Consider the following 144,179-nt stretch of genomic DNA (forward strand, 5'->3'; position numbering starts at 1 on the left):
AATAGCTATGCTCTCAGCAAAACCAATTTAAAAAGAAAAAAAATCACAGAAATTTACTAACAGCATTTCAAGATAAGGCTTTTGAAAGATGTATTGAAATAAATTATCTCAGCCTAAACATCACTCTATTTTCAGTTACTTCTCAACATTCTAAAAACTTTGTTATGTAAAATACATTTAACTTTGCCAATAATTTTAGATAATACTGGATTCTTCCCAGAAGGACTACCATAAAACTATGCTTTCAAACATTAAAAAAAAAACTTAATCCAGTAGGACATAAAACTGAACTAGGTAACCTATGATTGTATGTTTCAAATCCTTCAAGTTAAATGAGTCAAGGATTTGAAAAAGTTCAGACCTGGGTCTGCTCCAAGGCAGGTGGACTCAACATCTTACCTTTCTACGTTTAATTAAACCAACAGGAACACAGTTATGAAAATGAAGGGCTCCGGGGAAGAAAGATACAAAAGATGTCTTTTATTTCTTCAATAAAGCCCTCCAAAATTTACTCTCCCATCTTGTAAGGCCCACATTTTCTCCAAGGACCAAACCCACAGCCTTTGGCATTACCTAATTTACTTTAACAAGGAATTAAAACCATGAACCAAGGCTTGCTGCTTAACCCTTTCCCCGTGTCCGGGGGTATGGGGGGGACAATGAAATGCAGAGAGGAGAGGACAGACGCACGGCGTGTACTCATGAGATATGGGAGCACCAGCGTTAACGGAAATAAAGCCAGCTTCGGATAGGGGGCTCAGAAAGCTAGTCCCGGATATACTGGGACACGATGGGTCACCTCCTCACACTACGTCCCTGGGCTTTCCTCTCCTCTGCTGCAGGTATCAAACCAAGCACTGTTCTTCCAAGATGCCCTGCCGGCCCAGGGGTCCAGGAGCCCATAGGTCTGGCCTCTGTGACATTCTGAATGCCTCCGCACCAAGAACAGCAGTGTGACAACATAAATTACCCAGTGGCGTGGAGTCAGGCTCAGGCTGTACACCTCCACACCGCTTTTTATGGATCCCGCCCCCTGCGCCTCCCGATTCCCCCCCAACCCCCCCACGCCCACTTCCTGCCACATTTGGAGCTAAAGACACCAGCATTTGTTATGACTTCTGCATAAAGCCGTCATGGAAGCGGCCCCCTTCAGGGTCTCTGGCTGCCCACTTCCTCTTGATCCTCCCCCACCCCTACGAAGTCCAGTCAACGCAGAAGAGATCATGCTTAGAGTTAAAATGTGCAATGTTTCTAAAGGGAAGGGAAATGTCACATAGAAGGTATTACAAAAACGGATTAAATCTGTCAGCTGTCCACACACTATTAAGACCACGTGCTTTACACGGCGCAATGCAGTTGAGCCCACTCCTTCACTCAGCAGGCAGAGCTGGGGACAGGCCTCTTCGGCTCGGGAGGAGGTGCTAGGAGCTCTGCTGCTTCTGAAGTCTCCGCTCCGCAGCAGCAGCCAGCATCCTTCGACGCAGGGTCATGGGGTCAGAGGTCGTGCCTTCCGAGGGGAGACAGCTGTCCGAGGCTGAGTCATCTTCAGAACTTCTGTTCAAGAAACGCCTACAAAAAACAAAGGACTTGAGGGATCAGGGAAGCTCTGGAACATGCACACACACAGAAACATACAATGTGCTTCTTTAATTCCCCCACTTTCCCGGCACCGTCATGAAGCTGTCACTCAGCACCACCCCGTGAAAAAGATACCTGTCCCTGAAGAGACGGGCAGAAGTTCTCCGCATCAGGCGGCCGCTCAGCTCCTCGCTCTCCTCCGGCTACCCCCTCCCCACTTACACACACAGCGCGAAGTCCCCACTCACAAGGCCTGCGCTGGGCACGGAACCCACCCACGGGAACAGAACACCAGCCCCGTCCCTGAGAGTTTAAGTAACGAGCGCCTGCACAGCGACAGAACATTCCCGCTCCGGCGGCTTCCGCCTGGGTCTTGGGGTTGGCGCTTTGAGGACGGATGCACGCAGAGTGGCCAAGATGGAGGACTCAAGAGCTGGACATCAGGCCAGTGTTAGCCTCTCTAGGCCTCAGTTTCTTCAGCTTTAAGTCTGTCTAATGGGTATAATTACCATGCTCCCTCTTAGAGTTAAGGGAATTAGAGTAACTAACATAAAGGGTCTAGAACACACTGGCACAGAAGTGCTAACCGTGTAAGGGTGGCGGAGAGCATCCACAAGGAGATGCCTGCAGCACCAGCTGGAGGTTACTACTTGGGCTCAGTGTTACCAGATCCTCAGGTTTTTCAACAGAGATTTGAAACCTGAAGTTTTAGCTGACAGGTGATAGGTTTTCAGCGCTGGCATCCATGACAAGGGCCTTCAGGCCCGGCGGGGGCTGTGGAACCCGCTCACCTCCGTGCCTGCTGCAGGAGGTCGTCCTTGCGCTGCACCAGCATGCGCTGTCTCTCGTCAGCGGACTTGGAGAAGCGGCTCCCTCGGGCCTCAAAGTCCTCCCCTTCACTGGGCTCCGCTTCCAGCTCGCCGAAGTCCAGTGCCTCCTCCAGCCGAGGACTGAGGTCCAGCGGCATCCGCTCGGTCTGGACACGCAGGAAGCAAGGGACCGCCGTGAGCATGGGCTGCCCTGCCAGGCAGATTCCCCATCTGACTAGTGCCCCAAATAATGCTCTTCTGGATCCCAAAGGAGGCAGGCTGCCCGGCAGGGAACCGCGGGCACACGTGTAACGGCAGACATGGGCTCCTGAAGGGCAGGACCTGACTCACATGGCATGTTAACGTTACGGAATAAGTGAATGATTACCAGTATGAAAACAGAAGCACCTCAAAACTGTACTCTCAGAAGATAACAAAGTTAACTGCTTATTTGCATTCTGGGAATTTTCTGTTCAATGCTACTTATTGCTCTAAAATTTAAACAAGTCTTATCACATATACTGCACAAATTTTATACCCTCACTTGACTCTGAGAACAGTTAGGCAGATAAAAAATGGTAAATTCTGGGCTTCCCTGGTGGCACAGTGGTTGAGAGTCTGCCTGCCGATGCAGGGGACACGGGTTCGTGCCCCAGTCCAGGAAGATCGCACATGCCGCAGAGCGGCTGGGCCCGTGAGCCATGGCCGCTGAGTCTGTGCGTAGGAGCCTGTGCTCCACAATGGGAGAGGCCACAACAGTGAGAGGCCCGCATACGGCCAAAAAAAAGGTAAATTCTAAGTATCTTTGTTAAAACCGATATAACATCATGTGGTTCCTCGCGTAACAGGATATAATAATGGGACTCTCTCTGTTCTGGCTGCAGCTGTGAAGGCCAACACAATGCCCAGGAACCCCCAAAGGCTCAGGCAGCTGCCCGGCCCTGCTCATGCTCCCAGACTCAGGCCCAGACCCAGGCTGGCCAGCGTCAGCCCAGCACCCACCTCCAGGTGACAGCAGAGTTGAGGAGGAAGAGGCTGAGAGGCTATTTTTAAGAGTCCTTGGTGTGCACGCTTTTCTCTCACCCACCCTCGCCACCTCTCCTTGCCCTCAGCCAAGCGAGTGAGGGACTTCAAGAGAACCATGTGGGGACTTTCCTGGTGGCGCAGTGGTTAAGAATCCGCCTGCCAATGCAGGGGACACGGGTTCAAGCCCTGGTCTGGGAACTAAGATCCCACATGCTGCGGAGAAACTAAGCCCGTGCGCCACAAATACTGAGCCTGTGCTCTAGAGCCCGCGAGCTGCAACTACTGAAGCCCGCGCCACAACTACTGAAGCCCGCATGCCTAGAGCCCATGCTCCGCAACAAGAGAAGCCACCGCAATGAGAAACCCGCGCACCGCAATGAAGAGTAGCCCCCGCTCGCTGCAACTAGAGAGCGCCTGCGCTCAGCAACGAAGACCCAATAGCCAAAAAATAAAAATTTTAAAAATTTAAAATAATAATAATAATAATAAAAAAGAGAACCATGTGGCCTGACTCATGTGCCCTAGAGTTTGGGGGACACAGAGACTGGTGGTGACTAACACACCTGAGAAATCTAAGAGGAAGAAACTGGCTTGTAGCAGATTTTAAAAACGCTTCGCTGGGAGCCAGTTCAACTTCCACTGACTGTAAGGCACTGCTGTGTGTGTCCTGGGGGAGGGGACGTAGGTCCTGCAGGAGAACCAGCCTGAGGCTGTTGAAATTGACTTTGCCCAAGAGGACCACTGGGAGGGGTGAAGGGAGCCCCATGAAGGAAGGGGTGGTCATAAATAGCCAGCCCAAGTTCAAACTTAGTCAAGGTTTCTGGTACTAGACAGGACAGGGAGAGCTCTACAATAACAGCTGTAACACATATATATACAGATGTGCACATGCGTACACGTACACACACACACACACACACACATATACACTGGGGTCACGTGGACCATCTTAACCCTCTCTCCTCCTGAGTCCGACCCTAGAGGAAGTTAGAAAGAAGAGCTGGTGAGTGGAGGTGGAGGTGGTAGGAAGGGAATGGAAGGCCACCCTCAGGTCCCTGCCGGCCTCCAAGCCTGATTCACGTAGGCCTGAGCTTAGGCAGAGGGGAGACCCCGAATTAAGCAACGGGCAGATCTGATCTGATGACTGGGATAAACTGAGGTGTTTATTAACTGTTATCCAAGAACTTTTTATTTCCTGAGAATGGCCAAAAGTGTTATATAGCAAGCTTCTTTGTGAAACAAGTGCCTTCCTTTCACTATGTTAAAAAAATTCAGAAACCTTCATGCTCACTCTAAAAATAGAGATGGGGAATCAGGACAGAAATCGAACGTGCTGTACCCCCAAGGCCCCCAAGCCAGCCTAGTATCCAAATCTGAGCGAAGCCAGCTACGAAAACTGGAAACACAATGAGTCCCTTCTTCAGAAGCCAGATGCCATTTTACAAATGCTGCACGACCCAATTACAGATTTGGATACGAAAATTTTAACTCAGCAACAGATCTGAAGAATTCTTAGGAGTTTTTACTGTTTCCTATTTGCAGGGAAAGGCACGTGAGGTGAAAGCAGCCTGCGTGTCACTCGTCAGTGAAAGCAGCTGCTTCCAGCAGAGCCCTGACCGACGCTGGCAGAGAAGGCGGCACCATCCTCAGGCCCCAGCCCCTGTGTGGGAAGCCCCACGTGTCACACCAACAAGGAAACACAAAAATAGGGCTGCCTGAGGCTTCTTCAGTCTCTTAAGAAAACTTCTGGAAAGCACGGTAATTGAATGGGAATTCCAGAAAAGGAACACAAACCGGAACCCCAGGCTGCGGGGGCAGAGCATGGGGTGGGGCTGAGGCACCTCTGCCCTGGAAGCCAGACCCGGGAGCTCCCTCGGGTGCACGCAGCTATCCCGGGTCACCCAGCGTGGCTATCTAGGCAAACCTGGTTCCCAGGAGAACCACACTTCCCCCCACCCCAGGGGCCTCGTTTTTGTGAAATGCATGAAGTCCCTGCAAATGCTGAGCTGGACAGGCGAGGCGTGGGGGGAGAATAAGCTGAGGATTTGGACCCTAGAGAGCGGAGCCCAGCGCAGTCACCCCAGGTCCCGGGCCCAGCCTCACGCTGCCCTGCCTAGTGCCGCCACTCAAGTCCACAGCGGCAGGGCCGGCCCGGCAGAGCATGACTCTTTTCTCCTCCAGGTCCTGAGGCCAGTCCCCAGGGAGGGGGCTGCAGGCCACGCCCAGGCACAGCAAGGTCTGTTACCCTTGGACACTGAGACGACGCTGGCATAGATGACGCTGGCATAGACGATGCTGGCATACGGCCTCCTCCCTACTCTCGCCCTCAGCCGTACAAACGTCAGAGGCAGGGTGCAGACCCCCGTCAGGTCCCCTGCTGCTCCCCATCCCAGACGCGCTCTCTCTAGTACGCAGGCCTTACCTGAGTGGAAGCTTCTCCGTCCTCCTGCTCGCCGTTTGGCCTCTCCACAGGACCGTTCAATGCAGGCCTAATGCTCTCTGACCGCTGAAAGAGAGACAGCAGCACCGACAGTGCAGAGCCGTTCTGAGCTTGGCGAATGGGTACGGGGGGGACCTGGAGCATGGGGGAGCTACGACCCCAACCGTCTGAGTTCAGCAAATCCCACAGCATCGAAGACATGAGAGTGCTACTGAGCTTAAAGACACAGCAAAGGACCCTGAGGCCTAAATCTGAGAGTCATCAGTGGGCCCACGTTTAATTTCCCTTTCAGTAACAGTAACTGCACAACAATAACAAAACGACAACAGCAGTTAACACTGACAGGACACTTTGGAAAAGCACTGACACCATCATCGCATTCATCTCCTTAACATCCTGTGAACTAGGTACTGCTGTTCTCACTTTCATCCAGGCTGAAATCCTGGCCCACGCTGCAGACACCTCGGGGCCCTGCGCATGTCCCTGAAGGTCTGCCCGCTGCGTGCTGGCTGCCCAGTTTCTGTGTTTCATCGCCTGAGGACACACTCTGGCTGTGTGAAGGAACCTGGCCCCCGCTGGAGGCAGCCCTCAACCAACAACTGATGGGAACTGGTGTATAAGCACCCCGGCTCCTCCCCCCTCAGGAGGAACAATGCATTCTACACTGGACCCCAGAGGCCTCCAGCGGGCTCAAGCTCTAGCTGCCCACGATGGTAACTGCTGGATAACAAACCCTTTATCCACTTCACAGCCCCACCTGCTGCCTGTGTTTCCTGGAATACTTCCCATGTTTCCTGGAACACCTCCCAAATTAACTACTGGCAACTGAATCCCTATCTCAGGGTCTGCTCCTGGGGAAACCCAAAGTCACAGACAGGTCAAACAGGTAAGGACCACTGAGCCACCTCTAATACCTCAGCCCCTTTGACTCCCAAGTTGAGGCTCATTCCCTCTTCCAAGATTCTCACGCTTGAAGATTTTACTAACAGATTTCCATGTTTTTGCATACCTAAGTTGAGTAATTTCTTGGTATATGATTCCCTAATCACATATATCCTTTGGTCCTGCCAGAAAGCTTTCTTTAAAATGTCAATACTTTTGTACCCATCAAAGAGGTTACATGATGGGCCAGGAAAAAAAAAAAAAGTCAAAAATATAAGCCTCACATACAGATAGGAATTATACCCAGTGGAAAGCCATACCAATGTGCAAAGCCAGGAACAGAGGGCGATACCTCCTATAGCCGGGGTTAGCAAACTATAGCCTGTGGGCCAAGCACTCCAACAGTTTTTGTAAACAAAGTTTTACTGGAACACAGTCATGCACATTCATTTACATATTGTCCATGGCTCCTTCAGTGCTACAGCAGGAATTGAGAAGTTACAACAGATAATGCATGGCTTGCAAGGCCTAAAATATTTCAATCTGTCCTTTATAGGGAAAGACTGCCATTCCTTGTCCAAAAGGAACCGATGCTAGGACATCCTGGACCAGCAAGGGCAGGCTGGTTTGGGGTGTATATCTGCACAAAAAATTAGGCAAAGAGTTTTGTCCTTGTCTTAATCCAAGCCTCTTGGATGGGTCTGTTCTCAGTCATAATCTGGAAAGTTAGGGAATTCACAGAAACCCTTCATCAAATCATAAATGATATTCAGCTGTTAAGTAACTAGAAAGTTAATCTAGAAGATTAAGCCTTTGTGAGGACAGAATTCATTTGTCATGTCTGAAACCTCAGTTTACCTGTGTGGGAAAAGGTACTTGAATCCGTCCTTCTAAAATGTTGTCTGTTGTTATTTCAACCGAGCGTGTCAGCTGGAGGTCCTGCAGTACTAGGTGGTATGGAACCTGGGGAAACATCTCTTGAATCTGATGAGCCTATAGGAATACAAACAAAGAAGCCATGAAATGTTCACTCTCAACAGTTACTCACTGAGGTCATGGGGTAAGGCAGCCTCTGAGCACTGAACTTGGTGACCTGCCTTGAAAACACAAGTAAGGGGCCACCTCTATGCCACAGATCACCGTCAAACTGCAGGGTTTTTTTTAGTATTTTTCCAGAATGCCAAACAGAAAACTTGGGGACAACATCAACTTCAAATTTAAAAAGCCCAGAAATCCAACTGAAGCCCGAGACAGGCTGAACTAGAATATTCTAGTTTTAAAAAGCATTCATTTTAAAGCTCAGTAAAATTCAGGTATATAAACATGTTCTGCTTGAAGATTTAATTCCTAAAAGGAACAAACTTCTGATACACACTACATGGGTGAAATTCAAATGCATTAAGTGAAAGAAGCTCAACTCAAAAGGCTATGTACCCTATGATTCCATTTATATGACATTCTAGAATAAGCAAAATTACAGAGACAGAAAACTGGTAAGTGGTTGCTACAGGCTGGGGGTGGGAGAGGAAGTGATTACAAAGGGGCATAATGGAATCTGGGGGAAAGCGGAAAGGAACTGTTCTATATTTTGATTATTATGGTGGTCACATGACTGAATGAGTTTGACAAAACTCAGAGATGGATACTAAAAAAGGTGAATTTATTGTATATAAATTTTACTTCAACTTAAAAAAAAAAAAAAGACTACAAAAAAAATATAATTGCTGGGACTTCCCCAGTGATCCAGTGGTTAAGAATCTGCCTTCCAATGCAGGGGACGCAGGTTCAATCCCTAGTCGGGGAACTAAGCTCCCAAATGCCGCAGGGCAACTAAGCCCACACGCCGCAACCTCTGAGCCCACGTGCCACAACCAGAGAGCCTGCGTGCTGCAGCTACTGAGCCGGTGCACTCTGCAGCCCACACGCCACAACTAGAGAAGGCCATGCGCCGCAGCGAAGATCCTGCATGCTGCAACTAAGACCCGATGTAGCCAAATAAATAAAATAAATAAAAGTAAAAAATAAAAAAATAAATGTAATTGCTGATGTTGCTCTGGAGCTGCAGTTTTCAAACTGTACTCTAGAAACATCTCGGAGGCCGTCAGGGCTCTAGGGTGGGCGCGTGTACAGAGGGGAGCAGGCAGAGATCTCGGCGCACCACCACCGGTACTTTCATCCGAGCAGCTCCAGACTTTTTTCTCATACGTGCATATTTATTTTACAAATGCTTATGTTCAAGGTTTTATTTGTGGAAAAGTCCCAATGATCAAAAGAAAAAACGACAAGGAAACATATAATTGCTTTGGGGGCACAATAAAGTCTACTGTTGGGATAGTGGCTCCCAAGGAATATGCTGTCATGTAGAAAAAGAGGAACGTGTCCCAGTATCAGGCCTAGAGAGAAAAGAACGGGGTGAAACCTGTGCAAAGCTTCGCTTTGGGCCATCGTTGGGGCAGGGAGGACAAGTGTGTAGGACAGAAGGACCCGGAGCTCCACGGACCTGGGATCCCCTCATTGTTTCTATGAATGTGAGTTGATCATTTTTCAAAACCCAGGTCAAGTCAAAGCTAACTGGGCAAGAGTCCAAAACAACCTCAATAATCAGATAACATTCTCCTCTATTTTTTTTTTTTTTTTCGCAGTACGCAGGCCTCTCACTGCCGTGGCCTCTCCTGTTGCGGAGCACAGGCTCTGGACGCACAGGCTCAGCGGCCATGGCTCACGGGCCTAACCGCTCCATGGCATGTGGGATCTTCCCGGACCGGGGCACGAACCCATGTCCCCTGCATCGGCAGGCGGACTCTCAACCACTGCGCCACCAGGGAAGCCCTCCTCTATTCTTAAAAAGGTCCCCTCTCATTTCCCAAATAAAATAAGTCCAAGATTCAGTTCATTGGGCCAAAGCTTTACTTCCAGAAAATCCAGCAAGTTATATATTAGACTTTTACAAAAAATGTATTGTGACAGTAAATTAGTTGTGCTAAAAATAGGCTATTCCTATCCACCATGCAATGGGAGGAAGAACACCAGGGCCTGCCTGAGAATTCTAAACACACCAAATCCAAGAAGGTAATTCTCATTCCTGGGAGGGTTACACGTCCATCAATTCTGATTTTTTTAAGGGGGCAGGTGAGGTGATCCACCTGAAGAGCTTCAACAGCTGCCCGACCCTGAAGCACCCACGCAGAGCCTGACCCGAGCCAGTCAGCGGCCACGCAGGGCTGCGCACTCCCAGTCCATCTGCCCTCACAACGTCACTCTCGCTCTCTGCTGATGACCTGGCTGAGTGCTTCACTGAGAAAGCAGAAGCCCGCGGGAAGCCAGGTCTATTTTTTTTTTTAATGGTCAAAATCGTATAACATAAAATTGCCCATCTTAACCATTTTTAAGTGTACAGCAATGTTAACTATACACACACTGCTGTGCAACAGGTCTCCAGAATGCTTTCATCTTGCAAAACCGAAACTCTACACCCACTGAACAGCGACCCCCCACTCCCCCTCCCCCAGCCCCTGGCAACCACCATTCTGCTTGCTAAGAGTCTGAGTAATTTAGATGGCTCATGTAAGTGGAATCACGCAGTATTTGTCTTTTTGTGACTAGCTTATTTCACTTAGCATAGTATCCTCAAAGTTCTTCTTTTTCAGGCTGAATAATATTCCACTGTGTGGACAGAGCATTTTCATAATCTATTCATCTCTGATGGACACTTAGGCTGCTTCTACCTAGATGGTTATTATGAGCCATGCCTTCTTTTTAAACTGTATCTCAAAATGACACGCCTCTAGCTACGTCCATCCCGCCTCCCAACAAAGGTGAGAATGCCCCTCTCCTGGCTCCGGCTCCCAAGCCCACCCTCCACCTCAGGTCTTTGCCTTCAGTTAACTTTTCTGTTTGTTCTGTACCATCAATCTCTCCCCCTCCAGTGATCATTCCTATTCGCACACCAAGCATGTTTTAGAATCTTTTTAAGAAGACTCTTGGGTACTCAAAAGAACTGAAAGCAGGGTCTCCAAGAGATATTTGTACACCCATGTTCATAGTCCCATTACTCACGATAGCTAAAACATGGAAGCAACCCAAGTGTCCACCGACAGATAAACGGATAAGCAAAATGTGGTTTATTCATACAATGGGATATTATCCAGCCTTAAGAAGGAAGGAAATTCTGACACATGCTACAACATAGTTGAACCCTGAAGACATTAAGCTCAGTAAAATAAGCCAGTCACAAAAAGATAAATACCGTATGATTCTGCCTATATAAGGTACCTAAGTAGTCAAATCCACAGAGGAAGAAAGGAGAATGGTGGCTGCCAGGGGCTAGGGAGGAGGGAATGGGGAGTTATTGTTTACTGGGTATAGAGCTTCAGTTTTGCAAGATGAAAAGAGTTCTGGAGATGGATTGTGGCTGACAGTTGCACAAGAATATGAATATACTTAATACCACTGAACTGTACACTTAAAAACAGTTAAGATCATAAATTTTGTGGTACGTGTATTTTATCACACTTTAAAAAATAGAAAAAAAGAAGACCCGTGGGGAAAAGAAAAAGAATACATACTTAGCATTTGCTTATATGTGTATGTAACATTCTGGAAAAACACAACACAGAAGAAACTAATTGAAGTTGTTACTGCAAGAGAGGAGGGTGTCTGGGCGGATGGAGGAAAAGACTTCACTGGATACTCTCTATAGGTTTTGAAATTTGTGGCTAAATGGCCTGCTCCAAAATCTTTAAAAAAATATATTAACAAAAACTCCTCTGACGGCACACCCCTATCAAGCCACCTCCTTATTTCTCCACTCCCTCTTATAACACACTGCCAGCTACTGCGTGTCTTCAGCTCCCACTCATTCTCCAATCCAACAATCTAGTACTCAGCCCCTAGAGCCATGGAAACTGCTTGCTCCTCTCCAGCTGATTAACCACCTCCACTCTGCCAAACCCAACATGCACTTCTCTGGCCTCATCTTCTAAGAATTCCCACATGGTTGACTTGACGCTTCTCCTGGCTTCCTTCCTTCTCAATCACTGCCATGGCTCCTCCCATTTAGCCAGACCTCAGTCCTGAGCCCTCTTCTTCTGAGCTACCTTCTTTCCCTCAAAGAGATCCAGTCCCCTACAGACTAAAGCTCCCAAATGTCTCTCTCCAGCTGGATCTCTTTCCTGAGGTCCAGAACTGTCTACATGACATCTCTACTTGGATGTCTCATAGACACCCCAACTTCCCCAGCCAAACAGAAGGCCGAGTCCCTGTCCTTCATCTGTTCCTCCTCCCGTCCTGCCCATCTCATACATGATACCACTGCTCAGCTGCTTGACTGAAAACCAGCACTCCCTTTATTTCCAATGCCCTGGTCCAAGCCACCATCTTTTTTTGCCTGAACTACTGCAACAGTCTCCTAACTGGTCTCACTGGTTCCATTTTTGCCCTTCTAAAATTCATTCTCTCAGAAGTAAATTATTCTGTTAACTGTCCTGTCAGTCCCCTGGGGGAGGAAAAAAGCCCTGAATGGCCTTCTCATACTTTCATTACAGTATCTAAACTGGACTGTAGCCTACAAATCCCTCCGTGACCGGGCTCTGCAACCGCAATTTATGTCACAATCTTGGTTCCGACTCGCAGGCTCCAACCACAATCACCTCTCTGTTTTCAGAACATTCTCACCTCATGGCCTACTGTTTCCACTGCCTCTTTCCCCAATCTGCCTCCTTCTCTTCTCAGCCTTCATGTTTCAGCTTAAATATCACCTCTTAAGACTTCTCTGAATATCTCCTCTGGAACAGCCTTTACCCACCACTCCACCACATCACCTGCCCTACTGCCTGCAGAGTCCTCATCCCCATGGGCAATGATCTTATCTGTTGGTGTTTATAATCAGTCTCCTCCCCCCCACTCCACGGAGAATTCACACTTCTTAAGAGTAGGGCTCCTGGGCCTCCCTGGTGGCGCAGTGGTTGAGAGTCCGCCTGCCGATGCAGGGGATACGGGTTCGTGCCCCGGTCTGGGAGAATCCCATATGCCGCGGAGCGGCTGGGCCCGTGAGCCATGGCTGCTGAGCCTGCGCGTCCGGAGCCTGTGCTCCGCAACGGGAGAGGCCACAACAGTGAGAGGCCCGCGTACCACAAAAAAAAAAAAAAAAAAAAAAAAAAGAGTAGGGCTCCTGTCCACCTTGTTGACACTACAGGTGCTACGCAATTTGTTGACACTGCACAGTGCCCGTCTCGGGAACGGACTTTCAGTACACATTTGTTGGACTAACACAGGTTGCATTTTTAAGACTCCTGCATTTATCATCACAATGAACACTACATTTCAAAAACGGTGAACCATGTTTCTCCAACACTGTAAAACAAAAATATATACCATATGACAAAGCTTTAGGGAAATACGAAGAATTTTGAAGTATGTGGACAATATCCTTGAACCATGAGCATGCTTGAATATCTCAAGGGGTGTGTGTGTACATGTTTATACTTATAGATGTATATCCACAGGCATGTATGTATGTGTAAGTGTGTGTGTGAAGGTATACTCATTTATTTACTCTGGGAAGCAGGGAGGGGGGTTGAAATAACACATTCACTAGGCCTACGACAATTTTTAATAAAAGTCACATCATTCACTCCAGCCAATAACTCCCCAAATATTTTTGGTGAAAATCAAGAGGTGTCCCAACACTAGCCTAGATCATGAGAGTGAATTTAGTAGTGTTCAGAAAAGGTTAGATTATCTGCCACACAAGTAAAATGAAAGCTGGTTTCCAAACCAGTTTCAAATTTTAAAGTGCAGGGATTGAAGTCATCCCAGTGAATAAGATGCTCCTGAAAATCCTGCCATTTTTATTTTTTTAATCCCGCCGTTCTGCCAGAGCAGAGTGAGACCAACTGAGTCATGCACACTGCACACATTCTCCAGCTTTTCCTTCCCTCCCGATTATTAATCACCTTTTAAAAGCAGTGAGCAGTTCTTACCATTGCATTAAGCTGGGAGTTGCTTGCCTGAGTAATGCCTAGAATGTTGGTGGTGTGCATCACTTCGACTGAAAAACTTGGCAGCCAACTTGCAATCCGGGACCCTAAAACAAACAAGAAGCCAGCACAAGTCTTAGAGACCTCTTTCCCCTGTCAGTTACTCTGCAGTTGGCCACTCTATGGTACCAGCTGGTACTCACTGAGGGCTTACTTTACACCAGGCATTTTGACCAAGTGTCCCATGTGGATTAGCTCATTCAATCCCCACTAAAACCCCACATGGGGGCTTCCCTGGTGGCGCAGTGGTTGAGAGTCCACCTGCCGATGCAGGGGACACGGGTTCGTGCTCCGGTCCGGGAAGATCCCACATGCCGTGGAGTGGCTGGGCCCGTGAGCCATGGCTGCTGAGCCTGCGCGTCCGGAGCCTGTGTTCCGCAGCGGGAGAGGCCACAACAGTGAGAGGCCTGCATACCGCAAAAATTAAAAAAATAACCCCACATGGGTTTATTATTATTATTATTCCCATTTTACTCTTCTCAGAGATTTGACTCCAGTGCTCTTGTTGGTTCCCCAAGGCACTCGAAACTGAGTTAACTTGCCCAAGATCACAGCATTTAATTATGGTGGCCAGGACTTGAAGCCAGACAGTCAGGTTCCAGAACACTTCACCACTGGGCTTTCCTGCTTTCCAGTGGCCCTGGATCCACACAAACTCAATCCCTCTCTCAGGCTACACTATAAGGAAGGTTTTCAGGGCTCTAAAGCTGCTACAGTAGATGAGAATTTGCCCCTCTCTTTCACGATACACACAAATACTACGCATTTGCAGACATCATTTTCATGAAGTATTTTTTTTACTTAATAATCTGGTTTAAAGACTTTAGTTTTCTGATTCGAAATTCTTTTCAAAGAGTTCTATAACACAGGTTTGCAGACTAATGGTACCAAGAAGCCTGCTGCTTCTACCATTTCACTAAGGAAAGGGGTTCTTAAGATATACCACCACCAGGGGGCTTCCCTGGTGGCGCAGCGGTTGGGGGTCTGCCTGCCGATGCAGGAGACACGGGTTCGTGCCCCGGTCTGGGAAGATCCCACATGCCGCCGAGCGGCTGGGCCCGTGGGCCATGGCCGCTGGGCCTGCGCGTCCGGAGCCTGTGCTCCGCAACGGGAGAGGCCACAGCAGTGAGAGGCCCGCGTACCGCAAAAAAAAAAAAAGATATACCACCACCAGGTGTCAGCAGTAAAACAACTCCATTATCAAGCACACATTTAAGGAGGATTTCCCTTTCCTTCACAAAGAAGCACTGAGGCCTGGAATGTAAAACAAGTTCAATGGCCATCTCAAAGATCTTGCCTGGATAGATTGTACCCAATAAAAAGCTGGATACTTATTTCATGTACTTACTAGGGAGAAATAAAGTTACCTTTATCTATTTTGACTAAGTTTTCAGTAATAATTCATAAAATAATAGCTTACATAGCCAGGACCCATGTCCAAGATCTGCTAGTCTATTTCAGAAGTCTTACGTGGTAGAGGCCGTAATTAGCAGCCACAAAGCAGCCCCTCTACACCTGCCCAGCATCCCTGCCCAGCCAGCCAAGCAGCCACCATCCCCTCCTCTCAGAGACTCCATTATACTCCTTCGGTCCTTCCTATCAGGGATTTCAATGTGTTGCCACTCCCACCGTGTTCTACCCTTAGAAACTCAAATCAGAGACCTGAAGAGCACTCCTCTTAAACAAATAGTCCAGGGATACCTACTTTAGAGTAGGAAATATGAACCCACAGAATTTAATGGTATTGGAATTGATGAAAATCAACAACAGCCTGATGTAATGTGAACTGAAGGATGATCAATCAGCCCTTGACATGGTGCCCATGACCTTAGAATTTTAAGTGTGGTTTTATTACAACTCCTTTCAATATTCTGGAAGATGGAATATTCATATTTTATGGGCAAAGAAACAGGGTTCTAGTTCTGATTCTCCTTCTGGTACCCACTGGAAAGGCTGCTCAATGACCCTTCATTATATGCTAAGTATCACATGGATTCAATAAATTACTAGCAGCAGTTTAACTACTAAGCTGATTCAGCATGCTCCTTGCGGTCACAGTTGATTCAACTGTAACTACTTTCACCTCTTCGCAACCCCCGTCCCCCCAATTCACACAGAATCTAGCAAAATGCCTGGCACAGAATAACCCCTCGGTACTGTCTATACTTACCGAACATTTTCAATTAAAACTGAAATATGGGCTTCCCTGGTGGCGCAGTGGTTGAGAGTCCGCCTGCCGATGCAGGGGACATGGGTTCGTGCCCCGGTCTGGGAAGATCCCACGTGCCGCGGAGCGGCTGGGCCCGTGAGCCATGGCCGCTGGGCCTGTGCGTCCGGAGCCTGTGCTCCGCAACGGGAGAGGCCACAACAGTGAGAGGCCCACATAACGCAAAAAAAAAAAAAAAAAAAAAAAAAAAACTGAAATATAACATTAAACTCGCCCATACAGGGCAAGTTATAATTAAAACATCATCCCCTAAGGGGAGAAAACCCCTGGTGGATGGTTTTAGAGGTTGAAACCAACTAACCATCGAAGTGGAAGAAGTGATTGTGTTGGTTTAAGCGAGGTCTGCCTTCAGCGGCTGCTACAGGAACCAAATTCTCATCCAAGTTCTCTCCTTGATGCTCTTCCCTGACACGATTATTGTCGACAATATTAAGAGACATTCTGCATGTTGGACAGGAGGTGTCTTGTTCTAGCCAGGAACGAAGACAGGAGCTACCAAAAAGTCCAAAATAAGATATCCTTAGCATATTTTGTGAGAATTCACCAGAAGTACTCTGAATGTATCAATGAGTTGCAATTTTACTTTCTATTTACCATTAGCAAGATTTAAACGTTGAGAAACACTTGCTGACATTACCTCTGCCCTGCTTCACTCTAATGTACTTCTGGTGTATCCTGCTCCGAACGTTAATTTGTTAACATACGTGGTCATCTACCAAGCTCCGGGGCATGACCCTTTTTCAGTAAGACTTCGTCACCTGGCTCACCATCCTCCTCTCCAGCTCTATTTGAGTAACTTAAGATCCATGTGGCTGAACCATCCAACACCCTTGCCTCTCACGTCTTTGAATCCTCTATTCCAATGATCTGTTCTCTCACTCTACTTTAGCCTCCACTAACCGTGGCCTTCTCTTCAAAATCACAACTTCAAAGATCTCACTCTCCAACTAAAGCTCCTCTCCTTCCAGCTCGCCTCTTATTTGCTAAGACCTCCCATCCACTTTTTCATCAAGCATCACACCACCCCCAGAGCCTTCCTTCTGTCTTCACCCAGCGTACCTACAACCTTACGTCCATAATCCCAACTTCTTCAACCCTCTTATATTTGTATTCTGCTTTCCCAACCAGGCTGAAAAGCTTCTTGTGCCCTTTTTCAGGAGATGATAATGCCCTATTTAAGGTAGTCTCTCAATAAATACTTGTGCTGCCCATTAAAGGAAGTATACTAAAAAAAAAAAAATGAGGTTGGATGAAGTGATCTCCAAGGTCCCTTCCCAATTTATAATAATACTTATCTTTCTCCTAAGATTTCAAGGGGCCTTCTGTTCCATAATAATATATTATCTTTCTTCTAAGAGTTGACGAGGCAGTGAATAAAAATGCTCACTTCCTCTGTGTCTTTTCTTTTTTAGTATCTGGGAACATGTGCACACATAAGGTTACACAGGAGAACCTCACCAAAATGTGATGATCCTCAGCATCTCTAGCAACCAAATGGTACTTAAGTACCAAAACTTTCCCAGAGGCCAAGATGAAGCTACTTCTTACTATCTCTCTGCTGGAAGAATGTATGACAGTAATGTTCCAAAATAATGAATGTGTACATTCAACTCTATCACATTTTGAAACAATAAAGTACCTATAATTCCTGTTTGTGATCATGTAACTATTAGCCAAATAAATGATTATATTTCTTAAAGTTCATTTCCCCTTAATGAACACCCTTAAATCACACCTCTAGTAAAATCAGCCTTGTGAGAGACTACCAAAATGTGTAAAATCCTTGCCTTCCAATAATGCTACCTGTGACACACTTTTCATAAGCAAATCTAATTTTACTTCATACTCTGCAAAAACTTCCCACATTATGTACGATAGCCTAAAAACTCCAAGTGAGTACAACTGGTCAGATATAGTTGCCTTCCTTGGAAAAAAAAAAATGCCAAACTTCCACAGCTAAAGAAACCAAACTTCAGAGAAAACAGTTGTATTTCTATATAACTATAATAATATTCCATTGAAGGATTCTTTCTTCTCCATCTAAGTATGACACTTCAGTGTAATTAAATACTTACTGGACTCTGAAATCTTGCAAAGACATCTTCTACAGAAACAAATTATCTAGATTATAATCTGTTGAAATCTAGACATTTAGCTTTATGGTAAATGAATCTGTCATAGATTATTATCATACAATCCTGCCCCAATCTATTAACCAAAGCTATAAAGTAAAGCAAACCAAGAAGAGATCCTAACAATTGTTTGCTCACTCAACCCCAGGCAGACAGGTGTTTTAAAAATTAAATCCTAACTCTTAAACAACCACTAGGTCAAGAGAAAATCACTTGGGCAGTTAGAAAATATTTTGAGACAAAAGAAAACAGAAGCAAAAGCACAACATACCAAAACTTATGAGATACAGCAAAAGCAATGCTCAGAGGCAAATTTATAGCTAAAAACGCCTAAAAAGAAAAAAGATTTCAAAACGACAACCTAACTTTATAACTTATGGAACTAGAAAAAGAGCAAATGAAACCCAAAGCCAGCAGAAGGAAGCAAATAATAAAGATTCGGGCAGCAATAAATGAAATAGAGAATAGAAAAACAATAGAGCAAATCAATGAAACCAAAAGTTGGTTCTTTGAAAACATCAAAGCTAAACTGACAACTTTTAGCTAGACTAAGAAAAGAGAGAAGATATAAATAACTAAAATCAGAAATGAAAGTGTGACTACTACTACCAACCTTACAGAAATTTAAAGGATTATAACAGAATACTAGAAATACTTGTACTCCAACAAATTAGATAATACAGATAAAACAGACAAATTCCTAAGCAACACAAACCCTAAACAATACACACACACAAAAAAAACTGCCATAAAACTAATAAACAAATTCAGTAAAGCAGCACAGTAAAAGAACAACATGGGGCTTCCCTGGTGGCGCAGTGGTTGAGAGTCTGCCTGCCGATGCAGGGGACGCGGGTTCGTGCCCCGGTCCGGGAAGAGCCCACATGCCGCGGAGCGGCTGGGCCCGTGAGCCATGGCCGCTGAGCCTGCACGTCCGGAGCCTGTGCTCCACAACGGGAGAGGCCACAACAGTGAGAGGCCCGCATACCACACACACACAAAAAAAAGAGCAACATGAAAAATCAGTTATGTTTCTATACACCAGCAATGAACAATCCAAAATAGAAATTAAGAAAGCAATTCCATGTACAATAGTATCCAAAAGAATAAAATGCCTAGGAATAAATGTAACCAAGGAGATGAAAGACTTGACACTGAAAACTATAAAAGATTGCTGAAAGAAATTAAAGAAGACCTACATAAAAGGAAAGGAATCCCATGTTCATGAACTGGAAAACAATATTGTTAAGACAGCAATCTTCCCCGAAAGTAATCTACAGATTCAATGCAATCCCTATTCCAATTTCAATGGCCTTTTTTGCAGAAATGGAAAAGCGGCTCCTCAAATTCATATAGAATTGCAAAGAGCCCCAAATAACCAAAACAATATAAAAAAAGAAAAAGTTGGAAGATGCACCATTTCCCAATTTCAACTTACTACAAAGCTACAGTAATCAAAACAGCATAGTACTGGAATAAAGATAGACATATAGACCAATGGAACAGAACTGAGAGTCCAGAAGTAAACTCAAACATCTATGGCCAAATGATTTTGCCAAGGATGCCAAGACCATTCAATGGGGAAAAAAACAGATTCTTCAACAGATGGTGCTGGGACAACTGGACAGCCACAAGCAAAATAATGAAGTTGGACCCTTACCCTCACTTCATGTACAAGATTTAACTCAAAATGGATCAATGACCTAAATGTAAGAGCTAACACCATAAAACTATTGGAAAAAAACTATCATGACCCCAGATTTGGCAATGGATTTAGATTTGACACTGAAAGTATGACCTACCAAAGAAAGAATATGTAAACCGGATTTCATTAAAAATTTAAAACATGTGTGCATCAGAGGACATTACCAAGAAAAAAGGAAATTACAGAATGGGAGAAAATATTCGCAAATCATACATCTGATAAAGGTTTAGTATCCAGAATACATAAAGAACTCTTACAACTCATCAACAGAAAGACAACCCAATTAAAATAGGATAATTTGGCTTGAACAGATATTCTCCAAAGATGATACACAAATGGCCAACAAGCATGTGAAAAAATGATCAACATTACTGGTCATTAAAGAAATGCAAATCAAAACCACAATGAGAAACCATTTTACACCTCAGGATGGCTATTATCTAGTGTAAAATGTAAAATGGTGTACTCACTATGGAAAATCATATGATGGTTCCTCAAAAAATTAAACATAGAATTACCATATGATCCAGCAATTCCACCTCTGGGTATATACCCAAAATAATTGAAAGCAGGGTCTTGAAAAGAAATTTGTAGACCCACATTCGCAGCAGTATTATTCACGATAGCCATAAGGTAGAAACCATCCAAGTGTCCATCAACAGAGAAATGGATGAACAAAATGTGATATGTACACACAATGGAATATTTTTCAGCTTTAGAAAGGAATGAAATTCTGATGCTACAACATGGATGGACCTTGAAGACATTATACTAAGTGAAATAGCCAGACATAAAAGGATAAATATTGTATGATGTGCTACTGTGTGAGAGCAGTCAAATTCATAGAGACAGAAAATAGAATGTAGCTGCCAAGGGCTGGGGAGAAAGGGAGATTGAGCAGTTAATGTTATATGGGTACAAAGTTTCAGTTTCAGAAGATGAAAAAGTCCTGGAAATGGATGGTGGTGAAGGTTGCACAACAATGTGAATGTACTTAATGCCACTGAACTGCACACTTAAAAATGGTTAAGGGCTTCCCTGGTGGCGCAGTAGTTGAGAATCCACCTGCCGATGCAGGGCACATCGGTTCGTGCCCCGGTCTGGGAAGGTCCCACATGCCGCGGAGCGGCTGGGCCCGTGAGCCATGGCTGCTGAGCCTGCGCGTCCGGAGCCTGTGCTCCGCAACGGGAGAGGCCACAGCAGTGAGAAGCCCGCGTACCGCAAAAAAAAAAAAAAAAAAAAAAAAAAGGTTAAAAAATGGTTAAAAGCTAAATTTTATGTTATGTATGTATTTTTTTTACCACAATAAAAGCATAACATTTGAGGATTATCATTTTAAAAAACCCACCATAGGGCTTCCCTGGTGGCACAGTGGTTAAGAATCCACCTGCCAGCGCAAGGGACACGGGTTCGAGCCCTGGTCCAGGAAGATCCCACATGCCGCGGAGCAACAAAGCCCGTGTGCCACAACTACCGAAGCCTGCGCGTCTAGAGCCCGTGCTCCACAACAAGAGAAGCCACCGCAACGAGAAGCCCACGCACCACAACGAAGAGAAGCCCTCACTCACCGCAACTAGAGAAAGCCCACGCGCAGCAACGAAGACCCAATGCAGCCAAAGATAAATTAATTTTAAAAATATAAAAATAAAAAACCCACCATAGGGCTTCCCTGGTGGCACAGTGGTTGAGAGTCCGCCTGCCAATGCAGGGGACACGGGTTTGTGCCCTGGTCTGGGAAAATCCCACATACCGCAGAGCGGCTGGGCCCGTGAGCCATGGCCGCTGAGCCTACGCGTCCGGAGCCTGTGCTCCGCAACGGGAGAGGCCACAACAGTGAGAGGCCCGCGTACCGCAAAAAAAAAAAGAAAAAAAGAAAAAAACCCACCATAATGAAACACCACTTCCTACCAACTAGGGTGACTATAATAAGAAAAACAGAAAGTAATACGTATTGGTGAGGATGTGAAGAAATTGGAACCCTCGTACATTGTTGATGGGATATAAAATGGTGCAGCTGCTGTAGCTAAGTCTGGTGGTTCTTCAAGAAGTTAAACATAGAATTACCCTGTGACTCAGCAATTCCACTCCTAAGTATATACCTAAAAGAAAATCAGGTACACAAATGGATACCCATTCACAAATGTTTATAGCAGCATTATTTGCAATAGCTAAAAAGTGGAAATAACCCAAATGTCCATCAATGGAAGAATGGATCAACAAATTGTTTATTATTTTAAAAAATTTAAATTCAGCCATAAAAAGAAATGAAGTACTGATACATGCTACAACTTGGATGACTTTGAAAACTTTATGCTCAGTAAAAGAAGCCAGTCACAAAAAAGTCACGTATTATATTATTTCCTTCACATGAACTGTCCAGAATAGGCAAATCCATAGAGACAGAAAGCAGATTAGTGACTGCCAGGTAACATGGGGAGGGAGGAATGGGTAGTGATTTACTTTAATGAGTATGAGGTACTATTCTGGAGTGATGAAAAAGTTTCGAAACTAGAGAAGAGCAGTGGCCTGCACCACACTGTGACTCCACTAAATGTCACTGAATTGTATACTTTAAGATGGTTAACTGTATGTCATGTGAATTTTGCCTCAACCAAAAACATTAAATCCTAAAATTAATCTAATCATGTGATTGAAAACATTTCTTCTGGGGTGAAATACACTCTCTTTTGAGTTAGTCTTCCAAACTGTCCCCAAGCTCCTTAGGAACTACCTGAAAGTTTTTTCAGAAATGTGTGTGAATTCTCTGGTCTTCCAACCTCATCAATCAGCACCACTACCCATCCAGTCGCACAGCTGCAAAACTAGGAGAATACCCAACGCCTCACATTCCTCGTTTTCCCACAGCCAATCTAGCACCACGTGCTTCCTAATCCTTCTCACGTCTGTCCACCCTCCTCCAGCTCCACTTCCACCACACCAATCCACACTCCTCTCAGCACATACCTGAACCACTGCAGCCCTTACTAACTAGTCCCCCTGATCTTTTCAAACTGCATCCCTGACCCCGAGCCCCCAAGCCCCTGCAGGGTCGCTCATGCTTCACCCCTGACCCTCAAGCCCCTGCAGGGTCGCTCATGCCTGCTTCTCCTGCCTCAGCAAACACCACTCCTCCTTTGACATTCTGAGCTTCAGCCACACGGGTTCTCTTTAATTCCTTGGATACGCCACACTCCCTCCTGCTACAGATATGTTCCCTCTGTCTCAAATGCTCTTCCACCTGATCCCTTCTTCTGCTGACTTAACTCCTACTCATCATCAAGAGTCACTTTCTCCAGGTGGGAGTCAGGTTCCTTTGTTACAAGCTCTCAAGGACCACGTTCCTTTTCTTTAGAGCACTTATCTCAATTCATCATTACATGCTCATAAACGCACGTGGTTAATTCATGTCAGTCTCCTCCATTAGGCTGAAAGCTTCGTGAAAGCAAAGACCACATCTGTCATTTTAATTTAATTCCCCAGAACCCAACACAGCACCCAGCACATTAAAAAAAAAAAAAAAAGAAATCAATAAATGTGTTGAGTTACTGATACTCCAGCTCCAAAGCCCTTGTAATATTAAAAAGGAGAAGAAAAACTATTTGGGAATATAAAATAAGGAAAGGAAGATTAAAGATGTAAAGATTATAACTTTCTCAATATGCAAAATTGACCACAGATACAAAAGGCCAAAAGATACCTCAAGGTCCATCAACACCAAAAACATCCAATCTATAAACAGAATGATTTGGGTTAAACAGACACAGTTCCTGTGAGATCTCTAAAAATGAATAATGTAAGGCAGTGAGGACTGCAACACAGAGACAACAGGACTCCCTGGGAACGGAACAGCCTGTACCACACACAGATCTAGTCCAGTCGTGAAGGTTTGCAGAAGATCCCATTTTCTAATTCCTGATAACACAGTCACAGTTCTGGACTGCTTAGTGCTTCTCGTCTGATCCCCATCTCAGCACACTTGCCTGGTGTGTTTTTTTATGTTGCCTTAGGGAATGTGCAAAATGCAAAGATATATATTCTCACCAGGGTAAGAATAGGGAATAAGCTGTTAGAAAGCAAGGATCCCCCCACCCCTTTAAGTCTTACAGGCGTATTTGCTATATCTCAGAACTTAAATGGAGAAGGAATATGAAGACAGCTAACACACCCAGAAACTAAGATGGTAACCTGTGAGTGGGGAACAGTCCTGCCCTGTAGGCAAGAGGCTGAGGAATAAGGAAGACACACCCAGGCTCCCCATCCCACTCAGTACCAGGACCATGGCCAGTCTGAGGGAACGTCCCCACTCCTTGGCTAAGGCTGGTCTTAAGCCCCGGCACAAAAAGCACCCACATGCCCCTGGACAGAACACCAGTCCCATGTGGCCCTTTGCAAAGCTCCTACTTGTGGAAAAGATGTCCACAGGGCAGTTTCCTCGCAGCCTGCATGGAGTCCCAGCAGATGGCACAGTCATCGTTATTGACAGCCAGTTCCTCTGGAGTTGCAACTGCAAACCTGTAAAAAACAAAGTGCAACTGGCAGGGATCTCCATCAATTCCACACACAAATACTGGGCACCACTTACTTCATAGACTTCACCTTTAACAGCACAGTTACAGAGGAATCGTGTTCAGTAAAAAAAATCTCCACCCACGAAAAACATTACACCTGCATTCTCTTCATAGCCCACCAAAGAGCAAGAAATCTATACACAGAAACTGGCTGTGTCTTAACAATGGCTCCTGTTAGTGATGACTTAAGCGAACGTTTCTGGGTAAATCAGAGGAGTTAAGACCCCTCAGAGAGCCAAACTGTTCCCTTGGACACAAAAAGGACACCCACTGATCTCACACTTTCAGGCTTGGTTTAGCCTCAGGATGGCAAGTGAGTACCTCCTCCACTGAGGTTAAGAGTATGAGAGAGAGTATGTGTGTGTGAGCACACGTGCATAAGGAAGAAAAAGGGCAGAAGCCCAAGGAAACATCCATTTAATAATAATGATGATAAAAATAATGACCTAATAAAAGAACCTAATCTTTACTGAGCACGTACTATGTACCCAGTACTGTTCTAAGTAATATTATGTTCATTATCCCATTGAATCCTCCCAACAGTTCCAGGAAGAAGGTTCTGCTATCATCCCTAGACTTAAGCAACTGAGGCACAGGGAGGTAAGTAAATTGCCCAAAATCACACGGCAACTAAGTGGGGCTTCAAACCCAGGCAGTCTGACTCCAGAGCCTATACTCTTCACCATTCCGTCAACAGTTTACAAAAGCAGGTTCTCGCATAATCTGGGATCTGTTATTATTAAAGATCTCAAATGAGTCAACATGAGCAACGTCAACTTGTGCTTAATTACCTGGCTTCCATGTTTCCAACCACTCGCAAATAGTTCTTGTGCCGGCGGATTCGACGTTGTACCTCATGAAACAGGTAACGCAGCTGCATAAAGATGACCAAGCTGGCCATGGATAACCAGATGTTGCCAAATAACTTAACAAGAGGGAAAGAGAATAAAATATACAATAAAAGTGAATGTGAACTTGCTACTGCTGAGAGTGCGGTATGCAACAGAAGCTCTGAATTGTGGGCGAAGGTGAACTGGAGCAGTCATTCAGAAAGCAAATGCACACATTTCTCTCACTACCCTGAACAATGTACATGCTCTCTGGCCTAGTCATTCCATCACCAGCAATCTTTCCTGAGGAATTAATCAGAAATTTTAAAGCTTTATGCAAAAGGATGCCCCTCCATTCAATTATAAAACAGAAAATCAGGAAATGGACACAATGCCCAGTAGGGGAATAATTATACTGTAAACTCATATAATGTAACATTATATACTCATTATATTTATTATAAAATATAATTACATCCTATTATTATATTTTATATATAACATTTTGAAGATGAATTACATGGGAAAATAATATTTAAGTGAAAAAAGGATAAAAGTACTTTAAAAAAACTAATATGTGACAAAAAAAGGTACGCAAAGATGTGAAGTAGCAAACAACTGAATACAATCTAAATATTCTGTTATGGGAGCAGGCTGTTCAGTGGCTGGGGGTGGGGGAATAGGAGGAAGGTGGTCAAAAGGTACAAACTTCCAGTTATAAGATAAATACGTAGTGGGGACAGAACGTACAACATGATGACTATAGTTTTAACAGTGCTGTATGGTATATTTCAATTAAATCATCGCACCTCTATGTTGTGGAAGTTTTATCTTAAAGGTATTAAAATGATTTAGAAGAATTGTTGCTAGCATAGGAAGATGTACATAATATACTAGCTACAAAAAGCCTAAACTATATGCCCAATACACAATCTCCATTGAAGAATGTATGGATTTGAATATATAAAGAAGCAGTAAACACAACAAAATGTCAACAGTTATCTCTGGATATTTGTTTGGGGGGGGGCCTTTTTATTTTTAAAGTATGTTTTGAAAGTTACTTTTAAAAAGTAGACTTATAGAAATGCGCTATGTTTTACCCAAAATTTTTTAAATGCTACTTTGATAGGCTTACAATTTAAATAAATTGCCCACCAAATATGTTGATTCTCACCATTCACAGATCACTGAAGTGCTAAACCAATGAAGCAGGTTTTCAGCATGGTGATTTCTTGCACATCAAAGTAAAATGTAAACAATGAAGTAGGAGGAATTAAGAATAAAGACTTTGTTTTTAATTACAAAGATAGAAAATTTATGAATCCATGAAGTAGCTAACACAGTGGGAATTCCCTTTACCACCTACAAAGTAACTGTTAAATATTAGAAGCCACAGAAACTATGAGGAGAGGAATTCCCTTAATTTCATGCTAAAAAAATTATCTACTGACTTGGTCAGCAGAGTCACCCACATCTCCTAGACAGCAAACACCTCCTGAGCTGGGCACCAAACTCATTCTACACTGCTTTATACCCGTTGGCCAAAAAAAAAAAAAAAAAAAAAGGAAAAAAAAGGGAGGGGAACAGCTGCATCATTTTTACAGTCTTTAAGTGGGTCATCCACAAATGTTTCACCTGTTAAACCCTGTACTAAACAGGGTTCCTGATTATAAAAAACTTAGCTGTCTGTTAGAGCTCCTTCTGGGAAACTTACCAACATGTGAATATGATGCATGAGGTCCAGGGACAACAGAGTGAGCTCCATGACAAAATCTGTGTAATAGACATACGTTCCCTTTCCTTCCCACGTTCCTTCATGATTGAGGTCCCAGAGGTGAATTACATATCTGCAGTGAATAGAGAAGAATCACGTTAATGACTTACTGTTACAATTGAATTTGTTTTAAACATGATATACTACAGTCACATTTTTATAAATTTTTTACATGTTGTATCTTAAAATCAACTGTATGAGTAGACCTCCATCACCACCCTCCCAAATTTCTACTCACCGTAAAATCACATGAGCAGTCCTCACTGTCACAAGAAGAGACTATTTTAAAAAAGAGAGATTTTTTTCTTTTTAGTAAAATTTAGGATTGCTCAGACCAAATTTACTTTTACAAAGTGATAAAAGTTCTCAGTTCAATTAAAAATCAGGTTGGAGGTGGGGGACTTGGAGGAGGGTAGTCACAAGGTACCGGTTATAAGATAAATAAGTCCTGGGGATGTAATGTACAACATGATGACTAGAGTTAACCGTGCTGTATGGTATATTTCAAAGTTGTGAAGAGAGTAAATCCTAAGAGTTTCTATCACAGGGTAAAAAACATTTTTGGGGGTATGAATATGCGATGATACTCATCGTGGTAATCATTTCACAACAAAGGTAAGTCAAGTCATTATGCTGTACACCTTAAACTTATACAGTGCTGTATGTCAATTATATCTCATTAAAACTGAAAGAAAAAAAACCAAGTTACCAACCATTTTATTTCATGTGCTTCAAATTTCCATGGAATATTTTCATGACCTAAAACAACTTTCATTGAGCCTTTTCCTGTTAATAGGTGGCAACCAATTACACCTGTCCATTTCCTGGGCATGCCTTCTACAATCTTGAGGTCACTGAGTTTGACAATCACTTATATTTTATACTGCATTAAGTCACCATAATCAATTATCCTAAGAGGGTGTCTGAATACTTGGTGACCTTATACCCAAGGTACAGCTTAGGTACTACTATCCTAGATATGAATCCCTGCTCTCTATATAATGCTTTCTGCACCCCCTTCACCCACACAGAATAAAACAGATGAAGGAAATCAATAACAAAATAAGAACCTCATAGTATTCTGTATTAAAGAAACTAAGAAAAATTTCTTCTTAATCTAGCAGAATAAAACTGTTAACATTCTTTACGTGTGAGATCAGGAAACTCCCATTTACAAATGGAAAATACTTTACATAGAAGAGAAACACTATAAACATATGATTTAGTTCAAAATATCAAATCTGTAACATAAATTATCTTAAAAAAATTAATGAGCTAAAATGAAAATATGCCCTATGACCCAACAGACCTATTTTAAATGTCTTTAATTTTAGGTATACCTTTTTTCAAACTTTGGCCTAATACTAATTAAAAGTTAGAGAAACAAACAAGGAAAACCCAGTATCATTCAAATGGTGATTTATAGTAAAATATATCTAAATCATACTAATTAATATCAGAGTAAATAAAATTTTAAACATATTTTTTTACATTTGTATACCTTTCACATACAGAAAGTATTCAACTAGGATTGCAAATGTTTTTATTAAGTACTTAAATGTTCTTTCCTTATTTTTCTTACACTACTATATTATACTCTGAAATGAATGCTATTAAGCAAAATAAATTTTAACCCTATTCTAACTATTCCCAATTAGTACTTCAAACTTAGTGTTTTGATATTAGCTATCTACTGATATTGATATTAGATATCTATTATTTCATTTTTTCCATTAATAATAGCAATTATGGACAAGATAAAAATATTTTGCCTTTGGTCTGAGGAAAAAAGCAAATATAGCCACTGAATATAAAGAACATACAAAAAATTTGATTTCTATTGAATAGAAATTAGTATTTTCAGAAAGGGTTTAAAAGTAAATTTTAAAATATACACGAATATCTCAGATTATTCTTTCAAAACAATGAATACAGTTTGCATATATATTGTATTATTCTATAAAATCTTAATTTATGGCCTATCTAAAATAACCAATTACAGGATATTTCCCTACTAATTGTTACCAATCATTGTTTACAATATCTTAAGGAGAAAACCCTTCCCACTTGGAAGTCACAGAACTTGGATTGTGCTACTTTTGCCACTTTGGAACTTTAAGCAATTCACTTCACCCTCCATGCCCGTTTCCCCATTAATAAACAGGAATAATAAAATGAGTCAATATATGTAAGGTATTTAGAACAATCCCCAGCATATAGTAAGCACTATATAAATGTTGGCAAAAATAATTACAGTTGACCCTTGGGCAATATGGGAGTTCATCCCCATATAATTTATAGTTGGGCCTCCGTATCCAGTTCCTTTGCATCTGTGAATTCAACCAACCAGGGACCATGTAGTACTGTAGAATTTATTACTGAAAAATATCCATGTATAAGTGGACCCACACAGTTCAAACTCACGTTGTTCAAGGGTCAACTGTACTTTTTATTATGTTGTAGCAAGGATCACGTGAAATAACATATGTAAAAGCAATCAGTACCAATACCCAACCCCAAACAAAGGAACTCAAAAAATGCTTGTTAAAATGAAGACCAGATATCCACCATGGGTGAAAATAATCTGTCAATAATCCTCTAGCTTCCTTGAAAACACATAGGAACATAATCAAAGCAAAAGCCCGTCTCTGCATCTTACCTCTGCAGCCATGAAAGCCAATGTGTGCATCCCATGGGTGTAGCCTGTGACACAACAGACAACTGCTAATCCACAGCAGGAAAGCAGCATAGCAATCAGTAGAGACAGAACTCGACCATGGCTGCTCATCGGTGTGGTGGGAGAAAAGGAAAGCTAAAAATGCAAAACAGGAGAAGGAAGCTCATTCTTCAGTATGGCAGTGTTAATTAAACCTGACTAAGCACGGCAGTGTTAATTAAACTCAAGATTAACCTTGGTGTCTTTGCTTGGAGGCCTGTGCGTAGCCACACGGCCAAATGGAAGCACAGAAAAGTATCCCATCACCAGATGGTCAAAATTCTCCAACCAACCTAAATATGAGTATGAGCTGATACTTTGAGATCTTTATCATTTAATTTATGGAATATAACAATATACATTATATTTGCATCTCAAATTCTCAAGGATCCTCCTACCAGTGGGATTATAAGCCTCTAGAAACAATTTGCCAAAGGAATGTAATTCTCTCTTCTAGCTTCAACAGGACTCAACTTCAACAGGGCAGCACCACATTCTGCTGTGTTCTTTCACAATCTTGTTCTAGCCCTAATTCCTCAAAGTCACTTGGGAGGACATTCCTAGCCCGTTCACGGCTAGGACAACTGAAGTGTAATCCAGGTGCAGACTGACTACTATCATAATGCTATGTTAACAGTATACAGCTTGGAAAGGAAGGCCTGGAGCTGTGACTCCTGAGCAGGAAGGTGTAGATACCAAACCATTCGGGGAGGTCAGAAGCGCCTGTCCATGGCCTGGGATGGGGGTTGAATTATGAAACAGCTGAAGGCTTTGGAACTGAGATTAACTCACACAGACGGGCAGGGACCACCATGGTCCATGAGGACTGGGTAAAGAAAGGGGCAAGCAGGGTTGTGGAGTGGGTTTAATGGAGGGGCAGGATTGTAGGCGTCCATTTACTGGGGATCCATGAGATTAGTTCGGGACTACTAACAAATGAAGATTCACCCACACAACTCTGAAGCCAAGAGGCAGATCTTGTACTCAGACAGAAAAGGTTCACTTCTCCAGGGACCAAGGAAGCCAAGAGAGCTAATTCATTCCTGCCCCAGGGTGGAAACAATGTAAGCTAGTCAGAAAGAAGGGCTCCAAGAACCAGAGTAAGAAGGAGGAAAATGGAAGGATATTAGAACAGAAAACATCTGGAAGAGACCAGCTTTTTTTCAGTTTATATATTAAGGTTTCCTTGCGCTGTGATCAAAACAGTTTGTGTAGGTGATTTGACCTCACGTGGGTTGTAATGCAACACTACTGGGGAGGGGAAGGAAACCTCCCTAGGGGACACTGCTCCTGCATTCCTTGGCTGCTGCAGAAAGTTTCTCAAGAAACAGGTAGGAGGTACCTGATCCAGGAGCCTTCCCTGGGAGAGCTATCCTGCACATGTGTGTCACGGCTCATTCATATTACACAACTGAGACCTGGCAAATGTGTGCCTAAGCAGGAGAAGAGCTTGGCTAAAAACTCACATATTCAAACCGGTCCTTGCAGAGCTGAACCATCAGATGCAGAAATACCAGTCCAGCAAACCAGAGGCACCACATGACCACTTCTTCCACTGTCTGGACATTCAGCACACCAAAAATGAAAATGAACTTGTAGAAAATGAAATTCCAAAACTTGTCTTTGAGGTGCTAAAAAGAAAAATATTTATAAAGGTGATTACCATTATACCTAACCCATTCAAGGAGAAGGTAACATAACAAAAGCTGGCTTCTAAGGAGAAAATAGTCTATTCTCAGCTTTCTAACACTTGTCCACAAGAAAATATCAATAGAAGGCAAAGAAAAAATGAGCCCTCTGAAAAATAAAGGGAAGACACCTAGAAAGTAATCTATAGATTTTGGATTGAATTCCTTAGTTATGAAATTTTAGCCATTAAAAGGGGAGTGATATTAGTTTAGTACCTTATGTATTAATAATATATATACTTCTAACACAAAATAAAAAAGAATGGTGAGAGCTACAAGTATCATTTTTAATACTTCTACTCTCTAGATTTTTAAAACAAACAAAAGAAAAAGACTGGACATTCTTCTTCCTTTTTTTTTTTAAAACATCCTTCAGATTCCAAAATAACATATGCTCATTTGCCAGCCATAATCAATAATGTATGAAAGGGCTTCCCTGGTGGCGCAGTGGTTGAGAGTCCGCCTGCCGAGGCAGGGGACATGGGTTCGTGCCCCGGTCCGGGAAGATCCCGCATGCCGCGGAGCGGCTGGGCCCGTGAGCCATGGCCGCTGAGCCTGCGCGTCCGGAGTCTGTGCTCCGCAACGGGAGAGGCCACAACAGTGAGAGGCCCGCGTACCGCAAAAAAAAAAAAAAAAAAAAAAAAAAATGTATGAAAAAGTACAAAGAAAATTAAAACAAAAATGACGCCTTAACATTTTTATGCATTTTTCTTCCTAAATGTAAAACATTGATTTTTGTATACTTTTATTTCACTTATATTGTGAGAACCTTACCAATGCCAATGAATACTGTCTGAATAGACCACTTTAGTGGTTACACATGGACACCGAAACGTTTTTTTCACCATTCAGAAAATGTTGCAATGAATATGTTTGTACAAGTTTCTATTTTTTCAGCATCATAGAATCAAAGCTTACGGATATTGTTATGGTTTCTAATAAGTAACATCCATCTGATTTCCAAAGAAGTTATATAAATGTACACTCCCACAGAAGTATATCTGTTTCACTGTACTCTTTCTTACACTGAGGATGTCCCATTTTAAAAATCTTTACTATCCTGAAAAAAAGGGCAATGAGGGGCGTCTAGCCAACAGATATTAAAAGATACCTCAAGCCATCTGTGGGAGTGGTGGCAACTGAGTGCAGAGGATAAGGATGAAAATATGGCTCCTAGGTATACTTTTATGTATAGTTTTGAACCATGTAAATGTTTCATAAATTCAAAAACTTAGAAAGAAAAGCAAAATTGAATAAAAACATAAATAATTGAACCTACATGTGGAACAAATTGATAATGTGACTATTTAAAGATAAGAGTTACTTGGAGAACTTTAAAACCCTGTACTCTGACTGTACACCCTTTGTTCAGAGAACAAAACGAACTAGGGATCCTTGGTGAATGTCTGTTTCCAGATCTGGGGCAGGAAAGCATAAAGTGAACCTAGAACATTTTGTGTCCTGGTTCTGAACCTTCACTCCACCATCTATCTGCTGTGTGGCTTTGGGCAAGTTACTTACAATCCCCAGGCTTTGGTTTCCCCATCTATAAGACAGGTATTATAACAGTGTATATCTCATAAAATAGTTGGGGTAACTCAGTAAGTTAATATATGTACGGTGCTTAGACAAGTGCCATAGTAGGCGATAAGTGCATTTAAAAAATTCCTTGTTCTACACCGCCACTTAACAGGTGGAATATTTGTCCAATTTTAGGTAGTCAATGTCTTTGCCTCTAGCATTACTCTATTTCTTGAAGTTTAAGCACACAGAGAGTAAACCCATGTCAATTCTGTAGCATTCTAACTCAAAACGGCACTTAATAAATGCTACTGGTCAAAAACTGTCATCACTGAACAACACGAAAGACGTGATCTATACTGAAAAAAAACTGAAAGTAGAGTTGAGTGACAAATGTGCCCATCACGATTACCTCCAGGTATTCGAAAAGTCTCTGTAATACTCCAGGGTTATGTTTTCTGTAAATTCTGAACTGATATTTAACATTTTAGGAAAAAGAAAGCAGTATGTAAGGCCCACTGGTGCCAGATCAATCCACCAGCAATTAGGTTGCTTGCCTGGCCTGACCAATTTCTGGCCCATAAGTCAAAAGTTTTTCTTGAAAACAAAAGAAGCATCAAAAAAAAGCTTCTGTATCCTACCAAAAAACCCTCTATGTTCTACTGATCCCATCTGGGAGACCTCTGGAGTCGATATTTTGGAGAAAGTACTGAATACTCACTAATGAAAAATTTCTGGGAAAACAAACAGTCCTGCCCTTAACGGCATCCAAGGGCTCAACTCTAAACTAGGACCTCAGCTGATTTATTAACAAGAGATTTGGGTTGAAAAGGATACGTAAGGGGTGAGGTCACTGTTGTACTTTTAATGTAGTAGGTTCCTGTGTCTTACCACTGGGATAAGATAAAGTACAATATAGTTCTGTTTGTATGTTATTGTTTTAAAGGCCAGTTCTAAATTCTTACTTTAAAACACACTATTCTACACTCCATCCACTAAAATCCCTGGGGAACTGCCAATCTGTACAGTATGCTTGTGGCATTACTTCTTTAATGGAAGCACCTCCTGCTCATACATACATTCTGAGAGTAATGTTCAAATGTCAGACTATCTCACCTAACACTGCTTGTAGAATGATGAATCTTAATACACTTTTCCAAAGGGAAAAACTAAAATCTCTTGGTAAATTCCTTTGGAAAAGAACTCATATTCTAAAGAATGATATATACAATTACACAAACTAAAACAAGTCTGAGCTTCTTTTAAAATTACCTCATAAAAGTCATGGGGAAATAGCTATAAAGAACAATATTGAGACAACTTGGATACATTAAATATGGATTGTGGATTACATAAAGTATTTCATCAATGCTGAATTTCCTGATTTTGATCACTGTGCTATGGTTACATAAGAAAATGTCCTTGCTCTTAGGAAACACATATTAAAGTACTTGAGGTTAAAGGGGTATGATGTCCCCAGTTTACTCTCAAAAGGATCACAAAAAATATGTATATATAAATAAAAGGCAACTGTTAGAGTAAATGGGGGAAAATGTTAATAACTCTGAATCTGGATGAAGTCTATATAGGAGTTCTTCATATTATTTGTACAACTTTTCTGTAAGTTTGAAATTATACCAAAAATTTTTTCTTTAATCTGGTCACAAGAATGCATCCTTGCTATCTGGACTTACCTGTCTTTCGCTCACTCGAAGAGGGCCAAACACAATACACTGGATTAGCTTAGCCACCAACATCAAAACACAGCAAGCAGTATTTACTAGAACCTGTACACAAACCAAAGAAAGGAAGTTTATTTCCTTCTGTTGAAAAATAAAAGCAGCTCTAAAAATTTTATATTAGGAATTCAGCCAACGTTTCTAATGACTGAGACTTTCCAGTTTTCTACCAGTACAAGATAAGTAATATTTGAAGGGGCACATTTTTATGGGTGGCAGGGTACGGATGAGGAGTGGGGAGGACGGCACCAGCTCAGCAGTTCATTCACAGAGCCCCGTCCCAACACGTACCCTCCAGAAGGCCATCCTCCCCTTCAGTCTTAACTGAACTGTGTGTAAACTTTGTACTGTATGCACCTGAAAAAACCACAAGTATCTCCTAGGTACATCACTTCCTACATTAAGATTTTGACAGCCTAGAAGAAAACTTTTCCAGAAAATGCAGTTATCATGAACAGTGAAGTCCAGCACCCAAACATCCTGCCCTGCCCTGTCAGAAAAATAGGACATGTGGAGAAGAGTGTGGATGGTCATAAAAAAGTCACAAGATCATAAGGAACTGAGAATCAAAAACATACACATTTTCAAATGTATTGCAATGGGACAAAAGATATCTGTGGTTGGTGTTGGCCTTAAAGTAAAGGTTCTGGGGCATTTGAGGGGAGTGGAATCAAGAAAGCAGGAAGAGCTGAGAACTGAAAGGCAACCATGAGACACCAATGACAATCCAAAGCCTTCTTCACCAGCAAGTGGAAAACTTTCTTAGTAATTAAGAGAAGGATCTCCTTACACCTAAACAACAAATGTAATGCTTACAAAATGAAAACGTGGGCTGCCCCTGACTCAGAGGCTAGTGTGGCACATCACATTACTGATGCTCAAATGATTTCTAAAACCACAGAACCTGAAAAAGCCAAAAGGACCTTGATGAAGATGGTAAAGAGGACTTTTATTAAGAGCAAATGAAAACAAACACCAACAACGTAAAGGCTGCTTCAATCTTTGATTCACTAAGTTTACAGGAAGGTGGCCATATTCCTCTTTCCAGGTCACTCTTCCATCTACTTTTAAAAGAAGCAAATGATATTTTAAGAAGAAGTAAATAAAAGGAAGGTGACGGAAGAGAGTAAGGTAAGAAAGCAAACTCCCTAAGATCTCTTCAGGTTCCCTAGTGCTTCACAGCATCCAGCCCTTTGGGAGCCCTGACGTATTACATACAACGAATGGTAGCCCTGATTCATTACAAAAGATTAAATTATGTTTAGTTACATTCTGCCTGTCTAATGGGGCAAGGAAGTATGTGATGTATTTTCAAAGAACTGAAACAAAAATAGTGCCGAAAAATGAAACTCTTCTGGTAATTAAATCCTTCAAATAGCCAGGAAAAAACTCAAATTAGTTATCCAAAACATCCCACCTCCCTAACATGACTCCCTGTGGAGCAGCCCTATTCAAAACATTCCAACAAACAGTGTAGAATACTAAATTTTAAGGAGATGAAATAGAGGTTTAAAAGGCTCATCTTCATTGTGCTCTAAACCAGTTAATGGGAACCCCAATCAGGTTAAATTAAGTAAAATTAAAATTAAGTAAAATTAAGAAAAAATGTCATAAGACAAAACTACAGCCCCAATCCTTCATGCCATATCCCCCAGCTGAACAGGATTTTTAAAATCAGCCAAACATCTCCAGCCTAATCACAAAACAATTTTTTAAAATTCTTCCTGTTTTTGCAGGTAGGCTTACAAAGTAAAGAAATAAATTCAACACATTTAGCACCTACTTGCTCAAGGCATGTGGGACATTAAGAGAAAAGAGGATGATCTGGACCCTGCACTCAAAAAGCTTTTAGGATCTACAAGACACAGCTTGGTAAGCATCTAACAGACCAAGCCAGCTGCTGTGAGAACAACAGAGGAGAAATCAAATTTAGGGTCACTTAATCATTTCTCTACGCTAAACAGCATTCTCATACATCTTGGGTTACAAAATAAGAAATAAAGTATTTCTTCTCAGGTAAAACTTTTCTTAAGTTTTTCTAAGTTCAAAAATGAGGTATAGGGCTTCCCTGGGGGCACAGTGGTTGAGAGTCCGCCTGCCGATGCAGGGGACGCGGGTTCGTGCCCCGGTCCGGGAAGATCCCACGTGCCGTGGAGCGGCTGGGCCCGTGAGCCATGGCCGCTGAGCCTGCACGCCCGGAGCCTGTGCTCCGCAACGGGAGAGGCCACAGCAGTGAGAGGCCCGCGTACCGCAAAAAAAAAAATAATAATAATAAATAAAAATAAATAAATAAATAGGGAACTCTACCCAATATTCTATAATAACCTATATGGGAAAAGAATCTGAAAAAGAATGGCTATATGTATATGTATAACTGAATCACTTAGCCGTACACATGAAACTAACACAACACTGTAAATCAACTATACTCCATTACAAAATAAAAATAAAATAAAATTCCAAATCAGATCCCACTAGGTCACCAGTGATATCCTTACAGAAACAACACTTCAGCCCATATTTAAACCAATGGAATTGGGACAAACTTTCTCACCTCACTTTATCCTTGCAGACCACAGTAAAAGTACTAACCTCATTCTGCTCTACACAGCTAACTAATCTTTCTTTGTGGGCAGAATCCAAACTTAAATGTAAGTAAATCTAAGTACAAGGGGTTCACTGGAGCACTGTTTATAATGGCAGAAAAATGAAAAACAATTAAATGTCCATCAGGGAGGTTACTTCAATAAACCGTAAAACAGCCATTCAACAGAATACAATGAAGCCAGGAAAACTAAGTCAGCAGTTCTGCATTTACTAGCATTATACAGAACCTTCAAGATAACTTGCTCACTGAAAAAAAAGCAAAGTGTAGAAATGTGATTACTACGCTACCTTCTGTGTAGGAAAAAGAAAGAATATGTATACATACCATATATATTTGTATGATATGTAGATGTGAACTGTGTCGACTTGATCAATCTGGGTACTTCTTAGTCTTCTACTTAACACCAGCACTAACTACCCCCTCCCCCCACAAAACACACCTTCTATCAGTCTCCTCCTTTAAGGACAACTGGAATGTTACTTTTCTGTAGGCTCCCAGTGACAAGTATAAAATGCCAGTAATGCAAACTCCCCCTTATTATACTTATGCTTGTGTTCCTCTTTGCACAACATTAGGGAAATAAATGAGATTACGTATACAAAGCATGCAGCATACATCTAGCAAGCAATCAAACAGCAATCTCCTTCCCTCCCCACTATAAAGATTTTTCCTATATTTTTAAGTTGTTTATCTAGGCTTATATCCTATTATTTACAAGTTTAGTCTTTTTCTTCAGCTGCCCCAACATTTCTGGAGCTAACATTTTTCTCTAATCATCTTTGGAATATTCACCTCATAAAGACTCAAACCTAGTAAATTACTTTCAGTTCTCAAGTTGTATAATTATGTGAAGATGGGCTCTTTGAAGCAGGAGTCAGAAACTTTTTCCCTAATGGGCTATCAGACAGTAAATATTTTTAGATTCTGTAGGCCACATGCTCTCAGTCACATATTCTTCCTTTCGGAAAAAAAAAAAAAAACTTTAAAAATGTAAAAACCATTATTAGCTAATAGGCCAAATAGGCCAACACGGGTTTGCCAATCCCTGCTCTTAACGGTCAGATGACTTTTATCCATTTTCGTTTTTGGTGACTTTTTCCCTTGACACTTCTATTTAAACTACTTCATTTGCATATAATTAAGTCATCAGAACCTTAAAACTTGTTTCATATGTCTATTTCTCCATTTTACCATGTCCAGCTCTTACAGTTTTAAAAGCAAATACATAAAAAAGAAAAAGAAAAAACCAGAACTGAAAAAAAACCAGGAGAAAGTAATGAAACTAATGAGTAAGATTAATGAAGTTGAAAAGCCAAAAACACCTGAACAATTCAAAACAATGATGGAAACTGATCAGGAGGTACTTTAATGGAAGTGACATCTGAACAGTGTAAAATTACCCAAGAAATGAGTAACAAAATAAAACCTAATCTGGAATGAAAGTTCTAGAAAGACATGAAGAAACAAATAATCATGCCAAACCTGGGTAGGTGTTAGTGCAACAACCCTGGGAACCTCCCCTCACACCTGTTCTCAATGTCAGTGCCAGAGGGCCACATGGAGAACTTTCCTTGGGGACTGGAGTCCTAGGTCACTACATCTCCTGGCCTCTTCCCAGTCTACACAAATCCATCTTCCCCACTGTGGCTATAGGTCCGCCCCTGAAAAGATCATCTCATCATGACAGCCCCTCCTCCCCTCCACTCCCGCTTAAACCCTCTGGCCCATGAAATAATGTTCACACTCCTTAACAGAGCAGGCAAGGTTTACATCATCTGACCTTCACCCCATACCCCATCCTCTCCCTCATCAGTTTCTCAACCATTAACATGCCTAAAATCACCTAGGATATTAATCAAAATGAAGACATTATATCACTATCTATATTCATCTAAACTGTGCCCTACAAAGATAAGTTTTAGAGATTCCAATATGCAAAATAATATCTAGCAGGATTTGCAAACTGGCAGAAAGATCAATTGATTGTTTTGTCTTGCCGTTTTTTAAAAAAATATTTATTTATTTATTTGGTTGTGCCGGGTCCTAGTTGCAGCAGGCGGGCTGCTTAGTTGGGCTCCTTAGTTGTGGCAGGTGAACTCTTAGTTGCGGCACGCATGTGGGATCTAGTTCCCCGACCAGGGATCGAACCCGGTTCCCCTGCACTGGGAGCGTGGAGTCTTATCCACTGCGTCACTAGGGAAGTCCCTTGCTTGGTTTTTAAAAAATTGAATCTGAGTGTCCTTGGGCAGGGAAAGAAAGGATCCATTCTGACAAAGGCCCCGCCATATATTCTCCTAATAATGCGATCTGTCAGGCCTCGGAGGAAGGCATTTGAGATTTTGACTCCCACTCGTCTACTAAAGCAGAAACTTAAGTAATGAGTAAAACTGACAATGCATACATGGAGGGTCTGAGGAACCAAGGAAGACCAAGATAAGTGTGAAAACCACAGAGGAAAGATGGAAGAAAAACAGCAAGATCAACTGAGAAAGGTAAAAAATCATCAGCAGATAGGAAGAAATTACAAACTCGCATGAGGCAAGACCTGTTGAAAAAGCTGGGAAGAAAAGGAAATTTTCTTAAAAGTAATAATTTTCAGAGAAAATCAACAGGCTTTATGTTATAAAGAGGCTTTAACACCTCTTTATGAAGAGGTGTTAACCTTGGAATTTGAACATGAGTTTTGTAAAAAACTCTGGCGAGGGGGCAGGGAGATTATTAAACAATACTAGTAGTTGTTAAATACTATAGCAGTTCCATTTCAAAGGCTTATTTGTACCTTATACTTAAATAAATAAATATATAAAAGACTACATTATAATCTCAACATTTGGCAAAATCACTCTTCACATCACAGTTTACCTGCCAACTGAAATGCAAAAATAGATTTTTTAAATCTATGTTTAATAGAAATTAAACAAGAGACGTGTGGCTGAGTTCTTTCTCTTCTCCCTTGTTCTGTACTGTAAGATTCAGCTTTACACAGCAGTGGAGGAATGGAACTTCACCCTTCACTGCCTTCTACTCATCTCTTCATCAGAAGGACCAAGAGACTTGATCCACACCCACAGTTCATAAATCCCACTGCTTCCTGATGAAGCACAGCGGGATTAATTATAACAAATGAGTTGTGTATCATTCTGTGTACTTGGAATACTAATCCCAGTCACTTACAGCCGGCTCTCACCCCAAAACGGGAATTTACAGAAGACAAGACTCCGGACCCAAGACACCACAGCACATCCAAGGGACAGACTTCAGTCCTGGAACAACCTTTCTGATCGCCGTGGGGTTTCTGTGAGGCATTCAAAGGCTAAGGTAGAAGCCAAGCTCTTAAGCCAAAATACTGTTGATCTACCCGCCTGAAATTATCTGTTCTAATATGTGAAACCAGCATTTATGCCTTGTAAACGCTGCTTATCTTACACTGGCAGACAAACTGGAAACCGTGTTTTAAAATGGATCACTAAAAGGAGAAATCCTGAGTTCAAATGGAGAGACACCTCTTGACTCTGAATGTTTTGGCTGCCTTCAGACATCAAAGGAAACTTTCATGAACCACCAGGTAAAAGCAGCAGGAAAGGAAGCACAGTTTGTATGTTTGTTCTACCCAAAGAGGACAATCACATAATAAATAGAAAAAAAAAAAAAAAAAAAAAGGTCTCTCTCCAAACAGGAATGTCCGAACACACCCAGATGCCTAAAATTCTCCTATGCTCAACATCCTAACTGTCTCTTCCCTCTCTTCGTGGGAAACCTGTTAACATTTCCGGGTCTGACACAGTCCGAAAAGCCTTCCAACTTCCCTCCACAGTTTAATAAAATAGCCGGGGTAACTGACTGGCCGGTCCCAGCCTCCCAGGTCAACCCGCTCTTTGAGGACTCCTTGTTTCCTTCCCGGTGGTCCCTCAGAACCCCACTCTGCTCCGCCATCGTTTACTTCTCCCCCCAACCCACCCCAGCACCTCCCCCCTACCCCCCGGCCCTGACCCTCCCCGGCCGGCCGCGTCCCCTCGCACCCCGCCTCCTGCGCCTCCCCAACCGCGTCCCAAAGTCCCTTCCTCAGGCCCTCAAAGGCGACCCTGCCCTCGGGACCCGCCGCTCCTCACGACCCCAAAGCCACCCCCGCCAACCCCTCACCGGGTCCTTCAGTGGCGCGCACGCGGGCGGGGCCCCGCCCCCCGGGCCTCGCACTCAGGGGTCCCGGGGGGAAGGGACCCCGGCCCCAGCCACGCCCCCCACAGATAATGGGTGACATGGCGGTCCCCACAATCCCCCGCCCGGCTCCTCTCCGCTCCTCCTCGGGGGACCCGGCAGCCTCGCTCACCCACACGAATAGGCTGTCCGAGAGCAGATACTGGGCCACGTCGCGGGCCCGGGGTCCTCCGGTGCTCGGCCGGACGAGCGCGGCCGGGTCTGGCTGCACCGCGGCCGTTACCGGCTCCGCCTCGGCGGGCCCAGGCCCGGGCCTGGCCTCGGGCTGGCTGAGAGCGCGGTAGGCGCTGACGATGGTGCCGAGCAGGGCCAGGCCGCTGAGGCCCGTGTAGGTGCGGAGGCTGGGCCAGGGGAAGCGCTCGAGGAAGAGCAGCGGCATGGCGGCAGCGGCGGCTTCCAGCCCCCAGGCCTCCCCGCGCTGCGGCCGGGCCGCGGCGGCCTCGCGAACGGCGCCCACGGGCTCTGGCGTCGCCGTTGCCGTTGCCGTTGCCGCTGCCGCTGCCGCCTCGCCGGGCCGGGCCGGGCCGCTCCTGGCCGCTCGCGCCGCTCCGCCCCGCGCCGCTCCCGCTGCTGCCCCTGCCGGCGCGGAAGATCCTCGGCTGGCTAGGGGCGGGCCGCCGCCCCCAGCAGGGTGCGGGCGGGACGGGCGCGGGGGCGCGGCCTCCGTCCTCCGCCCCCATCGGTCGCGCCGCCGCCTGGCTGGTGAAGGCCTCGGCTGCAGGCCCTGGGGCCCAGAACCCAGCATTATCCTCCGCCGACACCCCAGCTCGGCCTGGCCCGCGGACGCACAGGGCACCCGACCGGGGCCGAGCCCAAGCGTCACTCAGGCCCGACGGCGCTGACAAGCGGTCGAGACCTGGCCGCGTGGCCGATCCGCGGGACGCGGGGACCCCCACCCCCGGGCGTCCGGCCACTTGTCCCTTCCCTTGCTTCCTTAAAACTCCCCCTTAAGCAGGTTACCCCGGAGCACCCCCTTCGGGCCTAGGAGCTTCCTAGGTGGCTGAAAGAGGAGATGGTGCTTAGGGAATAATAGAAGCCCTGACCTCATAGAAAGAAAATTAACCAACGGTCTTAAATTCTTCGCAAATAAAGTTTCTGCTGTTTACTCGTAACCTCCAGCAGAGTCTAAAACGAATCCGATTAAGCAGGAAATAAAAATGTGTTCCGTCATACACCAGGTAGGAATGTAAAATGGTGCAGCTATTTTGGAAAGTGGTCTGTCAGCTCCTCAAAAAGTTTAAACCTAAGAGTGACCATTTGACCTTGCAATTCCACTCCTAGGTAAGTAAGTAACCAAGAGAAATGAAAACACACCACCGCACAAAATGTGCACACAAATGTCAATAGCAACGTTATTCTTAATAGCCAAAGGTAGAAACAACCCTAATGTCCCTCAAGCAATGAATGGATACCTAAGTGATACCCCCTACAATGGAATAGTATTCAGCCATGAAAATGAAGTACTGATACATGCTGCAACATGGACAAATCTTGACAACATGCTAAGTGACAGCAGCCACACAAATGGCCGCATAGTGTGATTCCATTTATTCGAAATGTCCAGCACAAGCAAAAACATAGGTAGACAGAAAGTAGATTAATGGTTGCTTAGGGAGATGAGGGAACTGAAGTATAAAAGCTAAACATGGATTTCTTTTTGAGGTGATGAAAAGTGTTCTAAAATTGTGGTGACTGTGGCACAAGTCTGAATATACTAAAAATCTTTAATTGTATATTTATATGGTGAAATATGTAAAGTATAGCTCAATAAGACTGTTAAAAAAAGAAAGAAAAGCACTACCAAAAAAAAGTGCTACCTTGGGGGTCTTATTCCCCAAGGCCTGTACTAGTGCCTGATGCAGAGTAGGTATTCAGCAAATATTTGTTGAATCTTACAAACTTTCAAAAGAAAAGGACTAAACTATATTCAAGGTCTCTTTCATACCTAATATTCTAATTCTAAAAGTTTATTAGTTAGAAAACAAAAGATCGCTCAGCTCGTTATTACTACCCAATTTGTAATTTTTAGAAACATCCTATTAAAGGGCCTGTGATGAACACAACAGTATGGCTTTTACTGGGGAGGGAGGATGAGCGCGTACACACACACACACTTTTTTATATGAGATCTATATGATTAAACTTTCAGTTTCCTTTGGTTCTCTACCTGCAGCCATTTGATTAAAATGCTGAACTTTCAACTTTATTGGTAAATAAAGTTTTATACGGAAAAAAGGATAGTGATTTTCCACAAGTAACAGTTCTACTTTATCTGAGCCCCCATAAATTTTAAACCACACTATCCAACTATCCAAATTCAATCCAAGCCACAATAGTTATAAAATATCATATACCAAACTTGTCCTGTCACCATAAGGGGCTACTGTTAATAAATCTGTCCTTATTAAGGTACAGTATTCCACCGTCTTGAATTCAAAGTGTTATACTCTGAGTTATATTTTGAGAGAACCACTACTTTCTACGTGTTGAAACTTCAGGCAGCCTGTTTCCTGGAATGACTTTGTGTTTAATAGCAACTTTTAACATTTGATTCTGACTACATAAAAACTATAGTCTAAATATTATACTTTCAGAAGCTTGTAATTTCTGAAGATTCAATATGAGAATAGGTGACATTAACCTAACTATATAAGGTTATTTTTTATTTGCATTTTAAAAGATCTTAAAGGTTTGCATCTGGACATCTTACTGGGATAATTAGTATTTGTTCTGCCAACATTTTGTCCTCAACCCATTCCAAGAAGGTAGCCAGGCTTTTTGCACATCCTTCCCTCAAGGATTTTTTTTTTTCAAGGACAGAACCCACCTTCTAAAGTCAACCAATGCTCCTGGTTCTTTGTACTGCATCCTACATCATGATAGGAGTGGGAAAGGAGACCAGACTCAGGGGGATGAATACTAGTGTGGCCAGGAAGGCTGGGCCATAGGCATAGGGGCCACCTGCATCATTTGCATCCTAAGGCCCAAGTGTAGCAGGGAGGCAATGGAACCAGACTTAAGAAGCTAGTTCAAAGCAGCCGCATAGCACAGGGAGATCAGCGCATAGCACAGGGAGATCAGCTCGGTGCTTTGTGACAGACTGGAGGGGTGGGATAGGGAGGGTGGGAGGGAGGGAGACGCAAGAGGGAAGGGATATGGGAACAGATGTGTATGTATAACTGATTCAATTTGTTATAAAGCAGAAACTAAAAAAAAAAAAAAAAAAAAAAGCAGCTAGTTCAGCTTGGACAAATATCCATGGAGTCCATGATGGAAGCTAGAGGTCTCCCCACCCCCACCTTCATTTCAGAGTGCCATTTATGCTTTCTGGATTCGTATGACTTTGGGTAGGTCCCCTATTCCCAATAATGACTGAGATTGAATTCCCTGCCATTTTGTGAGGCGGGGGCTCTGATTTGGTTTGATTTAAAGGAAATAAATATAACATTTCAGACAAACCAGAGTTGTGAAGATTCATATCTAGATACATTATAGCTCTTTTCATTTTAAAAAATATCCAAAAGCCTTCTATATTCATGATCTCATTTGATTTTCACCATCCTGTGAGAAACGCTGAGTAGTCTGGGTGTTGTTTAAGGTTCTCAGCAGCCTAGGAACTGAACTTCATCATCTAATCCAGTAGCCTTCATTGTGCTCCCATGGAATTCTGCTTGTGTTTTCATTAGCTGGACCAATGTGTTCCATTACTAAATCTAGCAGAGGGGAAAAAATAATCAACTCAAGTTCATAGGGAAAAAAGTAAGTTAATGGGAACATTTCAGTTTTTAGCTTTTCTTTCATAATTTTTCATAGCTCTTTAGTGCCTGCTATAAACTAGTAAAATTTTCAGAAAAACTCTGCAATAACTGTATCAAGTTTTGTTCAACTCTTGTTCAGATATAAAGTCTCAAGCCTATGGTTTTATTACACATATATTCTCACGTTTTGAGTAAACCGTTTCTATTACAATAATGAAATTGAATTGCAAAGTACTGGGTTGGCCAAAAAGTTCATTCGGTTAACGAATACATCGTTCAATAAAGTTCTTGGTGAAAATGAAAATTTTTTTTTTTTTTTTGCAGTACGCGGGCCTCTCACTGCTGTGGCCTCTCCCATTGCGGAGCACAGGCTCCGGACGCGCAGGCTCAGCAGCCATGGCTCACGGGCCTAGCCGCTCCGCGGCATGTGGGATCTTCCCAGACCGGGGCACGAACCCGTGTCCCCTGCATCGGCAGGTGGACTCTCAACCACTGCGCCACCAGGGAAGCCCGAAAAATGTTTTTTATTTGTACTTAAAACCAAGTGAACTTTTTGGCCAACCCAATATTACAAAAGTAGCAAGCATGGTGTCACAGCACATCATGACCTCCAAGCAAGTTTGATTAAAAAAAAAACAAAAAACTAAAGTCAATACTCTGGAAACTGATGAGTCCCCAATGATATAACACAGTTAACAAAATTGCATGGCAACTTCTAAATGCCAGTCTTCAGGTTCCAAATCCAATGACCCTTTCACATTGCAGGAAACCGCATCTGCCTAAGACAACTGCCAACACACAATGGAGGAATGCAAGGGGAGGGCAATATGGATGTCCCAGGTCTTCAAGCCCTTGCTGTTATGCAAGTTGTCTCTTACCTAATGTAATGGCCTCTGGCCAATGACACTGAAAAAGAACCGTGCAGGATTTCTAATGGCACGCTAAGATTAGTAGCCACACACAAAATCAGAGCCATTCTAATTTTTTTTATTGAAATGACAATAAAATAAAAAAAGAACAGTGACCATTTTAATCAAACTTTTACTTTACAAATATAAAAATATAACCAAAACTTCAGTTTCTTTTATACATTTTTCTATAAACTTAATGCCAGAGAAATTCCCAAAGCCAAACTATAAATGATGCTTGTACATTAGAATGTGAACGCAGCAACCAAAGTTTAAGTTTTTAAATGGGCTGATCTTTCCTTTAACAGAACATAATACATTTTCTCAATTTAGCTCTAGTCTTACGATACAATCCATCACTAAAATACAAATTACATCTAAACTGGCTTAATCTAGATTTACTTCAGTTTTTAGTCAGTTTTTTCACAAAAACAAGCTAGATAAATATAAACTAATATTAAAATGTGTTTTATGGCTCAAGTCAAATTACAGTATTATGCTTCTCATTACATATTTAGCAAAGGCAAACTGCTTCAAATGAGTCCAGTTTAACCCAAATAATGAGTAATGTAAAACATGTGGAATAATTATAGGAAATCAAACCTCATGCTTATATAAGCTGACTTGTATTACAGTCAAAACCCACTAAGCCTTCTCTGACAATGGGACATACAAAATTTTGCACTCTCTGAAACAGTCTTAGTGATGGGCGCATACTGTTCCAAACACTATGAACTAGTGAAAACATCAGGTTTGAGGAACTCAAACATGGAAAAGGTACTCCAAGAATTTCATCTCAAAAAATGAAGTCATTAAAAACCCGAGAGTGTAAGAGTCGCACCATTTAAGAAAGGGAATTTTAAGCTGATTGCCTGTTGGCCTGCTGAATTTGGAGGACCTCTACCCCTCACTTCTAATTAACCATGTAAGAAAACAGACTGGCTAGTTTGGGTATGTTTTATCCAAATAAAATGCTAACTTAACAGAACCCTTAAATATAAAAAATAATAACTGAACCATACAATGCTAATTACAAGGGAAGACAATGATAAAAAGTAAAAAGTCTTAACTACTGTTAAAAGTACAAATTCATACACAGAATTATCATAATGCTATTTTAAGTATTATCTACTTTTAAAAAATCACGTCTTCACCACATAGAAAAAAACAGATTTCACTTTTCTTCAAAGGGATGTCAATCCTAAATATGATTTAAAACATTTGAGTAAAACTTTTTAGTTTTTCCCTCAATCTACTGAATATTTTCCAATGCCATTTAGTAGTCTTATATAGAGTATTCACTACTTAGATTACTCAGGGAAAAGAACACGGCATATATTGTAATTATACAATGCAAAAGTGGGCTCTCATTTACAAACAAACCTGGAACATAGAAGGCATTCAAAAATATAAGTTAATCAAGAGCTCATTTAAAAACTAGTCAGTATTTATTATTTAGAGAATTGGAATGCACATTTTAAGACTGTTGGTTCTTGAAGAAGTGTGGTAAGAACTTACTTAACGAAAGTGTTAAACAGTACCCTTGTACCCTCTTTCTAATGGAATACATCAAATCTGAACTTCCCTAGTTCTACTATTTTCATCAGGAAACTTAACAAGAGAGCATTGGGATACTATAACTAACCAGTTCAAATACAAGTTTAAAAAATTTGTGTTTGTGTTATGAATTTTACACTCAAAACCAGATCTATTATATTCCAAAGTTACTAACTCAGCCAACTTACTGTTTTTCTCACTTAAGCCCCAGGGTATGGATGACTGACTCAAGCACTTATACAACTGGGAAGTAATGCTCAAGAAAGAATTTCTAGGTCAAAGCTTAAGTTACAAAAGGACACGAGTGCCCTCGAATCAGATGACTCTTCAACTCAAACACTCCTTACTGACAGCACTTTATAAATCACACCAAGAAAAAGTCTGCCTCTCCTCACTCTCCCCAAATGGCAGGAGCTCACACACCTGCAAGTCACCACTGCAGCTTTTCACTTGGATTCCAGAAACAATCATGGAAGGTGGGCTAGGTCGAGCCATCTCCATCTCTGCCTTCCCCAATCTTGTAGGATTCATCAGTGAGCTCACCAGTAAAATTACAGTTAAGTTAGAAACAAGTGAATGTAAACCAGAAGGGCAGGACTGTTATACTTGAAGGAGGACGACTATCCACAAAACTAGGGGCTTTTTCAAAGGAGATCCCTGGTCATTTTTGGTCCTGGAGACCGGTGCTCACCTACTACTAAGCATGGGCACAGTTATAGTCACTATTAGATACGTAATTGTGTGAAGATTTGACAGGACCTCAACTAAATAAACTTGAATGTTTATAAACATAATTGCTCAATTGCTCTTGGTCTGATTTTCTCAAGTCTAAATAGGGAAGAATGTATGATGTATCTTTCACATCACCCAATATTCAGGAGAACAGCCCTGTGGTCAGTACCATAAAGACATACAACTAACCAAAAGGTAATTTCTATCTATTAAAAACATTAACTGTGTCAATCTCTTTTCTTTAAGTAGCTGCATCTTGTAAGATTTCCTCTACATTAAACCTACAGTCAATCATTTGTAATAAGGCATACACAATATACCATTAAGCAATAACACGACCAGCAAACTCTTTTGCCTTAAGATTTTTTTTTAATTCCCTCAAATTTGATCCTAATTTAGAAGTGTTTTTAAAAGATTTTAAAATTTGGTATTTTTCTCTTAGGCTGACAAAATCTAATTCTGATTCAGATAATTCCAAAATATTTTTGAAAAGGCTTTGTGTCACTTGTTAAAACCAAATTTTCATCTCTTTCACTGTAACTTCACATCAACTGAAATAACTAACTTTACAATCCAGGAGTTCAAAACGTAACAGATCCACTTTTAGAAACTTCTTTCACCTTCACAGATCACCTAAGATACATAAATTCCAACAGCACAAATGTTGGAATTTGTGCATTATGGGGGAGGGCTCTAATGAGCGCTGGATCTCTCTCTTTTTATACCAATGCCCATAACGTTCCCCAGCCTAGTCAATTTTAATAGTTTCCCGTCTGTTTAATTAGGATCTTTTGTTTGTGAAGTAAGATCTGGTGATACCGGTATAAAATGTACTAGTCAGTAATACACTGGGAGTTCTGATGTAATAATACAACTCATTAAGAGTGTAAAACTGGTACAGGAGCTGCACCTTGGACTAACTCAAGCAAATCTAGCTCCCAAAAGTAACAGAAGATCCTCATCACAAAGATCTATAACACGGTCTTGGAGTATACCAAGAATGGTATCGGAGCAAGGGTCCCACAAACTTTATTGACCTAAACCTGTCATTGTCTCTTAACATTCACCTGCTTAGTGGGGGAAAAGCAATCCTTGCCTGTAAGAATTTTACAAGTTTAATGTGAAATTAAAAAACAAAACAACAACAAAAAAACAAATAGAAAGAAGTCCACTTTCTTTAATGTTGTACAAAAAAGTATGAGTAGAACCAAAAGTAAATTAAACATTATCACATTTGTTTACACCACAATTGAGTTTTTCATTTTAACTTTACTATTCAAACAACAGAAAGTAGGTGGTCATTTAGGGACTGGGGAAGAGATAAAACCAAAAAAACTTTTCTAGCATGTTTATTCTACACTGTGTATAGCTGTGCTCACAGAGACGGCTTCCCTTACTTCTCTGTTGCGCAGGAATTCAGTTGTATATAAAATTGAACCTGAATTTTAAAAAGAACAATATCTTTATTAAAAACAGTATTATTTACATAGTTTCTACCTTAGTTGATAAAGAAATTTATTTGGACATTTCAACCCTCCCTTGACATTTTGGGCATTTTCTACACAGAGACACCCTTTTCTTCCACCTGTCACATCTTACACATTAAATAACAGTATCGCTGAATACTTACAATTTAAAAAACTTTTAAGAGTGTAAATTTGATTAATTATCCACTTTCCTTGAGGGAAGGAAAAGTTTTTAAACCTCATTGTATTCTGACCACTCAGCACAATTCCTGTTACCTGATAGGTAGTGTTTAAATAAATGAATAATATGACTCTTTTTACATATCCCATACTTCAACGTGTAACCCATCAGCAGACCAAAGCAGAGGAGCAAAAGATGAAGTCTGATTTCTGTGCCAAAATAGAAAGACCAATTTCATACTAAACAGGCTTTCATAGAAGGCCAAAATCACTACTGAAATTGTTTTTAAACTAACATTTATTAAGCACTTACCAGGTGCCTGGCATTATTCTAAGCACTTTATATGTGTTATTTCATTTGGTCCTAACAGTTCTATGAAGCTGGGACTACCATCCCCATTTACAGATAAAGAAACAGGTATAATAATTTGTCAAAGGTCACACTGCCAGGAGGCAATGAAGATGGAATTCAAATCCAAACCCTGGCTGTAGAATCCATATTATTAACCACTATGTTTTTCTGATTGACTCAAGGACCTCAACCAGTACAAGTCAATTTAAAAAACAAAACAACACACATTTCTCATCACTCTATCTGCCTTAAAAAAAAAAAAAAAAAAAATCAAATTCCATGTAAAAATTCAGGACTTAATCCCACATGCCTCAACTTGGGCCTGAATAGATTTCCAAATGGAAAGAGAATATGTATTACACCTAGAGATTCAATTCTCCACGTTTTTATATATGTAACTCCTATCATATTTATTATCCTCATATTTATTATACATTGCTGACTACTATTTTACCATCTCTTCTTTGAGTGAAGACTTCAAACTTAACTGTAGAGAATACCAGATTTGGGGAAGAAGAGATGCACAAATACCAGAATGTCATGCTGCAACTTAGGGTCTGAGGACACAGTCATATTTAATCTTTGGCTTAATCTGCACAAGGCCTAAGGATCCATCTACTGTCTTAGTTTCCTTGAAGACCAAAATTTACGAACCGTCCCTCCTCAAGTGGCTTGGATTATTTTTAAATCTGGCAGTTTAGACTTATCAACCACAAAACATCCAATTTTCCATACCTGCTCAAAAGCTGGGGGAGACTAGAAATGATGGGTCCATATCCAGGTGCATTGTCATACAGTTCAAAAAGTGGTGCAGCTACCAGCTTGTAATTTTTAGGGACTGCAAACAAGGCTAAAATAAGATAAAACAGTATTCATTTTCTATATTTTCTTATATAATCACTGCTTCTACTTCACTAGTAAAGTAATAACCAATTTTACATTTGAGAAACTTTTGAGGAAAAAGATAACTCTCATTAACACACTTTGGTTGTGTCTTTTAAGCGAAGTTCATAGTCACAGCTTTGAAACTGACTCTCTAAAGAGATCTATGCTGTTAACAACCAAGAGCACCTTATGAGTGCTGGCCCTGGGAGAAGGGGGAGAAGACCCCTGAGCTTCTAATTTACTTTGAATTCCATTTTAAAAGTAACAAAAAATGGAGCAATTATTTGTTAATATGCACAACAGAGCTAAAGACTATATTAAAAAAAATCAATTCATCTGTCTCCTAAAATTTTCAGTTTATCACAATGTGAAAATCAATACAAGCAGCTAAACAGTTATTAAAAATACTTTAATCTGGTATTCTAGGCTCTAGTTACTTACTTTTCCCTGTAACATGACTGGCAGATCCAAGAAAAACTAGGTAATTCTGTATAAAAATGGTATGTGCTTTTAGTTTAATGATAAATCCCCAAATTCAAGGAACTTGGGAAAAACACAAATACAAGTATCCTTGAAATTACACTGTAAAAGTTTTTAGATGGCTGCCTTCAAAAACAAAATAACTTACCCTTCTCTTGAAGCTGAACCAAAAACAACTTCTTATGTTCCTTAGGTTTTGTAATATGTGCAGGAATATATGGATACTAAAATAACAAGAAAATAATTTGTAGTTGCCAAGACATCCCTGATACCTCCCATGCCTCCACTGACCAACTTCTCCTGTTTCAGACATTAAGCTCAAATATCAGCCCTCTGAGACCAAGTTCCTCATAACCCCAACACAATATTAACATGTATACCATGGCTTCATTTATTTCTTACATGTTTACTCCCCAATATACTGTAAACTGCTTGGAGAAGAAGAATCCTTTCTAGTCTTCCCTTTACCAGGATCTGGTACCTAACAGATGTACTAATAAATAAATGCTTTAATAAATATAAAATATCAAGTAGTAAACCATTCAACTGTTCAAGACAATTAAATGTGTACACATAGGATTTATTGCTTGAGAAGTTTAAACTCAATGAAGTCTGATACTGATGTTTTTAATAAAAGTTGTCTTTTAAAAATACATCATTACTAAGTTAAATTTTCTAGAATCTTGATGTGGACATGTTTACTATATTAAAAGTTTAAATACAGCCCGTGAGGTATTTAACAGGACATTCCTCCCCACAACAACCACACATGCATATGGGACACATGCTGCAGGAACACCAGGTGAGCCGTCTTTGTCAGCTGGACAAAGTCAAACTGCTTGTGAAAAATGAGAAAATATTTTGAAGAATTTAAAGGGATGAAAAGAAATCAGAGAGAGAAGGTTGCTACCTGAGAAAGAAGAATTTTAACACAGAGAATTTTTTAAGTCTAAGATAGAGATTTCTTTTTGTTCTACTGTGTGCGTGTAATGAAAACCTCTCCTACATCTCCCCATAATACATTCAGAAGAATCTACTTTTCTTTTGGAGTATTTGAGGGCAGGGGAATTAAAAAGTGCTGAAAATAGGCATAATGCGAAAGGAGGATAAAAACAGTGGCTGCCAAAAGGAAGTATTATCACCCCCATTTTATGTAAGGAACTTGTGCAGAGAGGCTAAGTATCTTTCCCATGACGATACAGCTAAGCAGCGATGCCAGGATTCAATTGAATTTATCCAACTCTCATCTAACTATAAAAGCCTATGTTATTTCCCACTATGCTGTCCCAGTGGCACCCAACCAGTACTCTGGCTAGAATAATTATGTACCAGAGCCATCCCTAGGGTATAATGAATCAAGACAGTTATCCTAGACTTTGGAGGTACCCTACACTATCATGAAAACCAGGCACATTGGCAGCAACAGAGACAAAGAAGTGAGAAGAGCCTGAACAGCACAGTGAGACCTGTGGTTCACATACAACAAAAGTTCCCAAACCATGGCCAAACCAGTGACCAGCATTACCCCAGTTTTCTTCTACTCAACGCTATATGTTCCTTTTCGTTTAAGCCTTTGTTTTCCATTCCTCATCTTGGTGTTTAAGCCAACTGCACTTTATACAAAAAGACCAGGGACATGGTGTGATGCTCTTTTCCCACTGACACCTAACCAATACCCTAAATTTACTAAATAAACACACAATCCTTATGTCATATCTTATACTAACAGAGCCAAGCTTAGGGCTCAGTGAATTAAGAGAACTGTCCTAGAACCGTGGTAGGGGAGGTGAATGAGGGTATTCAGAAAAGTAGCCTGGAAAATGGTATTATTACTGAGCATTTTCCAGTTAGATCAAGGAATGTTCAAGAAACCAAAAAAAAGTTTATAATAATTGTTCTATTTATCTTTGGACCAGGAACTTCACTACCTCCAGATGAAATTATACTTTCCTAACGCCAAGACAATTCTCAGGTAGTGAGCATGAGCACCAGCTTCCACAGCACATTCTCTTCCTATCCTGCAGCTACACCAGAGTCAGAAGACAACAAACAGAACAGTCTTCTGCTTGGCTAATATTTTGAGCAATTCTTGACCTGGAACATCTTATCATGCAAAGAAGTTATCAAAGGCATAGAGCCTTGTCAGAAGAATTCAGGATCCAACTTACTAAGGCTCCCGTTAGTCAAAGATAGGAAAATTTGAGCATTAGTAACATTATCAATCATTACAATGGATTAAAACACATCAAATATATTGAAACCCATTAGGTCAAACGACACTTTAAAAGGTCACCAAAAGAGATGCTTTTTGTGCTTCTCATTGGTTTCTCATCCCACGTCAAATTTCAGGGAGGCTGTGCTTTAAACTGTCAAAAAGCTCCCTTGCTTGCTTCCAACATCACACTCTTGCTTTTCAGCCTCAAAGCATTTCCAAAGCCCTGGAAATTCTCTCAACCAGTGATAGGTCTCAACATGAAAGTGCAAGGGAGTTATTACAACCCTCATCCAATGGGGGATGGAAGTCCCTGGCCTTCCATCCTTCCAACAGACAATTCTGAGGTGCATCCCTCATGGTCCTTAGCAGGATCAATCCAGCTACCCACAGCTGTAATAAGATCAATTATGTACCATTTTTTAAAAAAACAAACAAACAAACATCTGTTGCTTCTGGTCTCCCTTTCCCTGCACTCTGCTGCTTCCTGGGATCACATCCTAAACAAACTACCTGCACCCAAGTCTTTGTCTTACTCTCTTTTTGAATAAAGTCATGACTTTGGAGGATGCTAAGAAATTAACTCATTCTTCTGCACACTGGTAAGTAGAGGAAAAGAAACATCTGTTTTTTCCTACACAAACTATACCTCAGGGTAACAAATAATTGGTAAGTTTTTCTTTACATAAGGAACACAATCCTGATGAATTAATAGATTTAGAAAACTATTACCCATGAGCTACTAACATTATGAAAAGAAACAACCAGACATTAGAAAATTCCTGATGGAAGTAAACAATACCACCTGTGTTAGCCAGGCTCCAAGATCACCCTCAATGATCCCTGTCTCATGGTATCTCCTCCCACAATGTACTATGTTGGTCTGTGTGACCAATAGCATACAGCAGAAGTGATGGTATGTCACTGCGAAGATTAGGTTATAACAGACTGGGACGCCAGCTGTCTTACTAGGAGTTGCACTATGGAGATGCTCTCACAACAACTGAGGGAGGCCTTCGGTCAGCAGCCAACAAGGAACTGAAGCCTTCAGTCCAACAGCCCAGGAGGAACTGAGAGGTATGCTAACAAATAAATGTGTGAGCTTGGGATCAGATAATTCAGCCTCAGTCCAGCCTTGAGATAATGCAATACTGGCCAAGAACTTGACCATAATTTAGCTGGGTGACAGAACCACCCAGCTAAGCAGCTCCCAGATGCCTTACCCTGAGAAACTAAGATAATAAATGTCTGTTGTTTTAGGCTGCTAAGTTTTGGGAAAATACGTATACAGCAATAGATAAATAATATAGCACCTATTACAAGCCTTGTACCCCCTTCGCAAAAAACTGAACCCAAATCCAGTCTCGTGATCTAACTAACCAATTTATATAGGACACAGAGGAAAAAGCTATGTGTTCAATGATAACAGGGGAATGCAATCAGCAACGAAAACACTAAGGACTTTAAATGGCCTGTCTCCATTAGCAAATAAATTACAAGGAAAAAAAGAAAGATAGGGAGCCAACCTACAGAAGAAACTTAAGAGACTATCCTAGGGACTTCCCTGGTGGTACAGTGGTTAACAATCCACCTGCCAATGCAGGGAACACAGGTTCGAACCCTGGTCCAGGAAGATCCCACATGCTGCAGAGCAACTAAGCCTGTGCGCCACAACTACTGAAGCTGGTGCACCCTGGAGCCCGTGAGCCACAACTACCGTGTGCTGCAACTACTGAAGCCCACGCGCCTAGAGCCCATGCTCCACAACAAGAGAAGCCACCGCAACGAGAAGCCCACGCACCACGATGAAGACCCAACGCAGCCAAAAATAAATAAATAAATAAATAAATATTTAAAAAAGAGACTATCCTAATTCAAACAAATTATAAAAATAAAATTTGAAACTATCAGGGATATGTGAACAGTGACTACACATTTAATGATATTATGAAATTATTTATTTTTAGCATGATAATGGTAGTACTGTGGTTATGTTTTTAAAAAGATCCTTACTTTTTAGAGATGCACATTAAAATATTTACAACTGAAATTACATCTAGGATTTGCTTCAAAATAACCCAAGATGAGGGCAGCAGGAATGGAGCAGTCAGGGGAGGGATAGGGTTGGTGAAGTTTGACCATGAGTTGCTAACTGCTGAGGGTGGATGATAGGTAATGAGGTTTGTTTACTTTTACTATTCTATTTTTGTATATATTTGAAATTTTCCTTTAAAAGAAAAAATGCTTGGCTTTTTAAATTTAAATTAAGTAGGGAAGAAAGGAAATTTCAAGTCAAATTCTACTATGATCTTTTTAAATGGCTGGAATTAATCAGCTTCCTACTTCCCCAAATGCCCAGCAAATGTAACGGAACACTAACCTGAGGAGGTTCAAAATTTGGTCTCCACCAGTTACCAATGCAGTCATCAATAACCCAGTCTTGCAGGACTCCATCTTGACGACCCAGTATCTGTCAAAAAGAAATGATAGAGCCAGTAAACAACTAAATATACATAGCCATGAATATCCTTCTTCAGTGAAGAAAATATCTTTGGCAGCACTCCTAATGGAGACTAATGGCTAATATGCCTCCCACATGGATTTCCTTTTGTAATTTGTTTATTATTTATTATCTGTGTCACTCTGCCCAAGACACACTATTAGTTCAAAATTAGCAGTCTAGCATCAACATAACCATGGAGGACCAACACATCTGGTCTCTGCCCTTGCTATGCATGGAAAACCAAAGGTGATCAATTACCTACACCAGCCAATAGCATAGTTTTTTCTAGAATCAACTGTAGCTTTTGTAAATCACCCATCTAACCAACCTATAGAAATAAGTGTGCAAAATTCACAATTTTCATTTCTATAAATATGTATAACATAAGATTAAGGTTATTATTTTTTTTTTTTTTTGGTTTTATTTTATTTTTTTTTTAATTTTTAATGCCTTCACAGTTCACATTGACATGCAGTTCCACCATTTAATTAATTAATTAATTTATTTATTTATTTGGCTGTGTTGGGTCTTCATTTCTGTGCGAGGGCTTTCTCTAGTTGTGGCGAGCGGGGGCCACTCTTCATCGCGGTGCGCAGGTCCCTCACTATCGCGGCCTCTCTTGTTGTGGAACACAAGCTCCAGATGCGCAGGCTCAGTAGTTGTGGCTCACGGGCCTAGTTGCTCCGTGGCATGTGGGATCTTCCCAGACCAGGGCTCGAACCTGTGTCCCCTGCATTGGCAGGCAGATTCTCAACCACTGCGCCACCAGGGAAGCCAGATTAAGGTTATTTTAATCAAAGCTATATTCTATATATTTTAATTGGTCAAAAATTCGTTAATGAGAAAGAACAGTTCCCTGTCCCACTTCACCATTCCCACTGGCTATAACTTTCAACTCTTAGCTGTTTTCCCCCAATATTTGCCTCTATTTTTAAAAGCATTCTTGTTTTTAAATAGACAGTTTATCTCAGTTTTACATTTACGGAAAAGTTGAAAAGATGGTAGAGACTTCCCATATATCCCATACCCGGTTTTCCCTACTTTTAACATCTTACATAAGGACAGCACATTTGCCACAACTGATGAACCAATACTGATACCTCCTTATTAACTGAAGTCTGTATTTTAATTAGATGACCTTAGTTTTTATCTAATGTCCTTTTTTCAGTTCCAGAATCCCATCTAGGATATCACATTATATTTGCATTTCTCCTCAGGCTCCTCTAGACTGTGACAGTTTCTCAAATTTTCCTTATTTTTTATAACCTTGACAGTTGTGAGGAGTACTAGTTAGGTATTTTGTAGAATGTCCCTCCATTAAACTGGTAGAAGTCTATAAGTCTCCCTATTCAGGATGTAAACTTTCATGTATTCCCCCTACCTCCTCAACTTTTTCATTGTTTAGTGTTTTCTGATTCAATCTCTACAGAGAATTAATCAGCAGCCAGTCTTTGCCTAAATGTACAGAGTGGGGAAGATGATCTAGGTATATAAATAATCCTATACAGACTGCCAGTCAATTCAGTTTTCAGTCCATACATGCCCCCTATTTCACTGGCACTAGGCACCCCCAATTCCTTGGCCTTTCTGGTGTTCTACAGTGCTGGGTCCTGGACTTGCCCTTCTGCTGGGCTGAGGTTCTGGCTAAGTCAGTTATGATTTGCTCATCTGCCTTCTAGTTTCTAACAGTTTTTTCTTGCTGCTATCTCATTTTGCACTCCCTCAATCCTACTGGATTTTTATCTTTCTATAACCCCTTTACTACTTGTCGGTAGAGTTCTGAGAAAAAGCTGAGGTAAGCAGGTAGGTTCAATCTACCATATGTAAATGAAAGTCCAAATGCAGCACAATATTTAAGAGTTGTAATGCATTTAAAAAATACGAAAAAGACAAACCAATAGGTCAAAGTGGTAGAATTACAGATGATTTTAGTTTTGTCTCTCCTACTTTCTGTATCTGCCAAGGCTGTTGTACAGATATGTATTAGTTTTGTAACTAAGCGGGTGGGGGGAATTGCATGCTAAAAAAGAAAAATATTTAATAATGAAAACAGCTTACAATCTCAAAAACCTCCAGCATCTATATGCATTTGGCCCCAAGTCTTTAGAGGCGGACATTAGAACAACTTCTAAGAAGTAGCACAACTTGGGCAAAGCCTAAAAGATATGGGCAAAAATGAAAACAGGTATATAACAGAAATCATTCCCTTGTCAAAATTCTATTGACACCTCCTCTGGAATAAAACTATCTGCATTCAAATCTCCAGCTTCAAGACACACTAGTTGTATAACATCAAGCAAGTTACTTGAACTCTCTGTGCTCTAATTTCCTTATCGGTAAAACAGGATTAATAATAGTACCCACTTCCTAGTGCTGTTATGATGAGTAAAGGAATTATCGCATGTAAAGCACGTAAAGTGCTTAGCAGCCAGTACTCAGTAAATGTTGTTTTATTAACCATTATTGCTGTATCTACAATATTAATGTAAAATAACGTTAAGATAAAGTAAGTATAAGTTCAACTTGCAGAAAATAAACATTGTACTAACACTCTCAGGTTTAAGTTTTATTTATTGAAAACTAAATAGTTAAAACTCATCCTTTTCAAGACAAAAAACCTGATTATGCATTAAGCTGATGGTATTTAAATGAGCATTAATGAAACCGTCAAAGTGGTTAAATAGAAAAATACCTCTGTCATTAAGCGTTTTAGTCCTTCAACTTCATCTTCTCCTGGGTTAAGCTCACCACCAGGTCTGTATAAAGGTTAAGAATTTCAGCTTTCAACTTAATACAATTTTGGGATAACAGGAAGAACACAATAATAATTATTTCTATCAAGTAACTGCGTAACACATTTCAGTATCACATGATAAGGCAATCAAAGCAAACTAATGTCAAATGGAGGGGGAGAATGTGCTAGAAAATTGAATTCATAGTTAAGTCGCCAGACTAACAGTACACAAACCCTAGTTTTAAATAAACAAAATAGGTACCACAACATAAACATCACATAATTGCTGGAAACCAGTCCATCCCACTCTTTTCTCTCTGGACGTTATCTGGTGATAATGGAGTCGAGAAACGCCCAGAAAGCAGTGGACCCACATTCTCTAGATCTGAAGAATGGGGCATTTTTCAAAATTTCCAAACTAGGTATTTGAGAACTCTCCTTTTGGTACAATCTGGTCAAATAGTTGTGGACTAAACACGTATTGAGAGATTTATGAGCTTAAATGAGAAAACTAAACAATTATCTATAAAAATGTAACCCATTTTAAGAATAGGAAACACTATTCATCCTAAGCAGGAAATAATATCAATTGTTCTTAGTAATGCTACAAAGACACCTAGAAATTGAACTTAGACTCATTTGTTTCATAGGGCTCCTATCAAGCTCAGTCACTAACATCAACAATACACAGAAACATGCAGATTTGTACTTAGGCAATAAATGAGCACTGCACTGGAGAAAAAAATGTTTTTGAGTTTCTCTTTCTAAACACTCCATTAACAGCAGTGTTTGTTGAGATAAATGACTAAAAGCTAAAACGGTATTCCAAAGCTGCGGAGAACAGCAATCCTATTAAAAGTTGTTAATTTCCAATGACACTTACAGTTTAAAGAAAGTTGTTCCCAGCTGTAGCAGTAATACATGGGGTAGCCGGTGCTCATGGACAATCAAAACCCCTTCTACAGTCCTCCTCATGCCAATTTTATCAAATTCCTCCCTCATGCGCTGAAATCTGGCTGCAACGGAGCTGTCCTTCTCATAGAGGGGCTCTTTTGTACCAAAAGTGTAATTGGTAAGAGGGTACCTGTGATCCAAAGACAAACATCAAAGAACTGTAGAACATTAATTTACCAGGACAGATACCAATCACATATAAGGAAACCATGGTAAAAAGTTTATATATTACACTCAGAGACAATAGGATATGTCCAAAGTTAAACAACTAGTTAATAAGACAGCGGAGACCAGAATCTAGCTCTTTGGACTCTAAGGCCAGAGTTTTCATTAGATCAAGCTGCTACTTCATACTTGAACTTTCAAGCACAGATGACAGTATCCTTAAAGCCCTTAAATGCTTAGAGGAGTGGGTATCTGAATAACTGGTAATCCTCTGGTTTTAGATCATGGATGCTACACTAACACTGCCAACCTGGCTAATGTGCCCTAGAGTTCCTCTACTAATCTAATCATAAATTCTATTAATTATGGGTGCTAATGGCTAATCTCTCTTTTTCTACAAGCTGAGCCACCACTTTCCATCATCTCCCCAGTTATTTTCTATTTCTCCCAGTCAACTATCTTCAGACTTTTCTCATACCTTTCTTCTTCAGATGAACTTTTCTTTCCCTTCTAAGCCTTTTAACCTTCTGCATTTATTCTATTCAGTATCCTTATTCTTCCTTTCCCCTCATTTGAATCTTCTGCCCACTAGATGTAATCTGAATATTCTCTCCTCCTTTATCAAGAATTCAAAATACGACTTATATTGAAGACAGTTTTCTTCTTGCCTAGTAAGATTTTTTCCTTAAAAATAGTTTAAAAACTCATATTTATATTTCATCACAGGTACTACCTTGTAACCCCTCGATCATAAGACTTACAATAAGAAGCCTTTGGTTATAAGCCTTTGAGTAAGAATGCTTTGGCCACACTTGTCTGTCCCCAATGCATTTAGTCTACCAAAACACCTTGCATTAGAAATCAACAACAGCGTAACTAATCCACTTAGTTATTCTTGAAAGGGGAACAAACCAAGGTTGCCAAAACTTTAAAAATTACTTTAATCCCAGAAGCCAAATTCTAGGCATAAGTGAAGCAGCTCTAAAATAACTAAAATGAACTATTTCCAAGATGCTTTAAAGATTTTAAGAATCTCCCCAGCAGACTCAATGCTAAATCTAACTCTTCATCACTAGCAGCAGCAATCCCATACAGCACTGTGTGCCCTGCAATTAAAAAGAAAATGCTTTATATATATTAACATTTAGTTCTCACAACCTGAGTTACAAAGAATTGAAGACAGCTATAACACACCTCTACTGTAAAAGCCAGCTCTCCCATCACGAGATGCCATCAAGATGAAATGTAAGAATTTTCAGCTGTGAAATGAGAGTGCCAGCCCAGACACATCTGTAGTATTCCCATCATACTGTGAGCTTTGTAAATCAGGGACTACACCTTGCTTCCTCACCACTGTATACCCAGCATTATTCCCGGTGCCGGCTACAAAGTAAGCATTCATGCAATATCTCATACAATACTTCCTAATAAAATATATTGGAGAAGAGAGAACTTGTTTTCAATTCAGACCATTACTCACCCACGTGAACTGAGTTCACAACACAATCATTTCTGAATACTGTTTTTATATAGGAGAGGAAAAGTACTGCAAATCCATTAACCCATAACTTTAATGGAGCAAAAATTAAAACATTTTCACCGTTAGTTCCATATAATGGCTTGATGCAAACTGATCCAATAATCAAGGTAAATCAAGGGAAAATTGTGAGTCCTAGTTCTAATTACCAGTGAAAGTAATCCAGAAGCTGTGCTTTCACATTTTTTAGAAGAAGATTTAGCCTTTCCCATTTCACGGGAATATTATGAGGATTTTTCTAAAGACATCATAGAAAATTAAAATGCTATTATGTTAGTGTAATAGCTAAAGATATTAACTTGTATACTATCTACTAGTTCCAGATTTCATAAACCCAACGTTTTTATTACCTAAATTTCCAGTACCTGTTTTGTCAAATAAAACAACAATAACCATCTTTTCAATTTCAAATCGCTTTTGAGGAAAGAAAGTTCATTTATTTGAATATAAAATAGAGAAACACCTAAAGTGTCCTACCAAAACACCAGTATCAGTAAATCCTTGCACCCTTTAAATACTGACCAGCATAAACTGGCCGTTTTCTTCCATTAGGGTCAGCACCACGGTGCCTCACAAACTTTCAGAGGTGATTAAAAAAAAAAAAAAAAAAAAAGCACACTGATAATTTCTTGAGCAAGACACAGCCCTAATGTCAATTCCCTGTCACAGCGAGGTTACTTTTGAGAGTGGCTTCGAAATGCAATGGCTTGAAGAGCTTAAACAGAAAGATGCTGAAAATAAACGCAACCCGCAATGGGATCTCTGGAGCTACATTTTGGTCCTCGCCACGGTCTGAAAGCCCAACCACAATGAAAGCCCCAGCCCCCTCCCAAGCTGGGCCCTCCTGGGCGCTTGGATGCTGTCGCTGCGGCAGGGAAGACACGTGAATGCATAGGGGGAAGCCAGATAGCCCTGAGCAGACGAATAAAATGTGTATTCAGGAGCTGAAACGCAATAAAGCAACAGAGGAAAAACACTAAACCTGCGCATTATAGCTAGATCTCGAAAGCTTACTATTAGAGCAAAGCGAAAACTGCAAAAGCGATGCTACATTATACCACTCATGCCAAATAAAAACACACAAAACGATACCATACACGCGATGCTGAAGGAGAAACACCACGGTTTGCGGCCGCTTATCTCCGGAGAGGTGAGGAAAAAATGAGTTCACAGCAAACGGGGTTTTCCTACAATGACTGAATGCAGGGGCATGGGAACAAGCCATCTTTCCAGAAAAGGGAAAACCCTCTCAACTAGGACTCTAGCCCCGTGGTGCTGGAGGTCGAAGAAGCGGAGTCCCCCGAGGGCGCGCCAGAAGGAGAGGACTGGAGTCTTTAGGGGCGCTCACGACGAAAGGAATGCCGACAGGACAGCGCGCGAAGGCCAGGCCGCACTTACAGGTTGATGGTGCGCTCCAGGGTGAGGGGCTTGGTCTGCTGGATGTATTTGTTGCCGAACTGGTTGACCCCGCGGGGCCAGCCGGTCTGCGAGCGATTGGGCGGCACCACGGACATGCTGGCGAGCTCGGGCACTAGCGGCAAGTGGAAAAGGAGAGGCAGGGAGACGTTCCCTGTGCGGACAGCCGTTAACCGCGTCCCACTCAGTAGCCGCCGCCCGCCATTAACAAGAAAGCGCCTGAGGAGGCGTACGCACGCCGGAAGTGCAGCCGGAGCCTCTGGCGGCAGGAAGTAGAGAGGCGGTGGCCTGCCCGACCGAGCAACATCGATCCAATCGCTGCTGGGATGGCCACAATATCTGGAGCTCCCATTGGTAAGTCGGGTATGGGGTCCGCCTCCCTTTACTTTGGTACTTCCTATTAGATAGCGGTGGAGAAACACGGGAAATGAGGCATTCTGGGAATTGCAGTCTCCGTAGGAAAAGAGCCGCTAGATTAGCGTGACGTGGGTCTTGCCGCTTGCGAAGAGATGAGTGGAAAGCGGCCTGCTGAGCCCGTCCCGAGCCGGGCTGGGAAAAAGGGAAAGAAAGAGGTGATGGCGAAGTTTTCGGATGCTGTCATGGAGGAAACCTTGAAAAAGCAGGTGGCTGAGGCCTGGAGTCGCAGGACGCCGTTCCGCCACGGTAAGCGGGTGCTGTGAAGGGGGAGGCGCAGCACCGGGTCGGGAACCTCTGAAAAAGTCCTGGCGCTCTAGCCGATTCCTGAGCAGCGAGGCCACGGGGGAAGAGGCTCTTGGAGAGAGCGTGACTTTGCCACCTCCGACTCTCCTGCCTGGCCTGCTGTCCCTTTTCCAAGTTCAGTTTGGACTTAGAAACCTAGAAGAGGAAATGAAGGCCAGGGAGTTTCGGGAAATACAGAGCATGCAAGCTCATGGAAATTCTGGAATTAGAGGTGAGGTAGAATCTTCTTCACTGATTGTGCGTCGTTGGGCAATGAGTTCAGCTCCTTACTATGTAAAGTAGGATAACTAATAGTATTTCCCTCGGAAAGATGTTGACTGTGATTAATAAGCTAATGTATGTACGCATCAATACATATTTTTCTGAGTAAGGACCAGTAAACATTTGGACACATAGTTGAGTGGCTTTTGCGGTTTTCCTCCGAAGGTAACGCTCGTTTGTCCCATGATAGCGTAGCCAGAGCATTTGTTGGGAGCTGCCAGATAGCAGGCACCTGAGCTTACTCAGTTTTGCCGGCCTGTAGTTCAACAACGTGACCCATGAAGGTAAACATGGTTCTGACCAAAGGAAGGAACCTTCATCAAATGATTCCAGCCTCAGCTTCAAATATCACCTCATCGGATAAGAACTCTGCTTAATGCATCATGCTTTGCCTTCTGAAGTTTGCCATGATTTTTGTTTCAGTGGTTGAGTGCTTTAAGAGATGAGTCCTTGGTGTCCTGGATGCACATAGAAAGTGGTAGCTTAGTGTTTGGAGTGTAAGCTCTGGACACTCAGGGACTTTTCAGTTTCCTTATATGTGGGATGGAGATAGTGATGACGCCTACCTTAGAACTCTTGAGAAGATTAAATGAGATAATACATGTTAAAGCGCCACAGTGCCTGGCAGCTGGTGGGAGGTGGTGGTGGTTTGTATTAGAGGGGTACATAATCTATCCCACCAGAAGCAGTGGGTAAAACGTTGAGGTAAAACTCAAAGAGTTAGAGGAGGTTATGCCTGACCTGACTTTTTTTTTTTAAGAAGTATGAATTTTATAACTTCCTCTAGCTGTAACTTAGGCAAAGAAAAGGGGTTGAAGAAAAATTGGCTGCCAGTATTGTTATTCTTGTTTTTAATTTGCTACTCTCATTTGAAGTTTGGGGGGAAATGAATTAAGGCTCTAAAATACATTCAGTTGAATAAGTAATCGTTGAACTAAAAAACCCCAAAAAGAGCAGAAATCTTAATTTAGTGATATCGTTTGTACTCATCTTAAGGACTAATATTTTTAAGCACAATACCTTTAAAAAGTAGTATTAAGTGGGAAAAAAAAAGGAAGAGCTTATAATTCTTCCCCAAAATCTTAAATTTTAGGTACTAGATTTCTGAAAATTTATGACCATCCCTTTTGTATTCTCTCTACTGTGCTGCTCACAGGTCAGAAATACAAAAGGGGGCTTCCCTGGTGGCACAGTGGTTGAGAGTCTGCCTGCCGATGCAGGGGACACGGGTTCGTGCCCCGGTCCAGGAAGATCCCACATGCCGCGGAGCGGCTGGGCCCATGAGCCATGGCCGCTGAGCCTGCGTGTCCTGAGCCTGTGCTCCGCAATGGGAGAGGCCACAATAGTGAGAGGCCCGCGTACCACAAAAAAAAAAAAAAAAAGGGGAAAAGTCATAGATAATGCTTTCCTCCCCACAGAAGCCATTGTCATGGACATGGACCCCTTTCTTCACTGTGTGATCCCAAACTTCATCCAAAGTGAAAACTTCTTGGAAGGACTTCAGAAGGAACTTTTGAACTTGGACTTCCATGAAAAGTATAATGATTTATATAAGTTCCAGCAGGTATTTATGGCCCTTTCACATTAGCTTTTCCACTTCAGAAATTCATTTTCTATAAAATCATTGAATACCTTTAGACTTGAGGTTTTAGTTTGGGTTTGCCATTGAGGGTCCTTGCCTTGACTTTGTTAAAAGCATTCATTTATTTAACATAAGCTGAGTGTTAACTATGTGTTGGGTGCTTTAATTATTATATGGAAGTCTTTGCCTGTTCCTACCCTGAAAGCCTTTAAAATCTAAAATAATAGAGGTGATAGTGATGGTGAAAGATAGTCAGAAAATACAGTAAGCCGGTAAGTAAATACATTATAAACAAAAAGGATAAGTACATTTTGGGGAGTGGTATAATGAAGAGAGTAGTATGTTGGAAGGTAATAACCATTTAAATTTTTGAGTTCATGTCTTTGTTTTAGGTGGCTTTCTGTATTGCAGTATGTCCTGCAGAGAGTTAGATCTATTCTTTTTAAATTGGTGGACAGTTGAATTTGGCAGAAAAGACTGTTTCAAAATCAAGGCTGGTTTTCCTACTCTTAGAAGACAGGCCCAGTCTAGGTATAAAAACATATAGGTCATTGGTTTCCCCAGTTTGTAGGGGATATCTTTTAGTACATGGTGTACATCACTCTTAGAAATCGTTATAGAACCTCAAGGACATCAGCCTTTAAAATCACAAAAAATAAAATAAAAGTGAAGATTAAGAACTATTTTGTTTTCTTTCCATTTCCCGCTGATTGCTTTTTATCTGGGATAAAAGAGTAACAAATTTCTCTGTCTTGCATTTATTCTTTTACACTAGAGCTGGTTGTGTCCCCTAGTCTGGCTATCTTTGGGCCTTAAACATATGATTGAATTAACCAAGTTAGGTTAAATACACAAATGATGTTACTCTTAATAATTCAGAAAATCTAATGAAAAATAACTTTCATCCATAGTAAAGTTGTATAGGTTAATTAAAAACCATGGTTGTCTGCCTTTGTAATTATATCAGCTTTGATAACACTAGGCCTCTTTTGTTGATTTGGGGCTATATGCATCTGATTACTGAAATTGAGAAATCAAAGTGGTTCTTACTTAATGCAATTTGGTAGATGAAAATACTTCTAATTGTGAAGTCAGTGAGAGGCAAAATAATAGAAAGGGTACTGGGTAATGAGAGGAAAAAGAAGCAGCCATTACTTTAGATCCCCTTGGGTGCTTGATGAAACTCTGCTGTGAATAATTTTTACTATGCTCACTTTGGGACTGAACTTCTTCATCCTAAGACAGTAAATATAAAACCTGCTTTCAGTCTCCTGTCCCATAAAACTTCAATTATATCCCTTTTTCTTTGCTTGTGCTGTGAATTGACTTGATAATTGGGTCTATAACAACTTCCAGTCCTCCTAACCAAGTTTGTCATTAGGAGTAGCCTGATACTCTATTTTAAAGCAAGCATTACTGAGTGCATGCTTTATGCCATGCTAAGTGCTTTATATTTATTAATTCATTAAATCCTTATAATGATACATTACTGGTTCCTGTTTCACAGATAAAGAAACTACATCAGGTTTTCCTTCTCTTCTGGATCATTCCCTTCAACATACCAAAAAAAAAAAAGAAAGAAAGAAAGCTGTTAGTTCTTCTTCTCTTAAGGAAAAAAATGCTGTTGACCTAACTTTCCCCTTCAGCTATCACCCCATTCCTCTGCTCACCTTGACAGTAGCATTCCTTCTGAGTTATCTATAGTGTCTCATATTCCTCTTTTGTTCTCTGTTAAGCCCACTTTATTAGGCTTTCACCTGTTACACACCACTGAAACTGTACTTGTCAAGGTCACTCACAACTTCCACATTAGTAAATCCAGTCATCAGTCTTCAGGCCTGGTTTTACTTGACCCTCGGCAACATTTGACCTACTTTGTTACTCCTCCTTCCTGGAGACTCTCCCCCGAACCCCCTTACTTTCAGGAAACCATGCTCTCTTCATTTTCCTTCTACCTCACAGGTGAGTCCTTCTTAGTTCCCTTCGATAGGTCTTCCTTTTGTACCTGGCTTCTTAATGACAGAGTACTCTAGGGCTTAGCCTTTGAATCACTTCCAAACAGATTGCAGAGAGTCTCATGGCTTTGCCTTTACTCTAGGATACTTATGAAGTGTCTCACACTTTCCAAAACTAAACTCCTGACCTTCTCCCCCTAAATCTGCTCCACCTGCAATTTTCCCCATCTCAGTTCACGACAATCTTTCCAGTGGCTGAGGCCAAAAACCTTGAGGTTATCCTTGATTCGTCTCTCACACCTCATCACCAGTCCATTGGGAAATGCTGTGGGCTCTACCTTCAGAATATATTCAGAAAAGCCCACTTCTTTCCACTTCCACTGCCAACACCTGTCCAAGCCATCTTTTTCTCTCACCAGGATTATTCTCTTAGCATATTAACCAGTCTCCTTGCTTCCACCCTTGCCCACCTACAGCCATTGTGTTCTTTCATTTTTTCATTGTGTTCTTTTAAAATGTTAATGGAGGGACTTCCCTGGTGCCACAGTGGTTAAGAATCCACCTGTCAATGCTGAGGACACGGGTTCAATCCCTGGTCCAGGAAGATCCCACATGCCGTGGAGCAACTAAGCCCATGCGCCACAACTACTGAGCCTGAGCTCTAGAGCCCGCAAGCCACAACTGCTGAGGAGCATGCCGCAACTACTGAAGCCCACGCGCCTAGAGCCCATGCTCCACAACAAGAGAAGCCACCGCAATGAGAAGCCCGCACACCACAATGAAGAGTAGCCCCCGCTCGCCACAGCTAGAGAAAGCCCGTGTGCAGCAATGAAGACCCAATGCAGCCAAAAATTAAAATTAATAAAGTAAAAAAAAAAAAAGTTAATGGACCCAAGAGAATTGAAAACATTTGTTCACATAAAAGCTTGTACATAGATGTTTGTAGCAGCATTATCTATAATAGCCAAAAAGTAGAAACACCCAACGTCTGTCAACTAATGAATGGATAGACCAAATGTGGTGCATCTATACAATGGAATATTATTCAGCCAGAAGAAGGAATGAAGTACTAAGTACTGCTGCAACATGGATGAACCTTGAAAACATACTCCGTGAAAGAAGCTAGACACAGAAGGCCACATATAGTGTGATTCCTTTTATATGTAATGACCAGCAAAACATATATAGAGACAGAGAGTAGATTAGTGGTTGCCAGGAGCTGGGGGGAGGGAGGGTGGGATGGGGAGTGACTGCCTGATAGGTACAGGGTTTCTTTTTAGTGTGATGAAAATATTCTGGAATTAGTGGTGATAGTTGCACAGCAGGTGAATATGCTAAAAATCCACTGAATACACACTTTCAGGTGGTTAAAATTGTAAATTTTATGTTATGTGAATTTTATCTCAGTTTTTAAAAATTAAATGAGATCATATTATTCCTTTGCCCCAAATCTCCAAAGGTTCTCATTTCTCCGAGTAAAAGCCAGAGTGGTTCTAAGGCTCCCATTGCATCTTTGGCCCCTTCTCCTGCTGCTCTCCCCCAAATCGCTGTTGCAGCTGCACAGGCTCCTGCAATTTCTTGAACAGGCCAGGCATTCTTCACACTCAGGACCTTGAATGCGCTTTGCTGAGATATTCCCTTGGTACACCTCCCAATCTCCTTCAAGCCTTTGCTTCACCTCAGTGAAGTCTAACCTGGCCACCAAATTTATAATTGCAAACCCTTCCCCACTCTCAGCATTTCTGGTCCCTCGTACTCTGCTTTATTTTCCCTCGACATTTGTCACCTTTTTTTATACTGATAATCGACTTTTTATGTTTGTTGTCCCTCTCCGTCAAGAATGTAAGCTCCACTGTAATAACTATGTAAGTATTTGTTGAATGAATAAGGCACAGAGAGGCTAGGTAACTTGCCCGAGTCACAGAGCTGCCAAATGGAGGGGCCATACCTCAAACCCAGGCAGTTTGGCTTCAGAGTCCAGGCTCTTAACGACAATGCTCTACTGCCAGAGTGTTCCCTTAACTAGTCTCCTCTGTGTGTCTGATTTATGAAGGAAATCCTTTTTTTTTTCTTTTTTTCATGATCAAGTCTGATGATCTGAAGAAGAGAAGAGAGCCTCACATCTGTGCTTTAAGGTAAACAAGTGCTCATATTTGTTGGGTGCATAATATGCGCCAGACAGAGGAGTAAGTGCTTTAAATGTTATGTCACACAACCTTTGTTGGCGTTATTGTCCCCTTTTGTAGAGGAGGAAACAGACGCTGAGAAATTAAGTAACTTCTTCAAAGTTAACTAGGTAAAAATTGAGGGAACTAAGATATAAACCTAAGTCTGTCTGATTCCAGGGCCCAAGTTCTCAATGATAAAATGTTCAACCGTTAGTAATCAAGGAACAAATTAACAATGGAGATACCATCTTTCACATGTTAGTTTGCAAGTATTTAAAACAAAAACTCCAGTGTTGACAGAGGGGTAGATACCTTTATACAGTGCCGCAATCTTGAAGATAGTTTTGAAAGGTGTATCAAAACCCTTAAAATGATGCTTGTCTTTTTGTAGTGTAATTCCACTTATAAGAATTTATCCTGAGAAAATAATTAAGGGTGTGCTCAAAAATTCTATACAAGATTGTTTATTGTGATGGTGTTTCTAACAGTGAAAAATCACAAATTAAATGCCCACTCATTAAGATTTACATAGCTAATGGTACAAAACAAAGTGAAAAACTATACAATCGTTGAATATGATGTGACTTTTTTTTTTTTTGGCTGCGTTGGGTCTTTGTTGCAGTGCGCAGGCTTCTCATTGCGGTGGCTTCTCTTCTTGCGGAGCACGGGCTCTAGGCACACGGGCTTCAGTAGTTGTGGCTCGCAGGCTCTAGAGCGCAGGCTCAGTAGTTGTGGCGCATAGGCTTTGTTGCTCAGCGGCATGTGGGATCTTCCCGGACCAGGAATTGAATCTGTGTCTCCTGCATTGGCAGGTGGATTCTTAACCACTGTGCCACCAGGGAAGTCCCAATGTGTGTGACTTTTAACACATGAATATGGTAAAGTTATTTCATCATTCTAAGATACTTTTTGTGTGTGTATTTTAACCTCTCTGAGACTCAGTGTCTCATACAATTATTGTTGTATCCTATTTTTTGAAGTGATGTATAAAACGATGATACTTCTTGCAGGCAAAGGCATATTAGGCTAGATGAAATAAACTTATCAAGAGAAAAGTTAAAATAGCACACATGGTGGATCCCATATGAAAAACGAGACGTATATTTGGATACCTACGTGTGTACAAAGGAAAAGACTTGGAAGGATGGAATGTTTAAATCTGGTTAGTAGGACTACAGGTTTTTTAAAGTTTCTTTTTACTTATAATAGGGTTTTTTCCTAGTTTTGCTACAGTAAGCCCATGTTACTTTGTAATAGCTGTCTATTTTTCATCTATACAGTACAAGTTATATTTTCTCGTTCTTTTTTCTCTGCAATATTTCCATAAATGGTAGCAGTCTGCAGAGTTTATTTCTTCTAAATCTTGAAGTATTGCTCACATGTTAACTGTAACTCATAATATTTCATATTTATTTTAGAACTTTTTTCCCCCAAGACTATGCCTTAAAGCACTATCTCATTAGCTCATACCACACCTCTGGTAAGCATTTCTTTCCTGTGGGACTGAGTTACATTCTGTATCCAACGCATAACAGCCAGATGGTATGAGAGATGGAATTCCTTGGTCTTTACCGAAAGGTGATCTTTTTATTTCCCAGTTGGGTTCTGTGATTTCTCTCATGAATACAATTAACAAATGAGAATGACAGCAGAAAATAACCCTGTCGTGACACTTTCATAGGGTAACTAGAGAAAGAGCTTTCTATGGAATAAATTTGTGGAAGCTGATGTTACCAGTAACAGAGGGAGTGAAGGCTTTGATACTACTAGTTACATAAAACATCAAGATTCAAGATTTTGCAAAAATGTTGACCACCTACATTACCTGAAGCCTGGTTTAGCAGTTTGCTATGCTGACCTATTATGTCTAATTTGCAACTCTGCCTACAAAAGTTACATGGCACTTTTGTTTGGACTAACCAAGCACAATATTTTATAGAATTTTTTGGATTGGGTAGCATACAGTGTAAAAAGATATTTGGTAATAAAATTTCAGGGCATCAACCTGGAGACTTGGTATCTAGTTATTAACAGTACAATTGCATTTTATGGGGATTTCAGTGATGTACATTTGGACTAGAATGATCCAAAAAATACCGTCTCTTCATGTGCAAAATTTGAACTAACATAAACCCTTTAAAAATGTTTTTTAAAATGTTTTTCCAGTTTTATTGAGATATAATTGACATAAAAATGTTAATTCATCAAAGTTAACATAATTTCAAAGTTGACTGCCAACTGAGTAAGTTTTAAATTGTGTTAGAGTTCTATACAGAGCCACTTTAGCTGGTAAATGGAAATGTTCAACCATCTTTGTTTTTTTGGTATCCTGTTAATATCAGAACTTCTGTGAAAGAGTTTATTATTACACAATTAGCATAATAGTCACCATTATTTTAATCTACAACAGTGTCTCCCACCCAAGTGTTCATTAAACAACAGTGCTAGTATTGGTGCTGAAAAACAGCTCTAAAAATCAGTGACTTCGGACTGGAACATTGGTGTTCCTATGACAAAGGCCAGACCACTGTCGTGATAGGGCAATACTATAAGTTTAAGAGTAAGAAAAATAAGATGAGGGACTTCCCTAGCGGTCCAGTTGTTAGGACTCTGCGCTTCTGCTGCAGGGGGCACTGGTTCGATACCTGGTTGGGGAACCAAGATCCCACATGCCACATGGCGCAGCCAAAAAAAAGAAAAGAAAAGAAAACAGTAGAGCAAAAATATATTGCAGTAGAGAGATTTACATTTATTTCTCTGGGACCGTTACTCCTAAACTTTGCAAGTTTAAAGTGAGGAGCATTCTCAAGAACGGATCTTAAATAAACCAAAACCTCCAGGAAAAAATAGTTGTGACATAGATCCAAATGAAGCCCACATTGTGGTGTAACAAGTTATCTTTTGTTTACATTTCTAGGAAAATTCTGTTTGAACATTTCCGGGCTTGGCTTTCAGACATTTCGAAGATTGACCTGGAATCAACCATTGACGTGTCCTGTGCTAAATATGAATTCTCAGGTAAGAAAGATTAAAATCTTGCTGTCGCTAGATTTAAAGGCTTTATCTAAATGATGATGGGAAGACAGTTGTCATTGTTCCAAAATCCTAGACTTCGTGTCCCTGCATAGCATGAGGATCTTCTTAATGAGTACAATCTGACCCAGGTCATGTACAGAAATGCCCATCTTATTGGAAGGTATAAGGCAGTGGTTCTCTTTGGGAGTATGATGAAAGCTATGAACATATTGTAACGAAGCAAGGGCTTGTGTGCCCGAGGCACACAAAGCCAAACTCTTGACAGCAGTGTTTGTAGCAAAATAAGGACGCCAAGCAAGGAGAATGGGCAGCTCACGCTCAAAAAATGTGAACTCCCCAATGGCTTTCAGGGAAGGGTTTTTAAAGACAGGGGAGAAGGTTTTTGGATGCATGATCAGCTCGTGGACTTTCTTCTGATTGGTTGGTGGTGAGGGAACAGAATGATGTTTCAGGAATCTCAATCACTGACCTTCTGGTTCCAGCCAGAAGTCTGGGGTCTGTGTGCTTGTGGTCAGCATATAATCGCCATCCTCCACCTGGGTGGTGAGGGGGTTTCTTAGTTTCTGCAGAACAACTCAAAAATATGTATCAGATTCTTATCTCTATCCCTTCAGGAGGAACTAGGAGTCCTGTGACTCTCCTTTCCTAATCATTAACTGCTTGAGCCTGCTCTTTGTAACCTGGGGGAGGCCTAGGAGACAGAAGCCTTTTTTTCTATAAACAAGAAACAAGGGACACAGAGGGGCTTTTGTGCCCAGGAAGGCCTTGCAGGGTCCTGCTTGGTTTCAGTATTTTCAGAAAAAGGCCAATAATGCACATACACACCAACTTTGCATACAGTATCAGGAAATTCAGAGGTGATGGTGTAAACTACTCTTAAACTTCCCAGGAAACACATATTTCCCTCAGTGTCTTTTTTTTCTTTTGAAGGTAATGAGTGAATATATTCTTAAGGAAAAAACATCAAACTATAGAATACAGTGTAATCCACAATAGTCCCCTTCACCTTCTCCTTGTCCCTCTTTCTCTTCAGATGTGTCCACTGTCACCAGTTTGGGGTGCATCCTTCTTGTTACCTTTTTGAGCATATAAATGTCCTTTTGATAATATGTTTGGTTTTCATTTGGAAGGAAAAGTGTTTTGTGTTTTGTTTTACTAAATAAAATTCTGCTTTGGGTTTACTCTCCCACATTGCCCTAGGGAAGTACAAATTGGTAACAGCATTTTGAGGATAACTTAGAGACATGAAGAGTCATATCATATGCCCTTTTTTTAACTTTTTTTTTTAATTTGAAGTAATTTCAAACTGACAGACAAGTGGCAAGCATAGTACAAATAAGTTTTTTCCATTTTACCTGAGACTAGGTTGCCCTTAGGATGCTCCGTGACCCCTGAGTACTTCAGTAACTCCTACAACAAGGACACTTCTGCTGTGTGACAGTAAGAAGCCATCAGAATCAGGAACTACAATTGATACATTATTCCAATGTAATCCACAGGCTCCGTTCAGGTTGATGTGGTCCCTTATAGCAAAGGGATCTGGTCCAGGGTTGTGCATGGCATTTAGTTGTCATGTGCCTTCAGTCTACAACAGTTCCTCAGTCTTTCTTTGACCTTCATGATCTTGATGCTTCTGAAGATTTACAGATGAGTTATTTTGTAGAACTTCCCTCAGTTTGGGTTTGTCTGCTCTGCTTTCTCATTAGATATGTGTTCTTTTTTTTTTTTTTTTTCCGGTACACGGGCCTCTCACTGTTGTGGCCTCTCCCGTTGTGGAGCACAGGCTCCGGACACGCAGGCTCAGCGGCCATGGCTCACGGGCCTAGCCGCTCCATGCAGACTCTTCAACCACTGCGCCACCAGGGAAGCCCAGATATGTGTTCTTTTTACTGCATCTTATCAAGTGGTAGATGGTGTGTCATATTACTAGTGATATTAACTTTGATCGCTTAATTAAGGTGGTGGCTGACATCAAGTTTTTCCACTGTAAACTTGTTCTTTTCCTCTCTTTAAGTTAATAAGTATTTTGTGGGGAGACACTTTAAGATTATGTAAATATTCCATTTCTCATCAAACTTTGATTCACTTGTTTTAGCATCCACTGATATTTCTTACTACAGTTATTACTATGCAGGTTGCCAAATGGTGATTTCTTTCCTAATAAAATCATTTCTTTATTAGTTGTCATTCTACTGTAAAGAAAACCTTTCCCTCTCCCCAGTTACTCATTTATTTATGTCAGTGTGAATTTAAGGATTACTATTTATGTAATGGTTACTGTCATTATGTTGATGCTCATATTGTCCCTGATTTGATCAAGAGGAGCCCCTTTAAGCTGACTTCTGTGTCCTTTTAGTATGTCCTCATGTTAACTGAAACAAACTCGGGTTGCTCACAATGCACAGCAAAGCCAATCTCCTGAAACCGGGTTGTGGTAAGGGAAAGTACAGTTTATTCCAGGGCACCAGACAAGGAGGACGGGCTGCTCGTGCCCAAAAGAGCCAAGCTCCCCGATGGGTTTTAGGGAAGGGTTTTTAAAGGCAAGGTGAGGGAGAGGGTCACAGGTGCGTGATCAGCTCGTGCACAGTTCTCTGATTGGTGCATGGTGAGGTAACAAGGTGAGGTCACAGAGGTCAGCGTCCTCAGTCTTCAGGTTCCAGCCGGTCTGGGGGCTATATGCTCGTGGTCAGCTTTTCTCATCTGCTGTGGGGGGGTCTGGTTTCTATAAAACAGCTTAGGAATGTGTGTCAGACTTACCTTTACCATTGAAGCAGAACTGGGAGTCCTTGTGACTGACTTATTAAGTTATGGCTACTCTCGTCTGCCTGCCCTATCTTTGTTTCTGCATTCTTTATTCCTCAATCATTAGCTGCTGGGGCCTGCTCTTTGCTTCACATGGAGGGCCTAGGAGGTCACAGCTTAATTTCCGTAGCCTCTTTTCCCAATCAGCAATAAGCAGGGGACACCAAGAGGTCTGTCACCGAGAAGGCCCCTATGTGGGTTTCACTCACTTTCACTCATCATTCTTATTATATCTTACTTCCTAGCAAAACAAGATTTTCCAGGGTTATCTGATATTTCCTGTGCTCTAGACAAGTCACATTGATTCCTCTGGTTTCATTTCCACACCATAGGGTTCATTCTAGATTTCTCCTTTTCCATATTTGCAATTCCAGTCTTCAACCCTAAGAAATCTGCCTTCCATGATGTTCAGTATGTTTGTGTATTAAAACAGTCCCTCCGTGTGGAATGATCTCACCGCACCCATAGCATCCCCTCCCCCTCCCACCTTGCCCGGATGCCTATCTTGCTCAGTCCTAGAATAACTATGCAGCCATTAAAAGAGATGACAGAAGAGACATTTGCCATGGAATAAAAGAAAAAGGGCCACAAAACAACCACTGTAGGATGCTATTTTTTAAAAAGCAAATACATGTATGTTGAAAAATACTGCAAGAATATATGTAAAAGTTTTAGTAGTGATTGTCTGAGTCTGTATATGTGTTCTTCAGCGTTTTTAGAGTTTTCTATATTGACAGTTTTATTTCTGTAATTATAAAAGAGGAGAAATAAGTGTCATTTTAAAGCTGGAGGAGCTGACGTTACAGAGGAATAGCAGGTGGACTGATAGTGAGCGCAGAGTCAGATGTCCGCTGCTCATTGCCGCACAGGGACATTATGGTGCACGCTGAACTATTGCAGATGCCCTGCTCTGCCATGACGACGAGCTGGAAGGACGCCGGATTGCCTTCATTCTTTACCTGGTTCCTCCCTGGGACAGGAGCTTGGGGGGCACTCTGGACCTGTACAACGTTGATGGTAAGACAAAGGCGTGCTCTTCAACACCAACAGCCACTTCCGGGTCCTTAGGCACTCTGTCTGTGCTCCTCAGGGGATGGAAGCTCTTCATTACAGTGGCAACCGCAGGGGGATAATTGCCAGCCCTGACAGCCACCTCTGCTGAGTTGTGCCTGAAATAAGCATTACTTCAGAGATAAGTTAGAGCCAAGTTAAGATGAGGAATAGTCAGACCCTGCTTCTGAATGCTGGCCGTGGGAGGGTAGAGAACATGTGCAGCCACCCGTGGCTATGAGTCTGCCAGGACCAGTGCCTCTGATGGGAGGTCAGGGTCTTTTTTATTTTTTTTAATGACTGACACCAGAGCTCGACTCCAGAAAACGTTCAGAACCTTTTCCAGCCTTCATCAGTAATAGAGCATGGTGGAGTAAGAACAGATATCACCTAGCAGAACTATATAAGAGAAACAGATGGAAGGGGGTGGCATATGGAGATCTGGAGGGGACATTTAAGCTACCCATAGAAATTGGAAAATTGTCAAGGTGAAACGAGGCGGCCTGGAAGTGATTAATGATGATGAAGCACATTTACAGATGTGTTGTCTCCCCACGCAGAACACTTTCAGCCGAAGCAGATTGTCAAGTCTCTTATCCCTTCATGGAACACACTGGTTTTCTTTGAAGTGTCTCCAGTATCCTTTCACCAGGTAAAGACTGTGAGCCACAAATACATAGAGGGCCAAAGAGCATGCTTTTCAGTCGCCTGCTCTCTAAATGTGACGGCTTCCGGTTGGACTGTCCGGCCAGGTTGTTTTCACACCTAGTGTGAAGGGTCCTGAAATTAGTGAGCCTTGGCTGGTAATTTGCCCCGCTGGTCTTTGTATTGATGTGCTGCTGGTCTTGTCCTTTCAGGTTTCCGAAGTCCTGTCTGAAGAAAAGTCGCGTTTGTCCATCAGCGGCTGGTTTCATGGTCCTTCACTGACCAGGCCTCCCACCTACTTTGAACCTCTCATACCTCGGAGCCCTCACATCCCACAAGATGTAAGGATAAATTCCTGTTGCTGGGATTCTTGTCTTAGAAAAGCTGTGGCATATCATTTGCTTTTCTGGTTTTAAAAGTGGCTCATCCTGATAACAGAACTAGGCTTTGAGCTTGCCTTTCCACCCTTCTTAGATACACTTTTGATAGTGTCTTTCTAAGGCAGAGCTTTCCAGAACTTTATTTAACAAGGAGAAAATTATAAAGTGAAGATTTGCATATATTTCACCAGTGTAAAATGATGTCAGAACAAAAGCAGTAGGAATTATTAACTCACCCTTTGCACCTGCTGCTTCTTTGTAGCATGAAATTTTGTATGATTGGATCAACCCTACTTATCTCGACATGGAGTACCAAGTTCAAATTCAAGAAGAATTTGAAGAAAGCTCTGAAATTCTCCTAAAAGAGTTCCTTAAGGTAGGCCAGCAAATCCTGTCTGATATACCACATTTGGCTTGCAGCCTTGCTTCCTGGGTGGGTGAAGAGGCATCACTAAGAGTTTTTGTTGCTTTTTGTTTTGTTCCTGGTTAGCATGTTTACATCATCCTCTTCTTCAAATATAGAAATGATGGTAATAGCTAACATTGGTATCAGTTGTATGTTAGTGGGTCGAGTCCCTTGGGTATTCCCCAGTTCTCTAGAATCTTAATCACACACACTTTTTTTTTAAAATTTATTTTATTTATTTATTTTTGGCTGCACTGGGTCTTCACTGCTGCATGTGGGCTTTCTCTAGTTGCGGTGAGTGGGGACTACTCTTCATTGCAGTGCGTGGGCTTCTCATTGCAGTGGCTTCTCTTGTTGCGGAGCACGGGCTCTAGGCACGCAGGCTGTAGAGCGCAGGCTCAGTAGTTGTGGTGCACGGGCTTAGTTGCTCCGCGGCATGTGGGATCTTCCCGGACCAGGGCTCGAACCCGTGTCCCCTGCGTTGGCAGGTGGATTCTTAACCACTGCGCCCGCCACCAGGGAAGTCCCCCACACACACTTCTATATTGGGGATGAGTGGTGTGTAGTTCCCATCCTAATCATTTGATGACTATGGTACTTACCAATTACTTTTAAATAATAGAAAGATTACTGATTAACAAATTAGTAACAAATGTTTGAGAATGATGAGGTAGCACATTGTAATGGAGAGAGAACTAGGTTAGAAGTTAGAAGACTTTATTATTATTTTTTTAAATTTATTTTTGGCTGCGTTGGGTCTTCATTGCTGTGCGTGGTCTTTTCTCTAGTTGCAGAGAGCGAGGGCCACTCTTCCCTGTGGTGCGTGGGCCTCTCACCGCGGTGGCCTCTCGTCGTGGAGCACGGGTTCTAGGCGCACGGGCTCAGTAGTTGTGGCTCGTGGGCTCTAGAGTGCAGGCTCAGTAGCTGTGGCACGCACGGGCTCAGTTGCTCCGTGGCATGTGGGATCTTCCTGGACCAGGGATTGAACCCGTGTCCCCTGCATTGGCAGGCAGATTTCCAACCACTGCAGCACCAGGGAAGCCCTAGAAGACTTTATATTCACATCTTGGCTACGTGGTTTTACTGACCTGAGCAAATTACTAAGGTCTCACTTTTATTTCATCATCAGTTAAACTGGAATAATACTTGCCCATCTTTAAGAGTTGTTGTGAGGGCAAAATGAGATCACGTATGCGTGTGGTTTTTCCCAGGTGACCCTGGGTCCCATGGAATCACAGTCCCAAGAGTTGGTGCCTCCTTGAAAAAAAGGTTGAGAGACACTACATACTGCCTCTCTCTCTGAATTATATAGCTGACATAGCATATTAAGGAGTTTGAGAAGTATTAATAGTAAATAAACTTGTTTAACCCTATTTAATTCAGCTCACCTAAACCATCCTTTGGGATCCTCTTTCCTGTTTTACAACTGATAGGATTACTGTTTGTAGAATACTCCATAGGAAACTGCATTAAACAAGAACTTATAAAGGCTCTTATGGAGAATATTTTAATAGATTAATCAGCTTCTTGTACTACACTGGACAAGTTTAGAATGCTGATTAAATCAAGGGAATGAGCTGAGGCCTAAAGAATCTGTATCATTATATAGACATTTTCATTATAATAAATGCAGGAATTTGAGAGGTTTAGCAATTTGACGTAAGGCATACAACTACTTAAGGAAATGGCCCAAATTGACAGTCATGTGACTTGGCTAAAAGCATGCTGACGACTTAACCAGTCTTTGCTCTGGCTTCAGCGTATCAGGACTGGGGGAGGTTGTGTGAAAGGGATGAGAGTCACCTGGCCCTTTTAGGAATCAGCCAGCATGATTCCGCAGAGCTGCTGTACCTGCAAGACCAGTGTGGGATCACAGGGAGATCTGCTAACTGCTGCTTCATTTGCTCCTTTTCCAGCCTGAGAAATTTGCAGAGGTGTGTGAGGCTTTGGAGAAAGGAGATGTGGAATGGAGCAGCCGAGGTCCCCCTAACAAAAGGTAGAACCCATCATCCAAGACATTTGCTTCTGCATTCAACACCTGCCTGTTTGTCTGCAAGGCTCACCTCCAATAATAGGGCATTTGCCCGACTGATGTTTTGTTCCCAGGGACATCCAGTAGCAGGCGCTAACAAAACCTCATTATTGTAACAACTTGGACGTTAGTAAGCTATGCAAGGTTTAGGGAGAGAGATACAAAGCTAATGATCAGCTTTCATCCCATGAGTAATATTACATCTGTGGCTTTGATGAACACCTTGGCATCGCTGCTTTCCAGGTTTTACGAGAAGGCTGAGGAGAGCAAACTTCCCGACATCTTGAAGGACTGCATGGCATTATTTCGCTCCGAGGCAATGTTCTTGCTGCTCTCCAACTTCACAGGCCTGAAACTTCACTTCTTGGCCCCTTCAGAAGAAGGTGAGCTTGAGGACAAAAAAGAGGGAGAAGCAGCCTCTGCTGCTGAGAACACTGAAGAAGGGCCTAGCCGCAGTTCTGAGCCAGAGAGCAGGTGGGCGGCCATCAGCAACAGCAGCCAGCAGAGCAACGAACAGATGGACCCAGAGCCAGAGGAAAACGATGCAAAGAAAGGTAAGCTGCTGTTGCGTTCTGTCCTTCTTTTACTATTAGGTATTCACGATTCAGTCATTTATTCATTCAACAAACATTTCTTAAGCACCTACTATATGCTAGGCCCTATTTCTGGAGAAGAAGACAGACAAGGTCTCTGCTCTCCCTGGCTTATAGTCTGTTGATAGTAGGCGAGGACAGAGATTAAATGATACACGAACAACAAGAAAACATCAAATAAGGATAGGTGCTCTGCAGGAGATCTGAATAGGGTTATGTGCTGAGGAATGACTGGTGGCCTCTTAGGTGAATGGGCAATCTGGACCAGCCTGTCTGAGGAGCTGTCAGCCAAGCTCAGATCTGAATGACAAGAAGGATCTGCTAGAACAGCATTCCGGGGAGGAAGAACAGCTAGTACGTTGTATTAGGCTAACAGTAGTACAGATGGTGGAGAGAAATATGACTGGCTTTACCTAAACGTACTCTAAAACACAAGAACATAAAGAAGAGGAAGGTGAGTGGCTTCTTTCTGCTAATATCAGCCTAAGAAAAACTTGCTTGAATTTGGACAGATAGGTAGAAGGAAATTATTAAAAGCAGAGGACGTTTAATCGTCTACAAACAAGATGGAATGGACACATGACATTAAACTAGTAGAATGTACAACACCAAGAATGAACCCTAATGTAAACTGTGGACTTCAGTTAATAATGCATCAGTATTGGTCAGTTGTAACAAATAAAGCACATTAAAGCAAGACGTTAATAATAGAGGAAACGGATGGGGAGGGGCAGGGGTTGTGTGTGGAGTAGAGGGACTGTACTTTCTGGGGATTTAATTTTTCTGTAAACTGCTCTAAAAAGTAAAGTTTATTTAACAATAATATTCATGTTATTTTAAAGAAAATTTCTGGCCGCTAAATATATACTCCATCTGAAAATCATGGTAAAGAGAAATAGAAAGTCAACTTTTTTTCATTATAAGACTTATATATTTAATAATATAATGGAGCAATAGGTCAGCTGAAGGTTTATGGAAATAGTTTCTCTTTAGTGCTATAACTGTTCCTAATTATCATTCTTTTGCAATTTACAGTGGTATCAAGGTTATTTTTTTCTGGCCTTCTGTTGTTTTTTTCTTAGAATCAAGTGTTCCCACATGCCAGGGGGAACTGAGGCATTGGAAGACTGGTCACTACACTTTAATCCATGACAACAGCAAGACTGAATTTGCCCTGGACTTACTTCTCTACTGTGGCTGTGAAGGTAAGAGGGACAGTCTCTCCTGAGTGACCCTCTCTAACTGAACCAGTTCACAAGTAATTTGCCTTGGCCAGGATCTCAGATCACAGGAGCTCTGCTGGAAGGCATCTTAGGGGTCATGAATTTCAGTCATCTCCCAACTCAAAGTACTATTTGTATCTGTGACCAAGGTATAGGAGATGAACTAAATCATAATTCCCATCTAATGAACCCCCCAGAGCTTTTATGCAATTGTCCTTCTAGGTGTATTTTATATTTAGTTCTTAGTTTTCAGTTCTTATTCAGTGTTGGTTGAATAATAAATTCAGGCTCATAAGTCAAGAGTTGGTTCTACTGAACTCCCAGATCCCCGTTTTAAGCAGCATGGGATCAATGATTCAAACAGATGATGTAACTCTTGCAGTGAGAGCTTTCTGAATGCTCTTTGTTTTCCCTTCATAAGGCTGGGAGCCAGAGTATGGTGGCTTTACCTCCTACATTGCCAAAGGAGAAGATGAAGAGGTAAGTTGCTTCTGATAGCAAACCATCCTTTTTTAGTTCTTGAAGACGCTTTCATTCTTCAGAGACGCAACCTTTTTTTTTTTTTTAATTTTTATTTATTTATTTATGGCTGTGTTGGGTCTTTGTTTCTGTGTGAGGGCTTTCTCTAGTTGCGGCAAGTGGGATCCACTCCTCATCGCGGTGCACGGGCCTCTCACTATCGCGGCCTCTTGTTGCGGAGCACAGGCTCCAGACGCGCAGGCTCAGTAATTGTGGCTCACGGGGCCAGTTGCTCCGTGGCATGTGGGATCTTCCCAGACCAGGGCTCGAACCCGTGTCCCCTGCGTCGGCAGGCAGATTCTCAACCACTGCACCACCAGGGAAGCCCGAGACGCAACTTTTATGACCTTCTGCCAGTGTCTTTAGATGATAAATCCACATTGGTCTGGCTGGCAGTGGTTCTAATTTCTAGTAGAAAGTATTCAGCATGGAATAAAGAGGCTAAAGGATAATCACTAAGCATTCTACCCAGCTAAAAGAAATTCCAGATAAATTAAGAGTCAGATGGTGCATTCCCATGAATCTTTCAATGTAGTAAGAAATAAATGCATTAGGTAAAACTTTTCTGGGTATGTACTGGAATGGGGCCTATTGGAAAATGTCTGGACAGCAAGATCAATAGCTCCTCCTAGTAAAGGATACTTTAAAGGATCCTCTATCGCCGGAGGCTGAGTATTTGATATGGAACCATCTGTTTAAGAGGTGAGAATAATCTCCGTGTTCTGATGTATCACTGTATTTGCCTATTTCAGCTGCTAACAGTGAATCCAGAAAACAATTCTTTGGCATTGGTCTACAGAGATAGAGAAACTCTGAAATTCGTCAAGCATATTAACCACCGAAGCCTAGAACAAAAGAAAACTTTCCCAAACAGAACAGGTTTCTGGGACTTTTCATTTGTCTATTATGAATAAGGTTGGGCAAAGCTGGAAAGAGGAAACCCTTCCTCAGTACTGGGACATCTGGAAGAGTTAGGCATCGAGTGAAGGAGAGCTACAAGGTGACCTGTGTGACAGCGTTCTTAAAACTGTGTGTGGTTGTCCTTTAGTAGGGCTCATAATGATTATCCTCAATCTAGACCTTGAGCTTGGAGCTAGGTACTTATCTCTTGATGTAAAATAAAAAGGGGTTTTGTCTTTTTCTTTAACATTCAGTTCATTTTCCATATTGGCTTCTTCAGTGATTGATTAAAAAATAATATGTGGTAAAATATACGTGACATAAAATGTATATTTTTCAAATGTACGGTTCAGTGGCATTAAGTACATTCACATCGTTGTGCAGCCTTCACCACCATCCATCTCCAGAACTCTTCCATCTTTCCCAACTGCACCTCTGTCCCCATTAAATAGTAACTCTGTACTTTCCCCTCCCCCCAGCCTCTGGCAACCACCATTCTACTTTCTGTCTCTATGAATCTGACAACTCATATTCCTCATAAGACAAATAATAGAATGTCTGTCCTTTTGTGACTGGCTTATTTCACTCCACATAAAATCTTCAAGGCTCATCCATGTTTCCAGTGATTGACTTTTTTAATATGGACTCATAAACTTATGACTGCAGATTCTGTCCTTCCTAATTTCACTGGTCAAAGATTACAGAACCTTACACCCTGTTCATTCTGGGCCCATTGCACTTCCTCCCACTGCCTATGGCTTTGTTCCACTGTGACTCTCTCTGGACTGTATAGACTAGGCGATGTGTAGTCTGTTCCCTTGGAAAAAGCCTGGCCTAAAACCACATGGCCACAAGAAAGTTCTGGTCGGTAAAGAAGATGTGCAGTAGTTTTCAGGTGCCCACTGCTCTTCCATCCTGGAGTTGTGCTTCCACTATGACTAAATGATTTTCTAATTTCACATATGGCTTTCATTTCCTAAATATTACAGGGTCAACTATCAAACTAGTTGCCTTTCTTGAAGAGACCAAATACTAAAGTCCATGGCAAAATGCCAAGAAGCTGTCCATTTTGTTACATTCTTTTTCCCCTGAACTGTTCAAGGGGATTATATAATAACTGCTACCCATGTGCATGGGCGTGCATGGATGGGTGTAAGGTGTCACTACATGTTTAGTTGAAAGATGCTATTCTCATTCCATTCCAGTGCTGTCTCCCTGTTAACTTCCTCTTTTTTTTATGTGTATTATTAGCTATTACAGTAGCTTTTATTTTGGATTTTACTCATTAATAGGAAAAGCATTTGGCTTTATCTTTTTTTATCTCCTAAAACTTTGAGTACTAAAATTTGAATTTAAATGAGTTGCACTTTCTTTTAGGTTGATGGTTTCAAAATTTTGATCTTGTACCTCAATCAGTAAAAAAAAAGTTTTAGCATGTATGCTCATTATATGGATATTTATCTATAAATTTTACACATGTACTAATATTCAGTATTAGTTGTTATAAAACAAACACTAATTTTTAAAAATTGAGCTAAAAAGAAATACCTAGCACTAGTTCTCATATTGTCTTTCCCCACCAACATGGGGGGGACCATTTACATGCATACTGTTTTGGGGAACACAATTTTTTAACCATAGTGTAGTGACCCTCAAGTGGGATTACAAGTACTACTCTGTTACTAATGGTTTAAATTTCAAAGCTTGCCTTTTAAGTTCCTGCAGACTGAAAGTCATCCCTATAATATTACTTTCACTCACTTTCTGATGTGTTTTTGTAAGTGCCAGCAAGAGGGGTGAAGTTCTAGTTAACACCTTCTTAGTGGCATAACCCCAGGAAGCCCCAGGGAATAGGGCTGAGCAGGTGAAACCACCATGTGTGCCAAGCTTAGAAAACAGTTTGAGACTCATGGTTGTAGGTAATATCTAAGAGTTCTGGAGCACTGAGTCTAAGTCGTAGCATCCTACACAAGCATTAAAATGTGTTTATTACATTCTCCTTAATCTCAGTGTGTTTATGGTCTGTCAACACAGCAGAATCGTCTACACACTACAAAAAAGGATTCTGGTGTCCAAGGGGAAAGAATCCCTGAGAGCCAGACTGTGGTGTTGCTGTTAGTTACATCATTTACAGTTGTACCTCTTAGACTGTGAAGGATGGTGTAACTCGCAGGTCAGTTTTCTCCACTGAAGGTACCCAGTGATGAAGAAGTTGCTTTTCCTCAGCATTTCATTCTTCATCTTGACTTTTAGGGCCTAGAGCTGATGTTGACAACTGTTAAGTAGCAACAGAGGAATTAAAACATGGGCATCTTTTTTATACTTCTTGCAGAGAAAAGCTATGATATTCACCTGTAAAATATGTCATCTTTTAATTCTTATAATTCCTTTCAATAAAGGAAGATTTTTTTTCCCAAATAGCTTTATATATATATATTTTTAGATTATCTATATAATACATGTTTGTTGTGAAGAACACAACATGTAAAAATATGAAGTAAAGGTCACCTGGAATCCCACCATGCTGTGATAGCCACTGTGTGCTATGTGATATATCAACTTGGCTAGCCTGAACTACATTTCCCAGGACCCCCTTCCCTCTGTTTCCAGTTAGGATGAGCCACACATTCTTGTGCAAGATATGGAGGGCCAGAATGAAGCAGGAGCCATTTTGTAGCTCACACACTCTGTAGCTTACCTGCTGGCTCACCTTCTCAGTGTGATTCCGTCAGCACCTGCAACTGCTCCACCATCCCTGGCTCTTGCTCCAGCTTCTCTGATGAAGGGTCTCCCCACACCATCAAGGTCAGAGGCAAGAAATGAGATTTTAATGTGTCCTTGTGGGCTCCAGCTCATGCCTCTGGGTTCCAGCTTGTTCCTGTTCTTCCCAACTCTACATCCTTTCTGACTGCCTGTCCTGTGGGCTTCAAGTTCCAGCATCAGACTAGAAAACTGACAGACTACACTTTGCCACTTCCTACAATCGTGTAAGGTCAAGTCCCCATGACACATTCCCCTTATCATGTTAACCATTATGTAAATAAGAACATTTTCAGAAAGTTACTTTGAAAGCATATTAGTATTTCTGTTAAGCGAAGGAAAAATAAAATATTTAAGGAAGAACCCCATAAATCTAATTTCAGTCCCTCACTTAAAGATGTAGAAAAATGAAACCTAGGAGAGAAAGAGGCTGTTACGTTTTGAACCTGGCTTTTCTACAGCTCATTGGCTGCCTCAAACTCCTCTGAATGTGGTGTTTCTTTCCCACGGAATGCTGAAAAAAAATCAATGCTTGGGCTGCCTCTCCCAGACCAGCATTTCCTCAGCAAGTAAGTTTCGGCTGCGGTACCTCTTCCGTGCCATTACATACTGGCCACTACTACAACTGAATGAGAAAATCAAACCCTGTTAAGAGAGTCCTTCATAGAGAGAATGATATCAGCGGCAGGCTCTCCAGCCTGCGTGAACTGGACATTCCTACAAAAACAGATAACTCCTTCTCTGACTGACAAAAAATCAGTCCACACAGACAATTTTGAAAACTACTTGGAAATTGCCCATGTGGCTTCATGTCAGGAATAGCACATTTCTCTACCACACAAATAAAAAGATGACTCATGAGCTAGAACATACAGTGTGGGCAGGGGCCAGATGGGGAAGAGGCAAAAATGCAAAACACCAGGCTGCAATGGGTGTCTTACTGTACTTTAGTGTCAAAGTGAAACGAGATAATTTAGTTTTCTGATCACAGGACTCTGCACTGGCAGATTTGTAACTGCTAATTATAAAATTTGAAATGTTAATAATGTTGAAAATCATTCTTGTAAAGTACTTCTAGGCTTGCATAATCGTTGTAAAGTTCCTAGTTCTTTGATTTCTGAAGCCACTGACAGGCTTACTGAGAACAAACACTTCCATGGGGGGCAGCAGATGCTTTTCTATGCTCAAGGCACTGGCTCAGCACCATGGGGAGGACAAAGCTGATTAAGATGCAGCCCCTGCTCTCACTTAATCGCAGATTAAGATTTATATAAACACAGAATGTAATAAGGGTTAAAGAATAGACATGGCAGAGGAAAGGTCTCCTGAGAGAGCATTTGAACTGAGCCTTGATGTAGTATTTGAACAGGCAGACATGGTGGGAAAGAATAAAGACCATACTCTCTCTAAAATATTGAATACCTGAATCTAGGGATAAGGGGGGTGACTTTAAAAGGGATGCTTTAAAAATGACTAAAAAGCTTTCTCCCAGATACCAGAATCCTCAAGATCAGCTTTTAAATGAAGGCAGAGTGTTCACTTAAAGCTTCAACAAAATTCAGCAACAAAACAGAGCTTAAGCTGTAGCTGCAGAAGGCACTCAGATTCTATCAGTATAGAAAAATACGGCAACAAAATAGAGAAGTAGCTGATAACCAAACAGTTTTTCTCTTCCCTAAGCTGAACATGACTTCTAAGAGGATAAAAAGGATGAATACTATGAACATTTTCATCTCATCTAGTCTTCACTCACTTGGGAGCAGTCTGAAATAGCAGAAAGGGCCATGACTACTTGGTTTCCAACTTGTACACTGCGACTTAACCAAGCTATAGGACCCTGTAGAAAACATTCTGCCTGTGTGAGCTCAGAGATACTAATACCAAGAGGATCAAATTAATGTGAAAATAACCTATTTGTAATCTATAAGTCAGGGCTATAAAAAATAATCTTGCTGCAGGTCGACTCCTTCAAGCCTTGGCCATGAATATTTTTAGGTGTAAGAAGGAAGTTTTGGGGCTGAAGAACAACAGAATGACCTTTAATGAGATGATTCTTTAAGGGTCCCTAAAAATGAATAATGCCATACAATTGAAAACCAGCACCAACTAGAGATTTTAATCTCAAAAGGTGTAAGTTAGACTATGGCTAAAACAGAAAAAGACCCCACGGTGGGATTGCATCTTGCCAGTAGCTCTGTGGCTCTGGCAAGTAATTAATCCCTGCGCTTCAGTTTCTTCATCTCTGAAGCAGGTATAAAAGATTACTACTTTGGAGATTACTGAAGATAATATAGTATATGTGGATGTCTTTTGAGCTTACAGGTTGAAAATGCAAAACAAAGGTATTAGAGGGGCATAACAGTCTCATAAAAATTAGGGCTCCTTAAAGCTCACATTTCAGAAATAGAAGAGATAATCCTAAATGGCCAAACGGAGGAAACTATGAAATTAATTTACCACAGAGGAAAGGCCTGTGTTCTGTATAGTCTCTTTGGGGTTTCATACAGGTCAGTATTCTGATTCAGAGAACAGATTCCTCACTAGACAATTTGAATAAAAGGATTACAGCCTGCCAGATGGCTTACAGAATTATTAAGGCTGTTGAATAAAAACCTGTAGGATGCAATTCCAGAATCTTTTCTCAAGTCTGTACTGCAGAACCAGGCTGCCAAAGTAGCTGCTCCTGACAGATCAGGAAGCTGCTTGTGAAACCAGGAGGCACCCTTTATTGCATATATAAACATAGGACTGCCTCAGGCTAAGCCACTAAATCAGCTACCATTTACAGGTTCCAGAACAGCATCACAGTGCTCCATTCAGGAAACCTCATGTGCAAAACCAGGAAGCTGCCACTCTAGCTTCAAGGTCCCCCAGTCATGCCAGCTTTTCTACTACCCAGAATCTATTTCTGCTACATCGGCAAGCCTCAGAGACAGAGTTTGGCTCCAGAACCACGCTACATTTGCTATAATCCACATTGATCAAATACATGCCCAATATCCCATTTATCTCAGTTCAAATTTCAAGTCTCATGTGATTGCATCTGAAATGCAAGCTGAATCAAACCTGGATCACCAGCTGAAAACAAATTGGAGAAACTTCAGTTTTAGCTTCCTGCTCTTCACAGGAAAGGGAAGTCACACTAGAAGAAAATTGGAACAGATATTCTGAGCCAAACCTCCATAATTGCATTAGACTTCACCCTCACTTCTCCACATTCAGCTCTGAAAATTCCAAACGGTTTTTTGTTATACAGAGAATTATATATATGGCCCATCTTTGGACCAAAGTCTAGAACATTCCTACTGTAAATAAGTTCTTAATAAGTATATATTCAATAAAATGACATGAGGTTTAAAAAAAAGGCGCACAAATTGAATGTCCATATTTTTGTTTTTCTCCACATAACACAAATGGTTTTATGCAATTCTGATATGGTGGTGATTTTACAATCAGCCAACACATAGTGCAACACCTTTAAATTTTAATGAAAAAGTAGATAATCTACTTTAATTACAATTTCAAGAAAAAAGATGCATCTACATACTGACTTTACATACGTACAGAAAAACTGGACTTTGAAGCCCTAATGTTTCAAAAGTATTCATTTCCCTCCATACAAACCTAGTGTATTCTGCAACAGTACTACTGATTTTAAAAAAGAGAAAGTGAATACACTTTTCAGATGCAATGCTTTGTCTTTCATTTGTACAACTCACCAAGGTGGTTTTCGCTCTCAGCACCTTGGGTTAACCAGGATGTGATCCAAAGCAAACCAGCCTAGAAGTTTAAGGAAAAACCCCTTCTAGCAACCTAGTTACCTATCCTTTCTTCTCCTATGAAGAAGCTGTCCCCACCCGCATGATTCGGAACAGCATGTTGATGTTGTTGCTTCGAATCGCATCCCGACAAGCAGTGATCACCTGGTTCTTTGGTTTTCCAACTGTAAGAGAAGAAACATCAAATCCATATGAGCCAAAAGATTATTAAAAGTGAAATTATGAATCAGAGGCTATCTATAAAAACAACATAAAACTAGGGTAGAAAAGAGTTATAGGTAAGTACAAATTTAACCAATTTATCTTACCATTCCCTAAAAAAGATACATACCCTTGTAAGGGACTTTATCACAAACCAAGCTTAGAAACTATCTCACACCTAGAAACCAAGAGTCAGTTTTAGAAATAATCTTTGCTAAGTGGATATGAGCTTTGATCCTTTTCTATAAAAGGAGGTCAAAGCACTGACCCAAAACAGCAGATTCCAGGTATAAATCTCTAGCTGATATTTCTGCTTCCTTTGGTTTATTCTGTTGTTCTTTTTGTAAATTTTTTTTTTTTTTTTTTTTTTTTTTTTTGCGGAACGCGGGCTTCTCACTGCTGTGACCTCTCCCGTTGCAGAGGACAGGCTCCGGACGCACAGGCTCAGCGGCCATGGCTCACGGGCCCAGCTGCTCCGCGGCATGTGGGATCTTCCCAGACCGGGGCACGAACCCGTGTCCCCTGCATCGGCAGGCGGACTCTCAACCACTGCGCCACCAGGGAAGCCCCTCTTTTTGTAAATTTTAAGTTGGACACTTAACTCATTAATTTTCAGTCTTTTTTATTTTTTTCTAATAGGAGTATTTAAGGCTTTCCTCTTGAGTATATGTCACTAGGTTTTTCTTTAGAGGATGCAGCAAGATCTAAGAAAAGGAGCTGAAAGTGTTCTTTCCCTCTGAAGTCTGCAGACTAAAGCCAAACAATAGGCTGACTGAAACTCAAGTGAACGGTGCTAACTTCAGTATGAAAGGCATCTTTATAGATACAAGCCCTGATATGAATTCTTGAAGCTACCACCATCTTCAGTGGTTCTCACCCCAAAATTACAGACGAAATACAGTGCTACAAAAAGAGACTTACCACGTAGACGACCTGCCCTTTGAATCGCTTGATTTACTGCTTTGAGGCTTCCCAACAGCTCTGTGTGATTGTTACAGCGAATTTTATATCCATTGAGCAAGTCTTTATTAAGGTCATATAGTTCCATATAGCGATTCTTCATTGTTTTCCTGTGTACATCAAGAGAAATTTTACACCACTGTACCTCAATATGGCAGGCTTAAATGAAAAGACTTGCAAACTTCTTAGACATTAAAAAAAGGAACAAACCAGATTTTTAGCTGTATTGTCATTAAAACAGGGTAACTGCTAAAGTCTGCTTTGAAAACATTGAGAATTTTCTATGAAATACTCTGTTTCTTCCAAATAAATGGAAGACAAGTGGCCTTCCTTGGTTATTGATCCATGGTTTGTTTGAACTTAGGAACCAAGAATTATCATGCCCATGATATGAGGGGTGGGGAAAAGTGAGTAAGGTGATAAGCTATCTTCCAAGCTTCAGATTAATACTGACAGTTTCTTGTAAAGTTAAACATACACTCACTATACAACACAGCAATCACATTATGCCACATTTCACCCAAAATAAATGAAAATATGTCTGCAAAAAACCTGTATGCAAATGTTTATAGCAGGTTTATTCTCAGTCACCAAAGTCTGGAAACAACCCAAATGTCAATTAACTGGTGAATGGATACACAAAGTATGGATATCCATACAATAGAATACTATTCAGCACTAATAAGGAATGAACTACTGATAACTTGCAACAATATGGATGAATCTCAAAGGCATTACGGTAAGTGAAAGAAGCCAGACCCAAAAGGCTATATATTTGTATGATTCCATTTATATGACATTTAGGTAAAGGTAAAACTATAGGAAGAGATATTAGATCAGTGGCTGCCAGGGCCTAGAGGTTAGGAGACGTACTTGATTCTGGTAGTAGTATAAATTTCCCCAAATTTATTGAACTGTAAACCTAAAAAGGGTGAATTATCTACATGTATATTATAAATTATATATCAACTAACCTGGCTTTAAAAAATACAATGTATATCTGATAGTCTCTAAATTAAATATAAATAAATCAAGAAAAAAGGAATTTAGAGGTTGCTGGTCACCTCTCTCCAGTTTAGCACAGTCAAATGCCTAAAGCCAGCAACATCTCTTTCACTTAAAAAGAAAAAAAAAAAAAAAGAAAGCCAGAGAGGGGAAAAAAAGGAGGAGCCCTATAGATAAAGTTGGCCAAAAAAAGCAAAAATCTTATATACCTCAGAGAAAACAACTGGAAGAAAATGAACTGGAAAGAGGTAAAACTATCTCAATTTACAAATAATACAGCGTACCTCTGGAAAAACTGAACTATAAGATAATTCAGTAAAGTAGTAGACTACAAAATCAACACAGAAAAATCAATAGTGTTCATATAGACAAACAAAAAACCAGTTAGAAAATATAATGTGGAAGAAAGAGCCTATTTACAATTGCAAAAAGAAAATAGCTACACCTAAACCTGACAAGCAATGTCTGATACCTACATGAACAAAACCATAAAACTCCTGAAGTACATAAACATGCCTTGAGCAAAATATAAAGACATACCGCATTCTTAGTAAGACTGAACATCACTGAAACAATGTCAATAATAAATTTAATGTGATCCCAATAAAACTACCTACTTTTTTCTGGAGCTAAAATAACTGATAAAGTTCACAGAACAAACAAGCATGAGTAGCCCGGAAAACCATGAAAAAGAGCAAAAGGGTTGGGGGAGGGGCACCTAGCCATACCAGACATTACAACATACAAAGCATTTTTAAGAAAAGAATCACACTGTCAAATGAAGAGACAAGACAGACGGATAGGGCGATATAGAAAATCCAGAAATAGACCCACTGCATATGGAAATACATTATATTATTATAAAGGCAGCATCTCAAATCAGTGGGAAAACAGGCTTTTAAAGTAGTATTACTGAAACAATGTGACAGTCACATAGAAAAAGATAAAACTGAATTTATAACTTACACTGAACACCAGGATAAACTCCAACTGTAACAGACTTAAATGTAAATATACAAAATACTAAAAGAGGGCTTCCCTGGTGGCGCAGTGGTTGAGAGTCCGCCTGCCGATGCAGGGGACACGGGTTCGTGCCCCGGTCTGGGAAGATCCCACATGCCGCGGAGCGGCTGGGCCCGTGAGCCATGGCCGCTGGGCCTGTGCGTCCGGAGCCTGTGCTCCGCAACGGGAGAGGCCACAACAGTGAGAGGCCCACATAACGCAAAAAAAAAAAAAAAAAAAAAAAAAAAAAAAAAAAAAAAAAAAAAAAATACTAAAAGAAAGTATAGGTGAATTTCTCTACAAATGGGAAGTAAGGAAACTTTTGTAACTAGAACTCAAAATGTAGAAGTACCAAGGAAAAGATGGATCAATTTGACTACATAAAAAATTTTAAAAGCTTTTATATGCAAAACCAAAAATCTAAATAGGCAAAAGAAATAAACAATTTACAGGGAATTCCCTGGCAGTCAAGTGGTTAGGACTCCAAGCTGCCACCGCAGGGGGCATGGGTTCGATCCCTGGTTGGGGAACTAAGATCCCTCATGCTGCCTGGCATGGCAAAAAAAAAAGAAAAAAAGAAAAAAAGAAACAATTTACACACCAAAAGAAACACAAATAGCCCTTAAAATAATGAAAAGATGCTCAATACTGCTCATAATAAATGAAAATTAAAACAACAATGAGACCATTTCTCACCCACTGAATTGGTAAGTATCCAAGAGTTTGCCAACATACTCCATTGACAAGACTAAGGGAAACAGGCACTCTCAGAGGAGAATGCAAAATGATATGACAGCTATGGAGGGGAATTTGGCAAAATCTTGCAAAACTGTATACACATTTATCATTTTCCCCAGCAATCCCATTTTAGAACTTTTCCCCAAAGATACCTGAGTAAAAATATGAAAAGATTTATGTAACAAAATTATTCACTGCAATATAATAGCAGAAGAGCAACCCAAATGTGGAGAACTAGCTGAATAAACATCCAGAGAATAGAGTATTGTGCAGCTATAAAAACAAATGAGAAGTATCTCTGGCTCCAGACGCGCAGGCTCAGCAGCCATGGCTCACGGGCCCAGCCGCTCCACGGCATGTGGGATCTTCCCAGACCGGGGCACGAACCCGCGTCCCCTGCATCGGCAGGCGGACTCTCAACCACTGCTCCACCAGGGAAGCCCCCATATAAGGTTTTAATAAATATGTAATAAAATCAAACCAAAAAGGAAAAAATATCAATCCCCTAAGATTGACAGCAAAATGAACCAAATGAATCTAACTGTATATCACACTTGTAGCATGACCAAAAAAAGAGGAATTATTTCAAATGACTTTAAAATATAGTAATTAGAGTAAAACTCCCTACTAGAACACACTCTAAACACACAAAGAACTAGAAAAAAAATCTTACACCATTTTCAGCAATCATACTGTTGATAGTAATATTGGTATTATCCTTAAATGTTGTGTGTGTACCATAAGATAAAGCCAATAGTTTTGTTGACAGTGGTTAGAGACATGATTTCCAATGTGAGAGAGAAGAGATACACCGTTAACATCAAAATTAAGTAAGAGCCTGTATTCATAAATTTGAAGTGGAAATAGTATGAATTCATGATATATTTGCTCATTGAAAAAAATATATACATTACCTAGCTTTATCTACGGAAAAGGTCTCAAATCAATATCCAACCCAGTAGCAATGAGCATCTCTAATGCTCAGACTATGATCTCCATTTCCCACTATAAAGGACCAGGATTGAAGAAATAGCTGATTCCAGATTCAGAAGAGGATATATACCAGATAAGCCTAAAACATCTTGTACAAGAAAACAAACTAATGAAACTAATAGGTCTGTCCAAAGGTATTGATAACTGCAGCCAACCTGAAAAGGCTTCTACTGGCCAAAGACAGGACAACTAAGCCACCATAAAGAATATGTGAAATGGCCTGAAGCACATTAAAAATGTTAATAGGATTTTAAAAATCTCATTGGTCAACTTGGAGATGCTAGGGAACCAACTCATTATTTTAAAACTGATAGTGTGTCATTCCAGTACAAACTGTACCTCAGGGAACCAAATAATTCATTAATTCATGAGGGAATGTTACTCTTTATAGAAGTACTTCAGCCAATTTACAAAGAAAAAATAACAATTAAAATATCACTATTTTGCAAACCCCAGAATAATTGATTTCAGCAGTGATCATCAACAGCTGATAACATAATAAAAAGAGACAGCCAGACGTCACATGCATCCTCACAGAAGTACACAGCACCACTTATGAAGCATTCTTGCTAAAAAATTGAACCTGGATCTGATCAATCCTCTATATCTAACTACCATTTTCACAGAAATACAGGGGACAGAAGAATAATACTAAACATTACCACAGGATACAATCAACAAAATCCAAAGTGGGAAACTACAGAAGACGGAGAGAGTTAGGAGAAAAAGTGAGCAAGCAAATATATGGATTAAAAGAGATTTATCAACCAAATTCAATGTATGGTCTTTGGTCTTTGAATCTTGATTTGAACAAAACAACTTCAAACACACAAACACACACATATACATTTGAGACAACTGGGGAAATTAAACACTGACTAGGTATTTTGTGATATTAAGAAATTATTTTACATTTTTCTAAGTGTGATAATGGTATTGTGGTTATTGTTTTTTAAAGATTTATTGTCTGAAATATTTGTGGCTAAAATTATATGATGTCTGGAATTTGCTTCAAAATAATACAGTACCTAGAAGAGGAAGAAGGTGAATGTGGAGATGAAACAAGATGAGCCCTTGGTTGATGACTACTGAAGCTAAGTAGCTGCTATAGAGGAAGTCATTATATAATTCAATCTACTTTTGTGTTTGAAATCTTCAACAATATAACTTTCAGAAATCACTGACCTCTGAGCAAGACCATTTTAACTATCTGCTAATGATTCAGGCCTTTCAGAAAAAAACAAGCAGCACCTTAGGCAAACTCTTGCCTCTAAAATGCACACATAAACTTCACCTATCATTGGTGAACTATTTCACTGAATCCACCTCAGTACATTTTATTGCCAAGATAAATTTTGCATCTTAGCAAGAAGCTAGACATGCACAAATTTGTTTTTAACTTTTTATTCTAAACTATAATACATATTCAGGGACTTCCCCAGTGGTCCAGTGGTAAAGAATCTGTCTTCCAATGTAGGGGACATGGGTTTGATCCCTGGTCGGGTAACTAAGATGCCACATGCCACGGGGCAACTAAGCCTGCACACCACAACTACTGAACCCACGCACCTCAACTAGAGAGCCCACATGCCACAAACTACAGAGCCCACGTGCTCTGGAGCCTGTGCACCACAACTAGAGAGAGGCCCGAGCGCCACAACGAAAGATCCCGCATGCTTCAACGAAGATCCTGCATGCCGCAACTAAGACCTGATGCAGCCAAAAGTTAAAAAAATTTTTTTTAATATTAAAATATAATACATATTCAGAAAAACTCAAAAAACAAACGCTTGTTAACTAGGTCAAGAAATAGGACATTGCCAACATTCAAGAAGATTCCCAATGTTTTCTCTCTGAATAGAGTCCCCTCCTCCCCAAGGAGAATATACTATCTTAAATGATAATCTCTTCCCTGTATTTCTTTATATTTTTATCATCTATGTATGCTTCCCAAATGATATAGCTTAGTTTTGTCTGTTTCCAAACTATATAAATGGAAGCATTTTGTACATATTCTTTTGAGTCTTACTTGTTTCAATCTCCATTATGTTTGTAAGATTTGTCCATGTTGTTACATGTCATCCAGATACGTGCATTCTCATTGCATGTAGTATTCCACTGTACAGATATATCATAATTTATCAGTTATATTAGTATGGATTGTTTCCACTTTGGGGTTCGTATGAACGATGCCTTTATGAACATTCTTGAACTAATATCCTGGTTTATATGCACAAGTTTCTTGAGGTTATAAACCAGGAGAATTGCTGGATCATAGGGTGTGCACATTTTCAACTTTACTGATGATGCCAAGTTATTTTCCAAAGTCTCTGTACCTATTTACACTCCTACTAGTAGCATCTGAGAGATGTTACCCCATATCGCTGACGCTTTCAACCACGTACCTGTCCTAGCCATGGTAAATACTCACATGTCCCTCATCAGACGAGCATCCTCAGCTCGAACCAGCAAACTTCGGATCAGATTAGAATTATCAGCCATGTCAGCACTGAGCTTCTGATGCACTGAGTGATATTCATCCACCTGGAGACCATGAACACCCAGGAATTAAAAAGACCTCACAGAGACTTCCCTGGCAGTCCAGTGGCTAAGACTCTGAGCTTCCACTACAGGAGCCATAGATTTGAGCCCTGATCAGGGAACTAAGATCCCGCATGCCACATGGTGGCCAAAAAAAAAAAGCACCTCACAAACGTCTTGAAAGCTAGATAAATTGAAAAGACACTATGTATTATATACCGAGGCCCTTTTATTTCTTATTTATTTATTTATTTATTTATTTATATTTATTTTTGGCTGTGTTGGGTCTTCGTTGCTGCACGCAGGCTTTCTCTAGTTGCGGTGAGTGGAGGCCACTCCTTGCTGTGGTGCATGGGCTTCTCATTGTGGTGGCTTCTCTTGCTGTGGAGCATGGGCTCTAGGCGGGCAGGCTTCAGTAGTTGTGGCACGTGGGCTCAGTAGTTGTGGCTCACGGCTCTAGAGCACAGGCTCAGCAGTTGTGGCACACGGGCTTAGTTGCTCCGCAGCATGTGGGATCTTCCCAGACCAGGGCTCGGACCCATGTCCCCTGCATTGGCAGGCAAATTCTTAACCACTGCGCCACCAGGGGACCCCCACCCTTTTCTTTCTGCCGTTCACTTGCCCCATCTTAACTATCTCCCGGGTTTCATCTCCTCCTGTGCTTCCTCCAACCCTCAAAATGACATTCAATGTGAATCTTTCCCACGTCTTAGCAGCGTGAGCCCAAGCAACACAAATATTAACATTTTAGAGATCTGGGGTAGGGATGTTGTTATAAGTGGGGACAAATCACAATCCTTTTCTTTTTTGATTTTGGGTTCTTGGAAAGCACTAAACCAAAAAGCAAAGTAGATACAACAGATAAGATGACAGGCTAGCAAAGGAAAATGTTCATTTATTGTTTTTAAAGTGTCCCTCCAAACCAAACACAGAAAGCAGGGTGCAAGAGCTAACCACTCACTTTTTTTTTTTTTTTTTTTTTTTTTTTGCGGTACGCGGGCCTCCCACCGCTGCGGCCTCTCCCGTCACGGAGCACAGGCTCCGGACGCGCAGGCTCAGCAGCCATGACCCACGGGCCTAGCCACTCCGCGGCATGTGGGATCTTCCCGGACTGGGGCACGAACCCGCGTCCCCTGCATCGGGAGGTGGACTCTCAACCACTGCGCCACCAGGGAAGCCCAACCATTCACTTTTATAAAAGATATCTTTTTAACTCATGAACTCTCCAATACTAGCTCAATTTTTATTTTAAGAATTTTCAAAAGTTCTTTAAAACATGACTATCATGTAACATATGTACATTTGTAGTACCATTAATTTAAGAGAAATATTTCAAACATTATTAGACCACAATGTTCTCTCAAATGCACCCACCAGGTGCCCTCACCTTAACTAGCACCTTTCGTAATTCCTCGAAATAGACAGGGAAATCGGCTTCTACCTGAAGGTCCTCAATAGCAAAAAATGATGCCATCGACTGGATGATATCACCAGCCAAATCAATATCATCAGTATTTATAGTGATCTATCCAGAGAAAAAAAGACAAGTTAGCATCCTTGGACATTAAAGATGAACTTGGCTGAAACTACCTGAAATTCCCCATATCCAACACATTTATTGAACATAAATGTATATGTGGTGATAAATAAGGATAAGGTCTAGCCCTCAAGTAAATTACAAACCACATTAATTATTTCTAACAGCAGGCAAAAAAAAATCAATCCTCTTGCCTTATAAACTGAACAACAAGGTCATTCAGACAGTGAAAATGTTTTGTCCTCCTCTGTATTCCTAAACTGTCCCAAATTAGGCAAGGAGTGGGTGAAGGGAAGCGGGGAGAGAGGCAGAAAGCCGCTGTTATAGACTATACGCCCTTGTCAGAGGTAACACTAACAGACTAGGCTGAAACACGTGGTTTTACGACCTTCAGATTGGTTTCACCTGCCTCACTTTACACTGAACGTTAAATGTTACGTGAGAAATCTGTGCCCGTGACAGTAAAAATTACCTCTCCACTAAGTTTTATTTTTATACACAGCTGGCCACCGTTCCGCAAGGATGTGAAACACATTTGAAATGGAACATTCTGAATGTTAGTGTCCTCTGGTAATAGAAAGTTCTGGTTGAGCCACATAAAAACCTTAAAGATGAACAGGATGAAATGAATTTCCATTTTTAAAGTACAGTCATTACTAAGAGTTATCCTGCTTTCTAGTTTTACTCCTTGGAAAAATAAAACAAAACAAACAAAAAACAAAGAATTATACTTCACCCCCACCAAGAAAACACTATTCACACTCCTTTTTCCCACCCCATGCATGTTCTTAAGTAACATTCATAATTATGTCTGGTTCCACAGCATGCGTAATTTTATAGCATTTTCTACTTAGACATTATCTTATATGCAATGTGGAAATGATTCAGGTATGAGGCTAATTCTTTTTACATGATAGCTCTTCTGTGGCTATATCCTGTTTAAAATCATTCCATTCCACTCTTTAAAAAATTTAAATGAAGTTTGCACACATACAGCACAAACACAGAGATACATCCACACTATAAGTAAAGAATTAATTTTAATATAAATAATAATACTTTACAGTGGTTTGCTACACAGGTTCCACATAAGGTCCACCTGTGAGGACTTTTGGAAGGGGCCACCTGTAGAGTTTCATGTTTCACAGGCCAGGAAGGGGCCTGAGAATCTACATGATTAAAAGCCTCACTGAGAATTCCAAAGTCCAGCCAATGTTAAAATCCACAGGTATTAGTCCTTTAAACTTTACAAAATGCTATTATACCAATTATGTAATCCTCAGGGGCCCCCTTGTGAGGTAAGACTATCCTCACCTACAGATAAGAAAACTGGGGCTCAGACTGGTGAGGGGAATTCCGTAAGATCGCTAAGAATTTACTAGTTAAGGTAGCACTTGAACCCCAAAAATGTTCCCATTTCCAAGTCCCCACTCTCTTTCCATTCTGATGCACGCTCCTCTTGGAACACTAGATCCAACCACACTAAGACTATAAGGAAGAGAGGAATTGAAAACTGGGAGGAATTCACCTGTGACTAAGGATTGCTTAGATAATAAATTATTAATAATTATTAATTATTACTAATAAATTATTCAAAATAAATATTTCTGAATTGATTATCCAAAATAAGTATTTTTGAATAATTTTTCAAAATGGGAGAAGATATTTTAGCAACACTTTTGGTACAGGTTATAAACAATCCAACTCCAAGCTACATAACTCTTTCATGTCATATTTACTGCTACCAAATAACACGTTCATGTAATTTTCCCCTTTCTACAAAAAAACATCCAAAGGATTCTAAAGTGCAAAAGTGTTGAAAGAGAAAAGCCAGATACTCACCCTCTGTGCCCGTTCTGAGATGATAAAGTTGACATAACTGAGCGGTTCACTGGCAGAGTCCGGGCTGGTCAGCGCATACATGGAGAAACGGGGGAGTTGTCTCGTCAACTCAAACACATGAAACTGGGTGCTGTGGCCAACCAACGGAACACAAGAGAACTGTTTATGTAGAATTTATTTCAAAGGGCAAGGCCCAGAAAATAAATGTAACGTCACTACCAGGTCATCAAGCTGACATTTAAGGGTTTCAATAAAGAAACTCCCCCAGCCCAAAAAAGACTTGAGGGTTAAAGTCCCATATGTAGGGGCTTCCCTGGTGGTGCAGTGGTTGAGAGTCCGCCTGCCGATGCAGGGGACGCGGGTTCATGCCCCGGTCCGGGAGGATCCCACATGCCACGGAGCAGCTGGGCCCGTGAGCCATGGCCGCTGAGCCTGCATGTCCGGAGCCTGTGCTCCGCAACGGGAGAGGCCACAACGGTGAGAGGCCCGTGTACCGGGAAAAAAAAAAAAAAAAAGTCCCATATGTAATGGTGTTTGGGATTTAGTGACATTATGAGTCTGTACATATTGGGCTGGCCAAAAAGTTCATTCTGTAAGATGTTACGGAAAACCCTGAACGAACTTTCGGGCCAACCCAATACATGCCTGCACCAAGGGTTTAAAACACTCTAAAAGGAATGTGAAAAGGTTTTTATCTTCCAAAACTCTAGTGGTTTTCTTTCACTAGCTGAGGTTACATATGACTCTCATGTAAAGGTGCAACCTAACCTTGTAGTCTTAGTGGCCAAAACTAAATCATCCTTTAAATGTATTTTTGGAAGTTTTGTGAATGAGATCATCTGACTAAAACCAGAAATAACCATCTTAAACTTACATACTCGTTATTTTTTTTGAAAGATTTCAAATTAGAGAAATAAGAGGTCATAGGAAACCTTGCCTGGGTGGGAAGAACCATTAAACGGCTTCTCCGGCCCCAGAGAATCCATGACATAATGGGAAATCCACACATTTTGCTCTCTAACTGCTCTCTGGAAATGAACTGTGACTTTCAAAGGGTCACCTGCTCCTGTAACCCACGAAGGTTTTCAAGTGCAGATCCACAGGGACATCTTTGGGAGGTGTAATTGGGATGCGGATGGAGCTGGAAAGGCTGTGAATGCTGGGATGCACCACGTGGCTTTCACCTAGAAAAATTCCCTCTGCAAAAATCAATACTGCTCGGATGATGGTGTCTGCAGGGAAGAGAGAAGACAGCAGTCCAAGAACCACTCCAAGATGGCACAGGTGCCAACACACCAGCTCCAAGTAACAACTTACCATTAGAAGTGGAAATGCACAACTCTGCATGGGCAGCCTGCACCTCGCTCCCCAGACTGACGGAGAGGGCAGTGTGGAGCTTGGTGTTGGCCGGGATGATGCCCCGATGCCCATCAGCCTCATTCAGTGGACTGCTCAGTTCGGCCTGCAAAACATCCCACCCACTTCCAACTCAGTCACCGGAACAGTGAACTAATGTTAATTTTAAATACCATGGCTATTTAGCTTCAGAAGACAGATCCCCCATCATCTTATTCACGTGATTCTTTAGACTTCAGAGGACTCACCTCATTAGTGCTCTCGCTCTAACCTGGCTTTTCCCCGAAGGAAAATACTCTCATCCCTTCCTGTGGTTAGGGTCCAGTGTCCCCCAGCATGTCTTCTATATTTTTCTGCATTTTTTTTTAGTAACTAAAGAAATTCACTTAGTATAGCAAATTCAAATACAGTTATGCATCGTGGGACAAATTAAAATCCTACTCCCCAGCTCATCCTCCAGCCAGTTTGGTACATACATGTACATATAAACACGTGTGTGCACACGCACGCACGCACACATACACACACACACAGCTTCTGCAGTTGTCAATTTTTATGTTATTTGTTGTTGAAAAAGATAAAAGTTACTCTATACATATTGTTCTCACTTCCTTTCATTCAGTAATACCACAGATACCCTTCCATATCAGTCCCCATATATATACTTCATTCTTTTGAGCTGCTTAATATTCCCCAGCCCACAGTCCCTACTACTGATCAAAAGTTAAGTTGCTTCCAACTGTTCCCTGCTACATATAGTGCTGCGGTAAATGTCTCTGAACACTCATGCAAATACTTCCATAGTTTAGCTGCCCAGCAGTGGAATTTCTAGGTTAAAGGATACACACCCTCTTCATTCTGACACTAGCAAAAAGGCAAACCATCTGTGCTTCCACCAGCGGGGAGGGGGAGCCCACACCGTGGCAGACGCTGAAACTCTTCTTTCACAGCTGCCAATCATCCTGGTCATTCTCAACTTCTCAGACTCCCATGGGCCCTCCACATTAGGACCTACCTTGGCATTGTCCTCATAGTTACGGAGCTCCAGCAACAGGTTCTGCTTTTTCTGACTCAGCTCTCGGATCAGGTCCTGCTCTACGCTGGTGTCCATGAGGTTCCCTCTCATCTCAGCTGTGCCTGGCAGGTATCCCCGGACTGACAAGAGGAAAAAACACTCACCAGACTGAGGGATAAGCCCAGGTACAGCCAGGTCTACTTTTAAGTCATCAATTACCTGTGCTTAAAAGCTAAGTTTTCATTTCCCCAACTTAGGTGAATTTATTAGGATGAAACGATATCAACACAAACACTGAATAGTGGAATTTCCTGGTATTCGGACCCAAATCAAAATCTGACTTTTCAAGGATTTTTCCTATCCCAATTTACTTTCCCCATCCACCGAGCAGCAGATTAACTGTATGTGGCCATCCATCCGGTAATCTCCCTCCACCACACCAGCAACTGCAGAAGAAAAGTTGTCCTTAAAGATGACCTCCCCAGTTCGGTCACTTCGAGCATCGACCTAAAGATAAAACAAGAACTTGAAAAATAGCTTATGCTACAGTTTTTTAAAATTAACACAAAATTTTAACGTTGAATCAGCTTTAAAATCAGCTATGGTCTAGAAGTTTTCAAGAGTATTCCATGGGGCCCTGTGGCTTCTCAGGACGTACCTACAACCATCAGGGCCAAGGGGCCACAATCAGCTCTGTTTTCTTTTTCTTATTAAGTAAAAGCTGTTTTACATACTGGCCTGCACATAGTATTTCCTTTGAAGAAGTGGGTTGCCTGAGAGGCAGTACATTTAGAATATACAAAACAGTGCAAAAGCCCAAACTGCCTGGGTTTGAATTCCAGCTTTGCTACTGGGATCTTTTTATGCCTGTGGGATCTTGGACAAGTCTCTTAACCATTCTGTGCTTGGCCTCCTCATCTGGAGGTCAATAATTGATTGATCTGGAGATCAATAATAAGAACATGAGGAAAATAACTGTATCCACACCTCAGAGTTGTAATGAGGCCTAAAGGAATTAACACGTGGTAAGCACTCAGAACAGGGCCTGGCACATAGAGGCGTACAAGACATGTTAGCTCTGCATACAAATTTTATCTTTACTATATGTAAATGTATACAATATAGTTATAGCTAAAGTTTGAAAAATGCCAACCTAGCCCAATCTTCCACCATATAACCTTTTGTAATAGCCCTGTTTAAGAGTCCCTCTTCTGGGACTTCTCTGGTGGTCTGGTGGTCTCAATGCAGGGGGCCCGGGTTCGATCTCTGGTCAGGGAACTAAGATCCCACATGCCGCAACTAAGAGCCCACATGCTGCAACTAAGACCTGGTGCAGCTAGCTAGCTAATAAATAAATAAATAAATAAACAAATAAATATTTTTTTTAAAAAAGAGTCCCTCTTCCACGTACACTCCTGAGACACCTCAGAGAGCCCTACTATCCTCTGAGTCTCCTCTTCCCAAGGGAGGCAAATAACTAACCAACCCATCAGAAACAAAAGCATCTCAAAACGACAATGAAGGATAACCACTTAAAATGATGACTTTGTTCTAAGCAAGAACATATGCATTATATTAATAAAAGGCTAGCTACAGAAAATCTAATAGAGCAAGCATCTCAGTGACCACTATTTCTGTCTTTTCATAAACATCCTTCTGGGCAAAACTTTGCAATGAAAAACACTAATTTAGGTCATAGCTTACTACTAGTTCCTACCCCTTGTCTGAAGAATACCATGCTCTTAATAACAACATCAGTTAAGCCTGAAAAGTATGGATGCTAAAGCCTGTAAAGTAATGAATGGCCCGTATTAACCAAAGCTCTTTGCACATTAACAGAACCCTCGAACTCAGATTGAACTGAACTTGCTTCTTTCTGACTACTCCATGGCCTTCAGCATTGCATTTCCACAATATTTAGCAAACAAGAGGGTTCATTTGCTAACTAAGAAACAGGACTACGAATTTATATTTCTGTGGATTTTCTATTCTTTTGCTTTATCCAACATGAAGGTTTTGCCTTGGAAGAGAAGATGAGCCTCCAACTCAACAAATGACCTACTAAAGAAAGAGTCAGTTGGCTAGTCGCAGTTAATTTAGTAATTTTGTACCTACATTCACCTGTTGGATCTGTATATTTTCTTTTTAATGCTATTTCTGTTAAGTGCAGATATCAATTTTTCTACTTATATAATGAACTGTATAGTTTCTTATCTTTTTTATGCCCTACAACAGATTATATAATAGAAATTTCTTAAAATTTTGAAAGCATTTAACGAGAAAAACATCTAGGTCCAGAGTCAGATCTGAAGGTTACTTTCGATAACTTCTCAAGTCAAGTAGTTTCTAATTCTCGAATCAACCATAATAATTTATATTCCTCCAGAACAGGGTCCCCTTTATGGATTTTCAAGTTTCTTAATAAGCAACTACATGGTCTTCCTTTATCATTTTTAACACCCATTGCCAAAGACAAAACCAAGTGGAGAAGTAGCAACCAACATAACAGTTTTTTAGAATCTGTTTTTCACACAACACCAAAGGAAGGTTACAAGGCACTGGCCAAAAGTAAAGAAAAATCAAAGAAGAAAAGATAGAATTAGCTGATCTCCTCCAGGCAATCGGCACTGACAGATGAAAGAGCTAGGGCAAATGGTATCCAAGGAGATCCGACAGCTACTGAAGCAGTTGCTAACAAGATAATCCTGACTTGCCAAAAGACTGTAGAAAATTCTGATCTGAAGTTAAAAAAGGAAAGAAGCAAAAAAATTCTATTTTGAAGTTCTAGCTCAGAAAACAATATGCTAACATAATTCTTCCCATTAATCCTGTTTTTAGTCAGACTTGAAGATTTACTAGAAAAGAGCCATACACACAGTTCATTATTAGCTTATTAAAAATCCTTTTTTTTTAACGCGCTTATGCTTAGGATCAACTTGATTAAATTGATTCTCATTCCTTCAAGGAAGAGATTCAGGAAGAACCTTCCTAGAGATTTTGCCCAAATAGCGCTTATGAGATGGAAAGGACACTCACTCACTCTGCAGTGTTGATAACTAGAGCAAGAATTAAAATACATGGGAAGATTATAAAGTTACATTTGAAAGCACAGCCAAGGAACTCAAGTTTATATTCTCATGTTACTGCTCTGAGTCATACAGCCAATGTATCTCAGACAATTATTACTTTAAATCATACTTGAACTCTACTGTTTAAACTTACCTTCCCATTGGACCAACCGGTTATCAGTTCACACACTCCATCAGAATTAAGGTCAAAAGCATGAATGCTCATGGCATGATTTTTGGACTGAAAAGGAATTTCAACAATTAGTACATAAGTCTCTCAATAAGTATAAAATCCCTGAATCTCAGAGGCTTAATCATACTAACTTTAATTCTCCAGTATCGGGCTGTTTTGTCATAAACTCCAACTGTGCCATTGGAAAGGGCATAACCAAATCGACTGCCATACATGGGACAAAGAGAGGTGATTATCTGCAAAAAATAATGATAAACACACAGTTCATTAAGGCTCAATTTAATGCAAAGAGTGGCTTTATAAAACTGCATGCCTTGCTATAATATAAGTATGTTAAAATTAGATTTAAATGCACTTCCAATCCATTAGAGGGGAATGCATTCCCCTTCTCTATGATCCGTGTCATCTATTTCAGAGTTGGATAATCAGCATTAAATAAACTCACAAAATTTACTGTTTTAGATTGAGCATATGTAGCAAGTTTCAACAAATTAGTAGTTTTTAAATAATAAAATTAAGGAATTAAGGAGGGAATAAGCCACGTACACAAGATCTGGAATATGTACAATAGATGTTACACACACTAACTCAAAATGTTTTAATTATTATTCCAGTTTCCTTATGATATCCTACAGCCTAAATTTTAAAAGGACTTGTAAAATCCACAATTAAACATCTTTTAAGTGTATACTTTTCTATGACATAATTTATTGTTTGCTAGAGATGAAAGACGTTTTTTAGAAGAAAACATAATCCTTTGAAAAGCAAAAACCCAGCACATGGATTTCTGTATCTAACAATATATATAATGTATATATTATACTGAAATATTTACAGAATTATTAGAGGATTTAACATACTTAAGAGGACAAAATTTTAGATACTGAAAAAAATTATCCTTAAAAGTTAAAACCAAAGTTTAATGATATCTATGATCCTGCAGATCTACTTTCTAATTCTGACACTAATACAAGAGATATAAAGAAATAAATTGTATAAAGCAGAGAATAGTTGTGGAATTTCTTCTACACCTACAGCTTTTCTATAAAACCACCCACTTCACTTAACTCTGAATACAAAGTGCTGGGTAGGACTCCAGAATTATTTAGCTCAAGGCATTCTTTTGGCAGTGCTGTTCAACTGCCAAATAAATTATAATTTTGCTGATGTGTGAAAAGACATTTGAACTAGGAACAAAAATCAAACCAAGAGGACAGGAAAACAGCTCTGAAATGAACAATCTCATGAAGGCCACATTTTCGTAAATTTAGCCCCAGTTTCCCTCGGTCCCTTAGTCCTTCATTAGCTCACTAGTTTCTTCTTTTGCAGACTAGAGGATCAAGAGGCACCTCAAATCCCTTGCTCTATTTCATGTTCTTCTGTCCTTTTCCAGGATTTAGGAAAGAGGTGTTTCAAAGAATGCACTCCCCTCACATCTTGTATTGACAATAAGCAGAAATCCAACAACACCCCAATGATTCCCTAAAAGAGAAAAGATTTACTACAAAATTTTTTTTAAACAAAAAAAAATTTTTTAATGTATTCATTTATTTTTGGCTGCGTTGGGTACTCGTTGCTGCTCGCAGGCTTTCTCTAGTTGCGGCGAGCGGGGGCTACTCTTCATTTTGGTGCACAGGCTTCTCGTTGCGGTGGCTTCTCTCGTTGCGGAGCACAGGCTCTAGGCATGCGGGCTTCAGTAGTTTTGCCACGTGGGCTCAGTAGTTGTGGCTCGCAGGCTCTAGAGCACAGGCTCAGTAGTTGTGGCGCACGGGCTTAGTTGCTCCGCGGCATGTAGGATCTTCCCGGACCAGGGCTCGAACCCGTGTCCCCTGCATTGGCAGGCGGATTCTTATCCACTGCGCCACCAGGGAAGTCCCGATTTACTACAAATTTGAATGAAAGGGAAATGGTAATGCAGGACACAGCACCTACAGGCCAGTGATTCTTAAGTTTTTGTTTTTTTGTTTTTTTTTTGCGGTATGCGGGCCTCTCACTGCTGTGGCCTCTCCCGCTGTGAAGCACAGGCCCCAGACGCGCAGACTCAGCAGCCATGGCTCACGGGCCCAGCCGCTCTGCGGCATGTGGGATGTGGGATCCTCCCGGACCGGGGCACGAACCCGCGTCCCCTGCATCGGCAGGCGGACTCTCAACCACTGCGCCACCAGGGAAGCCCTTAAGTTGTTTTTTTAAACAGGGTGGTGGCAACCCCCTTCAAGAATCTAATGAAAGCTAAGGATCTTCTCTCTAGAAAAGCACACATTAAACACATACACATAAACAAAACCGCCCCCATATGGACACACATCTTCAGACTGTTGCTTTTGGCACTCACTTCTCCCCTTCATTTTCCTCCATCCACAGCTATTAGTTTACAACCATAATAACTAAGACTGCATAAAAAGTATAGTAAGTCGAAGTAAAAATCTATAATAAAGGTAAACCAGTTAAAATCATTGATAACACTTTTATATATCAATATGCACCTTTTGCTTTGTGGTCTCCCTTTTGTAGTCAGGGAAATAGAAGCCTGACACCCCTAGACAGCTTTGTAAGTGGCGAGAAGCGAGGATGAGTGGCCAAGGTGAGTTCTGAGGCTGGTGCCCTCAAGCTTTTCTGATACAGACTCCCAAACACCACCTGATTCAGTTTTGCACAATCCCATCATTTTGATCTCCAAGACTTCCTTCTGTTGTTTGTTTTTTTTTTTTCTGTCCCTTTACAATGGTCACAAGCCATTGCTCCTTTATCCCTTTCTCCTTTCTTAATTCAGAATATCCTAATTCTTTTTTCTGTTTCCATCTTGCCCAATCCTGGAAAACCAGCAGCAAATAAATATCCTAAGAATACCAAAACTACAAAGGATAAGAGTAATCTTCAATGTTTTTTTTAAAAAAAAAACTCTTTAAGAAACATCTCAGGTTCAATTACATGAGTAATTCTAATCACAAAGAAACTAGTCAAGTTCTCTAACATCTGATTTTTAAGTTTACCTATAGAAATGTGCCTAAGTACTTAATTTGAATTAAGAGAAAAAGTATAAAAATCTCATTTACACACTTTATTCAATATTCAACCCCATTTAATACACATGAGGAGGAGGAGGAGGCACAAAGCTACAAATCCTGACCATATGCCACTTAACAGCCATGAGCTTGTAAGAGAAACTTAACAGGGAAACTTAACATGTTCCCTCATCTGTAAAATGAGAACTAATAATACCTTCATAACAGGGTTGTTGTAGGATGAGTAAGTTCAGTGCCTGGCATATTTCAGGTGCATATTTCAGGTGCACAATAAATGGTTGCTATTATTATCAGTAGTATGTATTAGCTCATTAAAAGAAATACCTTTATGTGCTCAATAATTTTTCTGTATTTAATCAGTCTTTTCAAGATATATCTTGATAAAGGATATTTAAAATGCTTCTTTCTCTGTAATGCACAGCTCTGTTTAATCCCCACAGTTTTTACCCTAAAACTGTCTGGGTTGTGAGAAGATGTCCCAGCACTCTCCTTTAATGTTACATTTGACTATGCTAATTTGTCAAGGTTATCATAATTCTGATACCTTCTTACACTTCTTACCTCTGTTTCTGTCATTTCTGCCACAATCTCATCTTCTTTAAAAACTCGGATATCAAAATCCTCAGATCCAACAAGAAGCTGAAAGGAAAAAAATCATACGTATTTACTTCAGCGAGTGAACACAGCAAAATTTCCAAAAATAAAACAAAAAAATCGCATGATACTTCGTATGTTCCTACAGCCACCCAGGAGTTCCAACTTCCCAGTAACGTGATGCTCAGAAAGGTTCCTTCCATTGAGAAGGTCAAGATTCAGTCAGTGAAGAAAAAGTGGTTACTATAGATCCTGCCATGTGGGCTGCACCTCCTACCCAGAACAAGTTCTTTCACCAGGCACCTGAAAATGTTCTTGGTTTGGTGTCTTTCTGCCTGCAGGTGGAAGCCCTGTTTCAAAAGCTGGAGCCCAGTATCCGTGGACAAGTGGAGGTTAAGTCAATGCCCAACCCAGTACTTCACTGGCTGCTCAAGAAGTTAATTTCTAGAGAAACCATTAGAATAGTTTAAAAAGGCTAAGAGCCAATCTCTAAAACTTTCAGATTACTGAAAAAGTTGGCTAAAACTGAGAACTAGGTACGATTTAAAAGCATTGGAATCAAGTTACAAGACTGTGAATGTGACTGCGATCCCATCAAATGTTCTGCCTTCTCTCCCTGTCAGGTGTCTTTGAAACATCATGGTCTTGATCTCTGTATTAGACAAACACAAGTAAATTATTGTTGAAAAGAGAGGAGAAAGACAAATGAGGCCACTTAGCTCATCATTTAGGCAACAGAGCACCAAAATCACCTGTGAGAAGCTAACAGCTCTCTCAACACTGATGTCACCGTCAGGGGAAAATGTATGTACTCAGCTGAGAAGTATACACAAGTGAAGTATCTCCTCCCGCACGTACCTCTTTCTTCCCATCACCATCAAAGTCACACAAGGCCAAGGAATGAACATTATCTCCAGTAACCTGAAAATAGAACCAAAATCATTACCATACCATCTTTTTTCACTTAATCCAAACACAGGAGCTACATGAAAGAGAGGATGATACAAACCACTAATTTAAAACTCTAATTACTCATATCCTTTTTTTAATGTACAGAATTATAAACATTGTTCTATTTTGTTTCTATTATTCATTACAGTTAGTGGTAAAAAACAAACAAACAAGACCTAAAGAACATTAAAAGTAAAAATGTTTAAGAGTACTAAAGAGAGTATTTCGTTCTTCATACCGTCCAAAAGAGATCATTTCCTTCATGATCGAAACCCTGCAGAGCACAATTTCCACCAATAATTGCAAGAGGAGAGGAAATGTCTCCCAATGTCCCCAGCACAATTGCATTGGCCCCATCTGCTACCTAAGAAAGGAAAAAAGACAGGAACTCTCAAACACAATGCTGCATGGGCACACTGGAGGTAACATATACCCCTCTTTTTATTTAGATACTCAGAGTCGTCTGTCATCATTTCTGAGAAGCCACATGGTCTCCTGAGAGGCAGGCCAGGGCTGTCCACTGAGGACCGTGTCTGTGGCTTATGCGTGCTCATGCAAGGATGTGCACAGACCCAGGATAAACTCAGGCCCTTGGTCTCTCACACTAACCTGCTACGATAACCTGCTACAAAATCCCAGGCTCTCTTGGACCACCAGGTTCTAAAGGCCAAATTCCCCAGAGAATCAAGACTTATGCCTTTAAACACCCAAACTTTTGTAACCTATTTTAACTATTTTAGATGGAAATCTTTTTAATACTTATTACTCAGTTCTCTCACTACTGCTCTTTTTAATCGTAAAGTAAATTGTAAAGTACTAAAAACTACAAACACCTATAGACCCACCATCCAGACATAATAAGTGTCTTGACTTCTTGAATAAAGTACATAAGCACAATTTAATTTATTTTTGGAAGATTCGAGGACATCTTTGTAAACACTGTTTATTGTATAGGAAAATAGTCCTTACTTACATAATCTTTAAGTAGGAAAACTATAAAAAATAGATTGGCTATAAAAAAAAGAAAAGAATTCATAAGAAGCCAAAACTACTAACTGGTCAATCAATCAAGTTAAAAGGTAAAAAAAATAAACTGGGAAAAATAACTGCAATATATAGAACAAAGACTTAATATTTCTTGTTAATAAGAGAGTTGATACAAAGTAAATAAATAAGAAATGGGTAAACACACCCCAAGCAAAAATAAATAAATAAAATAAACAGGAAATTCACAAGAGAAGAAATACAAATAGCCAACAAGTATGAAAAAATGTTCATTCTATAATACATCATTTTTGACTTTTCAGATTAGCAAAGATGAGACCTATTGTTCGTTAGGGTGTGATAAAACAAGCACTCTCATATTCTGAGGGGTAGGTGGGAAAACAGTAGTCTTTCTAGAGAGCAGTTTAGCAATATCTAACAAAAATTTCACTTAGAAAAGGTTTTTAACTCAGCAATTGTAAAGCTGAATTCTTGTGATCATTAATTTTATGTGTCAACTTGGCCAGGCCATGGTACCCAGATATTTGGTCAAACATTATTCTAGACGTTTCTGTGAAAGTATTTTTTAGATGAGATTAACATTTAAATCAGTAGACTCTGAGTAAAGCAGATTACCCTGTAGAATGTGGGTGAGCCTCATCCAATCAGTTGAAGGCCTAAGTAGAAAAAAGACTGACCTCCCTTGAGGAAGGAAGGATCCTGCCACCAGACTGCCTTTGGACTTGAGCTTCAACATCAGTTCTTTCCTCTGTCTCTATCCTGCTGGCGTAACCTGCAAATTTTGGACTTGCCAGCCTCCATAACTGCATGAGCCAATTCCTTAAAATAAATCCATCTCGACTCCCTCTACATAGATAGATAGATAGATAGATAGATAGATATATACACACATCCTATTGGTTCTGTTTCTCTGAAGAATCCTAATACAGTCCTAAACTCAATTTCAGTCTTATACAAAAATACAACAGTATCTTTTTCACACTGAAATAGGCAAAGATTTCTTAGGACAGAAAGAGCACTAACCATTAAACAACAAATTGATCAGCAAGACTTCATCAAAATTGAAAACTTCTGCTCATCAAAAGATACCTACCTATTGGAATGAGCCACATATTGAGAGAAAATATTTATTTTACATGAATCTGACAGAGAACTTGTGCCCAGTATATCCAAAGACCATCTACGAATCAATAATACACCCAAACTACCAATAAAAAATAGGCAAAAGACTTAGATGATTCACAAAAGAAGACATACAAATTTTTAAAAAGCACAAGAAAAAGTGTTCTACATCACTGGTCACAAGGAAAATGCAAAATGAAACCACAGTAAGATACCACTTCACACCTACTAAAATGACTCAAATTACAAAGACGGGCAACACGAAATGCTGACAAGAAATGTGGAGCAAATGGAACTCTCACACATTACTGATGGAAGTGTAAAACAGTACAACTACTCCTAGGTATTTACCCAAGATGAACTAAAACATATGTCCACAAAAAGACTAGGACAAAAATGTTTACAGAAACTTTATGCATAATTGCCCCAAACTGGAAACAACCCGGATGTCCATCCCACATGTCCATCATCAGAAGAATAAACAAATTGTGGCATATTCACACAATGGAATTACTATTCGGCAACAAAAAGAACTACTGGTAGGGACTTCCCTGGTTGTCCAGTGGGTAAGATGCCATGCTCCCAATGCAGTGGGCCCAGGTTCGATCCCTGCTTGGGGAACTATAGCACACACGCATGTAGCAACTAAGAGTCAGCATGCCGCAACTAAGAGCCCACATGCTGCAACTAAGAGCCCGCATGCTACAACTAAGACCCAGCGCAGCCACAATAAATAAATATTAAAAAAAAAGAACTACTGCTAAATGCAACAAGTATGACTCTCATAGACGTTAAGTGAAAGAAGCCAGACACCAAAGAGTACATTCTGTATGATTCCATTTGTATGAAGTTCAAAAACAGGGGAAACTAATCTAAGGTGACAGAAATCAAAACAGTGAATATCTATAGGGAATAGGAATTGACTGGAATGGGGCACAGCAAAATTTTCTGAAGGGATGAAAATGTTCTACTGGGTTGGCCAAAAAGTTGTTCATTCCGGTTTTTCCATAAGATGCTTCCATAACACCCCCAATATATTTTTATTGGGGGGTGTTGATTACAGGGATCAAAACTCATTGAACTGAACACTTAAGGTTTGTGTATCTCACTGTATGTACATTTTACCTCAATAAAAAAATACCAAAGGAAAAAAACTGCATTTCTAAGAACTTACCCTTAGGAAATACTCAGAGAAGTTGGCAAAGATATATGCTTATGAAATTATCAATTGTAATAGAGAAACTATGGAAATAACATAAATATGAAACAATATGGAAAGGGTTAAACAAATTATGATATATTTTAACACAATGAAATACTATAGAGCCAATAAGAATAAAGCATAGATATATAGTAACTTCAATATAAAGTTCAATACAATACATACATTTCTGAATAAAAAGGCCACATGTGATATCCAGGGAGTAGAAACAACCCAAATGTCTATTAAATGATGAATGGATAAATAAAATGTTGTTTATACATACAATGGAAAATTACTCAGCCATAAAAAGAATGAAGTATGATACATGTAACAAAATGTCCAGAATAGGGCTTCCCTGGTGGCGCAGTGGTTAAGAATCCGCCCGTCAATGCAGGGGACACAGGTTTGAGCCCTGGTCCAGGAAGATCCCACATGCCGCGGAGCAACTAAACCCATGCGGCACAATTAATGAGCCTGCGCACCACAACTACTGAAGCCCACGTGCCTAGAGCCCGTGCTCCTCAACAAGAGAAGCCACTGCAATGAGAAGGCCACGCACTGCAACTAAGAGCATCCCCCCTTCCCCGCAACTAGAGAAAAGCCTGCACACAGCAACAAAGACCCAACACAGCCAAAAATAAAAAAAATAAATTTATAAAAGAAAATGTCCAGAATAGTCAAATCTATGGAGATAGAAAGTAGACTGGTGGTTGCTTAAGGATGAGAGGTTGGGAGAAAATGGGAAGTGACTACTAATGGGTATGGGGTTTTTTCTGGAATAATGAAAATGTTCTATAATTGATTGTGGTGTAGTTACACAACTCTCTGAATAAACCACTGAACTGTATACTTTAAATAGGTGAATTGTATGGTATATGAATTATATCTTAATAAAGCTATTATAGAAAAAAGTAAAAGGCTACATGTATATAGTATGATCCCATTTTGTAAAAAAAAAAAAAAAAAATCACTCACAAATACTTAGTAAAAAGTCGGGATAAATCAATTCAAGAGTTAAGTGCTATTTCCAAATGAAGAAACCATGCGTAATTATTTTTATTTTGCTTCTATATCTTTTCTATAATAAATTTGGATTATCTGAGAATTAAAGTTGCAGTAGCCTGTAGATGGCAGTCTACAGTAAGTGCTTCTCCTAGAAACTACTATACTAAACTTTAATGCAAAGCCACCAGGAGACCTGTTTGCTGGCTCCCTGGCTGTTGGCAGAACTCTCAATGGCAAATCTTGACAGATGGAAGTAGCACAGATATACCTCCTGAGAGATAAGCTGGAGTGTCAAAAAGCGGTTACCAACCATGACCAAATAAATGTCAAGTACACAAAGGAGATGTAAATGACAAAATCCGCATGTTTTTTAACTATACTACAACAACCACATAAAAAACCAAAATAAATGTCTGATCTCTTTTAATCATAAAAAAGAAAAAGTGGACACTTAATGGGTAATGGAAGTTTTATGGTTATAAAGGGGTATACTTGCCTCTCTGTAGAACAAATCTGAATTATTGTAGACATCATAAGCCAGAAGATTAGTCTGTGTCCCCACTAAAAGAGCATCATAGCCAAGTTCAGGGTTCAGTACTCCTGCAGTCAGGCAGCTGACTGCCTGGTTAATGTTGAGAAGCGAAACATCAGACTCCAGGGGGCTCTGCAAGACCCTGGATGCACTGAAATGCTGGCTCCGGGTATGAGGGTTGTGAATAAAAACCTAAAACAAAAACAGTTAATTACATCCCCTTAAAATACCAAAAATGTAAAATTAACATACATCTTTTTAAAAAAGACTCAGGTTATTAACAGATATCAACATTAACAAGAAGTGACTTTAATAATCTACAAAACTTAAAACACCCATACACAGTTCTGTGCATGGCTGGCTTTCAATCACTGCAAACTGTGGAAACTCAGTGGTTCTTAGCCTTATAAAGAACAAGGTAATAGCCAAGATCTAGTTGTTGCTTCCCAGGGCAGCTTATATACTACCCACCAGTAGAGTGTTAAAGCACTCTTACAAACCATCCTTTTCCTGGTCAACCTATAGGAAGCTGCTACCAGCTACAATGTGATTGCTACACACGAAGATCAGAGAAAATAGAATAATAAACACTTCCTTTAGTATCTTCCATCCAAGCACCTAACTAATTCACTTCCTAACCCTTAAAACTGGTAGTTTTAAGGTCTGGTAGGTAGTAAATCTGTCTTACAAACCTAAACTGAGTCACACAAAGCAAGCTTCTTGAAGGCTTTCATAGTCTATACTAGTAAGACAGAATTAAATAATTAGCTCAAAGTTAATTAATTTAGCAGTTTCAACTATCATAAATATAATTATCTGAGTATCCCTACAAATCTTTAAATTTCCTTGGGCTTCTCTAAAAGGAGGTTTAGACTAAAACATGCATTCTCAAGAGGGGTGATATTGCTCTCAAGATGGGTGGATGGGTTTGGGGTGGGGGGGATCTTAGACATTAGAATGGCTTGTAGCCTCCAAAGGGTCTTTATAAAAACAGATATACTGTATGTCTGTGGTATTAAAATTTCATTAGGGAAATTTTAATTTTCTGAAAAAAGCTCTATAGGAGGCAATATGGAAAAAAAGAAAAGGATGAGAAACTGCACTAGAGATGCCTTAAGCCCCTTCTAGTTCTAAAATTTGCTAATTTTAAATGAGCATTTCACCCCTTGGTATAAATCTGTAACCAGGCGAGGCCAGTTTGGTTGCTCCACTCAAAAGGCCAATACTGGAGAGACACGTGTTGGTGGAAAAGGAAACTTTGCTTTACTCAAGAGGCCAGCAACCTGGGAAGATGGTGCACTAATGTCCTAAGACCATCTCCAAGTTGCCAGTTAGGAGACAAAGGTTTTAAAGGCAGTGTGAGGGAGGGATCCGCAGGGTGCGTGAGCAGCTCGTGCACAATTCCTGGATTGGTTGGCATCAAGCTGAAGTTTCAAGCATCACCTATCTTCTGGCTTCAACCGGTCCGGGGTCTACGTGCTTGTGGTCAGCAGTTTTCATCTGGTAGGAGTCTGCTCCCTGTAAAAACAGCTTAGGAATGTGTGTCAGACTTTTATAGCTTTCAGGGAACTGGGAGCTGGGAGTTCCCGTGACTCCTTATGGCTGGTTTAGAGTCTAAATTGTTGCCAGTTTCCCAGCTCAACAGCTTGTTTCTCCACCTTCCCATTCCTAATAATTAACTCCTGAGTCAGCCTTCTGAGACTCAGGGCAGGCCTGGGAGACTAAAGCTTTTCTACAAACAAGAGGCAGGTAGAGGACATGGAGGGGAGGGGTCTGTCCCAGGAAGGCCCCATAGCGTCCTGCTTGGTTACAATGCCTGCTTTTCTTTGATAATCCTCAATCCTGGGGAGGAACAGGGGTGGAACAAGAAAGGAAACAAAGTTTGAGATAGAGAAGTTAATCATAAACTCAGCAGAGGAACTCAGTTTTAGGGGACTCGGTTTTAAATCCAAGCAGGATTAGTTTTAAATTATTATCTAAACAAGGTAACCTATTTGACAAAAAATAATTTTTAAAAGATTGGTTAGAAACATAGAGATAATGTGTGTAGCTACTGAATACTGTGTTCATGTTCTCATGTGTGTAATACTTTACAACATGCCTTTATAAACATTACTGCATTTGGTCCTCACAACATTTGGTCCTCCTGATATACAGAGGAGGTCAGAAGGGTTAAGGCCCTTTCCCAAGGTCTCACCACTGATAAGTGACAGGGCTAAGATGCAAGCCTGGTGTCTGGCTCCAGTAATCTCTAGCCACATCTTACTTCCTTTTATAACAGTTCTGAACAAAAGAATTCTTACAGAGTCTTCTAGTAATTAGACAGGCTGAGAAAGAACAGGAGGAAAAATAACCTATGGACTTCATGTTCACTGTTATTGGGATGAAAAGAGTTTGGAGATTGCTGTCAAGAGCAAGAGCCCCAGGAGTCTGGTTTCTCCCTAGTTCCCCTCCTGCTGTTCTCTGCATACAGCAATCAGTGCCCTGGAGACTCACCTGTCCCTCAGGCTCAGTCACACAACAAACAGATCACTCCCAGTGCCTTCAGCCAAAGGACTGGCTGAAGTTCACATATCTGTTCTGGCTGAGGGGGTGTTGCTAACAATATAAATTCCAACTAGGCCCTCCAATTCCATGGTGAAAGGAAACATGTCCCCCGAAGAACTAATGTTCATCCTATAAGAAACCCCTTTTTAAAGCATCCTTGCTCAGGTTCAGAGACCAGATCCCAATAAGTCAGCCCCCCATTCACAACAGAGTCCCACTGAAAATGACAAAATCCTGTTTCTAGAGACATGGGCCCCGACAGTCAAGGAGGTAACTTTAGCCTTACCTGCAATGTTTGTTTTTAAAGGAAAATATATTTGTGTATTATTTGGATCATAAAATAGTACCAATTTTTTCTTTAAGTCTAAAAATAAAAGATCAGAACTTTTCAGATTTGTTTTTGAAGTTCTGAATATAAAGTGTCCAATTACACAGGACATAGGAACTTCTCTCTCTCTCTCTTTTTTCCCCCCATCTTCAGAAAGAGACTTAGAATCAAGTGTCCCTGCCTCCCACTCTAGGTCACATTCTAATGAAAGTGATTCCATAGAAACCTCTGCCTGATCTTCCCGCTTCCACTCCTACACTCCCCTCCCTGCAGCTCTGTTGCAGCACCAGCCAGTGATCCTTTATCTAAAACATAAACTGAATCCCATCACACACTTTATTAAAACCAAGGTCTTTATGGTGGCCTACAAGGCCCTATATGATCCAGCCGCTGGCTACCCCACTGCTTCCCTCAATCCATTCCAGCCCCAGCAACTTTCTTGTGTTTCTGGAACACACACCAAGTATATCTCTACCTCAGAGCCTTTGTACTTGCTGATACACTTACTCCACCTATCTGCAGGGCTGGTTTCCTCATTTGCTTCAAACCTCTGATCCACAGTTATCAGAGGCCTATCTGACCACCCTGTCTAAAATAGCAATCTCCCATCACCCCCAACCCCTTACTCTGTTTTTCTCCCATGGAGACAGTGTGTGTGTTTCTGTTAACTATCTGGCTCCCCCTCCCAAAGTAACCTCCAAGGGGATGAGACTTGTCTGTCACCTTCACCCTTGTAACTGCAGAGCTAAGAACAGTGCCCAGCACATAGCAAGCCCTCAATAAATCAGGGGCTGAGCTAATATCAATGGGATCTTTTCAGCCCACTTATGTAGCTGCTATGCACCTACAGCAGAACCAATATGAATTTTTGGTATTTGTCAGTGCCTACAAACATTATTACGTATGAGGCTCTGTGCTAAATGCTTTCCTCCATTATACAACTTAATGAAAATGAATCATTACTTTTTACTTATGTATCCCAAGGCATGGCATATGAGAAAACATACAACATAGGTGGCAGTGTCTCGAAAACTATAAATTATATAAATGTTAGCTTATTAAATCCACACTGGGTCAGAGAACATGCACTCTAATCTCATTTCTATCGCTTTCCAGTTGACCAGCCTCAAACATTGCTTTGAACCTCTCTGAACCATTATTTCTAATCAGTAAAGTGGGAGTAATAAGAAGAAAATAACAGCTAACCGTTAGTGACCACTGCCTATATGCCAAGCGCATGACATATATCAGTAGTAACTGACTTAATCCTCTTAGCAACCCTATGTGGTAGATACTAAGTACCTTGCTCAAGGTCATGAACTTAGTAGGTACCGGAGCCACAATCTACGACACCTGTGCTATGTGGCAGCGGTTGGCAATTTAGCAAGGACGCTGAGATGATTAACATAATAAGGCTTTGTACCTGTTAGAAGTTATTACGCTTGGCGTCATAGTATTCCATGTTTTGGGGGCATGCCTCCATCAACACACAGTTTCTTGATTTGCCTTGTCTGCTGTCCTTCTGGACTATAAGCTTTCTGAAAGTCAGGACTCCAACTTTATCTCTGGATCCCCAAGATCTACCACAAAGGAGGTGTCCAGTAAGTCTGGTAAATGCTGAATGACCATACCTTTTTCGTCTCTGTAATTCCCACACCTTGCCCAGCACCCGGCACATAGTAAGCCCCTAAAAGGTACTTAGTAAATAAATTATAGGAAGAGACGTGACTGTACATGGATAAAGATCGAAAGTGCAATTTGAATCACTTAAGGGTCCTGTGTGATTTTTTTCCCCCCGTAAAGTTGTTGGCTCTGAGAGGCAGTCTGAGATAGTAGGAGTTCCAGAGCGAAGGGCAGAGGCCCTGGGCTCTAATCTGGGGTCTGCCATTACTGCTAACCCTGACCAAGCCATTCCCCCTCTGGGGTTTTCTCTTCCGTAAGCTCCCTGTCTGTAGAGAGACACCAACATTGTCCGAGTCTAAGCGCCTGAAGACAAGTTAACTGCTCAGAAAAGCCGTTCTGCGTGATTATTCATGATGTGTGCGCAGGATGGAGAGCTACGGAGGCTACCAACCCGTTGCCGGGCAACCCTGGCTGGGGGCGGAGCCTGAGAATGAGCAGCTGGACTGCAGGGACCCAGCGGGCGGAGGTCGTGGCGACTCCCGGGGCCCGGGCCCCGTGCGGGTGGGAACGGGTGGGAACGTGTGGGAGCGGTTACCTTGCCTGCTTGGGTAGCGGCCGCCAGGCACGGGTGAGTCCCGTCGTAGCGCCCTACGGCCACCATGCGGGGGCTGATTTTGTGGCGCAGTTTCAGGGTGAACACAGGCAGCAGCATGATGGCGACAGCTCAGGAGAAGAGGGCTAGTGGTCCGATACCGGTGCAGCGAAGCCGGCCTCACACGCGGCGGTGAAGAACGCGGGGACCAAGCCGGGCGGGAAACTGAGCGGGAGTGAGCTGGACCCCAGGCCACCGGCTTTCTGCGGCTGCGCAGGCCCGCCCACCCAGTTCTGCGGCTGCGCGGTCGGGGCTCAGGCTCGGCTGAGGCTGAAACTGGGTCTCGGTGGTGGGGTCGTGTCTTTAGCAGCTGAAACTTATCCGCGTTGGATTCGACTCAACTAACAGGTCTACAGTGGCGGTGTCTGAGCCAGCGCACCCCTGGGGCTTCTTCTAGCACTACAACCAAGCTGCTGCACCGTTGCAGACTACGCGCACGTCAACCACACTCCAAAGGGTCATTAATTCAAGAAATATGCCTTGAATGCCTACTCTTCTCCTTACTTTAGCTGTTATGTTGATGCTCACAGTAGTTACTAAATATATGGACTCTTTAAAAAATGTTTTAAACTCTCACCTTTAAATGGTCCATGGCTCTTTGTAAGATGCTCTATAAATTTTAAATGCGAACACGAAAATTTGAAAAGTCATTAAACTTCTCGACATTCATTCAGATAATTTTTGAGGGTTCACTATGTGTCAGGCACTGTTCTAGACAACAGAGGTATGGTAGTTAACATGAGACAAACCTCTGCCCTCCTGGAGCTTGTCTCCTGGGGGAGACAAACACTAACTGAGAAATACATGTGGGAGCTCTTTGGGTAGTAAGTGGTAAGGAGGGAAGAGGGATAGAAGTTTGGAGGGAGTGCAGTTTTAAATAAGGTGGTGGGGAAGAGACCTCACTGAGACAGTCACGTCCAGGCAAGAACTTGAAAGAAGTAAGGGAGTCAGTTTTGAGGAAGAGTGTTCCAGCAGAGGAAATTCAGGTGCAAAGGTACTGAGGGATCGCTCTGGCTGCCTTCCAGAAATAAACGGTTAGGGCTGAGGGACGAGATGAATGGGAAGCAACAGAGGAGACTGAGAAGGAAGCCAAGTGAAGAGAGTGTTGCCAGGAGTAGGAAAATAACCGTGTCAGATGCTGTAGGTGGGTCTTGAAAGATGGGTTCTAGAATATTATTGATATTTCCATTTTGTAATTACAGCCGTACAAATGAGCATCTTTTTTCAAGCGTACTAGGTGGGGGGTCTATGACTAGTTGTAATCTCTTCTGGAGATAATGTCAAAAGACTAAATTTGGGCTTCCCTGGTGGCACAGTGGTTAAGAATCCGCTTGCCAATGCCGGGGGCACAGGTTCGAGCCCTGGCCCGGGAAGATCCCACATGCCACGGAGCAACTAAGCCCGTGCGCCACAACTACTGAGCCTGTGCTCTAGAGCCTGCAAGCCACAACTACTGAAGCCCGTGTACCACAACTACTGAAGCTGGCGCGCCTGGAACCTGTGCTCCACAACAAGAGAGGCCACCGCACTGAGAGGCCTGCGCACCACAGCGAGGAGTGGCCCCGACTCGCTGCAACTGGAGAGAGCCCGCACACAGCAACGAAGACCCAACGCAGCCAAAAATAAAATAAATAAATAAATTCAATAAATAAATTTATAAGAGACTAAATTTGAGGGCCTCGATGGAATGTAAGGTCTGAGCCAATAGCCCGATAAACCCCGTCTGATAGGCCCTGCCTCTGGCTTCTCCCAGCTCCTTTCTGCCCCAGTGTCTCTGCTTCACTGCCTAGACCCCACAGTCCTGTAGCACTTACCCAACCAGCCCTGTAATGGAAATTGCCCTGGGTCTGTTCTCCTGCCTTTTACCATCAGAACTTTGTGAGGTACCCCTCCCCTCAGCCCCTAGACTCTCCTGCATCAGCTCACAGAATCCACTCCATTTTGCTAATAGCTGATCACAAGGCTGACAGGACACCCCTCCCAGGAACAGCTTGAAAGGAATAAATCTCTAATAGAGGTCATCTCACAGTCTTCATTTTTCTGACAAACATGTATTGCGGGTCTCTATGTGCTAGTCAGTGTTCAAGTAGTTAGGGACACCATGGTATACAAGAAAGACATAATCTGTGCCCTCACGGAATTTACATCTAGGAGTGTATTCATTTGCTAATACACCACCATAACAAAATACCACAAACTGGGCAGCTTAAACAACAGAAATTTATGCAATCACAGTTCTAGAGGCTGGAAGTCCAAGATCAAGATGCCGAAACAATTGATTTCTCCTGAAACCTTTCTTGCTGCCTCTTCCCATGGTTGTCCCTCTGTGCATGCACCCTTCTCTGTGTGTCCAAATTTCCTCTTCTGGTAAGGACACCAGTCTGATTGGATCAGGGCCTGCCCTAAGGGCCTCATTTTAACGTAATCGCCTCTTTAAAGGTCCTAACTCCAGACAGGCGCATTCTGAGTACTGGGTGTTAGGACTTCAACAAATGAATTTGGATGGAGGGGTACACAATTCAGCCTGTATCAAAGGGACAGGGAGAAACAGACACTGAACATGAAAGCAAATAAGATCACTTTCTCTGATAAGGCTGATGTGCTGAGGCTCAGAAAAGGCTTTTCAGAGGAAGTGACATTTGAACCAAGAGCTTTATGACAAGAAAGTGTCAGCCATTAGAAGATGTGAGGGAAGGGCATTCCAGACAGAGGGAACAGCAAGGGCAAAGGCCCAGGCTGGGCACGTTTGAAGATCAGAAAGAAGACAAGGTGGCGGGAGCCTAGCGAGTGAGAAAGAGAGGCCAGGAAGGGCCACAACACACAGGACTGTGAGCCACACCAAGGAGCTTGGGTTTTAGTCTTTAGCAGGCAGACAAGTCCATGGCCTGCTGGATATCCACGTAAGGCTGGTCTTGGCCTCCATCCACCCGGTGAAGCCTCGCTCACTCAGTGTACTGCCTTGGGGACCTGCAACTTTGCTTTCGCTCTTCCCAACAGGACAGTACCAGCAGCAGTGGCAGCCATCACTGACATTTAATGAGCATTTTCTAGGTGCCATTCTGAGTACTTTATATGGATCATCTCTCTTACTCCTCCCTATGAGGCAGATACCACTGTTATCCCATTTGACAGATGACAAAACCTTCCCAGAATCACCTCCTCCCTTCATAACTCTTCACTGGTTCCCCATTTGCAGCCAAAGTAAGTTCAAGCTCTTTGACAGATTATACAAAGATCTCCAAGTTCTGACCACTGTTGGCCTCTGCAGCTCTGCTTTTGCTGCCTCTTGCCTCAAGCTCAGTCCCTTCTCAGCTGCTTTTTAGCCTCTCTGCCTTTGCTCACGCTAGCCCTCTGTCTGGAATGTCCTCACCCCCACCTCATAGGTTGGACAGCACCACTCCAGGGAGTCGTGTCTGACGGTCTCTCTTACAGCAGCTACCACACTTGGGAGGTAGCCTCCCTTCCTCTCTGTGCTTCCATGGGTCCCCCAGCAGTCACATCACTCGCCATATTGGGGGTATTTGAGTCTTTGCATCACAACCCTAATTAGGAACAGCATGGATCCCCCAGAAGGGTAGAGAATCCCCATCCTCCCTGCCAAGTGCTGATCAGGGCAGGGACTTGGAGGCCTTCCAACCATAGCCAGGAGAGGCTGGCCTACAGTCTTCTCTACCTCTCACCACCCACTAGGAATCACTGGCTGTTCAGAGGGGACACATTCTTCACATCAGGGAGATCTGAGGCTCCTGAGAGCCCAAGACTTGGAGGGGAGGAGCTTGTGGGCTCTAGGTTGGCAGCATTCCATAGCAGGTAAGCCCACAAGCCTTGAGAACCTGCAGACCTGGGTTTAAATTCCTCCTCGGTCAATCACTAGTTGAGACTGGGGCCCATCATTTAATCCTCACGCCCACATGTATTGAGTGCCTTCTCTGTGCCAGGCACTGGACACACTAACTCACTGAATCCTCGCAGCCACCCTCTGAGGGAGATTCTGTCATCATCCCATTGTACAAGAGAGGAAACTGAGTCATGGGCAGTTTTATAACCTAAGTCCAAGGTCACACAGCTGGGAAGTGGCAGAACCAGGAGGGCTCGCCCAGGTGGTCTGGGCTCCAGAGCCTGAGCTGCTAACCACTGCACATCCTGTCTCCTTCAGTCAACCCCCCAAGCACCAGTGTCTCTTCTAGAAAAGAGAAAGATTAATAGTACTACTTCTGGGGAATGCTGTTGTGAGAATTAGACCAACGAATATAAATAAATGACTTGAAGCAATGTCTGGCACTTAATAAGGGACCCCATAAATGGTTATTATTGTCGTCATTATAAGGTTATTATTATTACCTATAGCTGAAAAGGCTGCTTTTGACTTGTTAGGGTTGCTATTGTAATAAAGTTGGTGCCTTTTTTCTTTTTTTCTTTTTCTTTTTTTTTTTAGCAGGTAGCTTTGTTCCAAATATCCTCTCAGCACTGGGGTTAGAAAAACCAACCTCACTAGTCAAGGTATGGTGGACCTAGTTGAGACCAAGAATTTAGATCCTGATTTACAGGGGCCATGCCTGCCACCTGCCTCTACCTCTGTGTCCTCACCTCGCCTATGCAAAGCACCCACACTAGAGGGTGTGCAGGTGTAAAGAACGGAGGCTCTCACACATCAGGACTCAGGATTAAAGGCCTAGACAGAGGCGGGGTGAGAGGGCCCCCAGGACCTGTGGCCTCCACCAGTCTAGTCACAGGGTTGACGTCTGGGAAGTGGACTGGGGCAGGGGAGCAGCTGGAGAAGCAGTTTTGCCTTGATCTTTACGCACTGTGGTGTTGGCTGTTTTTATAGTGAGTTTGTTTACTTCTGTAATTAACACATACGCACAACTTGAAAATAAAGGAGTGTGAGGGTGGGGACTGTCTGTGAACTTCAGAGATCCACAGCCTCTCCCCACCCATTGCCCCAGAACCTGCCGATAAAGGACCCCAGCTTTAAGTTTCCCCAAACTTAAAGCGAGTGACCATTAGGCCATGGAGGGGCAGGGGCCGGGGACCACTGGGCAGAGCAGACGGCACAGAGCCTGGCTCTGTGAGAACGGTTCACAAGTAGCCCTCCCGGATGCTCCATCCTTCAATCTTTCATCACGCGACTCCCTGGTAACTCTAGGATGCGTCTGCTGGGGGCCGTGAAGGTGAGACCGTTCGTGTTGGTCTCTTCTGTCAGCCCATGTCACACATGTGAAATGAGGAGTACAAGACTCACACGCAAAGCCACTCCACAGCATGTCACTTACACAAAACAGGAACAGCTAACCTTTGGTCAGCAGACAGGGAAAAGCTAAATAATAATAATACTAATAGGAGCTAACATCTGTTGGACACTTACTATGTGCCAGACTCTAAATTATTTACTTGTATTTTTATCTCACTTAATCCTCATAATAACTCTGTGAGAGAGGTAATATTATTATCCCCACTTTACAGTTTGCACAGACTAATTTCAACTCCAATTTTCCTCTACTCCCCACCTTATTCCACCCCAACATGCACATTTCACTGAACTGGTAGGAAATGCCATCCATCAGGGTTAGGTACCCCCCGATCACCCACTTTACCACACCCCAACCTCAGAGACCCATCAGAACTAGGGAGGCCTACTGATGCCAGAAAATGGGGGGAGGGGTCTCTGACCCCCAGTCTCCTGTGGTTGCTGCCAATATCCTTGTCCAAGGTCTCAGTGGTTTCTTGTTATGGGGGGTTCTCTGATACTTCCATAGGACTTGAAACGTCCTGGAGAGGCCAAAAATCCCAGCACCCAGGGTCCCATATCCCTCAAAGCATCATTGCCTTCTTCTTGGGGCTCTTGCCACATCCCCAGGTGAGGCCGGGGTCCACAATGGTGCTCAGATGCTTGTAGCTTAAGTCTGTGAATAACCTCAGGAAGAGATGCTGAAAGTCAGACTAAGTGAGAAACACATATTAAAATGGAAATTTTTCATCAAAATTCATCAGCTGTACACTTAAAATAAGTAATTTTATGGTATGTAAATTATGCCTCTAGGAAGTGGATTTTATTTTTTTACGTTTTGAAATCAAAATATAAAATCATGTCGCTCCCTTACATAAAATCCTCCAATGGCTTCCCATTAAAAGTTGAACAAAATCCAAACTTTTAACTTGGCCTACAGAACTCTGGTGTCTGCGAATCATCCCAACACACCTCAAGTTCTCACCTCAGGGCTTTTGCACTTACAGTTCCCTCTGCCTGGAATGCTCAGCCCCCAGATCTTGTCAAGCCTGGCTCCTGTGTGTCAATCAGATCTCAGCTCAAAGCTCCCCTCCTCAGAGAGACCTGCCCAGTGCCCCAGCCCTCGCTTGCTCCATCTCTCTCACTCTCACATCATTCTGCTTTATTTTCTTCAAAGTGTTTCTCTCTTTCTGAGATGATCTTCTTTATTTATTTCTTTACTTGTTTTTTTTGTCTCTCCACACTAGAATTCAAGTGTCTTGCCCACTTTTGGTAGGGGAGCCCGGTACCTCCCTACCCCCACCTCAAGAGAAAGAAAGAGAAATCAGGCAGATGGAAGTCAGTGTATTACGTTTTCCTTTGCAAGAAGTGATAATGGAGGGACTTCCCTGGTGACACAGTGGTTAAGAATCCGCCTGCCAATGCGGGGGACACAGGTTCGATCCCTGGTCCGGGAGGATCCCACAGGCCGCGGAGCAACTAAGCCCGAGTGCCACAACTACTGAGCCTGAGCTCTAGAGCCCGCGAGCCACAACTACTGAGACTGCGTACCACAACTACTGAAGCCCACGCGCCTAGAGCCCGTGCTCCACAACAAAGAGTTGCCCCTGCTCGCCGCAATTAGAGAAAGCCCACGCGCAGCAACGAAGACCCAACGCAGCAAAAAATAAATAAATAAATCTATTAAGAAAAAAAAGAAATGATAATGGAGAATGTGACGTCTATTTGTCAGAATAGGGCTTCCTAATCCTGAACGCCAGAATCAGGAGATTTGTTCATCACTGGAAAACTACAGGCCAAGTCCTGGGGGCAAGCCTCTTTCACCACCCTCGGGGGAATAGGCAGGACAGCTCCCGGGGGCGGCTGAGCTGCACACCCCAGGAGACAGGGCAGAGCAGCAGGAACAAAGGACACCAGGACTGTCATGCAATGTTCTCGCTGCCTCCGCAAAGGATACTCCAGCCTAACGTCGTCCAAGTGTCTTCAACAGTTCCTGGCACATAATGGATAATACTAAATATTTGGTGAATGAATGATGTCTATGCAAATATGTCAACATTCACGTCTTAAATAACTCACTTGGCAGGACTTACTAAACCACCTTACAGTTCCTTCCACCTGGAATGCTCAGCCCCCAAAGCATTTCAAGCCTGACTCCCATGTGTCAATCAGATCTCAGCTCAACGCTTCCCTCCTCAGAGAGGCCTGCCCGGAGCCCACATCTCTCTCTCTCATGACCCTGGTCCACTCTGTAGGACTGGCCGACATAACTTCTCCCCACTGAAAATTTCAAAACAGATTGTATGGTTTTGTATTACTGGGCATTGAGAAGTGACACCTCTTCCTTTTTCTTATTTTGTACCATGACACCCACAAGACCATGCTTGACATTCTGGGCATGAACTGAGCACGATTCATGATTCTGGGTGAGCCAGAGGCTCCTGAAGCGAAGAAGGGAAGCCATGAGGGGATGATTACCACTTGCACACATATGAGGACCAGAGTTATTATTTTTTTATAGAAACAACAATAAAGCAATGCTTTCATACATCACATTCTCAGTTATTCAAAGACTTAGTAAGTTACATTTAAAGACCCTTTAAGGGGCTTTCCTAGTGGCACAGTGGTTGAGAGTCCGCCTGCCGATGCAGGGGACACGGGTTCGTGCCCCGGTCCGGGAGGATCCCACATGCCACGGAGCGGCTGGGCCCGTGAGCCATGGCCGCTGAGCCTGCGCGTCCGGAGCCTGTGCTCCACAACGGGAGAGGCCACAACAGTGAGAGGCCCGTGTACTGCAAAAAAAAAAAAAAAAAAAAAAAAGACCCTTTAAGAAAGTAAAGATTTTTGTCTAGCAGGATTCAAATATTATGACAGCCTTGCCAAACAATTCGCTCAAAGAAACAGATTTTGATTAATTTTTGTTGATGTTCTTCTAATACTCTCTGGCTTTAAGCATAAGCTTCTGATTTTGAAATCCTTATGTAACTTACATGAGTTGTGATTTTTTTTTTAATCTGCAAATCTTCTCTCCTTAATCTTTTTGTTGTTGTGATTGATGAAAAACTACTCCCACTTTCATCTCCACCTGCCAAGCCCACGGTGGCAAATGGTATTGATTGATGGGGAGGCGTGACCAGAGTGAGCTGACAATGACAAGTCAGCTCTGCCAGGGCAACGAAGACCCAAGAGTCTTCAAGTTACTTTTAAATTAGAGGAGGCCACAAGGATGCAGGGAGCCCAGCATCCAAGGAGCCGTGGAAGTGGTTCCTGGCCCAGACCACCCCCAGGGTTCAGATCAAAGCTGATGGCTGGAGTCTGTCCCAGTTTCCAAGGAGTGTGCTCTTTATAGCCTCCTGGAGCCATACGTAGGTGTGGGCATGGGTGTGGGCACTGGACGCTGGCTAAGGCTTGTCTCAGCTTTCATAACTACCTATTTGGGCAGGAAGACAACCTCTGGGGCAACTGGTCTGGAAAGTTTTGAGTTTTTCTACCTTCTTAGGAGTTCCTGTAGCTGAAAGCAGTGTGCAGCTTTGCAGATCTGAGCATTCTTTTTTTAATATCTATTTATTTATTTGGCTGCGTCAGGTCTTAGCTGAGGCAGGTGGGATCTTTCCTTGTGGCGCGCAGCCTTCTCTCTAGTTGTGGTGCGTGGGCTCCAGAGTGCATGCGGGCTAGTAGTTGCAGCACACGGGCTTAGTTGCCCCACGGCAAGTGGGATCCTAGTTCCCCGACCAGGGATCAAACCCGCATCCCCTGCGTTGGCAGGTGGATTATTAACCACTGGACCACCAGGGAAGACCCCATATCTGAGCATTCTATCTTCAGTGAGCAGAGCAAGCTGAAGGGAACTCCAAGTTCCATTTCTACAATCATGACGTTTCCCAGTAGGAAGAGGCCAGAGAGATTGCCAGCCCGGGCTTCTAACCAAGGCAAGAATCACCATCCAGCCCCTATTTGAATACTTCCCATGACTGAAGGGCTTATGACTCACATGGAAGCCATTACATTTGAACACGTTTCTCAGAAATCTCTTACTTATGTTGGGTCATGTATTCGTCTCTCTATAGAAATAGACAGATTGACTTCATCACTATACCCATGTGGGATCCTCAGGTGTTTGAAGATTTATCATCCTCCCTCCATGGCTTCTTTATGCTGAACACCCCCAGGTGGGTCCTTCAAGGGTTTGGGAGTTTGGGGGAATGAAATTCCTAGTTCCTTTACCCACCAGGACACACTTAACCATTACTTCTCCCTTAAGGAGCCTGCTTTGAGAGGAACTTTAAAGCAGATGTGACATATTGTGAACCCTCTCCTCCTACACACACAGACGTCCTTTCCCTCCACCTGCCTCAAGCTCCCAGGGACAAGGCCAAGGTGATGACAGCACTACATTACCACACAGAGAACAGGGGTGTCAGGCAGCCATGAAATTCTCCAACAGTGACACCAGGAAACAAAGATCAGGGCTATTTTTTTGAAAAATAGACAGAAGCAAATGACCAGAGTGCTAAGGCTTGATGGGTCCCTGCAAGACACAGAACACATGCTCAACTGGGATGGCGAGAAACTGAATGACGGTGTGGACAGGACTTGGGAAACCAACACAGGAAAAGGAGGCACCTGTTATGGGCTGAATTGCATCCTTCCTGCCCCACCAAAAATGTATGTTGGATTTCTAACCCCCAGTGCCTCAGAATGTGACCTTATTTGAAGCTGGGGTCTTTGCATAGATAATCAAATTAAAAGAGGTCATTAGGGGCTTCCCTGGTGGAGCAGTGGTTGAGAGTCTGCCTGCCGATGCAGGGGACACGGATTCGTGCCCCGGTCTGGGAAGATCCCACGTGCGGCGGAGCGGCTAGGCCCGTGAGCCATGGCCGCTGAGCCTGCACGTCCGGAGCCTGTAACATTATTCAGCCATAAAAAAGAATGAAGTACCAAAACATGCTACAACCTGGAGGAACCCTGAAGACATTATGCTAAGTGAAATAAGCCAGACCGAAAAAGACAAATATTATATGATTCCACTTACATAAGGTACTAGAATAGACAGATTCATAAAGAGAGAAAGTATAGTAGAATAAAGGTTACCAGGGGTTGGAGGGGAGGAAAGAATGAGGAGTTAGTGTTCATTTATTTATATTTTAAATTAACGCTTTTGCTCTTTATTTTTTTTTAATATTTATTATTTATTTTGGCTGCGCCAGGTCTTAGTTGTGGCACGTGGGATCTTTAGTTGCAGCATGCGGGCTTCTTAGTTGCTACATGCGGACTCTTAGTTGCGGGATGCATGTGTGATCTAGTTCCCCAACCAGGGGTAGAACTCAGGGCCCCTGCATTGGGAGCACGGAGTCTTAACGGCTGGACCACCAGGGAAGTCCCAGGGGAGTTAAGAGTTTAATGGGTATAGTTTCTCTTTGGAATGAGGAAAAAGCTCTTAAATAGTGGTGAGAATTACATAGCACCGTGAATGTGCTTAAGGCTCCTGAACTGTATGCTAAAAATGATAACATTTATGTTATGTATATTTTACCATAATAAAAAATATATATATTTTTAAAAAGTGTCATACAATAAAAAGGAAGTCCCCCTCTCACCCCCATCCTCGCCACCAAAATCCACTCCCTGGAGACCTCCCTGAGACCAATTTCCTGGGTCTCCTGAAGAGGGTCTGTGACTACATAGGTAAGTCCTCTCTTCCTATGTATACCCCTCTCCCGAGCTTTTGTTTTCTCCATAAATGGTAGCATACTAGACTCAGGGGTTTATATTTTGCTTTTTGCACTTAACAATATGCTTTGGAGAGCATCCTCATTTTCCTTTTAAGACCACAGAGGGTATTCCTGCGCAAAGCCTTTTACACAGAAAGTGTTCACATAACATTTGAAGAGGACAACATTTGCATTTTAATAAGGCACAATGTCTTCACTCCAGAGAATGAACTAGGAATGAGAGACTTTCAGAAACCTGCCGAGTATATAATGAGAGGTGAGGATACAGTCTTTTCAGTTCAGCTTAACAAATATTTATGGGGAATTCCCTGATGGTCCAGTAGTTAGGACTCCACGCTTTCAAACCCTGATCGGGGAACTAAGGTCCTGCATGCCACGCAGCGCAGCCAAAAAAACCTTCCCCCCTGCAAAAAAACAAACAAACAAAAAACCCCACAAATATTTTGGAGGCCACACCAGGAAAAAGGTCCTTTGTGAGATGCTGGTATAATAATAGTCAACAGCTATAAAACTCCTAACATGTGGCAGCTTGTGTCCTACACACATTAACTTATCTAATCCTCAACCTTATGATGCAGGTGCTATTATCAATGATTTCCATCTTACAGGTCAGTACTCCCAGGCATGAAGAGGTAAGTGACTTGCCTAAGATCACACAGCTAATGAAAGACAGAACTGGGACTGCAGCCACAGAGTGGGCTCTAGGGCCCTTGTGCCGCCCTGCTGCCTCTCAGGCACACAAACATTTATGGAATTTCTCGCCAGGCCCTGGGCTTCCTCCCCAGAGAGATATAATGATGCCTTTTGACAAAAACCCCAAGTTCAGGGAGTTAATTGAAAGAGGGGCACAGTTCACCCTAATGCAAAACAGAGAACTGATTGGTGTTAAAAGAGAAGAACATATGGAATGTTCTGGAAGTTAGAGGGGGGATGATGAGGAACCTCGAAATGCCCCATGGAGGAAGTGGCATCTGGCTATGAAAGGAAGCAATGTTTATGGAGCAGCTGCCCCACACCAGATGCTTGATATGCTGAGTGCTTCCAACAACCTTACCTGCGTTTCATAGGTGAAAAAACCTGAGGCTCCCAGAGATGCTTTACAGGGGTGAAGGGACTTCCCTGGCTGTCCAGTGGTTAAGACTCTGCTATTCCAATGCAGGGGGCACAGGTTCAATCCCTGGTCGGTGAACTAAGATCCCACATGCCGTGCAGCGCGGCCAAAAAAGTTAAATAAATAAATAAATAAATACCTAGAGGAGCTGACTGTTTGGGGATTTTCTTCCAAGGTGATAAATATTATTTTTATTTTTATTTTTTTAATATTATTTTTAAAACAGTGGGGGTGAAGCCAGGATCCTCTCCCAGGCTGGTCTCTAGGGTGGGGTCTGGCCACCAGCCTGGCAGGGTGTTCCCGATGCCACTGACATCAGCTCTCCTCTGTAGGGCTATGTGGGATCTTGAGTCAGCTTGGTGTGAATCACAGCTAACTAACAAGCCAAAAGCAATTTGAAGATGACATCGCCCGTACAAAGGGCTGGTTCCCACAGTGCAGAGACGGTCTGGGGGGAGGCTGCGGTGATGACAATGCAGGAACAGGGTAGGGTTTCCTAGGCAGAGCAGCCTTGAGCCAGGAGGCTCAGCTTCCAGGCTGTTCCCAAAATTTTCTTCTGTGGCCCCAGAGGTAGCCACAATCTAGGGCAGAGCTGCCCAAACTTCAGTCTTCCGTGCATACTCCCCCCAGATTTTGCCATAACTGCATTCTGCCTGTGCTATAATTTACTTAGTCTTTCCATTACATTGATTCAGTTAAAAATTATTCATCCTGGGACTTCCTTGGTGGTGCAGGAAGTCTTATCCAGACTCCGCGCCCCCAGTGCCGGGGGCCCAGGTTCGATCCCTGGTCAGGGAAATAGATGTCATATGCATGCTGCAACTGAGAGTTCACATGTCACAACTAAGGAGGCTGCGTGTCGCAACTAAGGAGCCGGTGAGCCGAAACTAAGGAGCCCACCTGCCACAACTAAGACCCGGTGCACAGTGGTAGCCAAGAGCTGCTTGTCTGCTCTGCATGGCTAGGTCTGGAACAAGGAGGCTCAGACTTCAGCTTCCTGGTCTCCTGTGCTTGAGCTCTGGTTCCAGGGCCAGTGCTGCCAACCTTTGCCTAGATCCTGAGGGGCACAAAACCGTGGCGGTCTGCCCAGTGTGGTGTGTCTTGGTGTGGCTTTTCAGCATTGTGCAGCCCAACTGGATCTGACCCTCCAGGTGACAATGACACACACATAGCCCTAGCAGTTCGCAAGTCGGGAGAGGGGTATAGGTTTAAATGCAGGTGGTTTGAAGGAGAGATGTTTAATAAAGGCTTTGATTTAATCTTGAAAAAAAAAAGACCCGGAGCAACCTAATTAATGAATTAATTAATTATTCATCCTAAGCACAAACCTCGTGCAATTACAAATTCCATGTGTTAGTTGCATTTCTTTCTAATACGCATTAATGTCAATTAAAACTACTAAAACAACGACGTTTTTCAGCATACTATCTTAAAGCCTCTCCCTTTCGGGAACCCCAGGCTAGAGCACCTCTCTCCCTGGTGAGCAGAGGATTCACTAACCCCACTCCTCCTCTTGCTCCATGACCTTAAGCAAGTCCCTTTGATTTCTCTGGGCCTCAGTTTCCCCATCTCCAGGTTCCTAATAGCTCTAACATAATGAGGTGGTGAAATGCACAGATTCAAGCCATTCAGCCTGGGTTAGAATTCCTGCCTTCCCTTTCTTGGCAGTGTGACTCCAGGCAAGTCACTAAACTCACCTCTGGCTCAGTTGCACCATCTGTGAAATGGGGACTACTGCACAGGGCTGTTGAGGGACCTCCTCTAAGGACCCTACTCTGACCACCTTATTGTATATGCCACGTGTTCCCTGCCCCCAGCAACTTCTGACCCCTCTTATTCTTCTCTACTTGTCCTTTTCTCCATAGCAGTTATTACCTCCTAACGAACTGTAGGATCGATTGATCGATTATGTTTATTCTTTTTTTTTTTTTTTTTTTTGGCCATACCACACAGCATGTGGGATCTTAGTTCCCCGACCAGGAATCGAACCCATACCCCCTGCAGTGGAAAAGCAGAGTCTTAACCACTGGACAGCCAGGGAAGTCCCATGTTTATTCTTATTTTCCTCCTGCTTTTCCCTGAGAATGTAAATTCCCTGAGAGATGGAATATTCACCAATTTTGTTCACTGATGTATCGCAAGCATCTAGACACACATGTGCCTTTTAAATTTGGGGAGCTATTGTGGTTATCCTGCAGTTTGCATGTCACCATCCATGACAGAGCACACCTGTTTCCTCACCGCCCTCCCACACAGCATACTTCACATTTTGGGATCCCTGTCAATCAGATAGATTTTTTTTTTTAAATGTTATCTGGTTGTAGTTTGAATTTGCATTTCTATTAGTATAAGTGTAGATGAGTATCTTATCATTTTCTCTAAGAGCCATTTGTATTATTTTTTCTATACTTGTATGAATGGTCTAAGTTTTCTCACACAGATCCAGCCCTCCCACAGGGAAACCCATGGCATCGATCTCAGGCTGAGCCCTCTTTGGACCCCTCAGAGGACTGAAAAGAAGAGGATCCATATCTTCTGGTACGTCCAGATCACAGTCATGCTCAATGACTCAAGTCTCCTTTTGGGTTTTCTAGCTGTAAACCAAGGGTGATAATTTACCACGGGTACCAGGAAGGTGACTCAGCCCAGGCCCAGGGCAGCCCCCAGCTCTCCAACCAGCAGGCTGCAGGTGTCTGTCCCACTGGCAGGCCTGTCCTCAGACTCTGCAGCACTCCTGCCGCTCACCCCAAGAAACAGCACTTCTTAGTCCTTCTGGGTTTTTATTTTCTCCCCACGTCTTTAAAAAGCTGTGGTGGGAACAGAATACTTCATTCAAAGGAGGCCCTGAATTGCCCTTTTGTGCTGCATCAATTCCAAGAACCAGCTCAGTATTCTCTGAAAGAGAAAAGACTTGGACTGAAGCTGGCATCCTAAGAACCCTGGAGGCCAGGTCGTCATTAATTAGCCACTGGCATCTTTGCCTCCTTAACATGCAAACAGAGCTTCTGCTCCTCGAGCTCCCACTCAACCCAGCTCTGTGTAGATGCTGATTTTAGAGGGGGATTGTTTTCCCTCCAGCATTTGCAAGGAGAGTTCCACAGACCAGGGCTTTTTCTACCTGGGGACGTGGCTGAGGATGGTTATTTCAAGGTGTCGGTCATTCTCTTGACCATGCACACATGGTGGACAAAGCCCGAGGTTCCGAACAGATAGACCCGGGTTCAAATCCTTGCTCTGCCCCTTCCTGGCTGGATGACCTTGGCGGATGACCTCTCTGAGCCAGTGTGTTGTCATCCCCATATGGATCTACAATATAGTACCTACTTTGCAGGTGAGAAGCTGGTGTCTTGGGATGAAGAAAAGATGCAGAAAGGGTGTTTGGAGATCACAGAAGAGGTATTCATTGGCCAGGAAATTTCTTCGAAGGAGATGAGACCAAGGGAGTAACCACTGAGTTCTGGAATGATACAATCAAATCCTATTTTGGGGACGGGGTGAAACTCATCAACTTCTTATAATTCTATTATTCTCAAGGTTAAAAAAAAAAAATCCTTGCCCTGGTGGCTCCTAAGACCCATGTAAGCTGGACACTGTACCCTCCTAACCACCAATCCACCACTTGGCCTTGGGCTTTGAGGTCCCAGAAGTGTGGGCCTCAATTCAGGTCTAGGAAAATTTAGAGCACCCTCACCCCTCCTCCAGCCTCTGATCCTGGAAGCTCACTCGACCTGGAATATTGCCCCACTCTTGTCTCCACTCTGGCTAACCCTTGCTCAACATTCAGCTTTCAACTGAAGCATCACTTACTTGGGATCAGGGGTGGGGTTCCTGAAACCCAGAGTGGATTATTGGCTCCTTAGACACCCTGCAATTTCCATCTTGTAACGTGCACTGCCTATGTCATTTCTGACTCTCCGTTTTCCTTGCTGGGCTGCAAGTTCGGCAAGGATGCATTCCTAGAGCCAACATTGTGACTCCCTGTGACTGGACCCACTGAGTCTCTGGGCAAGGACAGAAAGGGAACAGAAGGGAGGGAAGGAACGGACAGGCTGGTGGGGAAGACAGGGAGGTACTGGGGGTTCCCTGGAATCCCACAGCATTGCTATCTGGGGAAGGCCTGGAAATGGGGCGGGTGGATATACAACTTGGTGGCACTTTAAGGAACAGTCCCATTCTGAACTTTGGTGGGTATTTCACTCTCGGAAGCTCCAAAGTCATTTTCAAACCCTAATTACCCCACACATTAGAGCCCCAGGGAGCCACCAAACTTGGCCTCAAACCTCCCATTTGCAAATTAGAAAAACTGAGCCTCACAGTTAAAAGCTTGCCTGGAGCCAAAAAGGAAATCAGCCTAAAAGGCAGCTCATTCCTCAGGAAACCACTGGGTGGAGCAAGAACGGGAAGCAGAGACTACTAGGGGCCTCAGTTTACTTCCCTGGGTGAGGAGACACCCCGCACTCTATAATTCCTTAATTCGCTACTGTGGATTTACTTAGCTCAGGGGCTGCCGAGAGGCAGCACCCAGGCAGGTCACATTCGGCCCTCAAACGTGTGTTGTGAAGACCTCAGTGTTTTTTATTTTCTAAAAAATATTTATTTATTTATTTATTTGGCTGTGTTGGGTCTTTGCGGCACACAGGATCTTCATTGCCACGTGTGGGATTTTTTTTTTTTTAAGATTTATTTATCTTATTTATTTTTGGCTGTGTTGGGTCTTAGTTGCGGCACGTGGGATCTTCATTGAGGCATGTGGGATCTTTTGTTGAGGCGCGCGGGTGTCTCTCTAGTTGTGGCGTGTGGGTTTTCTCTTCTCTAGTTGTGGCACGCAGGCTCCAGGGTGTGTGGGCTCTGTGTTTTGCAGCACACAGGCTCTAGTTGAGGCGTGTGAGCTCAGTAGTTGTGGCACACGGGCTTAGCTGCCCCGCGGCATGTTAGTTCCCTGACTGGGAATCGAACCCACGTCCCCTGCATTGAAAGGAGGATTCTTGGCCCACCAGGGAAGTCCCGTGCGGGATCTTTAGTGGCAGCATGCAGGCTCTTCCTTGCAGCATGCATGTAGGATCTAATTCCCTGACCAGGGATCAAACCCAGGCCCCCTGCATTGGGAGTGCAAGTCTTAACCACTGGACCATCAGGGAAGTCCCCTCAATGTTTTTTAAAGATAAAAGATTTTTTAATAAAAATCTAGATTTGAGAGTTTTCTTGAAAAATCAAAAGGTCTTGCAATACTGGCCAGGATTCCATTTTCACATGTGCAAGGCTGGCTAGAGCTGAGCAGTGACTGTCTCCTTTACACAGGGGGTGTGTTCACCAATTTACCACAGTCCCCACTGCTCCCTCTTGTTTCCCACCTGGCTCACTTCTCTCATTCATGAAACCTGCTGAACCCTGTAGGCATTCGAATCACAGTTCTTGAAGTATCTCCTCCCCTTTAGTCACTACCTGCTAGCTACACTGGCCTTCTCTGGGTTTCTCAAAAAAGTCAAGCTCTTTTCAGTCACAGGGCCTTTGCATAATCTGTTCTCTCTGCCTGGAACACACTTCCCTCCACCAGTCTCAGCTGAAGGTTACCTCCTCTGTCTGAATTGGGTTCCCCTTAATGGATCTGTGATTATCTCTCATATCACATATCACAACTTATAATTATTCATGTGTATGCTTATTTATTTGTCTCTGTCTCCCCTACTAAAATAGAAACCCAAGGAGGGCAAGGATTGCTTGGTGTTATTGATTGCTGAATTTGCAGCATGCAGCCCAGAACCTGGCCTATCTTATGAATTTGGTAAATATTTGTGGTATGAATGCATGAATGAATGCTGGAATGCATGAGTGGGACTCTGCCAGCTCCAGGAGCATCCATTCAATGACAAGAGGCCAATCCTCCCCGTCTTCCAGCAGGGTTAGCAAGAAGATAGCATTTTTCCAGCCTTCCTGTGGGATTCACTCAAACCCATGTTGGGCAGGCCCATGTGTTCCCTTTTTCCAGAAGCTCTGGGATGAAAGGTGAGTGAAAGCACTTAGGGGCATTTGCATTCAAACCCGGGTACATTTGTCAGGCAAGTACAGAGGACTAAAGTGATCAAAGGGATGATGAGATGACAGAGCTTCAAAACGAGGCTTCTTCCAGATAGAGAAAAGGAGACTTTAATTAAATCTCTAAAATCCCAACTGGATGCAGAGGGAGGGATGATGGACACCCAACCTCAACTGTTAGAAGAAGGAGAGGTTCCACCTTGAAGTTTAAAAGAGTTTAAGGCAAAGAAAAGCTACACACACACCCCAACCTATTTTGCTCAGAAGGACCTTATGATGTTTCCTACCCCAAGACAGAGGTAGGATGGGCCAAGAATAAAAACAGGTTTAAGAAGGCTTCAAATTGCTTCCAATCTGCCAATAGGTGACAGATCTGAGGCTAGGTTGGAGGCCCTTTTACAACCGTGTGGTCAATGTTTGGCCAATGTTAAATGAATGGGATGGCATGAATATCACGGCAGCATTCCTCTCCTGCAAGTGCCCACTAGACCCTGATCAAAGCAAGAGTACTGGGTTAAAGGGATTCAAGTGATCACATATTTGATGCTTCTGGTATCTCCAAGCTGTACCTGACTCATGTTGAAAAAGTTCATCTCCCAATAACTTTCTTCAGCTTCTCAAAAGTGTTTATGACTTAAAAAAATTTAAAAACACTAAGAAGAACTGATGAGGTCACCATTTCCCAAACCTGGCTGCACACCAGAACATCTGAGGAGTTAAAAAAATATATAGGAGACCCTCCCCAGATCCCACTGCAAGCCCACTGAATCAGAATCCCTAAATATTCATTTTTTTTAAAAAAGCTTTCTCTGGATAATTCTGATACCCTCAACCAGGGACTGGTCTGAAGTCTCTAGAAAATAGTAACCAAAAGTCTTAAGTGAATTTTAAGGGACTCTGTACTCCTGAAGCTTTAGAATTCTGAGACAGAGGTCACAAAATAGGCCTTTGGGCTGCTCTGGCCTATGGATGTGTTTGTACACAAATGATGAGGAGAGTATTTTAAAACAATAAACAAACAACTTTGATTACTGTTTAAAAATGGTAATATTTCACACATGTACACAAAATCCAGTTTTCCATTTCTCCTAAAAAATTAGAACAGATGGCAAAATTGGACCCTCATTCCCGAATCCCAATATTCAACTGGAGCTTAGACAATTAGTCACAGTCCCCAGAACTGTCTATTATTATAATCAGTTGACTTTGCTCTCATGCATTAACTACCTAGCTCCCAAAGTCACTTCAGTTTGAGAGCCCTATTTGAGGTTTCCCCAGAAAATCGCCAGCTTGGGAGATCCTGCGGTGATTCCCCAATTGAGACAGGGGCCGTCTGCTCCTGGCTGAGCTGGGGCTTGAGGGGCCTCAGGTCCACACTTTCCCCAGCCCCCTGCCTTCCACCCTGCTGACATCTAGGAGTTGTCCTGTCACTCCAGCACTGGGGCCAAGGACTTCAAAGCCAAACAAGATCCAAATTGAATTGGCACTAATCCTCTTCAGTCTCGACCTCTTTTCTTCTGCCAGGCAGAACCTTCCTGCCTCTGCTGGCTTCCTATTAAAATTAACAAGCGTTGCAGGCAGACATCAAAGGCAGGGTTGTGCCTTTAATATTCCAGGCAGGCCCAGGCTGTGATCCCAGCCCCTCCCGCTCTTGCTCTCTTCCAACTGAACCGGGGAAAATGGTTCTGGTGGGAGTGCCAGAATCATCCTCATCTGTTTGATATTTGCACCAAGGAAAATTCCAGGGCCAGCAGAACATCTTCACAGCAATATTCTTCAAAGTGCCCTGCAAAAACTGGCCAATTATTCTTAAGAGACACCCTTAGAAAAGTGTGTTATTATCCCCATTTTATTAGCAGGGAAACTGAGGTCAAATGGCTTGTCCAAGGCCATACAGAGAAAGAGGGAGACGGAATCAAAGCAGTGGCAGTGTAAGTCTATGTCCATCTAAGGCTCACTCAGACCTGTATCTGGCCCAGGAATTCAAGCACACCTAGGCGCTCCTGCCCAGCTGGGTTGTCATGGCCACCCCTCCTGGTTCTCACGCTGGGTTTCCCAGACCCAAACTTCACAAAGACAGTAGTAACCCCACAGGTGCTGAGGGGAGGTGACAAGCTCTGTCATCAACCCCTTACAATGCAGGAAATGACTGCCCTGGATAATTATTCTCCTCTATACAACCCTCAAACTGTTGTCTTTGTTTTTTTCTCCCTAACATTAACTGGGGATGAGCCGATTATTTTCAGAGAACTATGTATTTATACTGGAGAAACCAACAAATTCAATAACTAGTGCACTATGGTTGTTAGTGAAATCCCTGCTAGGTGTGTGTGTGGGGGCTCTGTGGGTTGAGCCTTGCTTCCTCTATCTAAGGGGCCTGTTCAAACAGAAGTCCCCAGACCCCAAGGATTTTGGAACTGGAGAAAACATTGATCTGGCGAGCCCAGAACACACTGCAGGGGCTGCAGGGCCTGGGCTGCTGAATTGGCTCCCACATCTCTGGAGGAAAAGCACAGCTAAAAGTGCCTGCAGACAATTAACAATTAGGGAAGTTTCTCCCAAATGTGGCTTTGATCCCAATGCTGGAGACATTTACAGACTGCTTTGGTGCTGGCTGAGGGGTTACTCCTTTAGAAATATTAGAGACAGGCATCTTCTAAACAGCTGTCTCTTTACCTGCACTCGGAACAGACCACCAGCTACGGCACCTCGTCGCTGTTTCGGGGAAACTGTGGCCCAGGGCAGGGAAGTGAACTTGTGAGTGAGCAATCCCAGTGAGTGAGTTTAGAGGACTCAGGTGCCCTGACTCCCCGGCTGGGCTTCTTGCCCCAGGAGAGAGAAAAGAAGAAACAAGAGAAAAAGTGAGATGTGCAAAGGTAAAGGGGGAATGAGAGAAAAGAAGGAGGAAAGAGGAGGAGAAAGAAGAAAGGCAAGCAGGAGGAGAGGCAGAGGGAGAGACGGGCGCAGAGGCAGCGCATTTATTTCACCATCTGAGCACACACGTCTATGATGCTCACCAACGGTTTCTTCTCCGGTGTCTCAGCTCCCCAATTACACAATTCTTCTTTGTACCCTTGGGTAAGGCAGGTGGCACCGTGTGAGCCCCTCGGCGGATGCTTAACCCAAGCAGGTGGTTCTGCGAATGGCCTCACTCCACAGTCACCTAAGAGGTTTCAAAGGCCCTGGGAAGTTTTCTTCCTCAGTTCATCACATGGCCCAGATGATTCACACTGTGGATGGACTGGTGGCCGGGACACTTCCCCTCTAGGGCCTCAGGCTCCCAATCTGTAAATTGGGTTGGGATTGAGACAAGGTCTGCACCACATTATTGCCCTTACAGCTCTGGCACTCTAGAATTATGTTAATTCCAGGAATTCTTCTGTTTCCCTCCTTCTTTTTCAAGAATTCTCCAGAAGCATTACAGAGCAAATCCAGAACACCTTGCTAAGAATCAATTTCAACCTGAAGGAAGGGTTTCTAAACAAAGGGGATAAAGTGCAGAAGCCTGAAATGAGCTTTGCCAACTGGGCCCCAGTGGGCTTGCGGAGGACTCAAGGCTGAAGATGCAGCCCCCTCTACTCTCACCCCCTGCCCCCCGACACCTTGAGTGGTTTTCCTGGGCTTACACCGGATGTTCACCTTTATCAACCAAGGTCACTTTGAGCCTCCAACAGGGGAATTATTAAAAACCAGCAATGTGGGAAGACAGAGACTTGCCACATGTCTGAGAAAATAATATATAGACTGATGCCAAAGTGGGATTGCTTAGCACTACGTCCTACCGAACGATGGAGGAATTCAGCATTTTAGGAAGAAGAGCGGACCACGTAGAGAAGACGTGAGGGACCAAAAGTCTTACGATAGTATGCTCAACCTTGGTAGTAATTAGGGAAATGCAAATCAGCAGCCAGGGATATGCCATTTCACATCTGTCACACCGGCAAAAATGAAGGCTGGCGGTACCAAGTATTAACAAGGCCATGGAGAATTGGGCACTTGAGTACATTGGTCATGGGAGTGTAAACCCCTGTGGTGAGCAATTTGGAAAGATCTAGTAAAGCAGAACAAGCATGTCCCCTTCAATCCAGCAAGTCTACTCCTAGGTATACCCCCTACAGAGACTCTGGCACATGTCACATACAGAAACACTATACGTGGATATTCACTGCAGCAGTGCTTATAACAATGAAAAAGTGGAAACACCTAAATGCCCATCAACTGGATAAATTGTGAAGTAGTCATATAATAGAATAATATAAAGCAATTAAAATCATAAATCTCAAAACACTGAGCCAAAAAAGCAAAAAAAAAAAATTGTAAGGCTACAAAGAGAATGATGCTACTTTATAAAAGGTTTATAAACCTGTAAAACAAGGGTGTGTAACTTTATAGATACATATGTAGTAAAACTAGAAGAACATGCATGGGCATGATAAACACTTCATGAAATTGGTTCCCGGGTTTGGTGATGGAGTAAGAATGAGATTTGGAAAGTTTACACGGAGGGTTTCCACTCTGATTATTTTCTTCCTTTAACAATTGAAATGAACAGGACAATGTTAATATCTGATAACACTGGAAGGTTCTATATTTAATTTTCTATCCTTATCTGTTTTTGAAATCATCCCAAGTTTAAAAAATAATTTTAAAAGGAGAAAACACCACTATGGAGAACAGTATGGAGGTTCCTTAAAAAACTAAAAATAGAACTACCATATGATCCAGCAATCCCACTCCTGGGCATATACCCAGAGAAAACCATAATTCAAAAAGATATATGCAGGGTTTCCCTGGTGGCGCAGTGGTTGAGAGTCCGCCTGCCGATGCAGGGGACAGGGGTTCGTGCCCCAGTCCAGGAAGATCCCACATGCCGTGGAGCGGCTGGGCCCGTGAG

The 144,179-nt window shown here is 42.0% G+C and overlaps 4 protein-coding genes and 1 long non-coding RNA gene across 8 annotated transcripts; 1 reads left to right on the forward strand and 4 right to left on the reverse strand.

Annotated features, from left to right (window-relative positions):
* Positions 1–1,208: 1,208 nt before the first annotated feature.
* AMFR (autocrine motility factor receptor) lies at positions 1,209–41,874 on the reverse strand (the record flags this gene model as incomplete). Of its 4 annotated transcripts, none has more annotated exons than XM_079723428.1 (14): positions 1,209–1,569; positions 2,370–2,554; positions 5,836–5,919; positions 7,594–7,728; positions 13,716–13,819; positions 16,301–16,491; positions 24,238–24,348; positions 25,196–25,329; positions 26,949–27,081; positions 27,247–27,287; positions 29,668–29,820; positions 31,191–31,355; positions 34,643–34,720; positions 41,608–41,874. In XM_079723428.1, the coding sequence occupies 14 exons, from the start codon at positions 41,872–41,874 to the stop codon at positions 1,422–1,424; spliced, it is 1,929 nt and encodes a 642-aa protein (XP_079579554.1). In that variant the 3' UTR covers positions 1,209–1,421. The 4 variants fall into 4 exon arrangements, with proteins under 4 accessions (XP_079579554.1, XP_079579555.1, XP_079579553.1 ...); XM_079723429.1 differs by having other exon boundaries at positions 16,301–16,440; positions 34,628–34,720; XM_079723427.1 differs by having other exon boundaries at positions 34,628–34,720.
* Positions 41,875–49,613: 7,739 nt separating this feature from the next.
* On the reverse strand, positions 49,614–63,130 carry NUDT21 (nudix hydrolase 21; the record flags this gene model as incomplete). Its single annotated transcript, XM_079724055.1, has 8 exons — positions 49,614–49,888; positions 51,184–51,298; positions 51,962–52,037; positions 56,406–56,495; positions 59,221–59,284; positions 60,146–60,346; positions 62,905–63,023; positions 63,110–63,130. The coding sequence occupies 8 exons, from the start codon at positions 63,128–63,130 to the stop codon at positions 49,867–49,869; spliced, it is 708 nt and encodes a 235-aa protein (XP_079580181.1). The 3' UTR covers positions 49,614–49,866.
* A 192-nt stretch (positions 63,131–63,322) lies between these two features.
* On the forward strand, positions 63,323–83,933 carry OGFOD1 (2-oxoglutarate and iron dependent oxygenase domain containing 1; the record flags this gene model as incomplete). The annotated part of the gene is given in 14 exon segments (XM_079722982.1): positions 63,323–63,523; positions 63,526–63,688; positions 65,734–65,879; positions 69,941–69,987; positions 72,938–73,038; positions 76,759–76,875; positions 77,469–77,560; positions 77,766–77,894; positions 78,196–78,309; positions 80,256–80,335; positions 80,615–80,925; positions 82,047–82,169; positions 82,609–82,667; positions 83,459–83,933. Coding segments are annotated over 14 exon segments (1,845 nt in total). The 3' UTR covers positions 83,621–83,933.
* A 1,635-nt stretch (positions 83,934–85,568) lies between these two features.
* On the reverse strand, positions 85,569–86,682 carry LOC307065957. Its single transcript, XR_013811357.1, has 2 exons — positions 86,305–86,682; positions 85,569–85,881 (listed from the first exon to the last, which is right to left on the reverse strand). It is a non-coding gene; the product is annotated as an uncharacterized lncRNA (long non-coding RNA).
* Positions 86,683–89,740: 3,058 nt separating this feature from the next.
* BBS2 (Bardet-Biedl syndrome 2) lies at positions 89,741–121,242 on the reverse strand (the record flags this gene model as incomplete). Its single annotated transcript, XM_079723515.1, has 17 exons — positions 89,741–90,309; positions 91,268–91,416; positions 97,476–97,588; positions 98,973–99,110; positions 99,595–99,726; positions 100,965–101,094; positions 102,025–102,196; positions 102,282–102,426; positions 103,336–103,475; positions 103,707–103,842; positions 106,558–106,644; positions 106,728–106,832; positions 110,181–110,258; positions 111,072–111,134; positions 111,403–111,524; positions 115,993–116,224; positions 121,126–121,242. The coding sequence occupies 17 exons, from the start codon at positions 121,240–121,242 to the stop codon at positions 90,203–90,205; spliced, it is 2,166 nt and encodes a 721-aa protein (XP_079579641.1). The 3' UTR covers positions 89,741–90,202.
* Positions 121,243–144,179: the final 22,937 nt, after the last annotated feature.

The sequence above is a fragment of the Hyperoodon ampullatus genome (genome assembly GCF_949752795.1).
Source record: "Hyperoodon ampullatus genome assembly, chromosome: 18".
In the NCBI taxonomy this organism is placed as follows: Eukaryota; Metazoa; Chordata; class Mammalia; order Artiodactyla; family Ziphiidae; genus Hyperoodon; species Hyperoodon ampullatus.